General features: G+C 35.2%; 7 protein-coding genes and 1 non-coding gene across 8 annotated transcripts; 4 read left to right on the forward strand and 4 right to left on the reverse strand.

Annotated features, from left to right (window-relative positions):
• The first annotated feature begins 4285 nt into the window (after positions 1–4285).
• Positions 4286–11124, forward strand: LOC25496488 (polynucleotide 3'-phosphatase ZDP). Its single transcript, XM_024786458.2, has 7 exons — positions 4286–4530; positions 5828–5887; positions 8394–8465; positions 10166–10237; positions 10354–10410; positions 10577–10653; positions 10988–11124. Exons 1-7 carry the CDS (start codon positions 4306–4308, stop codon positions 11088–11090), a joined length of 666 nt encoding a protein of 221 aa, XP_024642226.2. The 5' UTR covers positions 4286–4305; the 3' UTR covers positions 11091–11124.
• A 19452-nt stretch (positions 11125–30576) lies between these two features.
• LOC11437718 (methyl-CpG-binding domain-containing protein 11-like) lies at positions 30577–31873 on the reverse strand. The gene is given in 4 exon segments (XM_024785707.2): positions 30577–30810; positions 30813–30837; positions 30840–31097; positions 31803–31873. Coding segments are annotated over 4 exon segments (441 nt in total). The 5' UTR covers positions 31842–31873; the 3' UTR covers positions 30577–30691.
• Positions 31874–40813: 8940 nt separating this feature from the next.
• On the forward strand, positions 40814–43321 carry LOC112422792 (uncharacterized). Its single transcript, XM_024786459.1, has one exon. It carries the CDS (start codon positions 40814–40816, stop codon positions 43319–43321), a length of 2508 nt encoding a protein of 835 aa, XP_024642227.1.
• Positions 43322–48897: 5576 nt separating this feature from the next.
• Positions 48898–49962, reverse strand: LOC11441628 (40S ribosomal protein S3-1). Its single transcript, XM_003619355.3, has 4 exons — positions 49858–49962; positions 49612–49759; positions 49180–49538; positions 48898–49083 (listed from the first exon to the last, which is right to left on the reverse strand). The coding sequence occupies exons 1-4, from the start codon at positions 49885–49887 to the stop codon at positions 48913–48915; spliced, it is 708 nt and encodes a 235-aa protein (XP_003619403.1). The 5' UTR covers positions 49888–49962; the 3' UTR covers positions 48898–48912.
• Positions 49963–65859: 15897 nt separating this feature from the next.
• Positions 65860–65966, forward strand: LOC112416186 (small nucleolar RNA R71). The gene has a single exon (XR_003006493.1). It is a non-coding gene; the product is annotated as a small nucleolar RNA R71 (small nucleolar RNA).
• An 11779-nt stretch (positions 65967–77745) lies between these two features.
• Positions 77746–92300, reverse strand: LOC112422793 (uncharacterized). Its single transcript, XM_024786460.2, has 7 exons — positions 88849–92300; positions 88196–88559; positions 87787–88150; positions 87176–87594; positions 85860–87085; positions 85404–85763; positions 77746–77917 (listed from the first exon to the last, which is right to left on the reverse strand). Exons 1-7 carry the CDS (start codon positions 92298–92300, stop codon positions 77746–77748), a joined length of 6357 nt encoding a protein of 2118 aa, XP_024642228.2.
• A 7311-nt stretch (positions 92301–99611) lies between these two features.
• Positions 99612–100676, forward strand: LOC11440250 (40S ribosomal protein S3-1). The gene is made up of 4 exons (XM_003619357.3): positions 99612–99716; positions 99815–99962; positions 100036–100394; positions 100491–100676. The coding sequence occupies exons 1-4, from the start codon at positions 99687–99689 to the stop codon at positions 100659–100661; spliced, it is 708 nt and encodes a 235-aa protein (XP_003619405.1). The 5' UTR covers positions 99612–99686; the 3' UTR covers positions 100662–100676.
• A 9749-nt stretch (positions 100677–110425) lies between these two features.
• LOC11443252 (uncharacterized) lies at positions 110426–117748 on the reverse strand. The gene is made up of 6 exons (XM_024786461.1): positions 117677–117748; positions 115958–116194; positions 113018–113094; positions 112711–112929; positions 110636–110760; positions 110426–110538 (listed from the first exon to the last, which is right to left on the reverse strand). The coding sequence occupies exons 1-6, from the start codon at positions 117746–117748 to the stop codon at positions 110426–110428; spliced, it is 843 nt and encodes a 280-aa protein (XP_024642229.1).
• Between the last annotated feature and the right edge of the window lie 1811 nt (positions 117749–119559).

Genomic DNA, 119559 nt, shown 5'->3' on the forward strand with positions numbered 1-119559 from the left:
AAGGGAAGAGGAGTATTTTGATGTAAAAAAAATTCGAAAAAAAGCAAAAAAAAACTCCGGCGCGGCGGCGCTCCGGCCGACCACCGCGCCGGAGCAGCTCCGGCCGCCCCTCCCCCACCTTCTTCTCCGGCGAGATTCCTAGAGAGAAGTGGGAGCTTCTCTCTCTAGGTTTTTAGAAAGAGGTTTTTTGTGAATTGTGTTATGTTTTTTTTGTTAGAACTCTTTTATAATGTTCTCTTTTTTGTTGGATCTTGTGCACATGCGCATACTGCAATTCAGTGCTCCATCGCGTTACAGCCCTTGGATCTGGATCATTCCTTGATCTGAGGGCTCCTGTGTATCTTGATTTTGGATCAGGTGTGTGTTTTTTCTGCGTGAGTGTGGTGTGGTTTCTGTTTGGACCGTCAGATCGTTGATCTGACGGTCACTGTGTTTTCAGTATAATCCTTTTGTTTCCATGTTGTTTTTGTGACCCTTGGATCGTTGGATCCAATGGCTGTGATGAATCCAGTGAATGAATCTGGACTATTGATTTAATCCAATGGTCCAGAATTAATCCTGCTGAGCCAATGTTTTATTATTTTTTATTTTTAATTATCTTTATCTTTTAAATACTGTTTTTACACTTTTTGACATTTTTGTGTTTAGAAAAATTTCCAAAAAATATTTTTTCTCACTATTTTAATTTTCTCTAATTTTAAAAATCCTTTCTATTTGTTTTCTTGTGTTTTTTTGTTTATCTCTTATATGATGACCTTAATTTTTATTTGTCTTAATTCTTGCTTATTATTTCTTATGTCTCATTCATCATAATATTTCTTGTGATTACTAACTATTTAATTTTTGTCTTGAATCATAGCATGCACATTTAATTTTCTCATTATTTTATTTTGTCATTGACTTAGTATGTATGAATAGGGAATTGATGTAATTTTATTTCTTGCATTTTATTTTGGCATAAAGGCCTTAGGGTTGTATTTAGGAATTGATGTAATAATGTAGGTAACACAAGCACCGACACATGCACCGACACTACCACATTTTATTTACCGCTTTCCGTTAGTTTTTACGACGTTACGTTAGTTTTCACCGTTAGTTTAAAAAAATCATTTTCTCAAAAAGTCAAATATGCAAAACTTCAAAAATCATTTTCTTAATAACATTTTTCCTTTATTTTTCTTAATCAAACTCTCAATCAATTTTAATTCAACTTCAATCATTTTCAAAATTTAAAATCAATTAACCTCACTCATTTCTTTTATCTCATGCCTTGAGGCCTCTTTCTCTTCTTAAAACCCATTTCGAAAAATCTTAAAATCAACCTAACCCACTAAAGAAATTTTTTGAGTGGAACTACGTCGGTTTTGATCCCTTTCCCAAAAAGGGTACGTAGGCAGAGGACTTGTCCTTCCAAATCAAATAAAAATAACCAAAAACATACTTCTTCTCCCTCCATTCTTTCACTTAGACATTAGGCAATAATTTTTTCAAATAAACAAGTAGTTTAGCACAAAATAATCTAGGTAAGAGGTTCCTATGGAATACCATAGACGCTTAGGATGCTAGCACCTTCCCTTCGCGTAACCAACCCCCGAATCCAAAGTCTCGAAAGGGTTTTTACTCATTTTTTCCCTTCCCACGAATAAAAATTGAGAGTTCAAAGATTGATGATTCAAATCAATTAATGGTTTGATATCCGAAAATCGCGAGCACAATAATAAAGTTCAAACATAGCACACTGAATGAGGCAAATAGTTAGGTGGAAATTTGATTCTTTCAATTTCAAACAAAGACACAAAAAGAAGAAAACTAGCTAATTAGTGTGCTTAAAGTATTAGAACTTTTTAAATCAGCAACAAATTTTTATTCCTTGTGTCTACTGTACTTTCTAAATCATGACAAGCATAACATTACTTATTATGTCCTATATCTTCCATATTATGAAGTGGTAATGACTTTTACCTTATGACATTGGTCATTGGATGTGGTCACTCAACAACTTCATGAAATGGAGCATATTGTGATTCTATTTCAAAAAGCTGAACTTGAAAAATAATAAAGAAAGAATCTTAATGGAAAATAAAAATTCAAGACCATATATGATATTTAGCTCTTTCAAGCATATGCCATCGTTCTAAAAAAAGGGGCAGTAGCATTCAAGAGAAGTATATCCAAAGCATTAAACCCTCGAGAATTAGCTTATATAACTTGTTGAGAGTGTTATTCAATACTTGGCAAACTAGACACATTAGAGAGAACAAGAGTGGGAGATGGATTGCTAAATTTTAGTAAGCAAATCAGTCATAGGGCATGTCTCTATTGGCAGGTGATATAGTGATATGGCTCCAGAAATTCACTTGCCAAAGGAGAGCTGCCCTATGAATGTTTAGCTTAGACATATGTCTTATTTTTCCTTGTCATATATTGACAAAGTTTAAAGAGGTAATTTACCCTTATGAGTGTTTATCTTACATATCATTTTTCTTATGTATATTTCCTTTTAATTTGTTGTAAGGAGATTCCTGTCTTCAAATGCATGCATGACTTAATTAAAGATGTTATTTTTTATATATTTAGACGAACGGACGGGTGGATGTGTATGTAAAGAAGGAGACGTTGGTGAACTACTTAATAGACCCACAAGAAGGAATATCGACACTTTGCCTAGCAAATGTTTCTGCTTACAATGATAGGAGGAAAACATGCATGTATGGACTTGAAGGACTTGAAGGAGGTCTCCTCACTTGTGGGATTGGGGATTGGGACTTTTGTGGTGGGATATGTGTAACACTCCTATTTCTATTAAAGCAATTAAACATGCAAATAATACATTTATTCAAGAAATAGAGGCTACACCATCATTCAAAAATTCAAAACCAAGATTCAAACACGCATGTATATATAATCTCAACAGTCGCAGCGGAATATAAACCAGAGTAATGCAAACATACATGTTAAGAATCAATAATTACATCAACATAGATGCATCTCAAAATCCCAACATACGGGTAAACTCCAAAAATAACAAAAGTCCAACAAAAGCTAATCTAGACCGACACCACGACACCTAGATCAGAGCCAATCTAACTCTAACACCGATATTGAAGAAAGCTCCCAATGTCCACCAAGCACAAAAGACTCACCAAGCAACTATCCCTGCACAACGTCTACCCATCCATACATACATGTAGGCGGTTAAAACCACTTTGGGTAAGTATTACATCATCATAATCCAAATAACAGTTAACATGAATATTTCATCTAAACATCATGCACTTGATCAATAATTACATTCCCATACATATACTTACATCAAACCCCAATATCTCACATCAATAATCTCCAATCATATGTGTCATGAACAAATATCAATTTACAGTTATTCATACACAATTACCAATCACATATATCATGAACAATCCCCAATCATATTCCATGAACAATCATCAATCACATTTCATGAACAATCACCAATCACATTTATCATGAACAATCATTAATCACATTTCATGAACAATCACCAATCTCATTTCATGAACAATCATTAATCACAATTCATGAACAATCACCAATCACATTTCATGAACAATCACCAATCATATTCCATGAACAATCATCAATCACATTTCATGAACAATCACCAATCACATTTCATATAAGACTCATGTCATGATATGCACTTATTGACATATAAATGCATGTGGTACCAAATCACCTCCAGTTCGTCACCTTCGATTCGATGCCACTTGAACATCGTATGTAAGATTTCACACCTGTCTTACATAATCTTCGAAGTAAAAGAGTTCAACCCTTTTACAACTACAATCTCAACACGACTATGATGCATGGACATGTAACAAGACTCGATAATGCGACAACAATCACAATTTTCACCACAATATATAGGACAACACCCGATTATATTGTTCATCTCCACATCATTTGCATTATCAAGGAAACATGCCCATACACAAATAAATCATAGTATTCACCATCACACATTAACATGGTTACCAAAGTAGTCGTTTGTTTCATTCAAAGCACACGCGCTGCGCAGTTCCTTCCATCTGATCTGCGAGAGTCTTCTTAGTTTAAGAGGTATAAACTATGCTCTCTATTTTACACTTTCAATCCAAAATTTGCAACATTATTTGATAACGTTACACCATTCACCAAAGCTTATAACTCAAATTTCATAATTTTAAATTGTGTCGTAACTATTTATTTATGTTAATTTGTATCAAATTCTTCATTCCTATTCCTGTTCATTCCATAATAGTTTTGTTGAACGCCTATCGTCATACAATGGCGCCGTCGGAGTCATCGGTTGTCGCGGAGTACGCAAAGTCTAACCGTTCAACGTGCAAGAAATGCTCAGAAGCTATACAATCTAAAACCCTAAGATTGGGTTTGGTTACAAAAGACAAGAGTAGAGGCTTTGATGTTACTAAATGGCACCACCTCACTTGCTTTCCTGTACCCTCCTCTTACTCCTCAATTGATAAAATTATTGGTTTTTCTTCCTTGAAGGTATTTCCTTTCTTCTTTTCAAATATTTTTGTAAGTGAGTTAGTTATTTGAGTTTATCTAGTGGCATAAACACTCGTTAGACTGTTTGGCATGTTCGTAAGTTGTTTTGAAGTTATTCTCATAAGCTCGAGTAGACAGCTTATAACTTCTAAGAAAACAATCTAACTTTATTTTATCTTTTATTGTAGAAATAGCTTACATTTAAGGGCTTATCATTATTTTATCTTGGCTAATAGTCATGTTGGTCCCAGGATGTGTAACAAGTAGTCATAATGGTCCTTCATTGTATCGAAATTTCAAAATAGTCCCTGTCATTAAAATAATTGTGTAATATTGTCATATTAGTCCTTCAATATAATTGCTTATTTTCATATCAGTTCTTACTTATTGTCATTTCCGTTCTTATATGAAGAGTTATTGTGAGTATTGAGGAATTATTTTAGCGTCCGAGACTATTTTGATTTACAAAGTGCACAATTAGGGACTATTTTGAAATTTGTATATATTGAGGGACTACTGTGATTATTCGTTAAGTTAAACATTCAGAGACCAAAATGACCATTAAAGTTTTATCTTTTATTGTAGAAATAGCTTACATATAAGCGCTTATCATGAATGAAAATTAAGCTGTTTATCCAAACAAGGCCTTAGTCCTTTAAGTTTTTTTGGAACATATTGGTTTTAAGTTATAAAATGTCCCCACCATTACCCTTTTTTCATCAAACACAATTCAAAACTGTTTATGTGGTTGTTCAATGATAAGTTGGTAGGTCTAATGAGAATGACTTTTCCAATTGGGCATGTTATAAAACAGCTTCAGATTGATCCAATTCTATCCATCAAAGTTGTTTCCATAGGTGTATTATTCATTATAAGTTTGAAATAAAATCGATTACTTGATTTATATGTAAATTTAGGTTTGAATTCGAAAACAAGAAGAAAACATGCATAAGTAATCATGTTTGGTGTCATAAGCACTTTTTGGACTACCACCTCAATGTTAAGAGGTCATGTAAGCACTTTTAACATAATTGGATCAAAAAAGGATAACAATGTAAATATTCTATGATTTAAAAGTCCAATTTGTTACAATTTTTTTTTTAAATAACTAACTTGCTCAAACATCTAACTTAAAAGACCGCAAAAGATAAACAACAAAAACTACAACAACAACTAAGCCTTATCCCATTAGGTGGGGTCGGCTACATGGATCAAATTACACCATAATGTTCTATAATAAATCCTAAAGGACCGCAAGAGATATTTGACTTTTATTTATTTATTGATGTATTTCCAGAGCGGTGACCAGGAAGCTCTCACGAAGTTATTTACTGAACAGGAGGACAACTCTGAAGAGGTGAGAGCTCCATTTTCTGACTCAAATTTTATTATCTGCATTTTATGCCTTTAATTCGCACATCTCGAATTTGAAAGTGAGTAGTTTAGTCAGTGCAATATGAAAGCAATGAGCCACTAATATAAATATTAATGTGACTGTTTCCCAATGAAACTTGGGTTTTTTTCTTTCTATAAGCAACATGAATATTGCTATGAAGAGTACAAGGGATACTCCAATTTGATGCAAAAATTTAGTTCAAAAATCGCTTTGAATACACATTAGAGAGTTAGTGCACCATTCAGCAAAACCATAATGTAACCTTCCTGCCTTGTAACTTGTAATTTGCAAACCTACTCCAAGGCACCAGTGTGATATGGTTTATTAAACCAAACCCATTAGATATACCATTCTTAAAAATGATCTTGTTTCTATGAAGCCGAAGACAACAAACAGTAGACAGCCAAACAAAACTTAGGTTATAACTTTATTAGACACTCGTTTGAAGGTGGGACCAAGAATGAAATGAATATGATACAAATTTAAGTCTGAATCAGATAGTATTTAAATCAAAATTTGATAATGATCTCTAGCTAATGACACTCGAAATAGTCTATAACGGCATATTGGTCAACAAAAAATTGCATAATCTCTCCAACTGCATCCACGGCAAATTTGAACGCATTTTGTATAATACTAAATCCATCCGAAGTGTGTAATGGAAACATCTTCCTTGAACCTGAAGTTGAAATGTTTTTTGAAAAAGCATTACATTTATGCTTGGAAATGCTGGGATGATAGGAACTGATATCAAAATATAAACTAATAGTAAGATTACAATATAATCCCAAGAAATTCGAGAGTCTTGGTTCTCTCCCTTCCAAGTATTCGAGAGCTTGGTCTCTCCCTACCAATCCTTTATCCCAATCCCTGAATACCTTTCTTTTCCTCTGCATCTTATTTATAATACTAAGTCCTATAGCTGTTACATAGAAGTTTAGTAGACAGCAATTACTACACACAAGTAACAGTTACTTATTTATAATATTATTAAATAAACTACTATTATTCTATAACTGCTGCCCTTAGGAGTCCTATTACTAACAATACTCCCCCCCTAAAGATTCACCTTGTCCTCAAGGTGAAGGATAAAATAAGTGTCCACCAGGGTCCCATAACTTGAAGTAGAGTGACAGAGCAAGGTGTGAAACATGATAACTAATGCATGCATCAGACACTCTCTTCTGGGGAGGAATTTTTGGCAGCAATAGGCACAGTGCCAGTTCGATCAAACCAAAGGATCATCCACCCTTCACCACAAACACGTCTGGATCTGGTGGCTTTGGCAGCCGTGGAGGTAAGCCGCCCAACTCGAGTGAAACCCATCCCTCTCCGATAGTTTTTCTAGGCAATTTCGCCATCGATTCGAACACACTACTCATACCATGTTCATAAAAAAGTCTGTCGATACCAAGAAATTTGCGCTGATCTGCTTTGGTCTCTTGTTGCTTTTCCACAATGATGACATTCACGGAGGAATTTTCTGCATCCCTTTCTTCTGTGTTCTCTACCTTTTCCTCATTTTTCTCTTCTGCTGTCTGAATGAGTTCATAATTTCCTTGATCAGTTTCTTCTGATTGAAGGCTGAATGTGTGAGGCGTCGATGACTCCCATTCCAATCCAGATTCCTCTTCTTCATCAGATATAGGTAGAACGTCTCTATACTCCGGCTTAAAATGCCAAAGAAGTGCAATGTGAAACGCTTGCCAACTCGCATGCAGATGCCATCGACTCCACCACTGCCACCATACGAGAGCACGGTTTCGCAAGGCTTTCACCGCCTCCAGCAACTTCTCACCCTCCTGTGTTCCCACGACATCAAAATGTTTCTCAATACAAATCAACCACCAATAAGCGTCACTGCTGCCATCAAATTGTGGCATGTCCATTTTCCCTCTACTCTGAATTTCTTGCCCTGGGTCAGAACTGCTCTGATACCAGTGATAGGAACTGATATCAAAATATAAACTAATAGTAAGATTACAATATAATCCCAAGAAATTCGAGAGTCTTGGTTCTCTCCCCTCCAAGAATTCGAGAGCTTGGTCTCTCCCTACCTATCCTTTATCCCAATCCCTGAATACCTTTCTTTTCCTCTGCATCTTATTTATAATACTAAGTCCTATAGCTGTTACATAGAAGTTTAGTAGACAGCAATTACTACACACAAGTAACAGTTACTTATTTATAATATTATTAAATAAACTACTATTATTCTATAACTGCTGCCCTTAGGAGTCCTATTACTAACATGGGACAACATTTTAAAGTTGAAAAGGAAATGCGTTTGAATGTTATTTTTTGTAATTATATGGAAGTCTTACTTGATATTCTGAACATGTATGTATCTGGAAAAGATGTTGGTTTATGTCGTTTGGTTTTCTGATGATCTTTTTCTCTTTGTTCTTCATGATTATTGCTTGCACTAATGAGCATTTGGTTGTATGTTACACTTCTTACATGGCAGGCAAGTAAAAAAACGAAAGGCATACAAAATGAAGAGCAAGATGCTGACGAAAGGGATTCAAAGAAAACAAAAGTAAGCACGTGCACTGGTAAAGAGTTTTTGAATTACCAATTGTGTAGCTTGGGGAGAGATAGGTGGGTATAGGATCGAGGTCCTACGGAGGACCGGTCGGCCGGTGAATGAACGAAAACACGAGGAACGTAACACGGTTCATAAGTAGGATCGGTAGGTTTTTGATAGAGTTGACAGAAATAAATAGAGAAAATAGAGGAAAAACAGAGGAACCAAACAAAAATAAAGAAAACAATAAAAAACAGAGGAAAACAGGGCAAAAACGAACCGGAGTAAAGTGGAAGTGTCAAGGTGCTATAGGACGTAGAGTCGTACAATCCTACGAGCCAGCACTCGATCCTGACTACAATGGATGGTGGTTTCTGCACCCTGATGAGAATATTTAAAAAAATTTAGCCCCGATCTTACAAAAATTGGAAACAATGGTTTTGATTTGAGAGTAAACATTTATGTTTGTCCCATAGTGGTTATCCCACCTAATGTCGTTTGAAGTTATTATGTAGCATGTTTAGTGTTATGCAGACTCTTGGATGTCTAGCTATATATGTTATCTGTGTTAGCAAAGATCAAACTGAAGTCAAAATTGACCAAAATAAATATTGTTCAACCCTTTCTTTCACCCACATTAATTATCCACTCTCTCTAGCCTCCCCGTCCAAAACCAATGTTTACTTTCCTTTATCTCCCCTCTTCCTCTTATAGTGTATCATGCGGATATCATAGTTGTACTAATTCAACTTATCGGTTCAACATTTCGCCGAGGCATAAATATGCCTATGACAATACAATACATAATTCCCATCATCGCAATCCAAACTAGTTCCCATTTTGCATTCCTAAATCTGAAGTAAAGTAACAATTGTTGTTTAAATCTCACAAAAACCCTCAAATCTGCAAATAGCCTTTTTCGTTCCCAGAAAAAACATGGAGTTCGAAAGAAGAAAAAAAACAGAAAACAAAAGTTGTCATTGGGTGTGGGGCTTAGTTATTATAGAAAATGAAAAGCATGAAGCAACTAAAAAAAGATTCTTTGGATGACAGAGTCATAAGCTATGGAATTAGAGCAAGAGATATTTTGAAATGACGATGTGTATGTTAGAGGGAAATGTAAATCATGAAGCAAATGAAAATAGATTCTTCGGATGACAGAGTCATAAGCTATGGAATTAGAGCAAGATATATGTTGAGACGACGATGTGTATGTTAGAGAGAAATCTCAGAAAGAGTAATGAAGATAAATATATATGAGGCAGACAGAGCCAAAGCGGTAACGGCAACGCGCAGTATAGCAGTACCCAACATGGTAAAACAGGAAGAGGGGGAGGGGGATGGTGACAGTGGCGATGGGGAGCCAAAGAGAGATGAGGATGATGAGAAAGAAGAATCATTTATTTTTTTGGTGAATCAGATGACATATGGCAAGACATGTGGGTACCAATATAATACACAAGTACTTAACATGCTATGTCATCACCACCAACGATTAGGAACTAATGTAACAATATCTGCGACTTTCAGTCAGAGACTAAAATGAGTCAAATCCATCTGGAAAAGATGTATACAGTTAAACCAGAAGCCGTGTATTGTTGGTTTATGTTATTTTCCAATTTTTATTTTCTCCTTCAAATTGCGTATTATTGGTAATTATTTTTTATCCCTAAATCCTAATTCTTTTTGTTATTCATATTTATTGCTTGCAGTTATCCACCTCTGATGTCAAAGCTGCGATTAATATCAACATTTCAGTTTCTGATGTCAAGAGCACATACAAGGCAAGGTTTTGGCTCCTTTTTATTTTTATTTTTTACTTTTATACTTTATTCGATTACTTGACAGCTTCGATGTACTGACCAATCCTTACTAATTTTACTCCACTTTATTGATCCAGGATGCTACCCTTTTGCCTAAATGGAAGGCTTTCCAGACAGTCATTTTTCTTGAACGGGTGAGAATTTGAGTATTGGCCTTGGTGTGTGTGTGTGTACTTTCAGCATGGTTATACTGGAAGGGTGTAAACTATTCAATTAAAAAGTAGACGAGCGTACAAAAATTGCACACTTTTATGTATGGTTTACATGTTCCCCCTTGTTCTATGCTTTGATAATTTGCAGGATGATGGTCAGGAAGATTCAAGTAAAATTGCTGCATTTGATTTTGATGGTTGTCTTGCGAAAACTGCTGTGAATAGGTATGTCTACATCTGAAGTCATAACTTTTTTATCATTAATGCTATTGGTTTGGGTGTAAATGGAAGTATCAAAGGCTTCTGGTGACATTATGTGGTGCTAGCACAAACAAGTTCTTAAAATGGATATATTTTATTAATATCACCCTTTTGATTTGATATTATAATAATAATAATAATAATGATAATAATAATATAATAATAATAATAATAATAATAATATCACCCTTTTTATTATTATTATTATTATTATTATTATATTATTATTATCATTATTATTATTATTATTATCCTTCCGAAAGTTTCTAATTTTTGAGAAAATTATCTTTTCTTTCGGAGTTGGTCCAGATGCTTGGTCTCTCATGTATCCCTCAATTCCTGATAAACTGCAAAGCTTATACAACAATGGCTACAAGCTGGTGTGTCCCTTTTATCTGTAAAATAAAGCTTATTATTCAATTTTGGCTGATTATAGAAAATACTGAATTAATGACAGGTTAATTGATTAAAATAACTAGAAAACATTGTTTCACTAGGACAGAATACAAAAATAGGATGGGCAATTAAAAACATCTATAAAATTCAATTCAATATTTTAACTAATAATTTTTTTTTATAAATAATAACACTATAAAATCTGAGTTTACGTTTTTCTTCTTCATTCCAAAATCAAAACCCAAAAACGATAACACTATAAAACCTTTTTCTTCTTCCTTTTGTCTTAAAAAAAATTTGGATTGCCCAAAATCTTAATCCCTTTTCTTCTTCCTTCTCGATTTGTTGTTGCTATTGTTGATTTGATAATAAACACATGCTAGAGGCTAGCAGCATACTACAGGTCAGAAAGAGTACTCTTTCTACCTAAAACACAATCAGTCGGAAAAAGTGAAGCAACAACGGAAGGGATTTTGGTACAGTGTTTAAGAGGTCAATCACGTTTCAAGACACCAAGGGAGGTTGAGAAGTATTGACGATTGAATCAGGATCTGGTTTCTTCTTATTGAAGAGATTGATTTTGGATAAATCTGGAAGTGCTAATTGGAACACCCCGTTATCCCAACAAGTAAATATTTAATAAATAAATCAGAGTTCAACAATAAACGGGAATGTCACACTGCTTTTCAAAATTTCTTAAATAGAATAAAATGCTATTCATTAAAATCAACTTTGATAGATAAACCAATACTTTGCAGCGGAATATTTTTCAATCACTTAGCATTAAATAACCAACAATAAATTCTGACACAAAGGCCTCAACATCAATAGTCAATAACATTTGTTCAACAACGATAAAAGGCTCCATCAACATGTTTCAAAATTGATACATAAGGAATGAAAATAAAACAACAATTTTCTATCCCGTTACGTATCAGAGCCCTAGGACACTTGAGCCACCACTTCTACTACTCTTCATCACCTGCAAGTTACCCATACAAAGGGCAACATTTTCAAGCAGAAAGGGTGAGATTCACAAACAACAATAATAGACATATAATTCATCAATTGAATCTAACACCCTAAATATCAACAATACTTCAATATACTTATATATTTCATGGTCAACAACATTATCAACATATTCAATTTCAACCAACAGGAACGACTACTCAACCAACAACAACGACTCATGCAATGATATGACAACACTGTTATGACTCAACAACAAAATGCGACAATGCACATGCATGTGGTACCATTTAACGCGTTTGAATGACAAGGCATTCCAGGGCATGAGCCCTCACCAATTTGAATGGTTAAAGCATTCACAAGGCATAAGCCCTCTCCAATTGAATGAACTAGCATTCGCAGGGCATAAGCCCTCTCCAATTGAACAACAAGGCGTTCCAGGGCATGAGCCCTCAACAGTTTATGATTATGCAATGAACTCCACTTGTGTATATCAACATACAACTCAACTACAACACAACGAAAGCATGAACGACGACAACTACTACTCAACAATGCATATTTATGAATATGACTTACACTCCCAACAATCCAACTGATGATACCTCAACCTTTGAAATGAAATTCAACTACATGTATAATTTATTTATATATAAATATACATAATAGCCATCAACAATTCATCATACTTAATTCAACAGCTCTAGTAAAAATATCACAATTAATTATAACCATTGTCCTACACAAGAATTCAATCAACAGTATTCAAGTACATAGAAACGGCTTCAGGTACTGAACAACTCACCTCGCGAGTACATCTACTCGCTATGGCGAACTCAAGGAATGGGTTACTGGCTATGGCGAGTACGAGGCGAGCAAGAATATGGTGCTCTCGGGAGTTTTGACATTTTTCTCACTAAATCTTCATTTTTAAGCTCCCTAATCATTTTTTTAATCTAAAAATTGGCCCAGCCCTCTCTAAAAACGTCTAGGCACTCAAAACCATCCAACTTACATCTTATAACAACATTTTAAAAATCATGCTTCCCCACTCACTTACTCGCCATGGCGAGTAGTCTTGCTCGTGAGGCGAGCTATGAAGATTGCTCACTCGCGAGGCGAGACAAGCTACTCGCTGAGGCGAGCGATGAAGGTCTGTACGGACAGAATGCAGGTTTTTCCCAAAAATCCCAATTTTCTCAATTTCAATGCCCAAAACGATTTACAGAAGTGTAATAAATTACTGTCTACGCCTTGAACACCTTCTAATACTATTACAATGGTTCCTACACTCATTCCACCCAAAACCAAAGATTAAAACCTAACCCCAATTCTCAATTTCAACTGGAACTATGCTAAACCAAAAATCAGAATTATATAACCATTATCATTGAGAGATAGTCTCACCTTTACCTTGGTTTGATGAACAAAAACTCCCCAAAAATCAGAATCTCCCTTCTTGACTCTTCTCTTGATTTTTCTCCCAAAAACTGCTTGTACGTAAAACTGTTTTCTGACTTCTCTAACTCCCTAATTAACTCCCCCTTAATTCTAATTATCTCCCACTTAATTTCTTTAATTAAAATATAACCCCAAAACTCCAAATAATTCTATTTCTCACATTATTTTAATAAATACTAAAAATAAATCATTTAATAAAAATACACCACAACATCAACAATAATTATTTAAAATCATATAAAAGACTCTAAATAAATCAGAAATAATTAAATAACGACTAGGGCGTTACACTAATGTGTCCATTGGTGGTTGTTGTGATAATAGGGAGGTTGAGATTAAGGGATGAAGATTAGGACAACCTACCATGGAGGTTAGGGTTATCGGTGGTGTTGCGAACACATAACCTCCTGAACACTTCTTTTCTCTCTTATAATGTTAACTCATGATGATGATGATGATGAAAGATAACAAAAAAGGGTTGAATTTGATTTGCTATTGTTGTTTCTTCATTGTTGTTGTTGTCGTCGTCGTTGATGTGTTGATAATGATCAGAGAATTTGGAGAAATTAATTTATTTTTTTAATTCATGATAAAGAACTTAAAAAGGGTTGAATCTGAATTCTTTAATTTTTTTTTTCTGGGTTAAGATTGATGAAGAAGATGAAGAAAAGTGAAAAAAAAAAATTAAGTGTCAATGGTTCACAGTAAAATACAATAGACCCTACATGATCCAACAATCCTCTTTTAAAGAAAAAATCAAAAAGGTTAAAATTTAAAAATTTAATAATGTCTATGGTGGATCATCTTTAAACATGGTTCACCTTAGACATTTGATGTTAAAAACTAATGGAGAGGACCAAAACAATAAACGGCAGAAGATATAAGGGACCAATTTGAGACACTTTATAGTTAGAGGATCAAAGTGAAAACGGAAAATAAGTTAAGGGACCAAATGATGTATTAAGCTTAACAATTTTGAATAAATCCTAAAAGTCTCTAAGTTTGTAATGTATTTTGTCACCGAATAAAAAGATCTAAACCTACCGGCTTAATTTGGCTAAGAAAAGGATAAAATATCAATTAACATCAGGGTAGGCTTCAAAAGGCTCACAGGACCAAACACTTTTGCCTCAGTGTGTATATGACAAAGATCAATCGACAGTAAAGAAACAATGCAAGTTCTAGAAATGTAGATGCATGAAACACTCTTTATAAATAAATTGGAAAAATAAAATTTGGCCATGAACCTTACAGTGTTAGATTTCTGGGAGTTGTGACTACCTATCTTTAATTGTAGTATACTTCGCCTTTGAAACACAAGTTACTCCTCCTTTTGAACTTTTGGAATACCACTTGAACAAACATTTGTTACTAAATTAGAAAAAGTCAACAAACAAGCAAATTCATCAATAATAAACAAGTTCAGATTCAATCACATAACAGGGGGATACAACTAAGTTAATCCAAAACGAAAATTATCGAAAAATTGTTTGACTCAACAATAGAAATAAAATACTGAAAACAAAAAAAAAAATAAGAAAAGGATGGGTGGCCTCCCACCAAGCGCTTTCTTTTACGTCATTGAGCTTGACGCTTCAACCACTGTTAGGGTGGCAAAAATTATAGAAAGAATATATCATCCTTCTTCTTCCTCTTGTTTGGTAGGAATTCCATGAATTTGGCAAAAGGAATCACATGCCCCGGTGCACCCACTGTTAAACCTGTAGAATTTGAACTCTCCCACCGTTGAGAAGGACATGCACCCTTCTGCACGAGTGATTTCCTTAACCCCCGTTGATCTAGACTTCGAGAAAATATCAACACTCCTCACTTTGGGATTTTCTTCCACCACAACCTCGTGACACTCAGTCTCCGTCTGAACCAACTTCCTCTGAGACTCATGTGCTTTCTCATCAAAATCACCACACTGAAGATCAAACTTCTCAAATGAAACTTGATTTGACACCAAAAAATCATCTAAAATATTTTGAAGTTGAGTATATTGTAATCTATGTTGACCACTTCCTCCTCTTTTTTTTTAACTATGTATTGCTCCTCGCAAATAATTCTTATAAATATTCAGAATTATTTTTTGAAGAAACTAAAATGGAATATATTACTGAAAATCAGAAGATTTTAGCATAAGGAGTGTCAAAATTCCAGTTGAAAAAGTCAAATAAATATTCAGAATTTCATCATGCGAGAGCTCTTTTTGAAAGCTACAAATGTCTACGTTTAAGAAAAAGAATAAAGTTAATTAAGAAAATAATTCCTATAAATCCCCATAATTTTGTTTTTAGTTGATACAAAAAAAAATTGTACTTTGTAGTCCATGTATGATTTTTCATTAGCATTCTTAGGGACAAAAAAACCCGATCAAAATTATTTACAAGGATTAGTATGTTGATGAAATTTTTTTATAAGACTAAAAATACTGATAGAATTTTTCCTTTTACATCAATTTTATGAAGGATTTGTTGTTATACAAGTGTCTCTCCTCATGGTAAAAAATAGTTTTGTTTTATCTTATTTGCATATTATATGATAGAGGAGTGTTATTTGAACAACCATTTGGTTGACAACTTTTGTGACAACCATAATTTACAAAGAATAAGTTGGTATGTGCACGAAAATCAAAGCAATAGAGAGATAAAGTAAAAAGTAATGTGAGTATGAGAGAGAAAGTTGTCACAAAAGTTGTCATAAAATGAATGTTTAAATATCATTTCTCTATATGATATGAGGAATGATATGTGAACAACCAAATCGTACAACCAGCAACTTATTTTCTATTTTTAATAATATTTTACTTGATTTCGATTTATGTACTCCTCACAAAGTTAAAGGTTGTTGTATTGGTTGTCCAATTTTAAATGTACAAATAACATAACTCATATGGTATTGATGTATGGTGTATGGTGGTTCGGTGTATATTGAAACATCATGCATGCAACAAAGTAGGTTAAAATCAAAGGAAAAGAAAGAAGACACTGAGTAAGAGATAAAATATAAAAGAATTTTTTTGGTGGTGCAAATAAATTTATAGCAGAAAATCTCTTTGAAGCTTAAACGTTCCTCGTAAAATAACACCCATAGAAAAAATGAATATCAAAAGGAGTTTTGGTAAGTGGGCACTAGTTTATTATAATCATTCTATTTTTTCACACTATTAATAAATTTAACTGATTAAATATTAAGAGATTTTGCATTCCGGAGTGGCGACAATGTTGAGTAGTGGAAAATATTCACATTGGACAAAAAAGATATTTTTCATAAAAATTTATTGATAGTTTACTATACTTAATTAGGTAGTATTGATTCTACGGACGATGCGTACCGAAGCTCTATACACTTATATGTACCAAATTCACCACATGTCTCGTATCGTAATGCAAACCAGTACACCTACCACGAACAACCGCGAATTACGAATTAAGTGACTATGTTGTGAACATAAGTTATGGCGACTAGTTAATAAAATGCATAAACACCCTCTGAACACATGCTTTCTTCTATGTACATATTAATATTTTAATAAGGGAAATGCTAACAAGTATCCTTGGGACACTGCTTAAGGAATCAAATATAGCATTGTATTGGAAATTGTGCGGTTCTTGCCTCAAATGACTTACTTGGCTAATGGCTAGTGACATTTATGTATCTATACGCACTTGGCAAGTGACATTGTAATTTGTGCTTATGTTGACATTTGTTGTTTTCACAACCAGTGTTTTCTAATAACACATGAAAATGACCAAAAAATCAAGCGGTAGTTAACTACCGTTGGTTTTCTAGTCATAAACAAGCGCTAGTTAACTACCGCTGAGGTGTTTTTAGTCATTTTCATGTGTTATTAGGAAGCTTTTGATGTTAGAAAAGCAATTTTCGCTTAGGTTAACCTACAATAAGAGAGTATGAGTCTATATTAAAAAAAACTAGACCATCGACCCGTGCTTACGCATAGGTCATATCAATAGTAATAATTGACAATGAAATATAAAATAATATGAGTGCAATGACATAGTTCATTCCATAATGAAACATTTGTTTTGCGAATATAACATAATATAATATTGAAATGACATAAGTCGTTTAACACAAAAAAGGTTTTATACTTTGCGAATACATTCAAAAAAGGTTTTATACTTTGCGAATATTGAAATGACATGTTCTTCCAATGATTTGATTTTTGCATATGGTCATTATACATAAACCATATTATGAGAAAGTCTTTAGTTTTGGAATAGGCATCTGATGTGAGAGATAAGCTGTTTTGTAATACAATCAATTTACTTTTCTACACTCAAAGCAAAAATAAAATTATCTAATTTTATAAGTGAATCTTGAAAACATAAGAAATTATAGGCAAATTATATCTTATGATACATTTAACATTTTCACCTGCAATCAAAGCAATGCATCAACAAACAATCAAAGCAATGCATCAACAATACATTTAGAAAACCCAAGAATTTCCTTTTTGTGATTCTGAAAACAAATAAGATTCTTAATTTGAAATCCCTAAATCAAAGAAAGGATGAGTTGAAAATAAAAATAGCACCATATGTATTTTTGTGAGATAATGAAAGAAAAAGGAACAACAACCTTTACTTAACGGAGGAACAAAAAAAATTAGGATATAGTACGAAACAAAAAAAATAAAAAAGAACTTGTTGCGATCTTTTTAGTTATTGTGCCACATCTTCTTCTTGTTTAAACATTTTACAGTAGTATTAACAAAACATGAACCTTATGGCATTTGTTTAAGGAGGAACGTGATCAATAATTTCAATATCAAATTATGTTACAAAATATGTTGTTAATCAAACCTTAGAGAAGGGGGATCAACAAAAAAAAAATCTACAAACAAAGGAGGGAAATTTTTAGGTTAGAGTTAGGGTTAAGTATAGCTTGACTTGTTAAGATTTATAAATAAGAGAAAATAAATCTACAAATAAAGGAGATAAATTTTTAGGTTAGAATTAGAGTTAAGTATAGCTTGATTAGTTAAGATTTATAAATAAGAGAAGATATTTGGGCAATACTTTATGACATAACCATGTTGTATCTAACTTACATTGGTTTAAGCCTATTGTCCCTAAATCTAATGACACATCTTCCCTAACCTACGATGAGGTATCAAATGTATATCACCAATACTAAATCATTAGTTTGGTTTATATTATACTTTTATTGTATTAGAAAAGCCATAACTGAAGCTTTCGACAATTCTAAAGATCCCAACTTTGAATATTTCTGTTCAAAGCGTGTTTGGATTAAGCGACCGAAGATTAAACTCTTTGTTCAGAGTGAGTTGTTTCTTTTTTCTTCCTTGCATTTATTTTTATTTCATCACCTTAAAGTTTTTAGCTTTAATTATTTCTCCCGGTTGAATATCTCATTGGATTTAACTTTCACCACTCATATTCTTTTTAGGTTAAAGATGTATGTTCTATTAGATTTGGGATTATAAATTGGTATTATATACATTTTTTTGTTACTTCATATACTTATTGATGCTTATTTAAAGACTGAAATTTGATGAGATATGAAGTTATATTTATGTATTTTTTGAAGAACTTCTTTGTTAATTCTTTTATATGAGCTATCAATGGTGTTTTTACTAATATTTTTATTTTTGGTTTCAAACTTTGAATAAGTTATGACTTTAAGATGCTTTTGGTGTTTGATTTGTATAAAGCATGATTAATGGGAAGTTGATATTTTATGTTTGAGATGTTTAAAGGATATTGAGGTATGCAATTAATTCTGCTCACAAATCAGTGACATTTGATTTTTAATTCTTTGTGCAGGAGGATGTAACTTTTTTTCAAAGTTTTTTGACGACAAATGCAATGCATGTAACCTACATTTTTGAATGCCCAAATAAAAGCCATAGTAAATACATAAAATTAAGCAAGTCAATTTTAAAGCCGTAAGCAAGTATGTCGTCTATGACATAACCATGTTTCATGTCTATAAATCAGGTTGCCATGAAATTCAAAAAAAATATAGTTAATTTTGTTTTTTGAATGGGTTTTTCTTTTCAGGCATTTATGCCTTAAAAGGAATTGATTTTACTCCTCTACATCTTCATCAAGTTATATTATGTAAAACTTTCTCCCCTACAAATGAATTCTATCGGTAATTGCAAATTTATCAACAACAAAAGAAATCAGAACACCGACAAAGATCAGTCTTTATTACAGTCTATAGGACACGTGCAACAGCACGGGTCGACGGTCTAGTGACCAATAAACACAAAAATGGACACATATGGAATGTATACAAAACCATTTCAAATATAAAATTGCAGTAATAGAGAATACATAGACAACATCATTTTGTAGGACAACTAACTGTTTGTTTCAGAAAAAAAGTAAACAATACTTCTCATGCAAAACTAACATAGATGCCCTCTAGTTTTGAATTATAAAATAAAACCAAGCCCCTCTAAGACCTTTTTCATCACTACACACCTCAACCAATGCCCCTTCCCTAAAGTGAAAGTCATCCTTCTCTAAGGTCACTGTTTCATCGGCTTTAATCAACACCTTTTTCTTGATATCATTGTCATCCTATAATATATATAATTAACAAACAATATCACCACTCACTCACTCACAACATTTAATTGAATCATTTAAAGTAAATTAACATTAACAACCTAAGACATGCAAATAACAATGGAAATTTAAGCTTACCTGCTGTTGAAGTGGTTTGAAAGTGTATGCAGTGGCGGCCGCGGCGGAGGAAGAAACATGGGTTTTGGATCTGTTGCCATGGAATGGTTGGAAGAAGCCCGTGTCCATGTGGTTCACTTGGACATACTCCCATAATAAATCTGTTACTGCAGTAAACATGATTGAATCAATTTATGCACATAATTGCAAAGGTGAAAAAGAGAAGATTGATATGGATTGCCGTTCTTTTTTTTATTTTATGAAATCAAAAAAATGTATCAAAAAAAATGAGATAAAATAAAATAACAATCTTGTGTTCGTGGAAAAAAATATATAATTTGATGATCAATAAATCAACGATGTTAGATCCAATAATTTCACTCGTAAACTATTTTTTTAAATAACAATTTAATTCTATAAACTCAAATCAACCTTATAATTAATAGTGAACGTAAAGCAAAATAAGCATTAAAGGGTATATAATCATACATCCTTAGTGGACATCAAAAAAATTAAGCGATGTAGATATATTCATATAGTATGAATGAGATTAACTTATATTATTGATTGATACCTTTGGTACTTCGTTGATTTGATTGTGAGATATATGCCAATTTTATTTGATGAATATTTTCTTCCTCATCTACACATTTACCTTCATCCATTATTGCAACAATCAAACTAGATCGGCTAATATGAAGAGTTTGAGAAGAAAATAAACATGTAGTATATTTGGTCAAACTATTAGATCTGGGATTCTATCAATGATTTTATAGACTTGGTAGAGGAATCAAAGGATTAACCACATGTGGACTTAAAAGACAGTGAAATATTGAATAGTTGATTAATCGATAGAGTATTTCAAAGAACTCGTGAAAAGAAAAAAAATGGTATGAAGAATTACGAAAGAAAGTGTGGAGAACAAAAACAAAGTATAAATAAGAAAAGCACTACAAGGAAGAAATTAAGGATGAACATATTGTGGATGAGGCCACTTTTATATGCAATGAGTAACAAAGAAGATGCGTCATTAGGTTTAAGTTTAATGGGTTTGGGCCTATGTACGTTAGATACTACATCAAGGAAATTGCTCTATTGGCCCAAAAGACCCTAGTTTCTCATTTTCAACCCCCTCCCCCAACTACCCTTGTATATATGATGATCGAGGCTTACATTACGATTGGATCGGACAATATTTTCTAATCGGGAAAAATTAAATTGAAGTTTTTTCGTGTGAATTGGAAGTTACAAGGTTCAAAATCTTTGCAATAGATCAGAAGTTAGAATAGGTCATTTTTTCCCAATCAAAAGTTACAAACTAATTGGATCAGAAACTAAGTTCCAATTAAATCCTTTATCGGATTTAAAACATTTTTTCAAAGAAAAGCAACATAAATTAACCATAAACATGTTTTTTTTTTTTCCATCAAACATACATATAGTAACACAATTAAAATTACAAGACATACAAGTTAAATCGACAATACTTAAAAACATTATAGAATAAAATGAAATTTCAACAACTTAGTTGGAACGAATGTGCATTAAACACTTGTTTCCTTGCAAGGGGACTTTTTTCCTTTATAACATGCAGTGTTGTGCTCATGTGATTGATAGGAAGATATGATTTTGGTGTCTTTTTCTACCTTTTGGTGTGGTAGTTCATGTTATATGGATTGATAGGAATATATGTTTTTCTTTGTTATACTTGGAATAGGTTCCCAGTTTTGTAGTTTAAGTTGTTGGCAGTTTTGGTTGTTCATGTTTTTGTTGTATGGTGCTTGCTCTGACACTTTGCAATCTATTTGATCTACTCTTTGCACACCTTGTTCCTAATGTAGTTCCTAATTTAATACTGTTTACATTTTAAGAAAAAAAAAATGATCTGTCCGGTGGGGATGGATGCGGAAAATGCTCTGGTGTGATAACAATGGCTTCCGGTACGATGACGATGAGTCTTCTCGGTGAAACGAAAGGTGCCTGTAGGAACGTTAACACTCCAACGCTCAAGTCACTAATGGAACCGAGAAAGAGTGTGTAGAAAGTGTTGTGAAAAGTGACTCATACCTTTAGGGTGAAGCAATGTCACCCTTATATAGGTGCGCATTGGGATTAACCGCCTCTGGGTTTTGCAGCGTGTGATTAGGGACGGTTAGAGGACATGTGTAAGGTGATCCTCGCATGAGGGTGTGCTCGTATGCGGTGTGGTGCAATTAAATCCGATGTATCCAATCAGGCGCAGAGCCTTCTAGCAGTGTAAGTTAGGCCACGTGTCAACGTGTGATTGGTCTTCTTACCGGTCCAGAACAAAAAATTATAAAGAAAAAGAATAGAATAGAGAACAATATACAAGAAACATCTTCTTTACTTGTAAATACCAAGTAGCCCGAAATTATTTTAAGTTATATGTATATATACACACACACACGCATGAAAAGGCGTTCTTAAAAAAACATTAAACAATATAGTGAATTCGCAAAATGTTACAATCTTATAATTAGCATGCCAACTAAAGAAAGCTTTGCGCCAAGAATACTCTCTTAACATCAAAACCATAACTCACATTCTTAAAAAAGACTAGTCCCACAACATAGATTATATAATTCCTTTTCATTCTAGCCAGGATCCTCTACAGCGTACAGTCTGTTCGGTTAAATCTCAGTCTTTGAACTAGGAATGTAACTTGTGCATGAATGGCCATAATGGATGGACAGCTGCAGAGAATCTATTCCTTCTTAGCATTTATTCTCCTCTTCAACAGCAAAATGATAAAATCATTACCATAAAACCTTTTGTAGTATGTACAACAGTGAGAAATTAGTTTGTTGTAATCGAAACTAATTATGAAAGAATCAATTGTCTTGTACCAACCTATGGGCGCCTTGATTTAAACCATACATAGATTTAGTTAACCTGCAAACCAATTTTTCTTTTGCTTATTATTTAAATGCTTTCGATTGGAGCACATGAATTTCTTCTTCAAGCTCTCTAGGTAGAAAAACACTCTTTACATCTAACTATTCAAGATGTAAATCCAATGCAACACACATTGCCAACATTACCTGTATTGTAGTGAGTCTAACAACCGGAGAAAATATCTCATTAAAGTCAACACCTTCTGTCTAAGAATATCCTTTTGCAACTAGTCTTGCACGATATTGTTCAACTAGATCATTACAATCATGTTTGATCTCGTATGTTCATTTCTTTCCAATGTCTTTTTGACCCTTTGAAAGTTTAACAAGCTCCCATGTCTTGTTTCTTTGTAGGGCCTCCATTTCTTCATGCATTATTGTCATATATTTAAAAAAATATGAATTCTTCAACGCCTCTTGAAAATTTGAAGGTTCACCTTCTTCCATTAGAAGACAATATGCATTTTGGATCTTCATTACATATTTTGACTATTGAGATGGTTTCTGCGCCTGACATGTTGATCGACAGGCACCACCATTGACCGCATTTGGTTCTTGCACATCGTGCTCTGATTCAGCTTCAGAAGAATCACTTTCCTTGAATTTTTCTTCCATATGCACTATTGCAATCTCTTTGAAAGTGTTGTCTTTTTTATGCTCACTCTACAACTCATTTTCTACAAAGACTACATCCATGATAACAACAACCTTGCGGGTAGTGGAATCTCACAAGTGAGAGATACGTTGGAGCAAAGTGTTGTCTTTGAATTCTACATTGCATAGAGAGATACGTTGGAGGAAGAGACCATTCTTGTCTGCCACAACAATAATGAAACCTTTTTTTTTTTTCTTCTCACTATTTATATTTTAATTCACATTTAATAATAAGGAGAAATAAATATTTTTAAATTTAACAAAACTTGCACAATTAATTAGTGGTAACCGTTTTCTATAACACCTTAAACCCTTAAAGCGATAAATATTTTTAAATTTAACAAATCTTGCACAATTAATTAGTGGTAACCGTTTTCTATAACACCTTAAACCCTTAAAGCGATAAATATTTTTAAATTTAACAAATCTTTCACAATTAATTAGTGGTAACCGTTTTCCACAGATTTAATGGAAATTTCTGACATATCTTCTTTTCTTGTTTTGACACTAAAAGACATTACATTGCCATTAATTTAAAATTTTTCTTAAATAAAGTGACAATAATGATTATTTTACAACGAGTTAGACCATCTCCATTTATTTCATTTAGAGAGATAAAAATATTAAAAAAAACTTAAAAAAATTATAAAATAATAAAGGATTAATAGGTCTTTACCTCCTGTAATATAAGTGATTTCAGTCTTGTGCTTCCTCTTTCTCCAAGCTACCAAATGCAGCTTGGCATATCGTATCAAGTACTTCACTATAATCATCCACTGATATACACCCAATGTTCACACTGCTTTCACCAAGTAGGGCTTTAATTTGAATGCATAGTTTTTGTGCAAAAACTTCCTGCACCACGGTGATTATTAATAATGAAAATTACAAATGAAATTTCGACTAAACTATAAGAATCCAGAAAAAATGCAGATTGTGGAAAAAGAATTCATAATTGAAATTTCATGTGAAAGATCATGTGAAAAGATCATGTTAAATCAAACAAAAAACGCGAAAGAGCCTGAGATGAAATCCCAACCCAAAAAGAGGATTGAGATGAAAACAAAATTCATAGTAATATTAATTTTAATTGAAATTATTATTTTTATTTTTCAACAAATATTTGAAAATATACAATTATAAAAAAAAAATTAAATATACAATTGATTAATACCTTTGGTACTTCCTCGATTTGATTGTGGGATTTATGACAATGTTATTTGGTGGCCATTTTCATCCCCATCTGCACATTCACCTTTCTTCAGCAAATCTGACAAATTTTACAATAAACTAAACACATGGTAGATATTGCCAAGCTATATATTAGATCAAGACTTATGAACTTGTCAAGAGCAATGCTAGCTACAGTTGCTCAAGCACTCTCTTTTGAACAGTTGCTTTTCGATTGGTCCACATCATTCAAATGAAATCATGCTCCAACATGCAACTGGATGTTTATTTAATATAATTTTTTTTTAAGAGGCATTTAATATAAATTAAAATATAATTTTTTAATTAACTTTTGAGTTTCTAGAATTTGATTGTTACTCTATTAAAAAAAAAAAGATTATGCGTCAAATTATTTGGTTCTAATTTCATAGATGTACTAATCATCATTTTTTCCTTATTCATTGGGACAAGATTCTTATTTTATTTCTTTCTTTTCTCTGGTAGATGTTTTTAAATTCATAAAAAAAAAGAATCCTACATCAATCTTCTCTTTTTCACCTTTGTAATTATTTTAATTAATTCAATCTTGTATTTTGTAGTAGAAGATTCTACATTCCAAGATTTCTTTATTCTGGAACAAGATGTGTCTCAAGATTGAAGAATTGTCTTATGAAATCCTCAAGAGTCTAAGCCATTTACGTGGCAAGTCCCATTTTTTCTTACCAAACCAAAAGTCGTGCCACATAAGGGCTTTTCCCATGTCTGTAGCATACCAAAACAATCATAAGTGTATGAAAACTAGAACATCAAATAGAAGGAAGAGAAGTTTTAAAATTTACTATTAAGTGATGCAACATCGAAAATGGTAATGAAGATAAACATGAACCACCATCAAAGAAGGAACATGTAATATGTTCACTAGATTTGCATGAAAAATTTGTCCAGGCTATTAGGAACTTGATGCGTATAGTATGCATTCTTTATCTGGTGGTTATAATATGCATACTATAAACAATGAGTTCCTTAATTGCTTTCACGAACTTTTCATGTAATTCTAGTGAATATGTTACAAGTTCCTTCATTGTTGGCGGTTCATGTTTATGTATATTACCCTTTTTCCGGTGTTGCGTCACATAACGGAAATTTTAATACATCTCTTCCCTCTATCTGGTGGTTATAATGCTTTCAGCTCGCACTTTTGGGGCACCTAGGATAGTCGTTGTGGATATTGTTAAATTTTCAACAAACATTCAGGTATATTAGGTATATTGATTGAATCAGAAGTTTTTTAAATCTTTTATATTTTTTTCTGTATCTGTCATTACGGTAATTTTCATATAATTTAAATGGTTACTGATATTGTTTAATCCACAGTGATTTTGAAAGGAAACAGTTGAAGTTAGGTATGTCATAACCAATACTAAGATTGTTTTACCAAGAGCTATTTTGAATAAAGTTCTCTAGATATAGTTGTAGAACAAAAAATTATGGAAAGTTTATAGATACTTGAAAGTTCTCTATTTTGTATTGTTACTCATATGTATTGGTGTTCATACATTTAGATTCGCTATATTTGTATTGTTACTCATTCTTTTTACTTGCAATCCCAGTTGGAGGTGTTTATATAGCCTTATCATCTAATGGGTGAGAGTTTGCTTTGAACAATAGGTGGTGTTTTGGTTGCTTGTTCTCCTTCATCATATTTATATTATCAGTTGATGAATCTTATTTGGAGGACTCAAATTATAGGTATAGGTACCTTTTATCAACATAAACACATTTTTTGATTACATTTTAGTTTGAATTAGTATGAAAAATGAATTTGAAATTGTTGATAATGATTATGATTATGATTACTTTGTTATATGATTATGAAAGTGACACATGAACACAAATTTAAAATTTGAATTTACCCACATTGGTATTATTAAGTCCAAAGTTTTCTATTCCACAAAATCATTGTGGTCTATAAAGTTTTATAAAGTCTTTGTGTTAGATATTTGTATATTGGCTTCCTTATTTCTAAAATAAATATTCATGCATGATGTTGGATACGATGTTCTAACATGTTGGCACGGTTCAGTGTGCCCTGTTTATGTGCCAAGATTTACGCGCGCTTTATCTATTTAAGGAATCCACGCATTTTTACTTGTTCGCCAAGTCGCGTGCATTTTGTCTAGAATCAGTTGTGTGATTATTTCCTAAAGTAGTGACATTATTTTAAGAAACTTTGGATGTGTTTTAGTTGTTCCTAAAGATGTTCCGACATTTTAGGAGACAACCTGTTTGTTCCTGATTCTTGGGAAGCGGGTCAGCTATTGGATCTGAAATGTTTTCTGAAGCCCAACAAGTCTATTCAAGCCGTACTGCTTCAGAGTATTTATACACGGACGCAAAAGCTAATTCATCATTCAAACCGTCATTTATATATCAGAGCTTTTAGGGTTTTGAGTCGTTGTTCAATATGAGCCTTTTCTTGTGTCACCTTGATACATGATAAGGACTGTGTTTTATTGAGTTGTAATTGTGTATACTACTCCTAAGCTTTGAAGCACGAAGGTAGTTTGTGTTTGAAGGTAACTTCATCATTGTTTTGTAATCAGATAATCACAAGTGTGTGATTGAGTGGAAGTGAGATGAGATCTCAGATCTAGGAGTTCCTAGGTTGAAGTCAGTGCAGGTAGGTCTTATGTTATAAGTTGTGAACTTGGAGTTTGTTGAGAACGTAGAACAAGGACTACGCTAGTGGATTTCCTTCCTGCCTTGGTAGCCTCCATAGTAGGTGTGTTTGTCACTGAACTGGGTTAACAATTCAGCTGTGCCATTTACTTTCTTGTCTTGTACTTTTACCTAATTTTGTTTGTTATTGTTAGCATGATGTTTAAACAATTTACCTGTGCTATTTACTTTTACCTAATTTTGTTGGAACATCGTATAAAACATCTGAAAGTTAACGCGCCAGAATTTCAATGTGTTATCGGGTATAAATATTTATGTACTCGTTCTTTAGGATAATTTATAAATCTGCGCCCATAAAATAAGCAGGGCTTACCAGAACTGTTCTTTCGGTAACATTCATATACCTGCAACTTTTATTTATTTGTCAGTGATATTCATATCCATGCAACTCTTTCTTCATCACACATATATATATATATATATATATATATATATATATATATATATATATATATATATATATATATATATATATATATATATGGGGGATAGGATCAAATGACACCAAAGTGTCAAATTAAATTTGACACCAAATCCTAACCATTAATATAGTTTTAATCTAACGGTTCGCATAAATTCATTAAGCGTTCACATGCTTTCAAATGATATACCTTTTAATTTTAGAAATACTATATTCTTTCTTCTCTTGCTTAATTACTTTCCAAAAATTCTCTAATTCTACATTTTTTTTGGAAGGATTCAAAAAATGCATCTATGCTCTCACTCTTTTGTGTTGTATTCATCCCAACAATGAGAAATTATACAAACTTTGGAGCCGTTCATTTTTTTTTCTTTCCGAATCCTAATTATACATAATTTGGTGTCAATCTTCCTCAAAATCTTTAATGCATAATGAATCACGTATACACTTTTTCAGCTCACCCTTGAAATTTAAACTTTTATGAAATATGTGGGAACACTTCTCATAAAACTTTTTTGAGTTAAATATGTTTTTGGTCCCTATAAATATACCAACTTTTCATTTTAGTCCTTCTAAAATTTTCCTTCGACTTTTAGTCCCTAAAAAATTTTCCATCTTCACTTTTGGTCCCTCATTTAAAGTAAACTCATATGTATAATTCATAATTTTGCAGAAAAATTCATAATATTATAAGAATCTCTCCCAAAAAAAAATTAGAATTTTTTAACAAAACATAAATTTAATATGAATTTTTATATTTTGGATGGTTAAAAATTCGTAATTAATTTATGTTTTATTAAAAATTCTAATTCTTTTTGTGAACTTTTTTTACAATATTCGACACATTTCTTCACAATTTCATTAAAAAATACAAAAATTAACTTAAAGATAGGGACCAAAAGTAGTCATTGAAATTTTAAAGGGACTAAAAGTTAAAGCAAAATTTTAGAGGGACTAAAACGAAAATTTGATATATTTATAGGGACCAAAAACGTATTTAACCCAAATTTTTTTCTAATGTGCCACAAACAAACAATGTCGAGTTAATTGGAGTAATAAAATAGGGATGAAGTAGGAGCAAGAGAGCCATAATAATAAGAGATATATAATCCTTAAAAAAAAAAAATACTGAATCATAGAATTTTCTGAAAGTAATTAACCAAGAGAAGAAAAAAAAAATTATTTCTAAATTAAAAGGTTGATTATTTGACCAAACATGTGAGCACTTAATGAATTGATGGAAACCGTTAGATTAAATTTGACACCTTGGTGTCATTTGATCATATCCCTATATATATATATATATGAGATTTGCTAGAACACACCCACTAGTTTTTATGTGGGAGTGTTTTAGCAAGCTACACCTTAAGGTGTATTTAACTATTTTTTTGTTATAACTTGCTAAAACACACCGTCTATAAAATAAGTGGGTGTATCCTAACAAATGTCTATAGGAGTTGCTAACATACACCCACTTATTTTTAGTAGTTAGGTATGGAGACATGAAGTAGATTTTCAAGCTATTAGTGATGACGATATTTTGCTAAGTTTTTCGTAAGCAAGATGTGTTATATTTTGTAACTTTCTTATTTACCTTCAACTTTGAGGGATATGTAATATTTAACATATCTAACTCTTTGAAGATGATCACATTTTTTACTATGACACTAATAGTTAATATTTATTTTTTTTCTTCTATTTATTGTATTAATTATAACAATAAATTATAGAACCTTGTTGACGCCCAGGTACTCATACTAGTTAATAAGATAAACATGCAATATTGATCTATACTTTTCTTACTTCAACAATTTGATTTTCAAATTAATGACTATTTTGAGCAGAACATCTTCATCTTCATGTACACATTTTACCTTCATCCTGTGTTGATGTTTAGATTAATTTATGAAATCGTCAAATAGATCAAAGGATTACTTAATCGATATATAGTGATGGCTGCATTTTCCATTGTCATAAATTTTGTAAAAGATTACATATTTTTCAATCCAATTTGTTTAATAGAATGCGAAAACAGATTGCCAAGATAAGTTGTCTAAACAAGCTATGGTTACTTTACAACAAGAATACTTCTCCATATGCCTCCTGGTACTCCAAGAAGATCAACAAGAATCATTGAGAAGGCCAAGGCAGCTGCTCTAGTAGAGCATCAAAGTGAGCCCCCTAAGAAACAAGGCAAAAAGTCAGCAGCTTATTTAAAAGCATCAAAACGGAAGATTGATGACATGGAGCTGAAGAGTCTGAAGTTGTCCAGACTAAATATGAAGAAAAGATTGGAAAACCAGCAAAGGAGATGAAGAAAAGATGGTGGAATAGAGATTGGAAGATTGGTCAAAGCTCCGAATAAGGAATAGAATAAACTCTTGACTTCTGTCTTTTGTCACTCCACTGAGGCCTTTAATTCTATTCAATGATGATTCTAGTTTTTTTTGTTTATTTGATTGTTCATTAAACCATTGGCCAATGGTTTAATGGTTTATCAAATAAACAACAAAAACTACGGTCATCATCGGATAGAATTAAAGGCGTTATCAGAGTGAAAGAAGACAGAAGCCAAGAGTTTATTCTATTCATTATTTGGAGCTTTGACCAAGCTTCCAATCTCTATTCCACCATCTTTTCTTCATCTCCTTTGCTGGTTTTCCAACCTTTTCTTCATCTTTAGTCTGGACAACTTCAGACCCTTCAACTCCTTGTCATCAATCTTCCGTTTTGATGCGCTTTTAAATAAGTTGCTGACTTTTTGCCCTGTTTCTTAGGGGGCTCACTTTGATGCTCTACTAGAGGAGCTGCCTTGGCCTTGTCAATGATTCTTGCTGATCTTCTTGGAGTCTCGCCTTTGCCCCAATCAAATTTTGAGATCTTTGGGCCACTGTTTTCCTTCAAATACTTCTCCATATGCCTCCTGGTATGGATTTTCTCTCCTGTTGGTGCCGCAAACACAATTTCATTCTTTGTCGGAGTTCTAGATGGAAAGAACTGCAAAGGAAATAAAATTTATCAATACTCATGCGATAACATGCAACAAAACAACACTTGTAACACATACATGATCTTGTTCCAGGTTATTAACAAGCAGTTCCTAATGTGAAAAATGATTCTCTCTTCCCTACTCTAACATCATCACAGTAGATTATAAGTCTTTGATATTCATGCTGTTAAATGATAAAACAAGAATTTTGCCTTATTATTGAAAATGTTTCTTTAAAGCATTTTAGTGCCTAGTTAAACCAGACGGCGTATGTACCTAGATCAAATCAGGTTAGTTAGGGATATGTTTTCCATGGAAAAGGGAAATCAAATTATTGGTAGTTGCATGGGTTTTGTAAAACTCAAGGCAAACTAATGCAATTTACCTTAGTAAATAATAAGAAAAAGGTTGTTACGTAAATAATAAGATCAGAAAATGATAGAATTTTTTTTCATCTTTTATATATATACGAGGACTACTAATTTACATCCACCCAAAAATACTAAGGTTTTGATTAAAAATCCAGTTTGTCTCTATTCAAACCAATTTCAAAAGGAACATATATACACACACACATAACTGCGACGGAAGCAGACAACAAATTGTGCCGCTAAACCTCTTTCGATGATCCATTGAATTTTAAGTAAAAATTTGACGGTCTCTAATGCTAAGAAGCTAAACATGTCTTTGGAATTGACTGGTTTCAATAATACCTTGTGGATCTTGCTCTTGTCTTTAGAACTCGTGTCCATGTGGTTCACTTGGACATGCTCCCATGATGAATCTGCTATCGCAGTAAACAAGATTGAATCAATTAACGCACATAATTTCAAAGGTGAAAAAGAGAAGATTGATGTGGATAGTCGTTTTTTTTTTTTTTTTTTTTTATGAAATCAAAAGCATGTACCCAAAATAAGGGATAAATTAAAATCAGAATCTTGTTCTCATGGAAAAAATATATAATTTGATGATCAATAAATCAACGATGTTAGATCCAATAACTTTACTCGTAAACAATTTTATTTAAATAATAGTGAAGGTAATTAATAGTTTGATGATCAATAAACTATTTTATTTAAATAATTTTATGATTAATAAATCAACAATGTTAGATCCAATAACTTTACTCAAACCAACCTTATAATTAATAGTGAAGGTAAAGCAAAATAAGTATTAAAGGGTATATAATCATGCATCCTTAGTGGACATAAAAAAAATTAAACGATTCAGATATATTCATATAGTATGAATGCGATTAACTTATATTATTAATGGATACCTTTGGTATTTCGTCTATTTGATTGTGAGATTTATGTCAATTTAATTTGATGAATATCTTCTGCCTCGTCTACAGATTTACCTTCACCCATGACTGCAACAATCAAACTAGATAAGTTAATCTGAACAATTTGAGAAGAAAATAAACGCGTAATAGATCTGGTCAAACTATTATATCTAGGATTCTATCAATGATTGTTGTTGTCATCAATTAGTTGTAAATCGGGGACAAATTGACAACTAGATTAATATGTTATGGACTTGACAGAGGATTCAAAGGATAAACCATCCGTGGACTTAAAAGGCAGTGAAATATTGAAAAGTTGATTAATAGAGAATATTTTAGAGAACTCATGAAAAGAATAACAAATGGTATGAAGAATTACGAGAGAAACTGGAGGACAAAAACAAAGTATAAATAAGAAGAAGCACTACAAAGAAGAAAGTGAGGATGAAGATATTGTGGATGCGGCCACTTTTATATGCAGTGAGTAAAAGAGAAGATGTGTCATTAGGGTTAGGGATTATAGGTTTGGGTCTATGTAGGTTATATACGACATCAAGGAAATTGCTCTATTGGCCCAAGAAACCCTAGTTTCTCATTGTCAAACACCCCCGACCCCCCCCCCCCCCCCCCCCCCCCCCTCCCTCGAAACTACCTTTGTATATAATGGTCGATTTTTTTTTATAAGGCAACAACACAATGATATAAAAAAGGAATGGAAGACAGTCCAACGAAATTGAGATGTCTTTACGTTCTGATTGGATCAAACCATATCTTTTAATCGGTCAAATTAATTAAAGTGACGTTATTTCCCAATCAAAAGTTACAAACTAATTGGATCAGAAACAAAGTTCCAATTAAATCCTCTATCGGATTTAAAACATTTTTTCAAAAAAAAGCAACATAAATTAACCATAAATGTTTTTTTCCATCAAACGTACATATAGATCAAACATAATTAAAATTACTAAACATACAAGTTAAATGGACAATACTTCAAAAAAATTATAGAATAAAATGAAATTTCAACAACTTAGTTTGAACGAATGTGCATTAAATACTTGTTTCCTTGCAAGGGGACCTTTTTTCTTTATAACATGCATAATTGTGCTCAATTGATTGATATGAAGATATGCTTTTGGAGTCTTTTTGTACCTTTTGGTGTGATATATCATGTTGTCCTAATCCATCTGTTGTTGTAGTTCATGTAATATGAATGGGTTAATAATGCTTTACCCCCCTGTAATATGGGTCATTTCCGAGTTAGCCCTCTGTAAAATTTTTGTTTTGGTTTTCGTCCTTGTAATTTTTTTTTCTCCAGAATACCACCCTAATAGGCCATTAAAAAACCAAAACTTCCGGAAAAAAATTCTAAAAATGGCCTTTTAAGGGGGGTATTCTGGAAAAAAAGAATTTTAAATGGATGAAAACTAAAACAAATTTTTTAGGGGGGTAAATCCAATATGAATTTATAGGAAGATATGCTTTTCTTTGTTATACTTGGAATAGGTTTCATGTTTTGGTGGTTGATGTTTTTGTTGTATGGTGCCTGCTTTGTCTTTTTGATCTACTCTTTACAAACCTTGTGCTTAATGTGTTGAGGCAAAATCCCTAATTAATTTTAAAGATAATAAACAAATATGATTAAAGAATTAATGGACTTTGATTAATTACTTGGTATTTAACTTGTGCTCTTGAGTGTTTTACTAAGACAGGAACAAGGTTTGAATCATACCAAGAATCAAGAAATCAAAGGACATTTGAATTCATGATCTAACACTGAGGTCAGAAAGTTAGATCAGAATGTTGCTCGAAGATCAGAATGTTCAGAAGCAACCCTGTTCAGAAGCAACCTTGCTCAGAAGCAACCCTGTTCAGAAGTAACCTTGCTCAGAAGCAACCCTGTTCAGAAGCAACCTTGCTCAGAAGCAACCTTGTTCAGAAGCAACCCTGTTCAGAAGCAACCTTGCTCAGAAGCAACCCTGTTCAGAAGCAACCTTGCTCAGAAGCAACCCTGTTCAGAAGCAACCTTGTTCAGAAGCAACCCTGTTCAGAAGCAACCTTGCTCAGAAGCAACCTTGTTCAGAAGCAACCAGTTCAGAAGCAACTAGTTCAGAATCAACCTAGTTCAGAAGGTTGTTCAGAAGCAACCTAGTTCAGAAGGTTATTCTTATACAAGCCAAGAATCTCAAGAACTGTGATCAAGGTCATGCAAGGCACATGTGACATGAATATATGTCCAGGAAAGTACATTTGCATGGATCAATCAAGCAATAAAGGCATATACAAGAGTTATGTCAAAGAAGGCATTCAATGTTCATTTAATACTATGAACATTGATGTACTAGGAATATTTCACAAAGGAATATCATCCTAGATGTTATCATCACTGCTCTTCATTATTGTTTCACTATTAGGATTTGATTACATCAAATGATAGTCTTACAAATCAGCCTAAGTGAAACAGATGGAACATTCTGATGATCAGAATGTTCAAGCTCAGCTCATGCTTACTTTATGAACAGTATAGTAGGTGAAAAGCAAAAAGCAAAAGCAAAGCAAATCTGTCATCTTCAACAAGAGATAGACACGTCTGAGAGTTGGTACTGAACAAGGACAACACAATCTCTCAAAGCATGGGCATGAAGATGCAGAATCCCACTAAATCCTCCTGCACCGGTTCCAAGACAAAATCTGGGAAAGGAACATTCTGATGTATGAAGAAAAGTCCATACATTGGTTATTGTCCAGAAATTCATATGAAAAGCATATGCATAGCCCATAACTTCATGTGTTCATTCATACATGATGAACCCAGATGAAGAACATGATGAACCCAGATGAAGATCATCATGAACACAACAACATTCTGATGTTCATCAGAGATCAGAATGTTTGCCCAAAATTTCAAGTTAAAGCTTGTGGGACCCAGGACACATGGCATAACACCATTGGACACCCTACAACGGCTATATGAGCCCAAGGACTCTATAAATAGAGGGCTTGGCCTTAGCAAAACTTGCACCATTGCAAAGCATACAAGAAAACAACTCTGATTTTGTTTGAAGCTTTTGCAAACTGAAATTGATCAATCTCTAAGTCTTTCATCAACTTAGTGCAAATCAATACTCTTGTTATCTGTAGGATAACCTTTTCTTCTTCCTGCACTGTTTGTTTCACAAACACCCAACTTCCATACAAATTGTAACAAAGTCTCATCTAGCTTTTAGAGGTCCTAAAGTGTTAGGTTGAGCAAAGGTTGTAAAAGTCTAAGTGGTTAACTTAGCAAGAAGGTGCAAGCCTGCTGAGGCTTAGAGAATACAGGATTGTAATTGTTCAGGTGAACAAGATTGTAAGGTGCAGGACTTGAGAGGTTATCTCAAGCATCTTAGTGGAAACTCTCACAGGATTGTGGGGAGTGGACTAGCCCACATTGGGTGAACCACTATAACTCTTTGTGTGTTCTTTCTTTCTTCTCTATACTCTTTTATCTACAGTATACACAACACACACTTACACTTATACTTTATTAAACAATTTTGTTTATGAACTTCAGAACATTCTAAAGTCAGAAAGTTAACATAATTCCAAGTAAACAACTTGAGAATCATTTTTAAGTTTCAGGATAATTTTTAAAGGGTCACAATTCAAACCCCCCCCCCTTCCTTGTGACTATTTTATCTACTTCAATTGGTATCAGAGCAAGGCTCTAAGGGTTTGAACACTTAAACAAGTGTTAGAGAAAAGATTCAGGAAGTATGTCTAAAGTCAAGTACATAGCTGAAGGAGGATCTTCAAATAGACCACCACTCTTTGATGGATCAAACTACTACTTCTGGAAAGGCAAGATGGAACTCTTTCTCAGATCTCAAGACAATGATATGTGGGCAGTCATCACAGATGGAGACTTTGTTCCAACAACCAAAGAAGGAGCTGTCAAAGCAAAAAGTGCATGGTCAACAGATGAAAAAGCTCAGGTATTACTAAACTCTAAAGCTAGACTCTTTCTATCATGTGCACTAACCATGGAAGAAAGTGAAAGAGTTGATGAATGTACAAATGCTAAAGAAGTATGGGATACTCTGAAAATACATCATGAGGGTACATCTCATGTCAAAGAAACTAGAATTGACATTGGAGTCAGAAAATTTGAAGTCTTTGAAATGAGTGAAAATGAAACCATTGATGAGATGTATGCAAGATTTACTACAATAGTAAATGAAATGAGATCTCTTGGAAAGGCATATTCCACTCATGATAGAATTAGAAAAATTCTGAGATGTCTTCCAAGTGTGTGGAGACCTATGGTCACTGCAATCACTCAGGCCAAAGATTTAAAATCTATGAACCTGGAAGATCTCATTGGTTCACTAAGAGCTCATGAAGTTGTACTTCAAGGAGACAAACCAGTGAAGAAGGTAAAAACACTTGCCTTAAAAGCATCTCAGCAAACCCCATCAGTTGCTGATGAAGATGTGCAAGAACCACAAGAATTAGAAGAAGTTCATGAAGAAGAAGCTGAAGATGAACTTGCACTAATCTCTAAAAGAATTCAACGGATGATGCTGAGAAGAAATCAGATCAGAAAGAAGTTTCCAAAGACCAACATCAGCATCAAAACTGAAGCTGACAAAAGTCAAGTCACTTGCTATGGATGCAACAAAACTGGACATTTCAAAAATGAATGTCCTGACATCAAAAAGGTTCAAAGAAAACCTCCCTTCAAGAAGAAAGCAATGATCACATGAGATGACATGGAAGAATCAGATTCTCAAGAAGATGCAGATACAGACATGGGACTGATGGCTCAGTCAGATGATGAGGAAGAGGTAATTATCTATAAAACTGATTCTCTATATAAAGATCTTGAAAATAAAATTGATAGTCTCTTATATGATTCAAACTTCTTAACTAATAGATGTCACTCTTTAATCAAAGAACTTTCTGAGATAAAAGAAGAAAAAGAAATACTTCAAAACAAGTATGATGAGTCTAGAAAGACCATAAAAATTCTGCAAGATTCTCATTTTGACATGTCAGAAAAACAAAGAGAGATAAACAGAAAACAAAAAGGCATTATGTCTGTACCTTCTGAAGTACAAAAGGAAAACATACTTTTGAAGAAGGAAGTTGAAACATTGAAAAAGGATCTGACAGGGTTTATAAAATCTACAGAAACTTTTCAAAACATAGTAGGATCTCAAAATGAGAGTACTAAGAAATCTGGCTTAGGCTTTAAGGATCCAAGCAAAATTATTGGAAGTTTTGTACCTAAAGCTAAAATAAGAGTTAAATGTTGTTTCTGTGATAAGTATGGACATAATGAATCAGTATGTCATGTTAAGAAAAAATTTATCAAACAAAATAATTTAAATCTTAGTTCAGAACGTTCTCATCTCAATAGATCAGAAAGTTCACAAAAGGCTGAAAAGGCTAAGAAGACATGTTTCTACTGTAACAAATCTGATCATAAAAGACAGAATGTTACTTTCAGAAAAGATCTCTTAGAAGAACTAACCCTCAAGGACCCAACATTACATGGGTACCTAAAATTTTTATCTTGTCAAATGTAGGTCCTGCCTCAGGGTGCAAGAACAAAACCATGGTACCTGGATAGTGGTTGTTCTAGGCACATGACAGGTGACAGGGATTGTTTTCTAACTTTTGAAAAGAAGGATGGAGGACTAGTGACATTTGGAAACAATGACAAAGGTAAAATCAGAGGTAAAGGTACTATAGGTAATCTTAACTCTGCTAGAATAGAAAATGTTCAGTATGTGGAAGGTTTAAAACATAATCTACTTAGCATAAGTCAATTGTGTGATAGTGGATTTGAAGTTATCTTTAAACCTAACATATGTGAAGTCAGACAAACCTCCTCTAACAAATTGTTTTTCTCTGGTTCAAGAAGAAAGAACTTATATGTTTTAGAACTAAATGATATGCCTGCTGAATCTTGTTTTATGTCTCTTGAAAAAGACAAATGGATCTGGCACAAAAGGGCTGGTCATATAAGCATGAAAACCATTGCTAAACTTTCTCAACTTGATCTAGTTAGAGGTTTGCCTAAGATTAGCTTTGAAAAGGACAGAATCTGTGAAGCATGTGTTAAAGGTAAACAAGTAAAAAGTAGTTTTAAAACTATTGAGTTTATCTCAACTCAGAAACCTTTAGAGCTTCTTCACATTGATCTGTTTGGTCCTGTTCAAACTGCAAGTCTAACTTGCAAAAGATATGGATTTGTTATTGTTGATGATTTCTCCAGATTTACATGGGTGCTATTTTTAAAACATAAAGATGAATCTTTTGAAGCATTTCAAAACTTTTGCAAAAGAGTTCAAAATGAAAAATGTTATAATATCATCACAGTTAGGAGTGATCATGGAGGAGAATTTGAAAATGCATCCTTCAAAACATTCTTTGATGAAAATGGTATTAAACATAATTTTTCTTGTGCAAGAACTCCACAACAAAATGGAGTTGTTGAAAGAAAAAATAGAACCTTGCAAGAAATGGCAAGAACAATGTTAAATGAATCAAATGTTGAAAATTACTTTTGGGCAGAAGCCATTAACACATCTTGTTACATTTTGAATAGAGTTTCTATAAGAAAGGTTCTTAACAAAACCCCATATGAACTCTGGAAAAATATTAAACCTAGCATATCTTACTTTCACATTTTTGGCTGCTATTGTTACATACTGAACAATAAAGAAAAATTGGGTAAGTTTGATCCTAAATCAGATAAAGCTATCTTTTTAGGATACTCTACAACTTCTAAAGGTTATAGAGTGTACAATCTAAAAACCCAGACAGTTGAAATTAGTATGCATATCATATTTGATGAATATGATGAACATTCTAAACCTAAAGAGAATGAAGACACTGAAGTACCAACACTTCAGAATGTTCCAGTTCAAAATACTGAGAACACAGTAGAGAAAGAAGATGATCAGAATGTTCAGGATCAATCTTTTCAAAGTCCACCTAGAAGCTGGAGAATGGTAGGGGATCATCCTACTGATCAAATCATTGGAAGCACAACTGATGGTGTAAGAACCAGATTGTCCTTTCAAGATAACAACATGGCAATGATTTCTCAAATGGAACCCAAGTCAATCAATGAAGCCATTATTGATGACTCTTGGATTAAGGCCATGAAGGAAGAACTTTCTCAGTTTGAAAGAAACAAAGTTTGGAACTTGGTTCCAAATAATCAAGATAAAACCATCATTGGAACAAGATGGGTTTTTAGAAACAAGCTTGATGAAGAAGGTAAAGTTGTCAGAAACAAAGCAAGAAAAGGTTCTAGTTTTGATCTTGTAGCCTATTGTGATGCTGATTATGCTGGAGACAAAGTTGAGAGGAAGAGCACAAGTGGATCCTGTCAATTCTTAGGACAAGCATTGATTGGATGGTCTTGCAGAAAGCAAAACACTATTGCACTCTCCACAACTGAAGCTGAGTATGTATCTGCAGCTAGCTGCTGCTCTCAAATTTTATGGGTAAGAAATCAGCTGGAAGATTACTCTCTAAGGTACACAAGTGTTCCTATTTATTGTGACAATACAAGTGCAATTAATCTTTCTAAGAATCCTATTCAGCATTCTAGGTCTAAACATATTGAAATAAAACATCATTTCATTAGAGACCATGTTCAGAAAAAGAATATTGCATTAAGCTTTGTTGATACTGAAAATCAATTGGCTGACATTTTCACAAAACCCCTTGTTGAGGATAGATTCAATTCTCTTAAAGAAAAATTGTTAATCATGAAAAATCCCAATAAAGATTGATTACTGATCACTAAGGGCCTTAAACTAAACCCCTTGATGTCAATCTGATACAAATCAGATAGATCCATCTCAATCCCACACTCATCAGAATGTTCCTGAGTTCAGAATGTTCCTGAGCTCAGAATGTTCATCAGGTCAGAATGTTCAAATGATCAGAATGTTCATTGCAATATTCATATGATCAGAACATTCACAAGTTTGTTCATCTGAGTTTATCTATTCATGATGTTCTTGAAATTTTTTTTCAGAACCCAAATTCTGGGTCAAACAATCTCATGCGTGAGATCTTGTTTTGACTTATTCAAAAAATCCCTCCATAATCTTAAGCATTTAATGCTTGGTTATAAGAAGTCATGTTTAAGGTTTAACCACCATGTAATGGCTTAACCATCAAATCATCCCAAATCCATTCATCTTCCCAAACGGCTACTTTTTCCTTTCTCTCTCCTAGGCGTTGCTTTTTGACAGTTTTTCATCCTTCCCAATGCTAACTGTCATCATATCACTACTATTCTTTTTCTCTTGCACGTTTTGTCTATATAATCAGTTACCAACTCTGATTATTTCACTTCCATCTCATTTCCTAACCTCTCATCTCTCTCCTTGCAAAAAATTCAAACTGCTCTGTTCTTCATTTTCTGAAAAAATGGTTAGAACCAAAACTACCCCAAGACTTTCTGAAGAACATTGTCAACCACCACCATCCAACACCGCTGCTGATCAAACCTCTGATCAACAACTTTTGAGTGAAACCCCTGTACGCACCATTCTTCAGGACGTAATCATTCCTGCTTCTGAAAATCCCAAATCTTCCAAAACCAGATCCTCTAAGAAACCCATCATCAAACCCAGACCAATACCTACCAGACGATCAACAAGGATGAAGAAACCTTTGAAGAAACCAAAGGTATCTCACGTGAATCTAGATTCTGACGAAGAAAAAGAAGATTCAAGTGATGATGAATACTCTGAGGATGAAACAGAGGAAGATCCAGAAGAAGAGGATGAAGACTCTGAACAAACTCTTTCTGACGCAATGAAATCAGTAAAAGCTTCCTCAAAAAGGGATAAGGAACTTACAAAGAAAATACTTCAAAGGAGGAAGGAGATTGCTGCTGAAGCTATGCCCTTATCTGAGGAAAAGACCTCTGAAGATGAAGAAGAAAGTGAAGAGGAAGAATCTGAAGAAAAGGCTGAAAAAGAAGAAGAGAAAGGCTCTTCTAAGAAGCATGGGAAAGGTAAAGATATTACTAAACTTGCTGCTACCTTAAAAGCATCTAGGGCTGAGAAAATTGCTCTCAGACCTATGAGCAGAACCAAGTATTTCAACCTTGAAAGTCTGGAAACCAAGGCATGGAATATGAAGGAGTTCACTGAACCTCAAGGATGGACCAACTTCATAACTCTTCAAGAACACACCTATGAAGACTTGGTCAGAGAGTTCTACACCAACCTATCAGTTCAGGAAAAGAAGAATGGAAATGAGAAGTTTCTCATATCATCAGTCAAAGGTGTAAAGATCAAGATGACTCAGGAATTTGTCTCTGAAGCATTCAAAATTCCAAATGAAGGTAATCAGCTATACTCTAGCTTTTGGTTTGATGAGTCTAGAGTTAACCGTAACAAACTCATAGTTAAATACACCAAAGAAAATCACACCTTTAACTCCACAAACCTGGAAGATACTCCCAAAATTCTTCACAACATGATTAGGCATTGTCTTTTACCTAGATGTGGATCTTTTGAACTTGTCTCTGACATAGATCTTTGTTTCATCTACCATCTCATGAAAAAGATTAAGTTAAATCTGTGTTTTTTCATTATTCAACACATGATTGATTCATGCCTAGCCATAAAACAAACATCTGCTGGACTACCCTATGGAATGCATCTCACTTCCATTTTTCAAAAGGCAAAAGTGCCCCTTGAAGGAGAGAAACGCAAGCTGGATTTTATGACCTTTTCTTCCAAGACCTTAGGTCAACTCCATATTACTTCATCCAACATGCCAGCCTCCAAAACTTCTGGACCCTCTGGATCTGGTAAAAGAAATTCTGATCAGAATGTTCAGAAAGCTGTGAAGAAAAGAAGGGTTGAAGAGATTACAGATACCAAAACTCCCTCTCCACCAGCAGAAAATTTGTTCTCTGAAGTCTCCAAGCTTGCAAAGGAGATTGTTGAAGAAGGAAGCTCGCAGTTCAAAACCTTGATTGGAGAAGATGATGCTCAGAAGGTTGATGATGCATCTCTTCAAAAAGAAGCTGAGAAAGTCAATCAAGCTGAGGAAAGTGAAGAAATCCCTCAAGATGCTGCTTCCAATCCTGATGATCAAAGAGTTGAAGAAAATACTGAGTTTGGTACTCAGAATGTTGATGGAAAAACTCAGGAAGTGGCTGAGCTCTTAGCTTCAAATATGAACATTGAAGAAGAAGCTCAAGATGTGGAGTTCTCAACTGGATTTGATCTCAATATTGAAGATATCAACATTGACTTCAATAGTGAGTTGTTTCAAGATGGACAAGAAACAACTCAGCAAGCTCCAAAAGTGTCTAAAGCCCAGAATGATGAAGATATTCATGTCATGGCTGATCAAGACAATCAAGAGCTTGATGATCAGCATGCCTCAAATGAACTTCCTCCAGATGGCCAGCTGTCAGTTGATCCCATGCCTTTGGCATCAGGATCTCTGCCCTCTGAGGAGGTACAGCTCATGGCCCAAAATGGTCAGAATGTTAACCCATCATCCTCCACCATGGATTCTGTTGCAGGTGCTACCAACTTCTTGGTCTCTGACCTCCCTACTCCACCTTTCATTCCTTCATCCACTCCACCACCACAACAAATGAAGACCACCACAACAAGCAAACTTCCAAACATGGCTGCTTTATTTGACTCTCTCAACACCTTTGTGTCTGCAAACAGAGAGCAAGCTGAAGCCTCTGGTCCTGCTGAACCTGCTAAGCCTTCAAGAGCAGAGAAGATAGCCTCAAGGGCACTTAGAGTCTCCACCAAGACCCACAAAATTGCTTGTGTGCTGGCTGACTGGACTGTCAAAGTCCATGCTCCTGGTTTGGCCATTCCACCTCCAGTTTTTGATGACCCCTCCATCTTTGAAGCAGAACCCTCTTCTGATTCTGGAGACTCCACTCCATGAATCTTTTCCGAATTCCTCCCTATCCTTTTTGCAGATGACAAAAGGGGGAGAAGCTTTAGGATTCAAAGTCTTTAAGTTTTTTTTAGTTATAGGCCCTAAGTAGGTCTAGGTGATCAATTGTTATTGGGGTTTACAAACTCCATCTTTTGCTTTTGCTTGATCACATGCACTTTGAATTTCTTTTTTGTTTTTTGAACCAAATGTATCATGCAATGTACTTCATGTCTTATATCAATGAATGAATATTGATTTTGGTTCAATCTTGCATTTTTTATATTATGCAATATATTATGAAATTGAGGGGGATCTTTTTAAAGTTCTTAAAAACTCTGCATAATGGATTATAAAAATGAGGGGGAGCATTAAAATAAATTTTTTAGCTCTGTTATATAATCAAAATCCTTAATCCTAAATCATAAGTTTATCATCTTCAAAAAGGGGGAGATTGTTGAGGCAAAATCCCTAATTAATTTTAAAGATAATAAACAAATATGATTAAAGAATTAATGGACTTTGATTAATTACTTGGTATTTAACTTGTGCTCTTGAGTGTTTTACTAAGACAGGAACTGAATCATACCAAGAATCAAGAAATCAAAGGACATTTGAATTCATGATCTAACACTGAGGTCAGAAAGTTAGATCAGAATGTTGCTCGAAGATCAGAATGTTCAGAAGCAACCCTGTTCAGAAGCAACCTTGCTCAGAAGCAACCCTGTTCAGAAGCAACCTTGCTCAGAAGCAACCCTGTTCAGAAGCAACCTTGCTCAGAAGCAACCCTGTTCAGAAGCAACCTTGTTCAGAAGCAACCCTGTTCAGAAGCAACCTTGCTCAGAAGCAACCCTGTTCAGAAGCAACCTTGCTCAGAAGCAACCCTGTTCAGAAGCAACCTTGTTCAGAAGCAACCCTGTTCAGAAGCAACCTTGCTCAGAAGCAACCTTGTTCAGAAGCAACCAGTTCAGAAGCAACTAGTTCAGAAGCAACCTAGTTCAGAAGGTTGTTCAGAAGCAACCTAGTTCAGAAGGTTATTCTTATACAAGCCAAGAATCTCAAGAACTGTGATCAAGGTCATGCAAGGCACATGTGACATGAATATATGTCCAGGAAAGTACATTTGCATGGATCAATCAAGCAATAAAGGCATATACAAGAGTTATGTCAAAGAAGGCATTCAATGTTCATTTAATACTATGAACATTGATGTACTAGGAATATTTCACAAAGGAATATCATCCTAGATGTTATCATCACTGCTCTTCATTATTGTTTCACTATTAGGATTTGATTACATCAAATGATAGTCTTACAAATCAGCCTAAGTGAAACAGATGGAACATTCTGATGATCAGAATGTTCAAGCTCAGCTCATGCTTACTTTATGAACAGTATAGTAGGTGAAAAGCAAAAAGCAAAAGCAAAGCAAATCTGTCATCTTCAACAAGAGATAGACACGTCTGAGAGTTGGTACTGAACAAGGACAACACAATCTCTCAAAGCATGGGCATGAAGATGCAGAATCCCACTAAATCCTCCTGCACCGGTTCCAAGACAAAATCTGGGAAAGGAACATTCTGATGTATGAAGAAAAGTCCATACATTGGTTATTGTCCAGAAATTCATATGAAAAGCATATGCATAGCCCATAACTTCATGTGTTCATTCATACATGATGAACCCAGATGAAGAACATGATGAACCCAGATGAAGATCATCATGAACACAACAACATTCTGATGTTCATCAGAGATCAGAATGTTTGCCCAGAATTTCAAGTTAAAGCTTGTGGGACCCAGGACACATGGCATAACACCATTGGACACCCTACAACGGCTATATGAGCCCAAGGACTCTATAAATAGAGGGCTTGGCCTTAGCAAAACTTGCACCATTGCAAAGCATACAAGAAAACAACTCTGATTTTGTTTGAAGCTTTTGCAAACTGAAATTGATCAATCTCTAAGTCTTTCATCAACTTAGTGCAAATCAATACTCTTGTTATCTGTAGGATAACCTTTTCTTCTTCCTCCACTGTTTGTTTCACAAACACCCAACTTCCATACAAATTGTAACAAAGTCTCATCTAGCTTTTAGAGGTCCTAAAGTGTTAGGTTGAGCAAAGGTTGTAAAAGTCTAAGTGGTTAACTTAGCAAGAAGGTGCAAGCCTGCTGAGGCTTAGAGAATACAAGATTGTAATTGTTCAGGTGAACAAGATTGTAAGGTGCAGGACTTGAGAGGTTATCTCAAGCATCTTAGTGGAAACTCTCACAGGATTGTGGGGAGTGGACTAGCCCACATTGGGTGAACCACTATAACTCTTTGTGTGTTCTTTCTTTCTTCTCTATACTCTTTTATCTACAGTATACACAACACACACTTACACTTATACTTTATTAAACAATTTTGTTTATGAACTTCAGAACATTCTGAAGTCAGAAAGTTAACATAATTCCAAGTAAACAACTTGAGAATCATTTTTAAGTTTCAGGATAATTTTTAAAGGGTCACAATTCAAACCCCCCCCTTCCTTGTGACTATTTTATCTACTTCATAATGTAGTTGCAAATTTAATATGGTTTACATTATAAGAAAAAAATTTGAATAGACAAATAAATTATATACACACACACATGAAAAGGTGTTGTGACTAAAATGCTAAACAATGTAGTGAATTTGCAAAATGTTACAATCTTATAGTTAGCTTACCTACTAAAACAAGCTTAGTGCCAAGGATACTAATCCCTCAATCTAAAAAAAAGACTAATCCCTCAAAAATATATTACGTTATTCCTTTCCATTCTAGCCGAAATCCTCTGCAGCGTTGATGACAGGTCATCTTGCATTATTCTTAGCATGTTTTTCAGTTTACTTTAATAGGAAATAGCACCAAAAAGGAGGAGTATTAGAATGATTGCCTATGATTTCGGGACTTTTGTAATGTTTTCTATATTTGAGTCTGTAATTGTAGTTTTCCCGAAACAAAGCAATTTGAGGGGGGTTTTAATTAATTCATGAAGAAATCATGCAAATCGGCAAATCAAGAAAATCGGAAAATCAAGAACATCCGAAGAATTACGAAGATTCAAAGAAACGAAGAATGAATATTCAAGAGACCTCAGAAGACTTACAAATGGGAGAAATTCTGTTCCCAAGACTTAAAACGACCGAAAATCGAAGAATTTGGTTCCAGGATAAAGATGCCATGCGGCTAGCACATTTGCAATGTGTCTAGAATATGGTTTTGGAACAAAATGTGTTTAACATTACCACCTTTAAGTTTTTATGATAACAAGGTATTAAAAAATGTTAATTGGATATGCTAATATTTGTTCAAGTGTGCAGGGCAATAGACAAAAAGTTAAATGTCTTTAATTCAAGTATAGGTTCTGGAAGAACAAATAAGAGCAATGGAATTTACAAAAAGCAAGCTTGTGTTGAAATATAGAGTCTGAAGAAGGCAGAGTCTGAAGACAAAGAACGTCTGATATCAGAAGTTGTCTACTAGAAGCTGACGTCATCAGAGAGTGTGAATAACCATCAAAAGCTGGAGTTCATTAGAATCTGGAGACTGAAAGCTGAAGTTAGTTAAATGTTGTTATTCTGAATGCATATGATTGCAGAAGGTATGGAAGCCTAGAGCAACGACTATTTCAGAGGAATTAGAAGACATTAAATGCTTATCCATTGAAGACTGCAGGAAAAGGACATAGTACAATTGTACAACCACTACCTCCACTACTCCAATCCTTGTGTCTACAATTGTACAAGACAACAGATGTGACTACGCTGGTTATTCTCTATAAATGGAACGAATTTGAAATTGTTCCTTCATAGGACAATAACCAAATCAACCAACAGATCATTGGTGATTATCAAGCTTCAACAACGACTCTTTTTGATGTGCTGACAATCAACAACGTCTCTCTCACACCTCTATATAAAGGAGTGAAGACTTGAAGATTGTAAGAGACTCACAACAATTTTACAGGTGCCAAAACTTTGCTGAAATTGTTTCACATCAAAGTTCAATTAGAAATTCTTAACGGGTTAATGGTGCTTTACCACCCTGTAATATAGGTCATTTTCGGTTTTTCCCCTGTAAATTATTATTTTTTATTTACCCCCTGTAAAAAAAAAATTTGGAATACCCCCCTAATAGGTCATAAAATAACGAAAAATTTCTGCAAAAAAAAAATAAAATCATTTTACAGGGGGTAAAGCACCCTTAATCTTTTCTTAACAAATTTCATATCTTAGAAACTCTCGCGTCTTAAGAGTTTGTATCTGATTTGTTTTGTGAACACCATTGATTGTATATCAAGTGTTCAACCTCAAACATATTTCTGTGTAATTCTGTTTGATTAGAAGTCTCTTGCTTTTGTTGAGCATAGGAAGTCTCTCGCCTTTGTGGTTGAGCATAGCAAACCTCTTGCCTTTGTGTTTGAGTAGTTTGAAGTCTCTTGCTTTGGTGCTTGAGCAATTGTAATCAGATATTGATTTTAGTGAACTCTCCTTGGAAGTGCAAGCGGGACATGACTACTTCCGGATTGTGGAAGGAACTTGTATAATTGTTTTGTGACTTTCTCTTCTGTCTCTCTCTCTCTCTCTACTTTATCCGCTGCATAAGACTCTAAACTTTGTTCAAGACTCTGAACTCTATCAGAATCTAAACTCTGGACTTAGTTTTTAAAAAAAGAAAAAGTCAACACAATTCAACACCCTCCCCCTCCTTGTGTTTTTCTCACTTTCATATGGAGTAGGCATCCATGCGCCTAGGGCATGGCTTTTGCGATACTCTCATGTGCCTTGAGCGCCTGAAAACTCAAGCCACAATTATTTTTTGTGTTATTATTTTGGTTAAAGCCCGCACTTTTAGTCCAAATCCAAGGACTTTTGGACCCTAAACCCTAAACAAGCCAATGACCACACTTATTTTAAAGCAGCAGTCGAAGGGCACTCGATTAGAATGCTAACCATACAAAGAACCTCACTTGTATGAATAGCTAGTAAACGTTTTTGCATTGCACTTGAAAGAATTTAGTTGACCACTAATGGAACTTGAGCACAAACTGACATTACAGTTCACAAGAACAATTGCCATAGCAAGGAGTGGAACTAATTTGTTACTAAAACGATACTCCCCAGGAGCATGATAAATTATGCAGACGACCAAAAACTTACTTCAATAACAGACTATTCAAAGAAGAATGTTGATGAGTTTACCATTGGATAATCAAATTAAGTTTACTAATAAGTTGGCTATAAAAACCACAATCTTTGAGAACACAACGTAACAAGAAGTACAAATGTGACCTCAGAACAACCGTAAACAAATAACAAGATCAATCATTGATGTAGGGCAGAACACATTGCCGCCGATATGATCTCAGAACATGAGTTTACTAATATCTTGTCTTATAAACCTAAAGATCTTTCATATTATTCTAAATTGATATATGACTTGAACATGCATCAATATATCATCAAAAAACTGAGATGTAATATTAGATAAGGAACATAAATATAGTAATAAAAATTAACAATAAGATCTCAAATACTTGCAACTGAAAGTCCGAAACTAAATTGCTGAGAACTTAAACAGCGATTGGGACAGGTAGAGGAGCAACAACAGCAGCAGGCCTGGTGTACTCTTCCTCATCCTTTGGAGTGTGAATTGTAACAATATCAGGTAGAGGAGTTTTAGGACCTTGCTTTCCTTTAGGATCCCAGTCAAGCATAATCTTCACCTTAATTCCAAGAACACCCTACAACATAAATGTCATATATAGTCATCATTAGCAACATAAATAAATACATAACAAACCAAACCAATAAGGTTTTTAGATGATAAACTAACTAACCTGTCTAAGAAGAACATGTCTAACAGCAGAGTCAACGTAATCCTTAACAGGTTGTCCAGATGAAATCATATAGTTTTGCTTAAACTTCATGGACTTAGCTCTCTGGGCCCTTAATTTTCCACTGACAATAACCTCACAACCCTTAGCACCACTTTCCATAACAAACCTCAAGACACCATAGCAGGCTCTGCGAACAGCAAGACCGCCGAGAAGCTTGTAACGAAGAGATTCGGCCTGGGCAATGGCACAGAGTCCCCTGTTGTTAACTTTCTCAGCATAAAGCTCAACACTGTTCTCAGGGAACTTAAACCTTTTCTGGACTACTGAGGTAAGCTCTCTGATCCTCCTTCCCTTCTCACCTATAAGGGAATCAGATTCAAATTACAAATAAATAAGATCATAATCATAAATCAAAATGATTAAACCACTAACCGAGAACAGCTTGGGTACGAGTAGCTCTGATGATGATTTCAGTGCGCATGGGAGTAACCCTAACCTCAACACCGGCATAGCCATCTTCAGCAAGCTCTCTCGTTAAAACCTCATTCAATTCAGCGAAGAAAACTCCGTCAGCGACGAACTGCAACAACACAAGCACGAATGAAATTAAATTAATTAAGAATTACTAGTAACGGATGGAGAAGAATTGGATTGATATTAACGAATCTGAGAACTAACCTTTCGCTTTTTGCTCATTTGGGTAGCCATGTTTGCAGTTTAAGCTACGGGGCGGCACGAACACACGGTGAATGCTGAAACTGAAACCCTAGTTTTGATGCGTGGAGAGAAATGGTTATGGATGGATGTTTTATATAGGCCCCATGCAGAATGGGCTGCCAGAATCTCTCTTAAAATATTTAGAATTTAAAAAACAAAAAAAAAGAATTAAATATAAATTTTAGGGAAAAATATATATATGATGTACTAAACATGACTGCAGAAAAAAATTCAAAATTTCGACTGATACACATGAGTTGACTTAAAAACAATGATCAAAAGTGATCAGGGAAAATATTTGGTGGACCAAAAATTAAAGAAAATCTTAAGAGAGACTAAAAGCAAAATTTTAAAATTTTATAGAGAACAAAAACTTATTTAACTCTTAAAACCATAGTTTTAAAACCCAGCTCGGACCGACCGATCCGTCCGGTTGAACCGTTAACCGGTTTGAGCTGGTTATCAGATCGGCCGTGCAATTGAACCGGTTAAAACCGACGTGGCTCGAAAAAAACCGATGACTCGGCCGGTTTTTTGAGTCAAACCGATTTTGTAATTTTTTTCAATTTTATGTCATAATTAGTCATTAAGCACGCATTAATACTCGGTTTAATACAATTAATGTGTTGCTTCCTAAAGTTTCAACTTTAATTTTTGTTGAAAAAATCAGAAATTGGAAAAATGGATGGATCTAGGAATCGAACCAGGCACATCAAAGTGTATCACTAAAATTCAAACCACTAGATTGACATTTTTTTGTGTTAGTAATTGAAATTTATTAAATATGTATGTATCTTACATCTTCATTTGTTACTTTGAAAGAACTCATCTTCATTTGTTAGTAATTGAATTTTTTGTTCAAAAAGAGCAGATATTTTAAATATAATATTTACACAATAATAACGAGCGTTCGGACGGACACTCTCGTGCCCGTCTGTCCGCTCTTTCTACTACGCTAACGTGTGTAACTTATAAACATTATGTTTTTGTTTGATGTTGGTTTACTTTTTTCTTGATTTATCTTGGACAAAAATATTAGAACTAAAAGAAATATCATACATTCAATATAAAAAGTTGAACTTGATACAAAAGGTAAGACGATACATGTCTACTTTTAATACGTTTGTAGTAATCTGTTAATAAATTTTGATTAATCAATACTACAAATATTAGTGCTTTCCAAAACAATTATCAATGGAAAGCTCATATTACGATTAATCAACAGATTCAATAATATATTGTATAAATATTAGTCATATTTTTGGCATTGTACCAAATTGTGTCATAATACTTGATCATTCACATCTTCATCCCATCACCTATAGGCCTTTATCCCTCACCAATATGTGTTTGTTTTTTGTAATCTGCATCTTCTCCTAAAAATTTCAGATATCTGATGCTTCATTTCTCAAGTTTGATATGATTTAAGAAAACTATAATTCTCAGGTTGATGAAATTAAGGTTAATGATATTAAAAATCTTTAATATATGCAAGCAAGAAGACAATTAGAGAATAATCAATATCCTAGTAATTTTAAGACTTGATGAGCATCTCACTCACACTATTTCCCAAAATAAAGGGAAAGAAGAAAATTGGTTAGAAATAGACTTAAGATACTAAAATTATGTTTAAAATATGAGGAAGTTGCCTTGAAAACATTAACTAAACCCCTATTTCTATCTCTGGTGCAACTTTCTCGCTACTATAACTCTTGTTCCAGTCTATCCGCTTTTATTTTTTATATTTTTTATGTTCCAGTCTATCCACTTTTATTCTTTATATTTTTTGATATTTTGCTATTTTATGTAACATATATAGGGTTTACCACCAATGGCACTGAAAATTATAAGTTCAGGTTCAACAATAAGATACTATAAAAGGAACCCAAACTTGTAACATTACCAATAAGAGAATTAAGGAGGGGCAAATTGATAGAAGGTAGTCCACATAATCAGAAATATCTCCAACCTTGTCTTCGAACTCAATTAACCATGATTTGACATAGAAAAGTAGAAACTGTGCACGGACCTTAGATAATCCATAGGCTGATATCTGGAATCAATGTTAAGCTTAAAACCGTGTGATTAGGTTGATTTTCGTGAAAATCTGCGTTCTTTCCGAGCCTATATTCATCGCTCACCACGCGAGTGTTCATGCTCCGCCTCGCGAGTACCCAGAAGTTGCTCGCCATAGCGAGTTGACCAGTGAGTCAACCTTGATTTTGAGAAATAATCCTTTAGTCGATCTTTAGATGGTTTTGAGTGCCTGAATGTATATAAGAATGATTAGGCAAGTTTTTGAAATGAAATCGAACACAGGGAAGTTAAAAATGGGATTTTTGGGTGAAAAATGTCAAGTTCCTGAGAGCACCCAGTTTCTTGTTTGCCAAGGCGAGCTGCTTATTCGCCAAGGCGAACATCCAATTTTGTGAACTCGCCATGGCGAGTAGAGGCCCTCGCCTCATGAGCTAGTGTTAGACAGACTACCTTGTTTAGGGTCTATGCGATTTTGTCGCACGAGTTGTTGTGAGTTGATCCTTGGGGTAGGAAATGAAGTTGCTTATACTGCTGTTGTTGTTTCAGTAAGTCTGATATAAATGATTTGATGTTGTTAATAATGTGATATAAATGTATATGCATTAAGTGAATTATATATGATGTTTAAGATTGATGTTGATTATCATTTGATATTGTTATATCATGAGTTGTTTTATGTGCTTCCTATGTTGTTGTTTATTATTGATTAAGCTGCATGAGTCGGTCTAAGATGTAAGATGTTGATCCAAATTTTTGGAATCATAAGATGTTGAGGTTTTCTACGTTGTAAGATGTTGAGTGCATGCATACTCATTTATGTTGAGGGTTTGATGCCCTGTGAGCTTTCACTCTACCCGTTAAGGGCTTGATGCCCTGTGAGCTTTTGCTCTTTACGTTGAGGGCTTGATGCCTTGTGAGTATATTTATGCTCTTATGTTGAGGGCTTGATTCCCTGGATTGGTACCACATGCATGATTTAAGAAGATAGAGTTGCATAGTCAAGTTGAAGTTGCATAGTCGAGTGAAGTTGTTAAGTTGTGATGTTTTAACGAAGTATTTGATGATGAATTATTACTTTGATGTGTTTATGATGTTTAGGTTGTTAAATATAATTGTTGAATTATATGCTTAATATTATTGTTTGTGAATCTCACCCCTTCTGCTTGGAAATGTTGCCTCTATACGTGGGTAACTTGCAGGTAACCAAGATTAGTCGCGGCATGGGTGGACTCTCTCACACGTGTGTCTTTAGGTGCTCTGATACGTAACGGGATGGGAACTTGTTATTGCTTTTCTATTCCTTACGTATTGTTTTATGAGATTTCATGACTATGTTGTTGGATTTGAATTATGAGATGTTTATGATTGATTTATGAGACAATTATGATGAGGCCTTCGTGCCATAGACTGTTTAGATGTTTAATAAATTTTGCTGCGAATTTTGAAAAGATTACGCTATTGAATTTTGAAGAATAAATAGTTATTTATTCCATTTATGATTTTAGGAAAAATAATGCGACATTCCGTTTTATGTGAATACTCTGATTATATATGCAAAAATTTTATGTTGGGAAAACGGGGTGTTACAATTGGTATCAGATCAGGTCGGTCCGTCCGGCCAAGTAGTAGAGTCGAGTTGTGTCGAGTAACAGTTGTAACTGTCTTATGTTGTTTCGATTGTTGTTTGTTGTGTAGAGAACTAGAATGGCTGGAAGAAACGACGCTGCGATTGCTGCTGCATTGAAAGTTGTGGCTCAAGCTGTGGGGCAACAGCCTAATGCTAATGTTGGTGTAACACCCCGTTTTCCCAACATAAAAATTTCATAAAAATAATCAGAGTATTCACATAAACGGAATGTCACATTCTATTTTATCTTATTTCTCTTTCTCCCCAAAACTCTCTCAAATCTCATAACAACCCTTAAACTCAATATTATTTTATTTTCAAATCTTATTTTATTAAATAATATAATAAGCTACCTGATAAATCATATAATCATATAATATATTCTAAATTCAATTAAACAATTAAATAAAACAAATTATTCAAAGAGGGCGTTACAACTCTACCCCCTTAAAAGAATTTCGTCCTCGAAATTCAAAGCACGCAAGAAAAGGAATTCAATTTATGCCTAACCATCTTAAACCATATATAGCCAAATTGAAACTTCAACAAAACATGTAAACCACATCAAAGTTAGTCAATCAAACATGATCATATAATAAACATATCTATTAATCAGAAACACAACAAAAACCAATCAAACAGCATAAAGATGGTAATACAACTGTTACTCGACGCAACTCGACTCAACTAAGCCGGACGGACCGACCTGCTCTGATACCAATTGTAACACCCCGTTTTCCCAACATAAAAATTTCATAAAAATAATCAGAGTATTCACATAAACGGAATGTCACATTCTATTTTATCTTATTTCTCTTTCTCCCCAAAACTCTCTCAAATCTCATAACAACCCTTAAACTCAATATTATTTTATTTTCAAATCTTATTCTATTAAATAATATAATAAGCTACCTAATAAATCATATAATCATATAATATATTCTAAACTCTTCTTAATAAATTCTAGACTCAATTAAACAATTAAATAAAACAAATAATTCAAAGAGGGCGTTACAGTTGGTGCCAATTGTAACACCTCGTTTTCCCAATATAAAAATTACAAACATATAATCAGAGTAAACAGCAATTAACGGGATATCACATTCTTAAAAATCTTCAAAACATAGATAAATAATAATTTATCCTTCATTAACCAAATAGCAGCGGAATAAAATTCAAATCATCATAAAGTCTTGGCACGCAGGCCTCATTAAAACATGTCATAATAATTCAGTCAAATATCATAAATGAACACGTAAAAGAATGAAGCATGTATATCATAAACCTCATCCCGTTATGTATCAGAGCGACCTAGACGACACAGTGAGGCAAGGCCACTCACGACGGCAAACTGCACATTAAGCTTGATCACCTGCAAGTTACTCAGACGAAGAGCAACATTTCCAAGCAGAAGGGGTGAGATTTCACAAAACAATAATATTAATCAATATAATTCAACAAATCATAATTAACAACATATACATCTTAAACATCATAGCATCATTGATAATATAATATCAAGCAATCAATTCATTCAATCATCATCAACAACATAACATCTTTTGACTCGACAATGTGACAATGCAACCTAAACCTCTTATATGCATGTGGTACCAATTCAGGGCATGAGCCCCCAACAGTTTAGTATTAATATACTTTTAGGGCATAAGCCCCCAACAATTATTTTGAGCTAAAGCTCCATCGTGGTGAGGACAAGGCTCCAGGGCATGAGCCCCCAACATATGTATGCTAATGCATGGACTCAATCATCTAAAACATCTTAATCAACATCTCATATACATCCAATAATTTGGAGTTCAACATCATCTTATTCATCTTATAATGACTCATGCAACTTGGTTAAATAACAAAAGCAGCATAATCAGATCACAACAACATTATACTTCATAACAACAATTCATTTCAACAACATCTTAATCATTCAATAATATTTCAAGTAATGCATTTAATCATTAAATCACATTACAAACAACTTAACAGTTGAAACAGCCTTACAGATTTCAGTTAACATCTTAAATATGTCTTACTACTACCTAAAGTTCCATTCCTAATCAATTCAATCAACTCAGGTCACGACATTCTCAAATGCATTCAGTTCTGGAAGTGCTCGCGAGGCGAGAGCATCTGCTCTCCATGGCGAGTACAAGCCAGATTTCCAACTCAAGTTGTTCTATGCTAAACCAGGTTCACTCTCATTCTAAATCATCCTCTAATCTTTAATAAACATCTTAAGGCACTCAAAAACATCTAAGGTTCAACTCAAAAGTCAAAATCACGAAATTCAACATGCTCTCTGGTCATGCTCGCTATGGCGAGTAAGGTTGCTCGCTATGGCGAGCTACGACATGTAACTCGCGAGGCGAGGGGTAATGGCTCGCGTGGCGAGCGATGAACTTCATCCCTCGCGAGGCGAGCGATGAACACAGGCTCGGGCAGAATTGCAGTTTTTATAAAAGTCCATCTAATCTCTTGGTTTAAAGCCTAATTTTGATTCCTGAATTCATCCTATTCATAATCTAAGGTCAAAGGACGGTTTTCGCACCAATTTAACAACCTAACATCAATGGATCATCAAATTCTCCTATTAACCCTAATTCCAAAACTTTTCTAATTCAATCCTAACTTTGTTAATTGATCATCAGAATTATAAGAATTAACATTACTGAATCATTAGTCTCACCCTTACCTTGTTTTGCAGAAATCGCAGCTCTCTCTTGGTCTTCTCCCTTGTATGGCTTTTTCTCCAAAAACAGTCGTACGTACAAAACGTTTTCTAAAACCTAGGTCTTTCCTTTTTATATCTCCTCCTAATATCTTATCTTATCTCACTTTCTCCCCCAAAACTCTCTAAAATCTCAAAACAGCCCTCAACTAAATATTTTATTTTATTTTCAAATCTTATTTTATTAAACAATAAAATAAGTCTCATATCTAAAAAAAATCATCAAAGCTCATAACTCATCTCAAAATCATCCAAATCATATAAATCATCAAAAATCATCAAAATTCACACATATATTATATAAATATAATATAATCGTCTAAACTCGATTAAATAATTAATTAAATAAAAGTGGGCGTTACACCAATGCTGAAGTAAGAATGTTGGAGACTTTCTTGAGGAATCATCCCCCCTATTTTTAAAGGAAGGTACGACCCTGATGAAGCTCAGACGTGGCTCAAAGAGATTGAGAGGGTTTTCCGTGTTATGCAATGCACTGAAGTTCAGAAGGTGCGTTTTGGTACGCATCAGTTAGCTGAGGAAGTTGATGATTGGTGGATTAGTCTTCTACCTACTCTAGAGCAAGATGGTGCAGTTATTACTTGGGCTGTGTTTAGGAGAGAGTTCCTAGACAGATACTTTCCGAAAGATGTTCGCGGGAAGAAAGAGATTGAGTTCCTTGAGCTGAAGCAAGGGAACATGTCGGTGACTGAGTATGCTGCTAAGTTTGTGGAGCTGGCTAAATTTTATCCACATTATACTGCTGAGTCTGCTGAGTTCCCCAAGTGCATCAAATTTGAGAATGGTTTGCGTGCTGATATCAAGAGGGCAATTGGTTACCAGAAAATCCGTAACTTTTGCTGAGCTGGTGAGCAGTTGCAGAATTTATGAGGCGGATACTAAGGCTCATTAGAAGGTTGTGAATGAGAGGAAAGGTAAAGGTCAGCAGAGTCATCCTAAGCCTTACCGTGCTCCTGCTGATAAGGAGAAACAAGGAGTTAATGATGAGAGGAGGCCGAGAAAGAAAGAAGCTGTTGCTGAGATTGTTTGTTATACTTGTGGTGAGAAAGATCAAAAGAGTAATGCTTGTACTTGGGATGTGAAACGGTGTTTCCGTTGTGGTAAGAAAGGACATACGCTTACATAATGTAAGCATGATGATGTTGTATGCTTTAACTGCAATGAAGAGGGTCATATTGGGTCACAATGCAAGAAATCAAAGAAGACTTAGACTACTGGTACACAGACAGATAATGAGGATCATTTGATTAGAGGTACATGTTACTTTGATAGTACTCCTTTAATTGCTATTATTGATATTGGTGCTACACATTTCCTTATTGCTATTGATTGTGCTTCTAAGTTGGGTCTTGCTATGTCAAATATGAATGGAGAGATGGTAGTCGAAACTCCAGCTAAGGGTTCGGTGACTACTTCTCTTGTTTGTTTAAGATGTCATTTGTCTATGCTTGGTCGAGATTTTGAAATTGATACGTTTTGTTTACCTTTGTGTGGAATGGATGTAATCCTTGGTATGAATTGGTTAGAGTACAACCATGTTCATATTAATTATTTTAGTAAGTCAGTGTACTTTTCTTCTGCTGAAGAAGAAAGTGGAGCAGAGTTCTTGTCTACTAAGTAGCTGAAGCAATTAGGACGTGATGGAATTTTGATGTTTTCTTTAATGGCATCTTTATCTATTGAGAATCAAGCAGTGATTAATAAGTTACAAGTGGTGTGCGATTTTCCTGAAATTTTTTCTGATGAAATTCCTGATGTGCCACCAGAAAGAGAAGTGGAGTTTTCGATTGATCTTGTTCCGGGTTCGAAGCCTGTGTCTATGACACCTTACCATATGTCGGCTTCTGAGTTAGCTGAGTTGAAGAAACAGTTAGAAGATTTACTTGATAAGAAGTTTATAAGACCAAGTGTTTCACCGTGGGGAGCTCTGGTATTGTTAGTTAAGAAGAAAGATGGTAGCATGACATTGTGTATTGATTATCGATAGTTGAATAAGGTAACGATAAAGAATAGGTATCCACTTCCGAGAATTGATGACTTGATGCATCAGTTAGTGGGTGCACGTGTGTTTAGCAAGATTGATTTGAGGTCCGGTTATCACCAGATTAAAGTGAAAGATGAAGATATGCAGAAGACGTCTTTTAGCACGCGTTATGGACATTATGAATATAAAGTGATGCCTTTCGGTGTTACAAATGCGCCTGGTGTGTTTATGGTGTACATGAATGATGGGATAAAACCGCAAGTGCACAACCTTACCGAAGTAGTAATAAAAGTATCGTTTCGACAGGGAGTTATGAATTCAATTATCTTTTAACAATGATTAGAATTAAAGTTTAAATGATTGAAAGTTGTATTTTTTTTATAATTAAAAGAAAATAACAATAATAAAATAAAAGCGGTGCCTTGGGATTATTGGTTCATCTAATTGACAAGTCATTCACAAACCAAACTATTAAACTTATAACCTTATGTTAGACCTAACTTCTAAAGACAGTTTCTCTTTTGTTCCTCTAGCAAGCAAGCCTATTTCGCTGACTTGATTACTATTAAATTTTGGTCCTAAGTTGCAACCAACCCTATTTCGCTGACTTGATCACAATTTAGAATCCTTGAAGTTCGAAACTATATGTCTCAAAGATTGTAAAGACTACTTCGCTGCCTTTACAATCTTTGTCTAAATTCACTTGTTCGAATATCAAAGCTCCACTTTCGTTTTATGAATTGATATTTGAGATGATGGATTAACAATTATCAAACCCTCAACTTTCGTTTCCACAGTTTGATAATGGTTAATTCATGTTAAAGCGGTGAATTTAGATTAGAGATTAAGGTTACATAAGATTATGGTTTAAAGCTTGGTTTGATTAGGATTATGTCATTTAGACTTATCCAACAATCGCAAGACAAGAAGAAGTCTACTCACTAACGTTCATTGTAGACATAGAAGAGAAGAAGAAGAACATAAAATAAAGGTGAACTTTTATTCAAAGAAACAATTGTCACTTATTATTTCAGAGAACAAAAGAAGAATATTTGTGATGGATAGCTACTCTATTTATAGTTTACATTCGACATAAAATCTAACCAATCACTAGAATATTCCCCAAGTAAACTAAAACAGAGTAGCTTAAAATCTAAGCAAAAGTAGTTTTGGAGTGTGGCATGGCCGTGCCAAGCCTAGCACGGGTGGTGCCAGGTTTCTGACTTGAGGGAGATATATTTTTGTCTCCGAATCTTCGTATTTTCGTACCAAATTAGCTCCAAAATCCCTTTCTTTTGCTCCAAGACTCGATCCATCAAATATTCGTTCCTGAAATATAAAAATATGCAATTGTAGTAAAATAGTTCAAAAAGGAAATAATATTAATATAAAATAAACTTAAATCTAATTAAAACGAAACTAAATAATATATTAAAATAGATAATAAATGCTTCATCAAACTCCCCCATACTTGAATCTTTGCTTGTCCTCAAGCAAAAGGCATAAACATGGTAGCATAAACAATATTATCCTCACGTAGGAAGTCGGAGGGCCTACCTCCTTCCCCAATCTAGATTCAATGACGCTTTTTAAATTTTCTCAAGATAGCATCACCTTCACGTAGGAAGTCGGAGGGCCTACCTCCTTCCCCAATCTAGATTCAATGATGCAACCTTGAAATCAATTTGGCTATTTGGCTTTTTATAAACTCCCTTATACTAACTTATACTACTTTTACTTTGAGAATTTTTAAAGGTCAACGTACCACTAAAATTAGAACGCATTTCCTTAAAATACCTATTTATACACTTACTCAAGGGAAGCAACTTGTGTTTTTCTCATAAAATAGTTTCAATTTCTGATTTCACAGTAGAGAGATACATCAGTATTTAAGGTACAAGAGAGGAGCTTCAGTTCCTAATCTTAAGGAGTGGAGCATATAACTTATTGTTGTTACTAACCTATTCCTAAGGCAGTGGCTATGACTCCAACAACTCAACACAATGAATTTCCGTTACCAAGGAATACAAACAATCTATGCTTATCTCTATTTTACAATAATTTATATATTATGCTTATTACGCCCCCACAAGATGGGGTCTCTATCAATGACACCCATCTTGTCTCGAATTAGAGTGAACCGCAAGCGTGAGAGAGGTTTTGTGAGAATGTCTGCCACTTGATCCTTCGTGGAAATGTGGGAAACCTGTAGCTGTCCATTCTGAACCAGTTGACGCACAAAATGATAATCAAGAGCAATGTGCTTCATCCGTGAGTGAAAAACTGGATTGGCACGGAGGTAAGTTGCTCCGATCTTATCACATAACAGGACGGGTGTTGGAGTGTTGACTCCAAGTTCACCGAGGAGGTGGCTTAACCAACTCACTTCTGCAGCCGTATGAGCCACTGACCTGCACTCCACTTCCGTCGACGACCGTGCTACTATGCGTTGACGTTTTGATATCCAAGAGATTGGATTTGCCCCAAGATAGATGATGAATGCTGATATTGAAGTTCTTTCATCGAGGTTCCCTCCCCAATCGGCATCACTATATGCTTCAAGTTTTAAAATCTTGGGGTTTCTGAGTTGCAGGCCATGATTGATGGTTTGTTTGAGGTACCTGAGTGTGCGCTTGAGCTGATGGAGGTGAGTTTCTGTTGGTTGATGCATGAATTGAGACAACTTGTTGATCGGAAACAAGAGGTCTGGGCGAGTCAAGGTGACATACTGTAGAGCCCCGATGATACTTCGAAACTGTTTTGCATCTGTTGTAGCGGAACCATCAACCAATTTGAGAGATGTGGTAGTGCATAGTGGAGTATTTGTGGGTTTTGAACCTGCCATGTTGAACTTCTGCAGTAGGTCACGTATATACTTGTGTTGATTCAGAAACAAACCATTCTTTGTGGGTACAATCTAAATACCAAGAAAGTAGTGAGGGAAACCAAGATATTTGAGGGAAAATCTATTGGACAATTCTTGCATAAACTGTTTTAGAAATTGATCTTGACTTCCTGTGATCAAGAGATCATCAACATACACCAGTAGGAATGATTGAACTCCATCCTTATTGTAAATGAATAGGGAGGAGTCGCTGCAACTTGTTGCAAACCCATAAGAGACTACATATGATTTGTGTACTTCATGCCAAGCACGAGGAGCTTGTCTAAGACCGTAGATTGCTTTACGTAATTTGCAAATATGATTTGGAAAGTGTTTGTGGATAAAACCCGGTGGTTGTTGCATATAGACTTCTTCGGTGAGATTTCCTTGAAGGAAAGCATTATTGACATAAAGTTGGTGCATTGGCCAGCCACGTGCAAGTGCTATGGTGAGGACAATTTTTATTGTTTGAGGTTTTACCACAGGTGCAAATGTTTCTTTAAAGTCTATGTCGGGCGTTTGAGTGAAGCCTTTTGCAACTAGTCTAGCTTTGTATCTAGCAATTGTACCATCATGATTTCTCTTGACTCTAAATAACCACTTGCAGCCAACAATGTTGTGGTTGTTGATCTTAGGTACCAATGTCCAAGTGCCATTGTGTAGTAGAGCATCAAATTCTGCTGAGCAAGCTTGTCGCCATTCAGGAACTTTTAAAGCTTGAGTAATTGTTGATGGTTCAATGTTTTCTGGCATATCATGTTTTGTAGCCATGAAGATTTTTTTCGATTTGAGAATATTACTCTTGGATCTGGTACGAATGGGACTGCGAGATGGGTTAGCAGTAGAAGATACGGTGTTTGTGCTAGCGGAAGAAAGTATATATGTGGAAGGAGCATTACCGCAACTTGAAGTCAGATTTGGCACTATTATCGGTTCTGAAACAGTGACCTCTGGGTTTATTTGTATATTTGTTGGTAATGGGGAAAAGGTTATGGCTTGTTCTTGTTGGTTGTGAATTGGATTTGGAGAAGGTATTAATGTGTATGGAGGAGAGTCTAATATAGGTTCGGCTGGTGGTGTTTGTTGAAGTTGTGTAAGATTCTGATATGGGAACGAGTTTTCTATGAACTGTACATGTCTTGATATGTATATTCGGTTCGTTGAATGATCAAGGCATAGATAGGCATGGTGGGAGTTGGAGTATCCTAAGAATATACATGGTTTGGATCTATTTTGTAGTTTGTTTTTGGTATATGCTCGAAGCCAAGGAAAACATAGACATCCAAATGAATGGAGATGATTGTAATTGGGGGGATTGTTGAACAAGATTTGGTATGGTGACTGCATTGACAGATTCGGTGTTGGCATTCTATTGATTAGGTAAGTGGCGGTATTAAAGGCATAACTCCAAAATTGAGATGGTAAATTAGCATGGTGAAGGAGGGTACGACCAGTTTCAACTATGTGTCTATGTCGACGCTCTGCAGTGCCATTTAATTCGGGTGTGTGCGGTGGTGATGTGAAATGGCTAATTCCATGAGTTGCAAGTAATGGTTTTAATTTAATAAATTCACCACCGTTATCAGAATACAATGAGATGATGGGTAAATTAAAGAATTTCTCAACAAGTGATTTAAATTTACTAAAAATTGAGAAGACATCAGACTTAAATTTCATTGGATAAAGCCAAATGTATTTGGAGAAATGATCAATAAAAATTACATAATAAACGAAACCATCTAAAGACCTAATAGGAGCAGGGCCCTAGACATCCGAATAAATCAACTCAAGAGGTCTTGTGCTTTTGAGACTGTGATCTGAAAATGGGAGTTTATGACTTTTGGCAAAATGACATGAGCTACATTCGATGGAGGTGGGACACTTTATTGGAATTTGAAAACTTGATGCAAGATGCTTTATGATTCTGATATGCAGCTATATTAGCAAATGGTCGCATTTGGTTGCGGTTGGGGTAACCTTTGATTTTGTAGCAGATCTTAGCCGAGTGGCCTGCTTTCTCACTGTATTGACAAACTATTTTGCGATTTTTTCTCATTGGAGAATTTATTCACTTTAAAACAAGATGTGGGTATATCAAGAAAACTTAAAACACGAGTTTAATTTCATGTACAACAACCAATTTAGAGGAGACAACAAAAATTTATGTCATAATTTTTCAATAAAAACAAGCTACTTAATCATGTCTTTCACAATAAAACAACACAAAAGAATAAAGTTCAAGGGAGTTTGGAAACACTACGACTCAAGACACTTTATTAGGCTCCCCCCCACACGTAGGAGAAGCATTGTCCTCAATGATTTAAAAGAAGAAGAAGAAAAAGAAGAAGATGATGAAGAAAGAAGAGAAGTAGAGAAGAGTGGAGGAAGAGGAGAGCTCACAATTTTATTGAAGTCCATAAGGTAGACCTTGGAGGTGAAGGTGTTGCATCATGTATCGGAACATTTGATTGTTTTATTCATTTATTTGAGTGCCCCTTAGGACATCGTTTCTTAGCCCGATCATTTCAACACCTTGTCTTTGTTGCTCGGTGCATGTTCTTTGAACTTCGGCATCCATGCCCACCGTTCATCATTATGGTTTCCACCGGCTACTTGTTAATTGTGCAAGTTTGCACCTACCTCCTCGTCATCACCACCATCATCACCATCATTGTGTACCTGTGGGTTAGTGCCAACATAAACCAAGTTTTCTACCACCTCCGGATTAGTATTATCCGAATTAGGTAGAATAATCAAGCAATTAGCATTATTGACTCTCCACTCATATTGGTAATTGTGAGAAGGGTCATGGATTCTAAAAAAAATAGTAGTGAGGGTTTCTAAGTCTAGATAGTAGTTTCCCTCAATCCTATTTATCCCTTTGTTCACATTTACATCAATTTTCTTTAACAATGAAAGTGATCATTCCACTTACCACTATATCACCTTTATATCCGGTTTCTTTCTACCAATTGAAACAAGATAATAAATCAAATAATAGCAAATGTTAACATGGTGGTTATAAAGCATAGCCAACAACATAAACGACTCAATAGTCCTTATCATTCATACCTCATTTCTACCCCATATTATGCAAGCCATAACCCTTTGAAGGTACCTAAGCACAGAGTTGTGAAGTCATATCCTCACCTTTCCTTTTTGATGTCATTGACCTTAGCTTGGTTTGGGTGTGGGTGGATGAATGTTGGTGAAGTTCGGAGAGAATTATGGAAGAAGGATGAAAGAGGTTATTTGATTTGAATACGGGAAGAAAAAATAAATAAATAAAAAAGTGAATTTTTTTTTCGCCTGATGGGTTGGCACGGCCGTGCCACCGCAGGCACGGGCCGTGCCAACTCTCTGGAAAAAGAGGGAAGATTTTTCTTTTTTTTTGGGTGGGTTTCTGGAAAAAGGGGGAAGATTATTATTATTATTTTTTTGGGTGGGTTTCTGGTCAATGGCTTCAAATTTTTTTCACTTTTTCGCATCATATTTGGACAAATACCTACAAAACAAATTAAAACAACACAAAACAAACAAAATAAAAGCAATTAAACTCGTGGGTTGCCTCCCACGAAGCACTCGTTTAAAGTCATTAGCTTGACGATTAGAAGGTTTCTCTACCCAATACCCAATCTTTTCCAAAGGGATAGTGGCATCAAACTGACATTCTCTCCCAAATCACACATGATTTTCTCAATGGTTTCACTCTTACCACACAAGGGGTGGAAAAACTCTCAATCACTATAAGTTTAGGCTTAGCAAGCCTTTGTGGGACATGGATTTTGAGTTTATAAGGTGGTGAAACGATTGACTTATCACTCTCTCCTATGACTTTCTCACCTTGTTGCTTTTCACTCTCTATCTCACCCTTAATTGTCTTAGTTTTCATAATGGGGTCCTCTAACTGCTTACCGTCCCTAAGTTGAATAGCATTTATAAGGCCTTTAGGGTTGGCTTCAGTTTGACTTGGAAAGACTTCGGGGGTTTGAGAGGAAGTAGCTACTTGTTGGGCTACTTGAGAGATTTGAGTTTCTAGCATTCTAGTGTGAGTAGCAATGGAGTCCACTTTAGATGTAAGCTTGACAAGAGAGTCATTCAAAAATCCAGTTTGATTTTTAAGTTCTTGAAATTACTTGAATTGCTCCATAGCATGTTTTTGTAGTAAAATCTCCAAGCTGGATTTCTGAGGGACTCTTTGGTTGTTCGCATAAACAGGTGGTGTTGTTTGTTGTCCAAAGGTATTTTTAGGAGTTTTGTGATAAAAATTTTGCTCGGGACTTTTAGCAACACTACCTAATTGCCACTCAACACCAATATGGTCAAGTATTCCACAAAATTCACGAGGTGGTGAAACAAGAGCAGGTGTGACGACACTTACACTTAAGTTATCAAAATTTTGAAGAAGTGTGCCCACCTTAGCAGATAGATGATCAAGGGTAAAAACCTGGTACATACCTGCCTCTTTCTTAGAGGGTGGAGGAGTAACATCAGTGATAACTCTCTTACTTGTCCACTGATAGTGGTTTTGTGCCATGTCCTCGATCAAATCATATGCTACTGTGTAAGTTTTATTCATCAAAGTTCCACCTGCAGCTGCATCAACATTCATTTTTGTGGTAAACAAAAGACCATTATAAAAAGTGTGGATAATAAGACAATTCTCAAAACCATGATGGGGCCAAAGCCTAAGCATTTCTTTGAAACGCTCCCACGCATCGTAAAGAGATTCACCATCTTTTTGAGTGAATTGTGTGATTTGACTCCTCAATTGAGCAGTTTTACTATGGGGAAAGAATTGAGAAAGAAATGCCTTCCTCATTTGGTTCCATGAAGTGATAGAACCAATTTGCAATGAATGAAACCAAGCACTAGCTCTATCCCTCAAAGAGAAAGGAAAGAGGTGCAGCCTTATGGCCTCTTGGTTTGCCTTCAAAGTTCCACTCAGTCTTAACAAAATTGAAACATGAAGATTCAGATCCTCAATGGGTGATCCGAAAAATTGATTTTGCTGCACCAGGTAAATAAGTGCAGGCTTTATTTCAAATTTAATACCCTCAACCGTTGGGTACACAATAACATCGTACGACTCATCTGAAGATGTGATTGCATACTCTTTGAGAGCACGTTTCTCAGCCATATTGTTATTATTGTGTGGATCTTCTTTGAGTCATGCCTGAAATCAAAACGGTTAAAGATAGAAAATAAAAAATAAAAAAATAAAATAAAAAAATAAAATAAAATAAGGAGAAAGGGAGATATATATATATATATATATATATATATATATAAATAAAATAAAAAAAGATTAGAAAAAGAAATAAAATATTTATATATATATATATATATATATATATATATATATATATATATATATATATATATATATATTTTATTTACTTTTATAATTTTTTTTTCGACTAACCACCATTAAAAAGTGAGTAAACCCTCATTTGGGTCCCTGAAAGTGTCCCACGCTATCAGACCAGTCCCTCAATCAATTTAATGAATCAAAAACTCCCCCAATGTATGTTATGTTAGTCAAATGCATCCAAAACGTTAACTTGGTATTAATGGTGCTGATGTGTCCGTTATCCTTGCCACTTCAACCACATTGTTGGCCTTCCACGTAGGCAAGGACGTAATTGCATGGGATAACAAACATTGCAACAGGCATTATAGTCCCTCATTTATTCTCACTCTTTTTCTTCTTCTCTCCTCATCAAACAAACAATCTGCAACCTCAATTCCAAACCCTAAAACCCAATTTTCAATCCCAAATTCTCCTCTCTCATTTTCAAAGTTAATACCAAAATTGAATTGAGTTTCAATATTGTTGGAGGTTGGGAGATGTACAGGAACACCATGGACAACAAAAAATCTTGGAGTATGCTGACGATTAGGAACATGATTTGGGGATTAATTTGATCTATTCTTTCTTCCTTTTCCCTTCCCTGTTCATCTTCCTTCATCACCCATACCATGTTCATCTAAACCCAGAAAACTTTATCTACCAATAATTTGTATCAATCCCAATTTCTTCGTAGATTTGTATCAATCCCAATGATTTGGCTTATTGTTTTATGGGAGTTTGTTTTCGGGTGCTGTTGTTTGGCGTGGTTGCATGGCTTCAGTTTTTTCCTGCTGTTTTTGTTCCTTGCCTTGCGCCTGTTACATCTTGTGGCATGGTTTCCTGTTGATAAATCTTTGCTTTCAGAAAAATAAACAAACGAAGGTGATGAAAATTGATTTAAAAATTTGTTGTTGTTGTTCTCCTCTAAGCCTCTTGATTTTGTAGAGTTCTTTTCATTTAGAACTTTTGAATTTTGATTATTATATGCTTTAGTTTTTGGATCAATTAGTTGATGATTTTGAAAAGAAGAAATATAAAAGTACTGATTTTGAGTGTTTGAAAGTGAAATTTGGGATTTTTTTTGTTGTTGTTTTGTTAGGTGTGTTGATGCTTGATGGAGATTTGAGAGAGGGAAGAGGAAGAAGATGAAGATTGAACTTTGTTCATCTTTTTCCAGAAGATATAGAGTTCTAGCGTTCATTTTGATCCCCATCTATGTGGACATTCCAACAAGCATATTATGTGGCAAAAATTATGGACACATCATCAGACTTAACACCAAGTTAACGTTTTGGATTAAATTGACTAACAGAACTAACATTGAGGGAGTTTTTAATAATTTATGTTGATCGAGGGACTGGCCTGATAGCGAGGGACACTTTCAGGGACCCAAATGAGGGTTTACTCTTAAAAAGTTAATCAAATTACAATAACTCCCCGGCAGCGGCGCCAAAAACTTGATGGGATAAAACCGCAAGTGCACGGTCTTACCGAAGTAGTAATAAAAGTATCGTTCCGATAGGGAGTTATGAATTCAATTATCTTTTAACAATGATTAGAATTAAAGTTTAAAGGATTGAAAGTTGTATTCTTGTATAATTAAAAGAAAATAACAATAATAAAATAAAAGCGATGCCTTGGGATTATTGGTTCATCTAATTGACAAGTCCTTTGTAACGCCCACTTTCGTTTAATCGTTTATTTAATCGAGTTTAGGCGATTATATTATAATCGTATAATATATGCATGATTTTGATATGTTTTGATGATTTATGATGATCTTGGTGATTTGATTGATGACGTGGAAAGTTATGAATTTTGAAGGCTTTGATAAGGATATGAGATTTATTTTATTGTTAAATAAAATAAAGATTTGAAAATAATATAAAATATTTAGTTGAGGGCTGTTTTGATATTTTAGATAGTTTTTGGGGGAGAAAGTGAGATAAGATAAGTAATTAAGAGGAGATATAAAAAGGTTAGACCTAGTTTTAGAAAAACATTGTTGTACGTACGTTTTTGGAGAAAAAGGGAGAAAAATCCAAGAGAAGGGAGAACCACCTTAGAGTGCTGAGATTTCTTCAATACAAGGTAAGGGTGAGACTAATAATTCTATAACGTTAATTGCTGTAATTTTGATGATTAGTTGACAAAGTTAGGATTGATTTAGAGAAGTTTTGGAATTAGGTCAAAACCCTAAAAATTGATGATCAAACGGTAAAACTTGTGTAGATTGATGTAGAAACCGTCCTATAGCCTTAGAACATGTTTAGGATGAATTCTGGAATCAAAATTAGGCTTTGAACCATGTTAGTTGGTGGATTTTCGAGAAAACCCGTATTCTGGCCGAGCCTCTGTTCATCGCTCGCCTTGGCGAGGGATGATCCTCGCCTCGCGAGTGATGAACTTCATCGCTCGCCATGCGAGCCTTTTCCCTTCGCCTCGCGAGTTGTGTGACGCAGCTCGCCACTGCGAGCAACCTTACTCGCCATAGCGAGCTAAGGCAGAGTGTATGTTAGATTTTGTGTTTTCGACTTTTTAGTTGGACCTTTAGTGCCTGAACATACCTAGTATTGATTAGGAATGAATGTAGGATCAGAGGGAACCCAGAACAAGCTTAGTTTGGGAGTTGAGTGGTACTCGCCACGGCGAGTAAGAACTCTCGCCTCGCGAGCACAGCCAGGATGTAGTTGCTTGTGAGTTTGTGCGATCTGTGTCGCACGTGTTGATTAAGAGTGAACCCCTAATTGGTATTGAGACCTAATGATGACGTTTAATGCAGTCTGTAGAGTTTTTTAGGTTATGTTGATATTAATTGAACATGAACTAATGTATTGTATATTCATGCAAGATATGATAATTGAACGTGATTACGTGATAAGTGTTTATCAATTATGTTATGTTGTTCATGATAATTGGATATATGATTATGTGATAACTGTTTAGTAATGATGCAATGTTGTTAATGAAATGATTATGATGTTAATTTATGATTCGCAATTACATTGATTAATGTTATTTTGTTATGAAATCTCACCCCTTTTGCTTGAAAATGTTGCCCTTCGTATGGGTAACTTGCAGGTGATCGTGTTTAGTGTGCAGTTGCTTCTGTGAGTGGCCTTGCCTCACTGTGTCGTCTAGGTCGCTCTGATACGTAACGGGATGGGGTTATATGCTATAACATGATTCATTCTTTTACGTGAACTGCTATGATAATTTCTGTTTTGATTAACTCTTTTGAGATACTCTGTTGGGGCCTGCGTGCCAAAACGTTTTATGAATTATGTTTATGATTTTTCCGCTGCAAATGTTTAAGATATTGGTTAAATTATTATTTAACTGTTGGATTACGTTATATGTGATATCCCGTTGTTTTGATGTTTACTCTGATAAATGTTATGTTTAAAGAAATTTTGATATTGGGAAAACGGGGTGTTACATCCTTCATAAACCAAACTATTAAACTTATAACCTTATGTTAGACCTAACTTCTAAAGATAGTTTCTCTTTTGTTCCTCTAGCAACCAAGCCTATTTCGCTGACTTGATCACAATTTAGAATCCTTGAAGTTCGAAACTATATGTCTCCAAGATTGTAAAGACTATTTCGCTGCCTTTACAATCTTTGTCTAAACTCACTTGTTCGAATATCAAAGCTCCACTTTCGTTTTATGAATTGATATTTGAGATGATGGATTAACAATTATCAAACCCTCCACTTTCGTTTCCACAGTTTGATAATGGTTAATTCATGTTAAAGCGGTGAATTTAGATTAGAGATTAAGGTTACATAAGATTAAGGTTTAAAGCTTGGATTAACAATTATCAAACCCTCACTAACGTTCATTTTAGACATAGAAGAGAAGAAGAAGAAGAACATAAAATAAAGGTGAACTTTTATTCAAAGAAACAATTGTCACTTATTATTTCAGAGAACAAAAGATGAATATTTGTGATGGCTAGCTACTCTATTTATAGTTTACATTCGACTTAAAATCTAAGCAATCACTAGAATGTTCCACAAGTAAACTAAAACAGAGTAGCTTAAAATCTAAGCAAAAGCAGCAAAAGTAGTTCTGGAGTGTGGCACGGCCGTGCCAAGCCTAGCACGGGCCGTGCCAAGTTTCTGACTTGAGGGAGATATATTTTTGTCTCCGAATCTTCGTATTTTCGTACCAAATCAGCTCCAAAACCCCTTTCTTTTGCTCCAAGACTCAATCCATCAAATATTCGTTCCTGAAATATAACAATAGGCAATTGTAGTAAAATAGTTCAAAAAGGAAATAATATTAATATAAAATAAACTTAAATCTAATTAAAACGAAACTAAATAATATATTTAAATAGATAATAAATGACTCATCAATGAATCGTATTTTTCATGCGTTTTTGGATCGTTTTGTGGTTGTGTTCATTTATGATATTTTGATATACTCCAAGTCCGAAGAAGAGCATGCTAAGCATTTGAAGATTGTTTTGCAAGTGCTGAAAGAGAAGAAGCTATATGCTAAATTGTCAAAGTATGAATTTTGGTTGAAAGATGTGAATTTTCTTGGCCATGTTATTTCTGGTAATGGTATTGCGGTAGATCCATCTAAAGTTGATGCAATATCGCAATGGGAGACTCATAAGTCGGTTATAGAAATTAGAAGCTTTTTGGGTTTGGCAGGTTATTACCGCAGGTTTATAGAAGGATTTTCCAAGTTAGCACTTCCGCTAACACAGTTGACTTCTAAAGGTAAAACTTTTGTATGGGATGTTCAGTGTGAGAACAGTTTTAATGAATTGAAGAAGCGGTTGACGACGACCCCAATTTTGATTTTGCCGAAGTCTGATGAACCTTTTCTTGTTTACTGTGATGCGTCCAAATTGGGCTTAGGTGGTGTGCTTATGCAAGATGGTAAAGTGGTTGCTTATGCATCAAGACACTTGAGAATTCATGAACGAAATTATCCTACTCATGATCTTGAATTAGCTGCAGTGGTATTTGTGCTTAAGATTTGGAGACATTACTTGTATGGTTCGAGATTTGAAGTGTTTAGTGATCACAAGAGCTTGAAGTATTTGTTTGATCAGAAGGAATTGAATATGAGACAGCGAAGGTGGCTCGAATTGTTGAAAGATTATGATTTTGGGTTGAATTATCATTCAGGTAAAGCTAATGTTGTTATAGATGCCTTAAGTAGGAAGACTTTACATATGTTGTTGTAGATGCCTTGAGTTACTTGAACAGGTTAGAGATTTGAGTTTAGTTTGCGAATTGTCATCTCAGAGTGTGAAGCTAGGAATGCTGAAGATTGATAGTGATTTCTTGAAAAGTATTATTGAAGCGCAGAAAGTTGACGTTAAGTTTGTGGACTTGTTGGTTGCTAGTAATCACACTAAGGATAGTGACTTTAAGGTCGATGATCAAGGTGTGTTGAGATTTCGAGGTAGAATTTGTATTCCAGACGACGATGAGATGAAGAAGATGATTCTTGAAGAGAGTCACAGAAGTAGCTTGAGTATTCATCCGGGAGCTACCAAGATGTATCATGATTTGAAAAATTTGTTTTGGTGGTCGGGATTATTGAAACGTGATGTGGCACAGTTTGTGTATTCCTGTTTGATTTTCTAGAAGTCAAAGGTTGAGCATCAGAAACCTGCAGGGTTGATGACACCTTTAGATATACCAGAGTGGAAATGGGATAGCATATGCATGGATTTTGTGACGAGTTTGCCGAATACTCCTAAAGGGAACGACGCTATTTGGGTGATTGTGGATAAATTGACGAAGTCAGATCATTTCATTCCGATTAACATCAGTTTTTTTGTATCTCAGTTAGCAGAGATTTACATCCGCGATATTGTGAAGCTACATGGTGTTCCATCGAGCATTGTATCAGATAGAGATCCGAGGTTTACTTCTAGATTTTGGAAGAGTTTGCAAGAGGCTTTAGGTTCTAAGTTGAGGCTTTGTATGGTCGGAGGTGCAGAACTCCGTTGTGTTCGTTTAAGTCAGGTGAGAATGTGGTTTTAGGACCAGCGATTGTTTAACAGACTACTGAGAAGGTAAAGATGATTTAAGAAAAGATGAAGGCGTCGCAGAGTCGACAAAAGAGTTATCATGATAAGCGTCGGAAAGACCTTAAGTTTCAAGAGGGATATCATGTATTTCTGAAAGTCACTCTTGTGACAAGTGTAGGACGCGAATTGAAGTCAAAGAAGTTGACTCCGAGGTTTATTGGTCTGTATAAGATATCGGAAAGAATTTAAACAGTGGCGTATCGAGTGGGTTTGCCACCGCATCTTTCGAATTTGCATGATGTGTTTCATGTTTCGCAACTTCGGAAGTATGTTCTGGATCCAAAGAGATGATGTGCAACTTAGAAATAACCTTACGGTTGAAACCTTACCAGTGAGAATTGAAGGTCGTGAGGTGAAGCAATTGAGAGGCAAGGAGATACCTCTAATGAAAGTTGTTTGGGACGGAGCGACTGGTGAAAGCTTAATGTTGGAGCTAGAGAGTAAGATGCTGGTGTCTTATCCAGAGTTGTTTGTGCGAGGTAAATTTTTGAAGACGAAAATCTTATAAGTTGGGTAGAGTTGTAACGCCCGTTTTAATTAATTGATTATTTTAATGAGTTTTAGCATATATTTATATGATTGGTGTGATTTATGTGATTTTAGAGATTTTTGTGAGATGTTCTGACTTATTTTATTGTTTAATAAAATAAGATTTGAAAATAAAATAAGTATTGAGATGAGGGGTTGTTTTGTGAATTTAGAGAGTTTTATGGGAAAAAGAGGAATAAGATAGAATAGATAGAGGACATATAAATAGGAGCGAATTAGGTTAGAATTGTTTTTATGCACAATCACTTTTTGGGAGAAAAGGGAGAGCAAGAACAGAGAAGAACCAAGAAGAGGCTGTCCATCGATTTCTTAAGGTAATGGTGAGACTAGCATTATATTTCTTAAGTGTATAATTATGATGCTTAGATTTAACAAGTGTAGGATTAGGTTTGGAGAAATTGGAATTAAGGTTAAAAGTGAGGAATTGATGATTAGATGATGAAAAATTGTTAGATTGATGTAGAAACTGTGCACGGACCTTAGATAATCCATAGGATGATATCTGGAATCAATATTAAGCTTAAAACCATGTGATTAGGTGGATTTTCGTGAAAATCTGCGTTTTGCCCGAGCCTATATTCATCGCTTGCCCTCGCTAACAGCATGTCTCGCCTCGCGAGGGATGAAGTTCATCGCTCGCCACGCGAGTGTTCATGCCCTGCCTCGCGAGTACCCAGAAGTCACTCGCCATAGCGAGTTGACCAGTGAGTCAACCTTGATTTTAAGAAATAATCCTTTAGTCGATCTTTAGATGGTTTTGAGTGCCTGAATGTGTATAAGAATGATTAGGAATGTTTTTGGAATGAAATTGAACACAGGGAAGTTAAAAATGGGATTTTTTGGGTGAAAAATATCAAGTTCCTGAGAGCACCCAGTTTCTTGTTCGCCAAGGCGAACATCCAATTTTGTGAACTCGCCATGGCGAGTAGAGGCCCTCGCTTCATGAGCTAGTGTTAGACAGACTGCCTTGTTTAGGGTCTATGCGATTTTGTCGCACGAGTTGTTGTGAGTTGATCCTTGGGGTAGGAAATGAAGTTGCTTATACTGCTGTTGTTGTTTCAGTAAGTCTGATATAAATGATTTGATGTTGTTAATAATGTGATATAAATGTATATGCATTAAGTGAATTATATATGATGTTTAAGATTGATGTTGATTATCATTTGATATTGTTATATCATGAGTTGTTTTATGTGCTTCCTATGTTGCTGTTTATTATTGATTAAGCTGCATGAGTCGGTCTAAGATGTAAGATGTTGATCCAAATTTTTGGAATCATAGGATGTTGAAGTTTCTGCTGCTCAGAATGTTGAAGATATTCCTGTCATGACTAATCAGAATGTTAAAGTATTTGATGATCAGAATGCATCTAATGAACCTCTTCAAGGTGGCCAGCTGTCAGCAGATCTAATGGCTTTGGCTTCAGGATCTTTGCCCTCTATAGAGATACGACTCATGGCTCAAACTGGTCTGAATGTTAACCTCTCTTCCTCCACCATCGGATCTGTTGCTGGTGCAAGCAACTTCTTGGTCTCTGATCTTCCCACTCCAAACACCATTCCCTCATACACTCCTCCACCACGACCACAAGCAAGCTTCCCAACATGACTGCCTTGTTTGACTCTTTCAACACCTTTGTGACTGCAAACAAAGAAAAGGGTGAAGCTTCTGGTGCTACTCCAGCTTCTAAACCTTCAAGAGCTGAGAGGCTAGCCTCAAGGGCACTCAGAGCCTCTACCAAGACTCACAAAATTGTTTGTGCGCTGGCTGATTGGACTGTCAAGGTTCATGCTCATGGATTGGCTATTCCACCTCCAGTCTTCGCTGACCAATCCATCTTTAATGAAGAACCATCTTCTGATTCTGGAGACTCCACTCCATGAATCTTTTCTGAATCCCTCCCTATCCTTTTTGCAGATGACTAAAGGGGGAGAAGCTTTAGGATTTAAGTCTTAAGTCTTTCTTAGTTTTAGGCCTTAAGTAGGTTTAGTGATCAATAGTTATTGGAGTTTTATAAACTTCATTTTTTGCTTGATCATATGCACTTTGAATTTCTTTTTTGTTTTTGAACCAAATGTATCATGTAATGTACTTCATGTCTTATATCAATGAATGAATATTGATTTTGGTTCAATCTTGCATATTTTTCATTTTATGCAATATATTATGAAATTGAGGGAGAGCTTTTTAAAGTTCTTAAAAACTCTGTATAATGGATTATAAAAATGAGGGGGAGCATTAAAATAAATTTTAAACTCTATTATTCTTCATATATATAATCAAAATTCTTAATCCTAAATCATAGGTTTATCATCTTCAAAAAGGGGGAGATTGTTGAGGCAAAATCCCTAATTAATTTTAAAGATAATAAACCAATATGATTAGAGAATTAATGGACTTTGATTAATTCCTTGGTATTTAACTTGTGTTATTGAGTGTTTTACTAAGACAGGAACAAGGTTTAAATCATACCAAGAATCATGAATTCAAAGGACATTTGAATTCATGATCTAACACTGAGGTCAGAAAGTTAGATCAGAATGTTGCTCAAAGATTAGAATGTTCAAGCAAAGATCAGAATGTTCAAGCAGAGATCAGAATGTCCAGGAAAGTACATTTGCATGGATCAATAAAGCAATAAAGGCATATACAAGGATTATGTCAAAAAGGATATCCAATGTTCATTTAAGACTATGAAGATTGATGTACTAGGAATATTCCACAAGGGAATATCATCCTAGATGTTAATATCACTGCTCTTCATTGTTGTTTCACTATTAGGATTTGATTACATCAAAGGTAGTCTTACAAATCATCCTAAGTGATACAGATGGAACATTCTGATGGTCAGAATGTTCAGCTCAACTCATGCTTACTTTATGAACAATACAATAGGTGAAAAGCAAAAAGCAAAAGCAAAGCAAATATGTCATCTTCAACAAGAGATAGACACGTATGGGAGTTGGTACTGTACAAGGACCACACAATCCCTCAAAGCATGGGCATGAAGATGCAGAATCCCACTGTATCTTCCTGCACCGGTCCCAAGGCAAATTTGGGAAAGGAACATTCTGATGTATGTAAAAAGCTCATACATTGGTCATTGTCTAGAAATTCATAGGAAAAGGATATGGCACGCCGATAACTTCATGTGTTCATTCATACATGATGAACCCAGATGAAGATCATCATGAACATAACAACATTCTGATGTTCATCAGAGATCATAATGTTTGCCCAGAATTTCAAGTTAAAGATTGTGGGACCCAGGACACATGGCATAACACCATTGGACACCCTACAACGGCTATATTAGCCCAAAGACTCGATAAATAGAGATCAAGGCCTTAGCAAAACTTGCACCATTGCAAAGCATACAAGAAAACAACTCTGATTTTGTTTGAAGCTCTTGCAATTGAAATTGATCAATTTCTAAGGCTTTTGTTTCCTTAGTACACATCAATACTCTTTGTTATCTCGTGCAAAGATAACTTTTTTCTTCCCCCTCCTCTGTTTGATTCTCAAACTCCACACAAATTGCAAAGCATACAAGAAAAACAACTTGAGGTTGTTTTGAAGCTTTAGCATGTGAATTGATCATCACTGAAGATTCATTAATATCTTCTTGTAGTGTGAATCAATTCTTTATGTTATCTCTTTAAAGATAACACTTCCTTCCTTTCTTCTCTTGTCTGATTTCAATCATTCAAGCTCCAAACATCTTGTAAAAGTCTCATCTAGCTTTAGGGATACTAAAGTGTTAGTTTGGGCTAAAGGTGCAAAAGACTAAGTGGGTAACTTAGCAAGAAGAAAAGAAAGTCTCATCTAGCTTTAGGGGTACTAAAGTGTTAGTTTGAGAAGAAGAAGTAAAAGTCTAAGTGGGTAACTTAGCAAGAAGAAAAACAAATCTCATCTAACTTTAGGGGTACTAAAGTGTTAGTTTGAGCTGAGTTTGTAAAAGTCTAAGTGGTTAAATTAGCAACAAGGTGCAAGCCTGCTGAGGCTTAGAAAATACAGAGTTGTAATTGTTCAGGTGAACAAAGATTGTAAGGTGCAAGATTTGAGAGGTTATCTCAAGCATCATAGTGGAAACTCTCACAAGATTGTGAGGAGTGGACTAACCCACATTGGGGAAACCACTATAATTCTCTGTGTGTTTATTCTCTCTTACCTATACTCTTTAATTACAGTATACACAACACACACTTACACATTTACTTTATTAAACTGTTTTTGTGTATTAACTTTAGAACGTTCTGAAGTCAGGATATTAACTTAACTATTCCAAGTAAACTACTTGAGAATCACTTTTAAATTTCAGGTTAATTTTTAAAGGGTCACAATTCAAACCCCCCCTTCCTTGTGACTATTTTATCTACTTCACAAACAACTTTGCAAATTCTGCGGGCAAAGCTTGGCCTTGATGACTGGCGAACACAAGATGCTGCAGCTTGCCTTGAGTATTTTGAGTCCAAAGCTTTTGAACAGCAAGAAGCTGCTCGAAAAGGTACGAGAAAACCTGATGCACCTATATCTAGAAAAGGACCTCTAAGTGTGACTGTTCTTCTTGACTACATTACTCCTAATCATGATGCCAAAGGGAGAGATGCAGCAACAAATGGAAAATAATTAGTAGCAGATTGTCGCCTACTTCCAGCAGTAGCAGTAGGAAAAAAGGAAGGCAAAGAAATCAAACAATTAGCACCTGGTGTGAACATTCTTGCAGTTTGGAGTGGACTTAATGGTCCATCAAGTTTACTAACATATCATAAAAGAATGAAGTTTAACATACCTTTCTGTTCTGCTACTGAGCAAATAATTCCACCAACTTTTGAATCTTGGCATTTCACTGAATGGGATCTAGGAGGGTGGTCTCTTGTTCATTCGAGGAGTCAACATGCATGGAAAACTCTTTATTAAAATGAGAACTCGGGTCGAGTTCTTCAGAGGTGGAGGAGACTGATGTAGGAGGGTTTCTCAGTAATTTTATAGTATTTATTATTTAGTCAAATCTTAGTAATTTTCTAGAACTCTCTATTATTATTATGAAAGTGTTTTTTCAAGGCAACTTCCTCATATTTTAAACATAATTTTAGTATCTTAAGTCTATTTCTAACCAATTTTCTTCTTTCCCTTTATTTTGGGAAATAGTGTGAGTGAGATGCTCATCAAGTCTTAAAATTACTAGGATATTGATTATTCTCTAATTGTCTTCTTGCTTGCATATATTAAAGATTTTTAATATCATTAACCTTAATTTCATCAACCTGAGAATTATAGTTTTCTTAAATCATATCAAACTTGAGAAAGGAAGCATCAGATATCTGAAATTTTTAGGAGAAGATGCAGATTACAAAAAACAAACACATATTGGTGAGGGATAAAGGCCTATAGGTGATGGGATGAAGATGTGAATGATCAAGTATTATGACACAATTTGGTACAATGCCAAAAATATGACTAATATTTATACAATATATTATTGAATCTGTTGATTAATCGTAATATGAGCTTTCCATTGATAATTGTTTTGGAAAGCACTAATATTTGTAGTATTGATTAATCAAAATTTATTAACAGATTACTACAAACGTATTAAAAGTATGCATGGACCCTTAACGGGTAGAGTGAAAGCTCACAAGGCATCAAGCCCTCAACGTAAAGAGCAAAAGCTCACAGGGCATCAAGCCCTTAACGGGTAGAGTGAAAGCTCACAGGGCATCAAACCCTCAACATAAATGAGTATGCATGGACTCAACATCTTACAACTTAGAAAACCTCAACATCTTATGATTCCAAAAATTTGGATCAACATCTTACATCTTAGACCGACTCATGCAGCTTAATCAATAATAAACAACAACATAGGAAGCACATAAAACAACTCATGATATAACAATATCAAATGATAATCAACATCAATCTTAAACATCATATATAATTCACTTAATGCATATACATTTATATCACATTATTAACAACATCAAATCATTTACATCAGACTTACTGAAACAACAACAGCAGTATAAGCAACTTCATTTCCTACCCCAAGGATCAACTCACAACAACTCGTGCGACAAAATCGCATAGACCCTAAACAAGGTAGTCTGTCTAACACTAGCTCATGAGGCGAGGGCCTCTACTCGCCATGGCGAGTTCACAAAATTGGATGTTCGCCTTGGCGAATAAGCAGCTCGCCTTGGCAAACAAGAAACTGGGTGCTCTCAGGAACTTGACATTTTTCACCCAAAAATCCCATTTTTAACTTCCCTGTGTTCGATTTCATTTCAAAAACTTGCCTAATCATTCTTATACACATTCAGGCACTCAAAACCATCTAAAGATCGACTAAAGGATTATTTCTCAAAATCAAGGTTGACTCACTGGTCAACTCGCTATGGCGAGTGACTTGCTCGCTATGGCGAGCAACTTCTGGGTACTCGTGAGGCGGAGCATGAACACTCGCGTGGTGAGCGATGAATATAGGCTCGGAAAGAACGCAGATTTTCACGAAAATCAACCTAATCACACGGTTTTAAGCTTAACATTGATTCCAGATATCAGCCTATGGATTATCTAAGGTCCGTGCACAGTTTCTACTTTTCTATGTCAAATCATGGTTAATTGAGTTCGAAGACAAGGTTGGAGATATTTCTGATTATGTGTGTGCTCGCGATTTTCGGATATCAAACCATTAATTGATTTGAATCGTCAATCTTTGAACTCTCAATTTTTATTCGTGGGAAGGGAAAAAATGAGTAAAAACCCTTTCGAGACTTTGGATTCGGGGGTTGGTTACGCGAAGGGAAGGTGCTAGCATCCTAAGCGTCTATGGTATTCCATAGGAACCTCTTACCTAGATTATTTTGTGCTAAATTCATTTGCTTACTTGAAAAATTATTACCTAAAAAGCTAAGTGAAAGAATGGAGGGAGAAGAAGTATGTTTTTGGTTATTTTTATTTGATTTGGAAGGACAAGTCCTCTGCCTACGTACCCTTTTTGGGAAAGGGATCAAAACCGACGTAGTTCCACTCAAAAATTTCTTTGGTGGGTTAGGTTGATTTTAAGATTTTTTCGAAAATGGGTTTTAAGAAGAGAAAGAGGCCTCAAGGCATGAGATAAAGAAAACAAGTGAGGTTAATTGATTTTAAATTTTGAAAATGATTGAAGTTGAATTAAAATGGATTGAGAGTTTGATTAAGAAAAATAAAGGAAAAATGTTATTAAGAAAATGATTTTTGAAGTTTTGCATATTTGACTTTTTGAGAAAATGATTTTTCTAAACTAACGGTGAAAACTAACGTAACGTCGTAAAAACTAACGGAAAGCGGTAAATAAAACGTGGTAGTGTCGGTGCACGTGTCGGTGCTTGTGTTACCTACATTATTACATCAATTCCTAAATACAACCCTAAGGCCTTTATGCCAAAATAAAATGCAAGAAATAAAATTACATCAATTCCCTATTTATACATACTAAGTCAATGACAAAGTAAAATAATGATAAAATTAAATATGCATGCTATGATTCAAGACAAAAATTAAATGGTTAGTAATCACAAGAAATATTATGGTGAATGAGACATAAGAAATAATAAGCAAGAATTAAGACAAATAAAAATTAAAGTCATCAAATAAGAGATAAACAAAAAAAAAAAAAAAAAACATAAAAAGAAAACAAATAGAAAGGATTTTTTTAAATTAGGGAAAATTAAAATAGTGAGAAAAATATTTTTTGGAATTTTTCTAAACACAAAAATGTTAAAAAGTGTAAAAACAGTATTTTAAAAAATAAAGATAATTGAAATAAAAAAAAATAAAATATAAGGCTCAGCAGGATTAATTCTGGACCATTGGATTAAATCAATAGTCCAGATTCATTCACTGTAATCATCACAGCCATAGGATCTAAGATCCAACAGTTAGACAAGCAAGAACATGGAATACTGCAAGCAAGGAACACGCATGTGATCTAAACAGAATCATCCTTGACCGTTAGATTAAAAATCAAACAGTCTAGACCTGAAGGTGTACTAAATATCACCATAGATTGCACATACATGACCGTTGGATTAAAAAAGAGAAAGGATCTAAAGGTTTAGAAAGAAAGGAAAGAGGAAACATATGGACCGGTCCGGTTCAGATGAACCAGACCGGTCTGCACATGTTTATAAAAGGCATAGGGACCGGTTTTTTCTTATTTTTCTCTTTTCTCCCTCTCTCTAAAACACTTTTAGTGAGAGAAGGTCTGCAAAAGCAGCCTTCTTCTCCGGTGAACCATGCAGTTTCCGGCGTGGTGGCCGCCGGCCAACAGGCGGCGCCGCCGCGCCGGAAAAAAAAAAAAACACCTCCGTTTGCAAATTTTTTTACGTTTTTAAAGATTCTTTTTAGCATAGAACTCAAATCCGGTCTCGAAAATTTCAAAACCAATCACATACACTCTAGATCTAAGATCAAACACAGCACAAAAGAAAGGTAAAGTGAACTACCTCTGAGATCTGAATGAACACGAACAGAAACAAACAGGTCACCACGTCTTCTTTACTCACGTTCTCGACTCCGACTCTTCTCTCTCGTTCGTTTCCGGCTTGGCTGCGTTCATGTGTTGATTGAAAGATGACGGTAAGAAAAAATGAAGGACGTTGGTGTTGATGATTATAATGGAAAATGGTGTTTGTGAATTTATCTGATTTTGATGTTTGCTGGAATTTATTTGATTTTGGTGTTTGCTGGAATTTATTTGATTTTGGTGTTGGCTGGAATTTTGCTTGAAGTTTTTAAGTGTTCTTCCCAAAACTCATACTATTTTCTATGTAATTTTTGGGCTTGATTTGAAAAAAGGTTGGAAAAGTAGAAAATTAGGGTTTGTGTGGTTTGAGGGACTGATTTGACTCTGACGTGAACAGTGATTTTTTCTGGGCCATTTCCCAATGATTGACAGGGTTTTTATAGTGACAAACTAGGGTTGGCTCTGGTACAAAACAAAGACCAAAATGCCCCTGCAGCTGAGACTTGGAGAAAAAGATTTTAACAAATAAATAAATAAATAAATAAAATAAAAACAAAATGCATAAAATAAATAAACAAAATAAATAAAAAGAAAGAAAAGAAAAGGGGAAGGAGTCATTCACGTGACTTTCATTCCCTTGTTTTTTTTCTAAAAAAATAAAAAAATAAAATAAAAATAAACAAACTAACCTAAAAAAAGAAAATAAAAAGTCCCTTCGAAATCTGACATGAGGTACTTCAAAGTATCCTCCCTGCCGAAATTTCGGTTGAAATGATTAATAAAAAAACGCCTTTTAAAATGCGATTAGGCCTTTTCTTTTTTTGGACATGATCGTTATGATTAAAAAGACTATATAACAAAAATGCGTCATAAAAATGAAAGCGAGACGGTTTTAATTGTTGTAAAATGCGAACGTTGATTTAAATGTAAAAATAAAAACTTTTTGAATGACTAAAGACAAGAAACACAAACTTTAAATGGTAAAAAAAACGAATAAAAAGGAACGTGAACCAATTTAAAATACGGACAAGAGATTTTAAACGGTCCAAAATTGGGGTATGACAGATGCCCCTATTTAAGTTTCTTCGTCACAAAGGTTTTAAAAGAGAACTTTTTAAACCAAAGGGTCGGAGAGACTTAAATATATAAAAACGCCAATTTTGGACCATTTGAAACGCCAGAGGTGTGATGCTGATGAATGTGACAATACGACTAAATATGATGTAAGTATGAAGGTAAAAGATGATGCAGAGACTGACTGGGAGACCAATGGATAGGTATCACTGGGGAAAGAAATGATAGGTAAGTATAAATGACATTGTTTCAAGGCGAAAGTAAAAACATGATTGATTGCCGACGAGTGGCGAAAGTAAAGACATGATTGATTGCCGACAAGTGGCGAAAGTAAAAACATGATTGATTGCCGACGAGTGGCGAATGTAAAGACATGATTGGTTGCCGACGAGTGGCGAAAGTAAAGACATGATTGGCCGACGAGTGGCGAAAGTAAAGACATGATTGATTGGCCGACGAGTGGCGAAAGTAAAGACATGATTGATTGCCGACGAGTGGCGAAAGTAAAAACATGATTGATTGGCCGACGAGTGGCGAAAGTAAAGACATGATTGGCCGACGAGTGGCGAAAGTAAAAACATGATTGATTGCCGACGAGTGGCGAAAGTAAAGACATGATTGATTGCCGACGAGTGGCGAATGTAAAGACATGATTTGCCGACGAGTGGCGAATGTAAAGACATGATTGATTGCCGACGAGTGGCGAATGTAAAGACATGATTGATTGCTGACGAGTGGCGAATGTAAAGACATGATTTGCCGAAGAGTGGCGAAAGTAAAGACATGATTTAGCCGACGAGTGGCGAAAGTAAAGACCTGATTTAGCCGACGAGTGGCGAAAGTAAAGACATGATTTGCCGACGAGTGGCGAAAGTAAAGACATGATGGACCGATAGGATTTGCTAACATTGTGGGATAGCAAACACACGGTAAAAAAAATAAAGGCAAGACAGACCATTAGCATTTGCTAAAAGCAAAGCCTCCGGTGAAAGTAAAGACAATGTAAAGCTTGGTATCAGTGGGGATTAACTTGACGAAGATACACCTGAGGGGAACAATGAAATTGTCTGAAGACGATGGGGCAATTGTATAGACTGGTTACTGGCGAGACCTGCCACTTTGAAACATGATTGGTTTTATAACATACCTGAGTTTAGACACATTTTGAGGATAATGAAGCAAAATATTGGGTAAAAATGCAACTATGTATGGATGATGTTTATATGCGTGCTATGTATGCATGAATGAATGAATATGTATGAGACTCATATGATGGTGTAATGGTAAGATTGTTGAGACAGGACTGGGCAGGTCTACGAGGAGAATGGCCCGGCATCACTGTACGAACACTCAAAGCCTTCACCGGGGATAAAGTCACGGGGATGAATCAACCATTGTTAGGGTACAGCCCTTAAACCTACTGCTGGGATAAGTCCTCACCAAATGGGGTAGAAGTCGCCATTTCATCAATGCAACACCGTACTGTCTTGTCTGAATAGTCATTGCTTTTTGTATAGATTTTTTTTGAAATCCCTAACTTTTGCCTGGATCGTCCTTTCGGATTTTTAATCCACCGGGGAGACATTTTTCTTTTTCTCTTTTTGTATGCCCCTAATTTTTACCTGGATCGCCCTTTCGGGTTTTCGATCCACCAGGGCGCTCTCTTTTTTTTTTTTTTTTTTTTTTTTTTTTTGCAATGACTATTTCTCCTTTGTTGAACCTGCTTGTTTCGGACCAACTGTTGACACATACTTATGTGATACATGTTTTTAAAGATAATATGTTTGTCATTTTTGTTTTTTTTTTTTTTGGAAAGAAAACATAAAACCTTTAGAAAAGTTTTCAAAATTTTTGCTTCAAATACTAATACTAAAAACGAAAGAAAGATTTTTTTGCACATAGAATAAACAAGAATTCCAACAAAGGGGCACATGCTCAAATTGATTTAATAGAAATGGTGACCGGCTAAAGGCATGGCACCACAGATTACAAAGAGTTGGAATATGGTAATTATATGGGATAGGTACATTGAACACAATAACCGCTATACTTCTTAACCACTTTGAATTCCACAGTTTGGATGCTTCAACATTAGAGAACTTCTGACAGTCAAGGTGTCTCGGGCGAGTGATGTTTCATCTGATGCAGTTACTTGTCTCGATCCTTAATTTTTGCATAAATCGCCCTTGCGGGTTTTCGATCTATCAGGATAATTTCCCTTTTTTTTTTTTTTTTTTGTCTCTAATTTTTGCCTGGACCGCCCTTTCGGGTTTTCGATCCACCGAGACGCTCATTTTTGGTTTAAGCCGCCCTTTCAGGTTTTCGACCTACCGAGCTGTTCTTTTATATATTTAGACAAAGTATTTCTTGACTGCATCAGAATTCACAGGACGAGGTAACTCCTCTCCATCCATATTTGTAAGAATTAAAGCACCACCAGAGAAAGCTCTCTTCACCACATAGGGACCTTCATAGTTTGGCGTCCATTTGCCCCTAGGATCTGGTTGAAAGGATTTGATACATTTGAGCACAAGATCTCCTTCCTTGAATTCGCGGGGATGGACTCCTTTATCGAATGCTTGTTTCATCCTTGACTGATATAACTGTCCATGACACAAAGCAGCCATACGTTTTTCCTCAATCAAATTCAACTGGTCGTACCTGCTCTGGCACCATTCAGCTTCAGACAATTCAGCTTCCATCAAGACTCTTAAAGAAGGAATCTCAACCTCTACAGGTAGTACAGCCTCCATACCATATACCAAAGAGAAAGGGGTTGCCCCTGTCGAGGTTCGCACTGAGGTACGGTATCCATACAAAGCGTAGGGTAACATTTCATGCCAGTCCTTATAAGTAACTACCATCTTCTGTATGATCTTCTTGATGTTCTTGTTTGCAGCTTCAACTGCCCCATTCATCTGTGGTCTGTAAGGAGAAGAATTGTGATGTTGAATCTTGAAGTCATCGCACAACTCTTTCATCATGTTGTTATTCAGATTTGTGCCATTGTCTGTGATGATTCTGTTGGGAACACCGTAGCGGCTGATGAGGTTGTTCTTGATAAATCTGACCACTACCTGCTTGGTCACATTGGCGTAAGATGCTGCTTCAACCCACTTGGTGAAATAATCGATAGCCACTAATATGAAGCGATGCCCATTGGAAGCCTTTGGTTCGATCCGACCAATCATGTCAATGCCCCACATAGAGAAGGGCCACGGGGAAGAGATGACATTGAGCATAGATGGTGGTATATGAATCTTGTCAGCATAGATTTGACATTTGTGGCATCTCTTGGCATGATTGTAGCAATCAGCGTGCATTGTTATCCAGTAGTACCCAGCTCTCAATATCTTCTTCGCCATGGCGTGCCCACATGAGTGAGTTCCGAAAGAGCCTTCATGAATCTCGCACATCAATTTTTCTGCTTCATGCTTATCCACACATCTAAGTAGGACCCCATCAAAGTTCCTTTTATACAAAACGTCTTCGTTAAGGAAGAAACGGCTTGACAATTTTCTCAATGTTTTCTTGTCCTTGTTGGATGCCCCAGGTGGGTACTTTTGAGTTTGAAGGAAAACTTGGATATCATGATACCATGGCTTGTCATCATCAATTGCTTCAGCTACAAACACATAAGCAGGTCGGTCGAGAAATTGGACATTGATTACTGGCACAGTATTGTGACCATTCACATTGATCATTGAGGATAGAGTAGCTAAAGCATCTGCCATTTGATTCTCATCGCGGGGCACATGATGTAACTCTACTTTGTTGAAGAAAGTCAGCAAACGCCTTGCATAATCTCTGTAGGGAATCAATCCAGGATGACGAGTTTCCCATTCTCCTTTGATCTGGTTAATCACAAGAGCGGAATCTCCATAAATGACAATTTTCTTGATCCTCAAATCGATGGCTTCCTCGATACCCATGATGCAAGCTTCGTACTCTACGATGTTGTTTGTGCAATCAAAACGTAATCTCGCAGTAAAAGGGATGTGAGTACCCTTAGGGGTAATGAGTACCGCACCAATTCCACTTCCATAGACATTAACAGCACCATCAAATATCAAACCCCATTCGGATTCAGGATCAGGACCTTCACCGAACACTGGTTCGTCACAATCTTTTGCTTTTAGATACATAACCTCTTTATCTGGGAAGTCGAATTTGATTGGTTGATAGTCTTCGATTGGTTGATGAGCCAAATGTTCTGCCAAGATGCTACCTTTGACTGCTTTCTGAGTGCGATACTCGATATCATACTCGGACAATAACATCTGCCAGCGAGCAATCCTTCCAGTTAAAGCTGGCTTCTCAAATATGTACTTGATAGGATCCATCTTGGATATCAACCAAGTTGTATGATTAATCATATAATGACGGAGACGCTTGGCAGCCCAAGCTAAAGCACAACAAGTTTTCTCAAGTACAGAGTATCGGGACTCACAATCAGTGAACTTCTTACTCAAATAGTAGATAACGTGCTCTTTCTTTCCGGTTTCATCTTGTTGACCCAAAACACAGCCCATGGAATCTTCCAGTACTGTTAAATACATGATCAAAGGTCTTCCGTCAACTGGAGGAACAAGAATTGGAGGTTCTAACAGATATTCTTTGATTTGATCAAAAGCCTTCTGACAATCATCATTCCACTTCACCCCTTGATCCTTGCGGAGTAATTTGAAAATTGGTCCACATGTGGCGGTCATGTGAGAGATAAATCTGGAGATATAATTGAGTCTACCAAGAAAACCTCTGACTTGCTTCTCTGTCTTTGGAACAGGCATTTCTCTGATGGCTCTGACCTTGTCGGGATCAACTTCAATACCTTTTTGACTGACGATAAAGCCTAGGAGTTTACCAGATCTAACACCGAAAGTACATTTGTTAGGATTCAACCGGAGCTTGTACTTTCTCAACCGCTGAAACATCTTCAACAAATACTCAACATGTTCTTCTTCTGTGCCAGACTTAACAATCATATCATCTACGTAGACCTCAATTTCTTTGTGAATCATATCATGAAAGATTTTGGTCATACCCCTTTGGTAAGTGGCACCAGCATTTATCAAACCAAATGGCATCACCACATAGCAGAAAGCACCCCAGGGCGTGATGAAAGACGTCTTTTCTCTATCCTCAGGAGCCATCCTGATCTGATTGTAGCCGGAGAAACCGTCCATGAAGGAGAAAACCTTGCACTTAGCAGTGTTATCAACCAATACATCAATGTGAGGCAAAGGAAAATTATCCTTCGGACTAGCCTTGTTCAAGTCCCGATAATCAACACACATTCTGATTTTACCATCTTTCTTTGGAACAGGCACTATGTTGGCCAACCATTGAGGATACTCTGATGTGACTAGGAAACCTGCATCAATTTGCTTTCGCACTTCCTCTTTGATCTTGAGGGCCATATCAGGATGAGATCTTCTCAATTTCTGCTTTACCGGAGGACACTCAGGCTTCAAAGGTAGTCTGTGTTCAACGACATCAGGGTCTAGACCCGGCATGTCTTTGTATGACCATGCGAATATATCAACATATTCTCTGATAAGCTCAATTACTCTTTTCTTGATAGATACATCCAACGATGCCCCAATCTTGATTTCTTTCTTGTCTTCCTCAGTACCCAGATTGATGATTTCTATCTCCTCCTGATGAGGTTGAATTGTCTTCCTTTCTTGTTCCAACATCCATTTGATCTCATTCGGGATCTCCTCATCTTCCTCTGCCACAGCCTCGTAAACCGGGACCTCAAAGTTGGGAGAAAGCATGGGGTCACTGTGTTCAACGGATTCACTTATGTTCAGTCTGCACATGATTCATGATCGATTTTAATGAGTAAATGCAGACCTTTGGTTTTGAAATTTAAAAGAAAAAGAGAATGATTTTTTTGGATTTTTGTATTACCATTTTTTCCAGAAAAAGCAACAAAAAAAATAAAAAGTAATAAAAGCCGTGATAGAAACGACGATTTTTATTTGTAATAAAAGTACTAGAAGCAAAACAAAGCCCTACATGATTTCACTTTCGCCTTGGGCAGAACGAAAGGAGTTTTCTTAAAAACAAAAAACAACAAAAGACAAGACAAACACATTACTTAGAGCAGGGTGTCACAGAAGGAATGTCAACAGCAATCCAGTTGCAGCAAGCTCCTCCAGGCGTCACAAAGACCGGTGTCACTCCTCCAGGTGCATCATCTAAAATTGCATTGGTCTCTGGTGAATCATGAATGAAACCAGCACTGTGGAAAGAACCTCTGGTAGGGTCGAACATCCCAGGCTTACTGTTAAGGAAACCAATTCCCTCCTTACGCTTGTTTTCTGGCAACTCCACTAGCTGACCCCAGCCTTCGGTTTTGCCTTCCTGAATTACTCTCCGGGCATCCTTCAACGAAGCCATACAAGTCTCAATCTTACCGACACTTTCTTCGGCAGAGAATCCTTGGAATGATGGCCCGTCTGAACCACTACCACCGATAACAGAGAAAGCAGACAAATTGCTGATTAAAAAGGCCGATTCGCCACTCACAGTGATCAACTTTCCACGACTTACAAACTTCAATTTCTGATGGAGAGTAGATGTCACAGCCCCAGCGTCATGAATCCAAGGTCTGCCGAGCAAACAGCTGAAAGAAGCCTGGATTTCCATGACTTGGAAAGTAACCTGAAATTCATGTGGGCCGACCGAAATTGGCAAATCTACCTCACCATACACCGATCTCCTAGTTCCATCGAAGGCCCTCACCGTCACCTTGCTAAGTCTCAAAGGAGCCTCGGAGTACGCCAATTGGTCGAGAGTTGACTTGGGCATCACATTAAGTGCAGAGCCGGTATCTATCAAGACGTTGGATAACGAGTCCGTTCTGCAAAGTACAGAGATGAGTAATGCTCGATTATGCTTATTCCCCTCCGCCGGGAGATCTTCATCACTGAAAGTCAGACTGTTACACGCGGTCACATTCCCCACAATGCTTTCGAATTGACCCAGAGTTACATCATAATCCACAAATGCCTGGTCTAGTACTTTCCTCAGGGCATCCCGATGAGCACCAGAACTTGATAACAGGGCCATGATGGAAATCTTCGCAGGAGTTTGTAACAGCTGGTCCACCACCCTGTATTCACTCTTCTTGATCAGCTTCAAGACTTCATCGGCATCCTCAAAGTCAAACTCTTTGGCCTGCTCCCCAGCTTTACCTTTACCGGCGTTTCGCTCTTTTACTGGCTCATCGACCGGAACACTAACACTCTTCGGACCCACCGTAGGAAAGATGCGGCCACTCCTCAAAATCCGGCTATTCTCTGCGATATTATCCACAGCAACAGGTGAAGTTGTCTCACTTCCGGGCTCAAGAATCGTGCCTTCATACTTATAGGGTACAGCTTTCTGAGCAGTAGTAGGCGTGGGCCTAGGCACACAGATTACCAAGGGAGTACCAACGGGCTTTGTACTGTTAGGGTTTATCACCAGCGGCCTCCTGGCTCTGAATACCGGAGTGACAACGCAGACGTCCTTGCTCTCGGGTTCCCTTGTAACCACAAGTTCCCTTCTATTTAGGAGACCCTGCATATCATTCTGGACTTGTATACATCCACGAGGATCCATCAAACATATGTCACAAGCTTCATGATTGTGGTTGAAGAGAGTTGCTTTACACATTTTCACATGTATCGGTACCAGAGGAGTCTTGATATCACCTACAGAGAGAATGCGAGCCTCTTCCTGATCGTCTTGAATCATATTAACAGCAGGCCCATGAGTAGGCAGAGGATTGTTCTGAGCTACAGCATCAGGATCGGTGAAGGTTAACTCTTTACTATTTATCAGTTTCTGAACCTCTTTCTTAAGAGCAAAACAACGCTCCACATCGTGGCCTGGTGCCCCTTGATGGTAAATACAATGAAGGTCCGGACGGTACCAGCGTGGGAGAGAGTCCGGAATGCGAGGAGGTGGTATTGTTTGGACCAGATTCTGTGCAAGTAAAGAAGGGAGCAATGCTCCATAGGTCATTGGCAAGGGGTCAAATTGTTGCCTTTGATACTGCTGATTGTGAGGAACCTGAGGACGGGGTTGTTGCTGTGGTCTCTGTTGGTATGGTTGTTGAGGATAGTAGGGTGGTTGAGAGAGTTGCTGTGGGTTATATGGTTGTTGATATAGTGGGGGATAGTATAATGAAGGCCCTTGAGGTCTTGGTGGTTGATAGTTTGGGTTCTGGGGTGCGGTCATTTGTGGGGTGATGTTGGCAACAAAGGGGTGATTAGGGTACACGGGCTGAGGTCCTCCATGAGCCACCATGCCAACCTCTTGAGCATTCCTCTTTGGGTAACCATTCCCAAATTTCTTATTACCATTGGACGAAACCCCTGAAGAACCACCTGAAGAACTTCCCGAAACAGCTGCTCCCTTACGAGCCCACTCCTCGATACGCATTCCTGTTTCCACCAAGTCAGTGAACTTCTGTGATGCACAGACAATCATCTTTTCTGAATAACAAGGGCTCAGGGTTTCATAGAACAATTCTGAAAGTTCCCTCTCATCCAAGGGAGGACGAATCTGAGCAGCTTTTTGAATGAAGCGTTGTGCGTATTCTTTGAACGATTCTTTATCTTTCTGGGTTAAGGACTGCAACTCTTTGCGACTTGGCGCCAGATAGGTATTATATTTGTACTGTTGCATGAAGGCCTCAGCCAACTGTTCAAAAGTAGTGACTCCTTTCAACCCCATGAACCAGGTATGTGCCGGACCAGTCAAACTATCCTGGAAGCAGTGAATGAGTAAGGGAACATTATTCTTGTAAGCTATCATCCTCCTAATATACATAGTTAGATGATTTTGTGGACATGTGTCCCCTTGATACTTCTCAAATACAGGCATCTTGAACTTTGGAGGTATGTTTACATCTGGTACCAAGCAAAGGTCATATATGCTTTGGACGACTGTTTCCTTTCCCCGCATATTACTCATCTTCTTCTCTAGAGCACCGAACCTTTCTTCCCAATCGATTGCTTTATCATCCCCCATTATACTGTCGGAGTGATAAATCTGCTCTTCATGTTGTGGCCCAACATGCACAGTAGGACCTGCTTGAGTCATGGTAGCTTGAGGAATCGGTTGACTCATCTGGAAATGTGCCGAAGTCTGTTGACCCTGTGTGAAAGGCATTTCAGTAGCGCCTGGACCAAAAACCCCGTTAGTTGCAATCGGCATGCCCCAAGGGTAGCCTGAAGGCATGGAATACTGAGGAGTAGCAAAGGGACCCTGGGGGCCAAGAGGACGGAAGCCTGAGTTGCCCATAGTTGCCATATTACCAGAAGAAAAATCAGTCATCAGAGGCTGGGTGAGGTCGATAGTTGTAGTAGTAGTCGGAGATGGTTGCGGGGGACCCTCAGGTGCAGCTGTGACGACCACAACAGGAGTTGAATTGGAGATTGTTGCTTGCTCTCTCTCAGCCATCATAGTTTCCATCATAAGTGCCATTCTTTCCATCTCCCCCTTGAGGTTAACCAGTTCCTCTCTGAGCTGAGCGTTTTCCTGTTCTGCCGCTAACATCCTTTTCTTGATATGAGCTCGAGTGTTGTGAATGCGAGTGGATTTGTACTGAATACGCCGGGCCACTTTGCTTTTCTCTGGCAGAAATGAGGAGAGTATGAGACTTGGATTTTGATACTTTTTATGAATGCAATATGATGCATGATATGCTATATGCCAAAATATGCAATTTTTATATATATATTTTTTTTATTTTTATTGAAGGACCTATAGAAGCAGTTTTGTAAACATACCAACCTAAACAAATCATAAAAAAAACAAAGTTGATTACAAGATAATTCCCTTTCTAACAACAAAGCCAAGGGATAGACTCCGTAACTACACAAAAACATCAAAAACAAACTGAAAGACTCTCAAGCCTCTGAACCGAGCTACTCCTCAAAATCAGAATGCGGCCCATCAAAGAGATCCATACGTTTCTTCTTCCGCCCGGGAATTTGATCAAGCGCGGCATCTTTCTCCTTGATACTCTTTTTCAGCTGGGCGATTATCACATCTTTCTTGTGGCTATCATAGGCTTCTTGCTCTAGTAGGGCCATCACAGCCTCGCACTCCTGATCCTTCTTGCGGTACTTCATTTCCCACATGGACTTCTCACGCCTTTCGATATCCAACTGCTTTTGATACCCTTCTAAGGACTCGGGAGGTAAAGGTAAAGGTATAGCTGGGACAGTTGATGTTGCAATCCTTTGTCGTGGGTATGGCATCTTCAATTTATTGGCTCGATCAATAACCCATTGGACATAAACTTCATGGGCGATAACCGATCTCTTTCCTAACTGATTCTTATCTTTCTTGACAATGGAATACCAAGCTTTCTCGAACTGCACTCTTTGATTTGCATCATCTTTTTTGTAGAGGAAGAAATCCCTATCTAGGATGAGGTACACAGGCTTCATCTCCATATGATACCCAAATTGTCGTCTCGCAAGAATTGGGCTGTAGCTAATTCCTCCCTGCGTACCAAGAAGAGGTACATTGTTGAAGTCACCACAACTGTCAATAATAAACTCTGGATCACAAGATGGGTTGAACCAGATTATGTCCTTTGGGGTCCAAGTCATGAGCTTTTGGGACCAAGGGATAGGTTCTGGTCTAATACTGGGACGGGGTAAGTGTGAAGTAATCCAGCGGTGGAGTAAAGGTGTACAACAGACGATGGTCCCCTTTCCATGACTAGTGCGACCATGAATAGCAACATACGTGTCAGCGAGTAAAACAGGAACCGGATTTTGGGTTAAGAAGATCCGTATGGCATTCATGTCAACAAACTTGTCAATTTTCGGGAAGAGGACTATGCCATAGATAAGCAGGGCAAGGATAGACTCAAAATCATCGGTTTTGGATTTCTCGAAACAAGTGGTGGCCTTTTGGTGAAGGAAGTTGTAAGGTAAACATGGGAGACCGTCTTTGGTTGTGAACTTGTCTTTTATGTCGGCTACTTCAAGATGAAGGGCTTTTGCGATGGTAGGGATTTTAGGAATGGGCCCAAAGGCATGAAAGGGTACTTCATCGAGCACCGGCAAACCAACCCAATGGGAATACTCCTCTAGAGTTGGGAAGAGCTGAAAGTCTGGGAATGTGAAGCCATGGTAAATCGGATCATAGAACTGGACCAAAGTATTGAGAAGCATTACATCCACTTTTGTCTTGAGAATGTCGAGTAAATTACCATACCGCTCCTGAAAATGACCCGGATTTTTCAACATCTTCGTCAAACCCCTCAAACCCTCTAAACTCTCTTTATCCGGTGCCTTGAATTTATACCCGTGGGTCCTCCTTCCAACAACCTCCATAACCTATGATGTTTATAAAAAAACCTATATAAGTCCTTCAATATTTCAATGGATGAGAAAATATGTTTATGAATGAATGCATGTATGTATGATAATGCTCAAGTACATAGAATACATGGTGAGGGTAAGTTCCACAATGTTGGAGTCAAGGGTAACAACGCCATTTGGTAAGGACTATGGTTTAAATTGCACTTGTAACAAAGGTTCTACCGAGGTTCCCAAAGTCATTGACCACTTCCGAATATTATCAGATACCGAGAAAACACCCGGTCCAACAACGTTCGTAGGAAAGTCTCATTTGAGTGTAGTATCGCGTGTCAACTAATTCCGAGAAAACACTCGGTTAGCCACCGCACTACATCCTAAAAGGCCAAGATGGGTTAAGGGTTACTAAAAGGTTCTTAGCTTCATTGGAAACTTAAGAGTAATAAAGTCTAAAACGTGAAAACACACGTCGACATATATTACTTCAAGCTCCTTTGCTAAGTGTGGTTATCTCACGTGTGACAAGACACGAGTATACTCTCGGTATGCCACTATGAGTCTACCACTCCTATCTTATATTTCCCTCAAGCTCGGGTATAGAGCTTATCTCACCACTCGCGTAATAAGATAAACATGTAAGCAAATATTTACAAAGTATAAACAAGTAATAAAGCACAAAATAAAGAAAGTAAGGTGGGTTTAACCCGCATAGGATTTAAGTCCCCAGTGAAGTTGCCATTTCTGTGCTCGCGATTTTCGGATATCAAACCATTAATTGATTTGAATCGTCAATCTTTGAACTCTCAATTTTTATTCGTGGGAAGGGAAAAAATGAGTAAAAACCCTTTCGAGACTTTGGATTCGGGGGTTGGTTACGCGAAGGGAAGGTGCTAGCATCCTAAGCGTCTATGGTATTCCATAGGAACCTCTTACCTAGATTATTTTGTGCTAAATTCATTTGCTTACTTGAAAAATTATTACCTAAAAAGCTAAGTGAAAGAATGGAGGGAGAAGAAGTATGTTTTTGGTTATTTTTATTTGATTTGGAAGGACAAGTCCTCTGCCTACGTACCCTTTTTGGGAAAGGGATCAAAACCGACGTAGTTCCACTCAAAAATTTCTTTGGTGGGTTAGGTTGATTTTAAGATTTTTTCGAAAATGGGTTTTAAGAAGAGAAAGAGGCCTCAAGGCATGAGATAAAGAAAACAAGTGAGGTTAATTGATTTTAAATTTTGAAAATGATTGAAGTTGAATTAAAATGGATTGAGAGTTTGATTAAGAAAAATAAAGGAAAAATGTTATTAAGAAAATGATTTTTGAAGTTTTGCATATTTGACTTTTTGAGAAAATGATTTTTCTAAACTAACGGTGAAAACTAACGTAACGTCGTAAAAACTAACGGAAAGCGGTAAATAAAACGTGGTAGTGTCGGTGCACGTGTCGGTGCTTGTGTTACCTACATTATTACATCAATTCCTAAATACAACCCTAAGGCCTTTATGCCAAAATAAAATGCAAGAAATAAAATTACATCAATTCCCTATTTATACATACTAAGTCAATGACAAAGTAAAATAATGATAAAATTAAATATGCATGCTATGATTCAAGACAAAAATTAAATGGTTAGTAATCACAAGAAATATTATGGTGAATGAGACATAAGAAATAATAAGCAAGAATTAAGACAAATAAAAATTAAAGTCATCAAATAAGAGATAAACAAAAAAAAAAAAAAAACATAAAAAGAAAACAAATAGAAAGGATTTTTTTAAATTAGGGAAAATTAAAATAGTGAGAAAAATATTTTTTGGAATTTTTCTAAACACAAAAATGTTAAAAAGTGTAAAAACAGTATTTTAAAAATAAAGATAATTGAAATAAAAAAAATAAAATATAAGGCTCAGCAGGATTAATTCTGGACCATTGGATTAAATCAATAGTCCAGATTCATTCACTGTAATCATCACAGCCATAGGATCTAAGATCCAACAGTTAGACAAGCAAGAACATGGAATACTGCAAGCAAGGAACACGCATGTGATCTAAACAGAATCATCCTTGACCGTTAGATTAAAAATCAAACAGTCTAGACCTGAAGGTGTACTAAATATCACCATAGATTGCACATACATGACCGTTGGATTAAAAAAGAGAAAGGATCTAAAGGTTTAGAAAGAAAGGAAAGAGGAAACATATGGACCGGTCCGGTTCAGATGAACCAGACCGGTCTGCACATGTTTATAAAAGGCATAGGGACCGGTTTTTTCTTATTTTTCTCTTTTCTCCCTCTCTCTAAAACACTTTTAGTGAGAGAAGGTCTGCAAAAGCAGCCTTCTTCTCCGGTGAACCATGCAGTTTCCGGCGTGGTGGCCGCCGGCCAACAGGCGGCGCCGCCGCGCCGGAAAAAAAAAAAAACACCTCCGTTTGCAAATTTTTTTACGTTTTTAAAGATTCTTTTTAGCATAGAACTCAAATCCGGTCTCGAAAATTTCAAAACCAATCACATACACTCTAGATCTAAGATCAAACACAGCACAAAAGAAAGGTAAAGTGAACTACCTCTGAGATCTGAATGAACACGAACAGAAACAAACAGGTCACCACGTCTTCTTTACTCACGTTCTCGACTCCGACTCTTCTCTCTCGTCCGTTTCCGGCTTGGCTGCGTTTATGTGTTGATTGAAAGATGACGGTAAGAAAAAATGAAGGACGTTGGTGTTGATGATTATAATGGAAAATGGTGTTTGTGAATTTATCTGATTTTGATGTTTGCTGGAATTTATTTGATTTTGGTGTTTGCTGGAATTTATTTGATTTTGGTGTTGGCTGGAATTTTGCTTGAAGTTTTTAAGTGTTCTTCCCAAAACTCATACTATTTTCTATGTAATTTTTGGGCTTGATTTGAAAAAAGGTTGGAAAAGTAGAAAATTAGGGTTTGTGTGGTTTGAGGGACTGATTTGACTCTGACGTGAACAGTGATTTTTTCTGGGCCATTTCCCAATGATTGACAGGGTTTTTATAGTGACAAACTAGGGTTGGCTCTGGTACAAAACAAAGACCAAAATGCCCCTGCAGCTGAGACTTGGAGAAAAAGATTTTAACAAATAAATAAATAAATAAATAAAATAAAAACAAAATGCATAAAATAAATAAACAAAATAAATAAAAAGAAAGAAAAGAAAAGGGGAAGGAGTCATTCACGTGACTTTCATTCCCTTGTTTTTTTTCTAAAAAAATAAAAAAATAAAATAAAAATAAACAAACTAACCTAAAAAAAGAAAATAAAAAGTCCCTTCGAAATCTGACATGAGGTACTTCAAAGTATCCTCCCTGCCGAAATTTCGGTTGAAATGATTAATAAAAAAACGCCTTTTAAAATGCGATTAGGCCTTTTCTTTTTTTGGACATGATCGTTATGATTAAAAAGACTATATAACAAAAATGCGTCATAAAAATGAAAGCGAGACGGTTTTAATTGTTGTAAAATGCGAACGTTGATTTAAATGTAAAAATAAAAACTTTTTGAATGACTAAAGACAAGAAACACAAACTTTAAATGGTAAAAAAAACGAATAAAAAGGAACGTGAACCAATTTAAAATACGGACAAGAGATTTTAAACGGTCCAAAATTGGGGTATGACAATGTGGACTACCTTCTATCAATTTGCCCCTCCTTAATTCTCTTATTGATAATGTTACAAGTTTGGGTTCCTTTTATAGTATCTTATTGTTGAACCTGAACTTATAATTTTCAGTGCCATTGGTGGTAAACCCTATATATGTTACATAAAATAGCAAAATATCAAAAAATATAAAGAATAAAAGTGGATAGACTGGAACATAAAAAATATAAAAAATAAAAGCGGATAGACTGGAACAAGAGTTATAGTAGCGAGAAAGTTGCACCAGAGATAGAAATAGGGGTTTAGTTAATGTTTTCAAGGCAACTTCCTCATATTTTAAACATAATTTTAGTATCTTAAGTCTATTTCTAACCAATTTTCTTCTTTCCCTTTATTTTGGGAAATAGTGTGAGTGAGATGCTCATCAAGTCTTAAAATTACTAGGATATTGATTATTCTCTAATTGTCTTCTTGCTTGCATATATTAAAGATTTTTAATATCATTAACCTTAATTTCATCAACCTGAGAATTATAGTTTTCTTAAATCATATCAAACTTGAGAAAGGAAGCATCAGATATCTGAAATTTTTAGGAGAAGATGCAGATTACAAAAAACAAACACATATTGGTGAGGGATAAAGGCCTATAGGTGATGGGATGAAGATGTGAATGATCAAGTATTATGACACAATTTGGTACAATGCCAAAAATATGACTAATATTTATACAATATATTATTGAATCTGTTGATTAATCGTAATATGAGCTTTCCATTGATAATTGTTTTGGAAAGCACTAATATTTGTAGTATTAATTAATCAAAATTTATTAACAGATTACTACAAACGTATTAAAAGTAGACATGTATCGTCTTACCTTTTGTATCAAGTTCAACTTTTTATATTGAATGTATGATATTTCTTTTAGTTCTAATATTTTTGTCCAAGATAAATCAAGAAAAAAGTAAACCAACATCAAACAAAAACATAATGTTTATAAGTTACGCACGTTAGCGTAGTAGAAAGAGCGGACAGACGGGCACGAGAGTGTCCGTCCGAACGCTCGTTATTATTGTGTAAATATTATATTTAAAATATCTGCTCTTTTTGAACAAAAAATTCAATTACTAACAAATGAAGATGAGTTCTTTCAAAGTAACAAATGAAGATGTAAGATACATACATATTTAATAAATTTCAATTACTAACACAAAAAAATGTCAATCTAGTGGTTTGAATTTTAGTGATACACTTTGATGTGCCTGGTTCGATTCCTAGATCCATCCATTTTTCCAATTTCTGATTTTTTCAACAAAAATTAAAGTTGAAACTTTAGGAAGCAACACATTAATTGTATTAAACCGAGTATTAATGCGTGCTTAATGACTAATTATGACATAAAATTGAAAAAAATTACAAAATCGGTTTGACTCAAAAAACCGGCCGAGTCATCGGTTTTTTTCGAGCCACGTCGGTTTTAACCGGTTCAATTGCACGGCCGATCTGATAACCAGCTCAAACCGGTTAACGGTTCAACCGGACGGATCGGCCGGTCCGAGCTGGGTTTTAAAACTATGGTTTTAAGAGTTAAATAAGTTTTTGTTCTCTATAAAATTTTAAAATTTTGCTTTTAGTCTCTCTTAAGATTTTCTTTAATTTTTGGTCCACCAAATATTTTCCCTGATCACTTTTGATCATTGTTTTTAAGTCAACTCATGTGTATCAGTCGAAATTTTGAATTTTTTTCTGCAGTCATGTTTAGTACATCATATATATATTTTTCCCTAAAATTTATATTTAATTCTTTTTTTTTGTTTTTTAAATTCTAAATATTTTAAGAGAGATTCTGGCAGCCCATTCTGCATGGGGCCTATATAAAACATCCATCCATAACCATTTCTCTCCACGCATCAAAACTAGGGTTTCAGTTTCAGCATTCACCGTGTGTTCGTGCCGCCCCGTAGCTTAAACTGCAAACATGGCTACCCAAATGAGCAAAAAGCGAAAGGTTAGTTCTCAGATTCGTTAATATCAATCCAATTCTTCTCCATCCGTTACTAGTAATTCTTAATTAATTTAATTTCATTCGTGCTTGTGTTGTTGCAGTTCGTCGCTGACGGAGTTTTCTTCGCTGAATTGAATGAGGTTTTAACGAGAGAGCTTGCTGAAGATGGCTATGCCGGTGTTGAGGTTAGGGTTACTCCCATGCGCACTGAAATCATCATCAGAGCTACTCGTACCCAAGCTGTTCTCGGTTAGTGGTTTAATCATTTTGATTTATGATTATGATCTTATTTATTTGTAATTTGAATCTGATTCCCTTATAGGTGAGAAGGGAAGGAGGATCAGAGAGCTTACCTCAGTAGTCCAGAAAAGGTTTAAGTTCCCTGAGAACAGTGTTGAGCTTTATGCTGAGAAAGTTAACAACAGGGGACTCTGTGCCATTGCCCAGGCCGAATCTCTTCGTTACAAGCTTCTCGGCGGTCTTGCTGTTCGCAGAGCCTGCTATGGTGTCTTGAGGTTTGTTATGGAAAGTGGTGCTAAGGGTTGTGAGGTTATTGTCAGTGGAAAATTAAGGGCCCAGAGAGCTAAGTCCATGAAGTTTAAGCAAAACTATATGATTTCATCTGGACAACCTGTTAAGGATTACGTTGACTCTGCTGTTAGACATGTTCTTCTTAGACAGGTTAGTTAGTTTATCATCTAAAAACCTTATTGGTTTGGTTTGTTATGTATTTATTTATGTTGCTAATGATGACTATATATGACATTTATGTTGTAGGGTGTTCTTGGAATTAAGGTGAAGATTATGCTTGACTGGGATCCTAAAGGAAAGCAAGGTCCTAAAACTCCTCTACCTGATATTGTTACAATTCACACTCCAAAGGATGAGGAAGAGTACACCAGGCCTGCTGCTGTTGTTGCTCCTCTACCTGTCCCAATCGCTGTTTAAGTTCTCAGCAATTTAGTTTCGGACTTTCAGTTGCAAGTATTTGAGATCTTATTGTTAATTTTTATTACTATATTTATGTTCCTTATCTAATATTACATCTCAGTTTTTTGATGATATATTGATGCATGTTCAAGTCATATATCAATTTAGAATAATATGAAAGATCTTTAGGTTTATAAGACAAGATATTAGTAAACTCATGTTCTGAGATCATATCGGCGGCAATGTGTTCTGCCCTACATCAATGATTGATCTTGTTATTTGTTTACGGTTGTTCTGAGGTCACATTTGTACTTCTTGTTACGTTGTGTTCTCAAAGATTGTGGTTTTTATAGCCAACTTATTAGTAAACTTAATTTGATTATCCAATGGTAAACTCATCAACATTCTTCTTTGAATAGTCTGTTATTGAAGTAAGTTTTTGGTCGTCTGCATAATTTATCATGCTCCTGGGGAGTATCGTTTTAGTAACAAATTAGTTCCACTCCTTGCTATGGCAATTGTTCTTGTGAACTGTAATGTCAGTTTGTGCTCAAGTTCCATTAGTGGTCAACTAAATTCTTTCAAGTGCAATGCAAAAACGTTTACTAGCTATTCATACAAGTGAGGTTCTTTGTATGGTTAGCATTCTAATCGAGTGCCCTTCGACTGCTGCTTTAAAATAAGTGTGGTCATTGGCTTGTTTAGGGTTTAGGGTCCAAAAGTCCTTGGATTTGGACTAAAAGTGCGGGCTTTAACCAAAATAATAACACAAAAAATAATTGTGGCTTGAGTTTTCAGGCGCTCAAGGCACATGAGAGTATCGCAAAAGCCATGCCCTAGGCGCATGGATGCCTACTCCATATGAAAGTGAGAAAAACACAAGGAGGGGGAGGGTGTTGAATTGTGTTGACTTTTTCTTTTTTTAAAAACTAAGTCCAGAGTTTAGATTCTGATAGAGTTCAGAGTCTTGAACAAAGTTTAGAGTCTTATGCAGCGGATAAAGTAGAGAGAGAGAGAGAGACAGAAGAGAAAGTCACAAAACAATTATACAAGTTCCTTCCACAATCCGGAAGTAGTCATGTCCCGCTTGCACTTCCAAGGAGAGTTCACTAAAATCAATATCTGATTACAATTGCTCAAGCACCAAAGCAAGAGACTTCAAACTACTCAAACACAAAGGCAAGAGGTTTGCTATGCTCAACCACAAAGGCGAGAGACTTCCTATGCTCAACAAAAGCAAGAGACTTCTAATCAAACAGAATTACACAGAAATATGTTTGAGGTTGAACACTTGATATACAATCAATGGTGTTCACAAAACAAATCAGATACAAACTCTTAAGACTTCATACAAGTGAGGTTCTTTGTATGGTTAGCATTCTAATCGAGTGCCCTTCGACTGCTGCTTTAAAATAAGTGTGGTCATTGGCTTGTTTAGGGTTTAGGGTCCAAAATTCCTTGTGTATGTTTTATGCGGTTTGAAGCTGGTTTTTTTAATTGGATTTAAGGTCCGTTTGGTTCAACGGAGGGAAGGGGAGGGGTTTTAATGGAGGGGAGGGAAATGGAGGGAAGAGAATGGGAGGTATATCAATTAAATATATGTTTGGTTCAAATGATGGGAGGGACGGGATTTTAATTAAATATGTGTTTGGTTCATAAGGGGAGGGGAGGGATTTTAAAACCAAATTACTTTTTTATCCCTCTAACCTTAAAACAATATCATGATTTTTATATTATTCACTTCATAAAAATTTAAACATAAAAACTCGTAACCAAAGACTCCATAAATAATCAAACACAAAAGTTCTCACATAATATTAGGTATTCATAAATATTAGAGCACTTCTTTACCGCTTTATTAGGTATTCATAAATAATCAACGGAGGGGATGGGTTTTATATTATTTCTTTACCGCTATATATATATATATATATATATATATATATATATATATATATATATATATATGAGTCAGGATCCGTTGACACCAGTGTCAACGGATTCGTTGACACCAAATCACAACCATCCATTGAAATTGATCTAAAGGTTCATAATTATTTATTTAAACCTTATTGTGATCTCTCTTTAATTGGCTCCCATAATTAATGAGTGATTTTCTCTCTTTCATATCTCTTGTTGCCAAAAAATAAGTGATTATCCTTCATCTTCTTTAACTGATCAAGCATGTTTTCCTCACAACAAACCAAGTTCCATTTTTATTCATAACCTATTTCATTTTTTGACAAGATTCATAACCTATTTCATATCACCATCAATAAAAAATTAATTAATTCATTCATTCATTGAATTAAAAACTGGAATCCCATGCCAATAATGATGAAATATCATAATTCTTTCAATTATCTATTTCTGAATTAGTTTTTTTTTTTTGACCAAATTTCTGAATTAGTTTTGTTATGTCAAGAACGTTATTTTTTTTTTCCTTCCGAATCTCACTTCTATAATTGATTACCTCATATTGATGGTGAACAACTATTTCATATCATAAAATAAACAATATTACGTGCTTCAATGTTGATACACACATATAAACAATGAATTTTCCAGAACATGAACCTACAAATTTATACTATTGGCATGGGTTTTTATTTGTCCAAAGAAATGGTGTAATTTTAATTTGTGGATGTCGAGAAGGTTCCTCTCCAAATTTCACTTTTAGTAGTTGTTTACCTCATTCTCTTCAATAAGCTTCCTCTTTTGATTGAATTTAATATGTAAAAAGCAAATCGACATTAAAGGAGGGACAAGAGACGATGGTAATCTGGAAACGTAATCACAGTAGCGTTAAAGGAAAGATCAATATAATGTAAAAGGAGTCCACTCAAGTTATCACGTAGATAAATCGTAGCCGCTTGATTAAAAATTTAGACGGATAGGATTTGGTGTCAAACTAAAGTTTGACACCTGGTGTCAACGGACCCTATCTCTATATATATATATATATATATATATGCAAAAAAAATTAGATTAGGAGATTTTGCAGTGATCCAACATCACTACAAAATTCTCACGCTTTTATTTCATTGCTACCTTAGTTTATTCAAAAGAACAAAATCATTGCAAATAATCCAAAATCATAGATATTTTGATAATAAACCTTGATTTTCAATCAAGTGATCCCTTTTTTCTTTTTATTTTCTTTATCAAATCTCAAATCAATTTAATCATACTTTAAGTCATTTTTTATTTTAATATAAAAAACACAAACAAATTCTTATTTTCTGCTTGGTTTTTTATTCTAAAACTTTTTCAAAATTAATAAAAAAACACAAAATCAATCAAACGTCAATTTCTACCCCGAACTACGAGGTTTTGATCCCTCACGGGTACGTAAGGAAAAGACTTATCCTTCCAAATCATAAAAAATGTAGATAAATTAGGTGTTTTTCACTTTAATTCCATTTTAAAAAGCAAAAGTTTGTAGCACAAAATTAAATAAAATAAAGAGGTTCTCGTAGAGTACTACGAATATTTAGAGTGCTAATACCTTGCCTAAATAGAACCAAACCCCGAACTCTTAATCTTTAAAAATATGGTATTTGAACCTTTTTCCACTTTCTTTTGAAAAAAGTAAAAGTTCAGTCGTGAATTAAATTAACGAGTCTATGCTAATCAAATAACTTGACCTCCGAAAAATGACGCGACAATCATCTATAAAGCAGATCGACTTCTTTGTGTCATGTTTGTGTTGGAAGATGACTAAATCATTTTTATGTCCTCTACATGTTATTAAATCTCATGAAATTCTTTTATATTCATGGGTTTACATTAGTGGCTACATTTTCGATTTCACATGTTTAGCCTTGTGCTGGGTTTGCTTCAATATATCTTTTCCTCTAATAGAGGAAAATGTTTAATTTGACCAAAAAAAAAAAAAAAGTTTAATGGTCTTGTGAATTTGTTTCTGTTGTAACACAAGATTTGCCAATCTACAAAGCAGATTGGAATTCATTTGCCAATTTTGTGTCGGAAGATGACTAAATCGATTTATTTCCTCCATTTCAAAACACATGAAATTTTTATTTATTCATGCGGTAATGTTGAGGGATAAAATATTTTGTATCAGCCTTTTAAAACTTGGAATCGAGTGGTACTAGAAATGCAACACTATAATTTTAACATTCACTATTTTATTGTGTGAAACTTCGATCCAATAAGAGAGCGGATGTTAAAGAAAGGGCAAAAGAGTTCTCTGTTGTGGTTGTCTATCATGGCTTAGAAACTATCGACTTCATCTATTGATTTGCACAAAAAAGAAACATCGAAATCGCATTCAAGAAATAAGAGCTAGAAAATCAAATCAAATGAACAAGCACTTGTATGAGAGATTTGGGTGAGGGACACTTGTATTGAATTTGAAACTATGAAATCCTAGATGGTTAAAGGTTAGGAATGATTGTGGTTTGAATTTTATAAGAAATTGAAACACTAAAATGGTTGCGAAAAACCAAACCGACCTGCAATTAAACCACTAAAATGCACCTAGATTAAAATTCGAACACTAAAGGATGTCGATTTATTCCTATTATAGTTTTGGCTTAATTGATCATCCGGTCCCTTAACTTAATTCTTTTTTTAAAATTGGTCCCCTAACCATTAAACGTTTTAATTTGGTCCTTTATCTTTGTTTTCCTCAATCATTTGGTCTTATTTCATTTGGTCCCTTAACTTAATTTTAATCCGCTTGAAAAAGAGACCATTGGATAAAGGAGGTTCATATGATTTAACAGTGTATCACCAACACCTAATTAATTTTATTATCTTCTTTTCTCATTTTCATTTTCATCTTCATCTTCATCTTCATCTAACTTTCTTCATCAACATTCATCAACTTCAACAAAGAAAAAAAAACTAAAAAGATTATAAAACCAAAAACTTGACTAATCATTCTTATATGTATTCAAGCACTCAAAACCATCTAAGGTCCAACTAAAGGATCAACTTCCAAAATCTGGGTTGACTCACTGGTCAACTCGCTATGGCGAGTGATCTGCTCGCTATGGCGAGCTGCAAGGTGCAACTCGCGAGGCGAGGCGAGGATCATCACTCGCGAGGGCGAGCGATGAATCCGGGCTCGGGCAGAATCACAGTTTTCACGAAAATTCACCTATCACTTGGTTATAAGCCTAACATTGATTCCAGAATTCGTCCTATGGATTATCTAAGGTCTGTACACGGTTTCTACATCAATCTAACAACTTTTCATGAATTAATCATCAATTCTACACTTTTAACCCTAATTTCCAATTCTAAAAAACTTGACTAATCATTCTTATATGTATTCAGGCACTCAAAACCATCTAAGCTCCAACGAAAGGATCAACTTCCAAAATCTGGGTTGACTCACTGCTCAACTCGCTATGGCGAGTGATCTGCTCGCTATGGCGAGCTGCAAGGTGCAACTCGCGAGGCGAGCGATGAAGATCATCACTCGCGAGGCGAGGATCATCACTCGCGAGGGCGAGCGATGAATTCAGGCTCGGGCAGAATCACAGTTTTCACGAAAATTCACCTAATCACTTGGTTATAAGCCTAACATTGATTCCAGAATTCGTCTTATGGATTATCTAAGGTCTGTACACGGTTTCTACATCAATCTAACAACTTTTCATCAATTAATCATCAATTCTACACTTTTAACCCTGATTTCCAATTCTCAAAAACTTGACTAATCATTCTTATATGTATTCCGGCACTCAAAACCATCTATGGTCCAACTAAAGGATCAACTTCCAAAATCTGGGTTGACTCACTAGTCAACTCTCTATGGCGAGTGATTTGCTCGCTATGGCGAGCTGCAAGGTGCAACTCGCGAGGCGAGGATCATAACTCGTGAGGGCGAGCGATGAATTCAGGCTCGGGCATAATCACAGTTTTCACGAAAATTCACCTAATCACTTGGTTAAGAAAATTGAATGTTAGCCTCACCCTTACCTTAACAAATCGAAATCGGCAGCCTCTCTTGGTCCTCTTCTCTTCTCATGACTTTTCTCCTTTTTTTTTCCAAAACTGAACGTACGTAAAAAGTTTCTAACCTAATTCTCTTCTACTTATATCTCCTCTATCTATTCTATCTTATTCCTTTTTCTCCCACAAATCTCTCCAAAATCTCAAAACAACCCCTCATCTCAATATTTATTTTATTTTCAAATCTTATTTTATTAAACAATAAAATAAGTCACAGCACTTCATTAAATCACTTAAATCATATAAATAACATAAATATATAAAAATATACTCTAAACTCATTAAAATAATTAAATAATCAAAACGGGCATTACACTTGTGGTCACTGCACTTGGACCTCCTCCAAAGTAGTGGTGCCCTCCTTACCATAAAGGATGGTATCCTTGAAATGCTCAAAAGACTTTGGTAATGAACAAAGTAACAACAAAGCCTTGTCCTCATCTTCCACATTAACTTCAATGTTAGCCAAATCATCAAGAATTTTGTTAAATTCCTCTAATTGCTTCGAGATTGATTTAGACTCCATCATCTTGAATGAATAGAGTTGTTGTTTCAAGAGTTTCCTATGAGCCAACGATTTTGTCATGTACAATGACTCCAACGTAGCCCACATCGATGTCGTGGTAGCTTTTCTCGCGACATCCCTTAAGACCTTATCTCCGAGACATAAAACAATGGCACTTTTAGCCTTGTCTATCATCTCACGCTTCTCCGCTTGTGTCAAATTCGTCGGCATCGCCGTTTCACCTTTCAATGCTTCTACACACTTTTGTTGTGTCAAAACCGCTTGCATCTTAACCTTCCACAACCCAAAATCATTACTTCCGGTGAACTTCTCGATGTCCCACTTTGAACCCATGATACCAACTATGCGAATAACGCCTTTTCCCCACGGTGGGCGCCAATTGTTGTGAATTCGGAACAAAATCACACCAATGAATAACAAAGATGTGTGAAGCAAAGGAAGTGGTAATCAATAGATAAAGTGTCTCCAAGCAACAACAACAAAAACAAACCTAGATCTAAGTGTAGAGCAACACCACAAGCATAATCAAAGCAATAAAGATAAGCGATGAAAGAGAGGAACAAACACACCAAGATTGTTGACTCAAATCGGTCCAATATGACCTAATCTGGGGGAGAGAGCAACCCTCCAATTCACTATGATGAAAGTGTTACAAAAGAGTTACAAGAAATCAGCTTATAAGCTTACACAAGAACAAGACCTAATTTCTACCCATTTTGTGTCACCCACACTCTCAATAATGAATCCTAAGAGAAAACACAAAAGGAAGCTTTTGATCCTTCCAATGGTGAAATCTCACTACCCAAGGTGTTTACAATGTTTCCCAATGATGGGATAAAACCGCAAGTCCACGGTTCTATCAAAGTAGTAAAAATAGAGTATCGTTCCGATAGGGAGTTATGAATTGAATTAACTTTAAATAATGATTAGATTGAAAGTTTAGAAGGTAGAAAGTTGTATTTTTGTTTAAAAGAAAATAACAATAATAACAAAAGAGGTGTCTTGGGATTATTGGTCCATCATAGTGAAAACCCTTCACAAACCAAACTATTAAACCTAGAATCTTATGTTAGAACTAACTTCTAAAGACAGTTTCTCTTATGTTCCTCTAGAAATCAAGCCTATTTCGCTTACTTGATTACTATTAGATTTTGGTTCCTCTAGCAACCAAGCCTATTTCGCTGACTTGATTACTATTAGAATCCTTGAAGATCGAAACTTATATGTCTCAAAGATTACAAAGACTATTTTGTTGCCTTTACAACCCTTGTATAAATTCACTTGTTCGAATATCAAAGCTCCACTTTCGTTTTATGAATTGATATTTGAGATGATGGATTAACAATTATCAAACCCTCCACTTTCGTTTCCATAGTTGGATAATGGTTAATTCATGTTAAAACAGTGAATTTAGATTAGAGATTAGGGTTAATAGCTTGGTTTGATTATGATTATGTCATTAGACTTATCCAACAATCCCAAGACAAGAGAAGTCTACTCACTAATGTTCATTGTAGACATAGAAGACAAGAAGAAGAAGAAGAACATAAAATAAAGGTTGAACTTTTATTCAAAGAAACAATTGTCACTTATTATTTCCAAGAACAAAAGATGAATTGTTGTGATAGCTAGCTACTCTATTTATAGTCTTATGTCGACTTAAAACCTAAGCAACTAATCACTACAATGTTCCACAAGAAACTAATAGGTAGCTTGTCTTTAAAGCAAAAGCAGCAAATGGTAAATTGGGGGCGTGTCAAGCTTATATTGGTTGGCTTCATATTTTTGTATCAAATCTTCATATTTTGGTGAAGGATCTTCAAATTCTTTGCACAAGATATTTTTGTATGAGATCTTCGTATTTTTGGCATGAATCAGCTCCAATTCTCTTTTCCTTTGCTCCAAGACTCCATCTTTCAAATATTTGTTCCTAAAATAAAATAACTTGCAATTGAAGTAAAATAGTTCTAGAAGGAAATAAAAACATATTAAATCTAAATAAAATAAACTTAAATATTAATTAAAAGACACTAATTAATGACTCATTATTTACTCATCACCCAACCCAAGAGATCCTCACTACAAAGACACTCAACCCTAAAGCTACCTCCTTTGTAATCCAAGTTTCTTTCTCTTCAAGCTCTCCTTCAAAAACTGCACAAGAACACTTATATAGCAGTCTTCAGCTGTCAAAATCGTGTCACGTTTGTCCAAATCGTGACACGATTGGTGCGTACGACCCAAGGTACGACCAACCTTATCCTGAAAACGTACCCAGCAAGTTTGAAAATCGTATCACGTTTTCCCAAAATCCTGACACGATTGAGCACCCTGAAACACCATGCTTGCTGTCTAGAAATCATAACACGTTGATGAAATCGTGTCAACATTTCTCTGTTCTTCCAAACCACAAATTTAAAGCCAATTAACAACAGTGAGATTTAGCATTTTCATATTTACAAAATGCAATAACATGTTGTTTTTAAGTCTTTCCTTCTTCATAAGTTATTTTCCTATTTTCTAAGAAACATAAAAATTAATTGCTTTAATTTTCATATTAACTACTTTTTCGTGCATCAAAACATCATATTTAATTATCATAAAATTCTTAGATATACTTCTACTAAAAAAGCATCAACTCCAGCGGTGGAGCCCTTCATGAGCTGGGGCCACAGCCCATCCGAAAAAATTAAAAAATTAATAATTATAGGTATATTTTGCGAGATTTTAAACAATTTTACGACTTTGGTTTGTTTTTGGCACATTCTAATCTACGTAAAACAGTGTAGTGGCCAACCCAGAAAAATAAAAAAATCATAGATCAATTTTGTAAGATTTTAAACAATTTTTCAACGGTTTCAGATTTCGGCAGTTCCACAAGTAGTATACATGATTTTTGTCGTGTCTATGCTTGGCTGGTTAGTAGCGGAGGCTTACAAACCTTCTAATTTGTGGGGGGTTTCAAACCTCTCTTACATTGTCTCTCAACTAAAACTTATTTCAATTAAAATTTGTACTATAAAAAAAAGCTTCATAATTTAATGGCTCACCCATCTTTTTTTCTAACTCCGCCACTTATCAAATCTAACAAAAACTTAAAGATAAAGGTAATAAGTAAATCTAATATCATGCATCCATAAAGTATGGTCAGATGTACATTAGTGCTATGCCTTGAAACATAAAATACCAATAAAACTAAAACTACTTAAAATAATGTTGTCAGATTAAGTCCCTGGCATCATTTCTTGACCCTTGTACTTCTCACAATCTATCGTGGAAAGTACAATTTCCTCTTCTCTATTTTGTAATCAATATAATTATTCTTGATTGAAGTTTGCTTTCTTCTAAAAACTCCCCATAAATAATACCTTGATTGAAATGCTGCAAAATGAAAACTCAAGTTTAGACACAATTAATAAACAATAAAGTTTAAATGAAAAAAGATTAGTATTAGTATCATATATTTAATGTGACTTACTTCTATATTCACTTGGGAGATCTGTAGAAGGAAAAATTAAAAGATCAGCATTTACAACCCCAACCTTTATGGCAAGTTTATCACTAATCATTTCTTCCACCAGCTCGTCAAATGATCCATCAACACTGTAAGAAAGATATTAACATTTAATACTAAGTTTAAAGTTTAAATTGAATAATTGGGTTTATTTAATTTGGAATAAATGATTATGATATAGTGTGAACATACTATGAGCGAAAAGTGACGAAGCTTGCAAATGTTAAGAACTTAAGATTCAACGTGCATTAGAGATAATACACAACGTGATTAACGTTATAATTAATTTTTAATACATAGTAATGATAATATATTTCTCTTATTTGCCACAATTCATAGGAGCAGTTGCAATTAAAAGTGGTGAATCAACTTGTTCGTTGAAATTCGTTTAAAAGTTGTTCACATTAATAAAAGAACAACACTTAAACGAATTTCGACAAACAAATTAATTCACTACTTTCAATTGCAACTTCCCTGAGAATTATGGTAGAGAAAAGAAATATATTATCATTACTATTTTATTAAAAGTTAATTGTAACTCTAACCACGTTGTGTACTTTTGCAAGCTTCATTACTTTTCGCACGTCGTTTGTTTGCACTATATAGCAATCTTCAATGATTATATTCTTCAAAAAAGGAAGAATTCTAAATTGAATCTTAGTTTCAAAATCATAATAAAAAAAAATGTTGGACATATATTAGTTATTGTAAGTTAATTTACAGCGACATTCAATCGAAGCCGTCCATTTGTCCATCTCATGCCATTTAATCTTAAAATACAGTAAAAGTGGGGTTTCTTGCTTTTATTTAATCTGCAAATTTTATTCAAATGCAACACCCATCACATACTAAGCATTCGTGTACCAAATTGTACCCAAGAAAACAAAGGTTAACTATATCAACAAGTTCTAACCAAAATATATAACCTGCTAAAAGTGCATAGAACAATAACAATCCCATGTCGCGGTGTGTTTCGGAACAGGCATTAACAACCCCATGCCGCGGTGTGTTTCGGAACAGGCATGCACGAAATAGGCACTCCACTCGACCAAATAATCTCTACCTCATGAAGCATTCTCCCGAATCTCACTCGTAGAAGAGACATGCGGAAACCATCAATCTACTTAAACGCCATATCCAAGACAGCTCGTTGATCTTATCAACCATGTTAACCACCTCTTTTGACCTATGTTCGAAAACTTTCTCCTTTATTGTATTCCAAACCAACCCAAATGATCGTATGCCAAATTAACCAATAACCCTTATGCAATTTCTTATTCAAAGTGTTTCGAGTCAAGTAATCCAAATCAACAAACAAATTTGGAGGAGTAATAAAACTGACACCAAGCCATATGAACACTTTCTACAGTACTCATACAAAGGACACGGTCTAAAGGAGTTTACAAATAGATACCTAAACAAAGCAATAAGGTTGATTTGAGTTGGAATTCAACCGCAGTACTAAAATCATTATCCAAAACAAGCAACCCCTCAGTAACCCACACCTTCCTCTTCCGGCTTCCACAACCACTTATCATCGTCTTCCCTCAATGACAACGAGCAAACTTCTACACCATGACAACGCCCAACTTCACTCTTCACCATGTCCAACCCTTAATTCCCTAAAGTTAGCATCTTGGAATAGAGAACAACCGCGGAAATTGCTCACACAAGGGAATGTTACCAATCCATCGACCCCTCCAAAAATTAGTTGACCCACCATTGCCAATCTTAATGTTAAATTCCCTTTTAAACCACTCACCCCCCTCTTATTCCTCTTAATGTTAACTTGGCAAAAGTGGATTGATGTGACAAAATAGTGAAATTTTATTAGACGTCGTCTCAAATCCACTTTACACCGATGATAGATATCCTTTATATCGAAAAAAAACATCATTTTTTATGTCTTAATACAAATACTTGAAAATTGAAAATAAAAGTAATATTTTTATAATATGTAGTAAAAACAAAATAACAAAAACTTTCATCAAATCAAACATATGCATGTATATCCTTAAGTATGTCCAAAATATAATCACCTTGGATTATGAGGAGAAAGGAAATAAATTCCAATGCTGAAGTTATTCGTACCAGAATTCTTGAAACTTTCAGGCCACACGGTTGATTTTTGAAGGAAGTTTGCAGAAATCATATTAGGGAGATATCTAGCCTCTTCATGAACTTTAGGGCATGCTAAAGTAGACAAATGTCCCATTAGTTCAATGACTTTTCCAATGTTTGAAACCTTCAAACATCCCCTATTATCCAAGAAAATTAAACTTCAGACATATTCTATCATTAATTCCAAAACAGCCATAGGTAAAAAAAAAAAAAAATCATTCTTACCTCCATATTGGGTCAGCAATAGGTTGTGGATGCACACTAGCCGCAGCACATTCACCGTTCTCATCAGCCGACGTATTCTATCATATATCATATTTTTATCCAACTCATTAATCTGTAAATCTTTCTTTAATAGTTTTTTAAATAAATTTACCTATGTCTTTCTCTTTCCTCTAGTAAATTGAATATCCTTCATCTGAGTTACTCTTTTTAATACAAAATCTACCATCTACGAGTGTTCTCTACATATAAAAATCCTTTGGAACTAACAGAAAACAAAAGCTAACAAGTATGGTGCATGTAGGGTTAAAAAGAAAAACGATCATAAAAAATATAATCGATTCAGACTTAAAATTCCTTTTCAAATAACCGAACACAAAATCTAACCTTCATGGTGTCTTTAGGGTTAAAAAGAAAAAAAGATCATAAAACCAAAAAAATAATACATTCACTTCTTAAAAATCCTTTCCAAATAACAGAAAACCTACTCAGCACAAACACGAATACCGGAGATGACACTGACACCACAGACACAGACACATCAACATGGATAAAATTTTGAGAAAATGACGTAATCACACGTGTCGTTGTCTACCCGAACATGCCTTCAATTAGAAGTGTCTGTGCAATAGAACAGAAAACAAATACTAACCTGCATGATGTTTCTAGGGTTGAATGCTTCCTTCAAAGTGATGAATTGCGGCTATTAACAAGAGGATCTGTCGCTGATATTGTATTGTTGGCAAAAATATTCTCCATGCATTTTTTTCTTTTTTTGAGGAAATTCTTCATGCTTAAAAAAGGAAAATCCCTGAGTCAAAACCTAAAAAATTGGAAGAATTGCTGGGCAGTGTTGAATTTTTTGGTAAGATTTAGTGAATCGTTTCAATATTTTTTTTTTTTAATAATAATAATTTAATCCTATTTTATTATATCTCGTGTAAATTTTACAAGTGGACCTTTTCATTCTGTTTTAATTTTCTTAATAGTAACAAGCCCACGAGTTCTAGACCAATAAAAAAAAAATCTATAATTTCTATAATAAATGACAATATCCATTACTATAGTTTTAGTGTATAAATGTTCAAATAATGTCATATATTCTAAAAATACGTGCATTTATATAATGTATTTACACAAAAATATAGTAATGGATATTGTCATTTATTGTAGAAAATGGAGAGTTAAACGTCCAAGTGCGGACTATACCTCGAAGAGTATTTGCAATCTTTTATGTATTAAAAATAATGATAAAGATGATGTTTGATGATAAATACATTGAAATAATATATTTTTTTTTAACAAACCAAAATGAAACTTATTTTAAATGATAAAAGATGATCGTCTTAGCACAAGGTGTGACAAGAAAAAGCAATAGAGTTCTATTACAAAACATCAAAAAGAAGCAAAGTAAAAACAACTAGACCGTATCCAAACAATGTAAAGGATGCTGCCATCACCCAACAAACTCATTAGAAACATTTACAACATTTTTTGCTTGAGCCACCATGTCAATAAGTACTTGACATTTTCCAACACCTGAGGAATAGATTTTACTTTATTATTAAAGATCCTATCATTTCTTTCTCGCAAAATCACCCAAACCGTAGCAAGCCACAATAAGTGAATAAAAGATTGTCGTGTTTTTAGACGGCCAGACAAACAAGCCTAATGGTGAAAATGATCCACTATAGAATTCAGGTCAACTGATGAAAACCCCACCCAATCACGAACCAAGTACCATAGAGAGCCAAAAATATTACAATTTAGAAAAAATGGTGAACCGATTCCACCTTACCAGCCAAAAACACAAAGAATCCTCATCAAGTAAGACACCACGCCTACCTAAATTGTCTTTGATGGGAAACCTGTTATAAAGGAGGCACCAAGCAAAAACAGAAACCTTCAACGGAACATCCTTATGTCAAATCAACTTAGAAACCGCTCCTACCTGTTGCATTTGCAGACTAGAAAGATAGTGATATACCACTCGAACAAAATACACACCACATCTATCTAGCAGCCAATGTCATCTATCAATATTAAATACTAACGGTTAACTAGTACCGTGTCCGTCTATATCAGTTGGAGATGGCAGAGAATTATGTTGTGCAGCCTCCGTCGAGAAAGTCACCACATTTGTGAAGGATCGAGGGAATGATGATAATACCAGGTGCCAATTTTGTTGGGTCGGGTCAGTTTGAGTCACCATGTTGGACAGACCCATAACTAATTGCTCTAAATCAAGCCAAATTCTTAAACTTTAGGCTAAATTAATCCAACGGTCCTCAACTAATTTTCAGTTTTCATTTTGATCCCATATGTCTTAAAAATCATCAATTTGGTCCCTCAACTTTTGCTCTGTTAGTCATATTAGTCCTCTTCCGTTAATTTTAATATTAAATGTTTAAGGTGCACCAATATGGTAAGTGATCCACCCTAGACGTTATTAATTTATTTAATTTTAGCCTTTTAATCATTTTTAAACAAAACAGACCCTCGGATCATACAAGATCGTTAGATCTTGTAATGGACCACAAACACATTATTTTTCTTTCCTTTTATTCTCTTCTTCCTTCTATTTCTTCATCTTCTTCATCCATCTTCATAGTTCATCAAACCCAGAATCTCAGCAAACTTATAAACTCATAAAACCCTTAAAAATCAAACACTTTAATTCCTCTCTCTCAACTTCATCCTGTCAAACTCAAACCGTATCAAACCCTTATTCTCCCCAACCCTTCTTTCCCCTCTCGCAACCCTTCTTTCCCATCGGAGGAGCAGCCAAAGAGAGCGTCGACATGAGATCCGACGACCGGTGATGAGAAGAAACATAAGTCTGTCGGCAATAGTAAGGGATGATGAAGATGTAATTGTGTGATGAAGATGTCTCTCTCAAAAGGGAGAGAAAAAAATCAACAATTGTGTGATGATGATTCTGACCTTATCAATGTTTAAAACGACCTCTTGCAATTTTCTCATTCGTTCATTTATCCGAGTTCTTCTCACCCTCTTGGCAAGGCTTCTAGGATGTCTTGCAAAGCCTCTCTTTGCTCTAATACTGCTTGTAACAGAATCTGGAAACTGAAGAAGATTCTCCACAACAAACATTTCTGATGATTTTCTTGTCAAACTCAAGTGATGTGATAGTGTGTCAACTTGATTCCGTACCCCTACGTTCTGCATATAACAGAAAAATCGTGAATCAGCAAAATCCATCAATGTTATATTCAGTTCACCAATACAGTGAGTTTTTGAAGAAGATGAAAAATGAAGAAAAAAGGGTGCAATTGGAAGTAAAATTCATCTTAATTATCTGAATATGCAGTGCTTCATTAAATGAAAAGGGATTAAGTGAAAAACCTTATTTCAAGAAGGAATGAAAAGGGTTGTTGAAATTTTCTAAGTTCGAAAGGGTTTTTTCTAGACTCAAATATATTCCAGTTCTCTGTTTTTTTATTTTTCTAGATTTGTTCGTATGAATGTAGAAATTGGAATTAAAATTTTTATGGAGAGTTTCTTCATGTGGGACATTGTAGTTCAAATTTGGAGTTATATGATAATTGGAGTTTGATAGAATAAGAGATTAAGAAGATTGAGTTTTTGAAAAAATGAATTTGAACTTTTAATTTTTTTATTTTCTGGATATGAAGAGGTATGAAGGTGGATGAAGATATGAGGATGAGAATGAGAGAAGATGATGAAAGCTGGAAAAAAAAAAAGGCTTAATTGCACTTTTCCCCCCTATCTTTTGTTAATTGTGCGATTTTGCACCCCCTCTTTTGTTTTGAGCGATTTTGCACCCTATCTTTTGCCAACTGTGTTTTGTTCAAAATCATCATTAAAAGAGGGGAAAAGGGGCAAAAGATAGGGTGCAAAATCGCTCAAAAAATATAAGTGAGGGTGCAAAATCGCACAATTAACAAAAAGATAAGGGGCAAAAGTGCAATTGAACACAAAGATGGGGTGCAAAATCAGAAAGGGGGCAAAAAGATGGGGTGCAAAATCGCTCAAAAAAAAAGAGGGGGTGCAAAATCGCACAATTGGCAAAAGATAGGGAAAAAAAATGCAATTAAGCCAAAAAAAAATTAGGTGATGATGGTTCACTATAAAATACAATGGACATGCAATCAAATGGTTAAAATTAAATTAAAAATTTAAGACATTAAAAAACTAACGGAGGGGACGAAATTGAATAATGGAGCAAAAGTTGAGGGACCAAATTGATGATTTTAAGACTTATGGGACCAGAATAAAAATTAAAAATTAGTTGAGGGACCATTGGTTAATTTAGCCTAAACTTTATTATTAGTTAAAACTTCTTAAAATGTATATCAATAATTCTCCAAACAAATACACTTAATTAAAAACACAATTCAATAATGCAAAGGTGTCGTGTTGGTGTAACATACATCGGTGCGACTAATTTGGAAGGTTAGGAATGACAAAAATCAAAGGTCTTCTGATGAAAATTTGTTTGAACAGACACATATGAACCTCAAGTTGGTGAGCAGTATTTCTAGATTTTATATATATATAGGGTGTTTCAAATGAGAGCACTCTTATAATGAGAGGATGAGAGGAATTAATATTAACCATTGGATATAATTGCACATGATTATATTTCCTACCCTTTTTCCTTCCCTATCTCGCTAACATTACAGCATCTTCATCTCTTTGCTGATGTGCATCTCTACACTTCCCCATCTCTTCATCTCTTTGTTCATATGACATTTTTTCTTTTTACATTTTTCTACCTTCTGAATCTAGATCAATAGCAGGAGTATGCTTTTCATGTTCAATTCAATTTTGCAAAACAAAATCATGTAATTGTCCTAAAAAACCAATTAACCTGAAAATTAGAAAAAGGGGGTTATTATTATTACTATGCTAAACATCGAACAATCTGAATCATAATTTCTGTGAAATTTTAATGATTTCATGATGAACATCAAATAATGTAGAAAAATAAGAATATCATTTTCCTTTCATCTCTTGTACCTATATAGACGCAACTAAGATATAAAGGTATGTCCACCAAATTAAGTGTAGCTCCAATCTCCATTAAAGGGTTTCGTTCAAGACTTACAGTGTTTCGGCGAGAGAGGGAAAGGAGAAAGGGTAGGAAAATAGAATCACGTGCAATTACTTTTTTCATGAGCTTTTGAATCTGCACCGTACGATTGTGTGTGTGTGTGTGGGGGGGGGGGGGGGGGGGGGGGAAGCCGGTAATAACAATGGGAATATGGAAATGTATGTGATGCATTTGTCACATGATTGGCACATGATTAATTTAAGTTGTGTTTTATCACATCTCTTACTTTTAATCTAATGGCCACATTTTATTTTCACCATTGTCACATATAAATGTCATTTTCATACGATATACCGGGGTTGTGTTTGTTTAAGTTTTTTCTATAGAATGTTCAGTGATATACGTAATATTCAATTCAGATTATATATTTTTAATCATAGTTAAATTTTCTCTATGGTGGGATTCTCATTTTAAACTTTGTGTAAATAATTTGACATGCAAAGCAAAAGTGTTGTTCTAGGCCTGCGTTGCAAGTTGCAACTGTTATTTGACCAAAATTTGTACAAAAATAGTGAGTAAATAATTGAAAGAGAAAGAAAACTAAATGTTAGTTTCTTGACACGTTTATGTCTTTATCAAAGCACAAAGAAAAAAAGTGTAAAAAGAAAAAGAAAAAGCTCAAAGAAGTAGCAGGTTTATGTTCTATAATCCTTTTGCTTTCTTCTCTCATATAGTGGGCCTGGCATAGTGTGACCAAAATGGAATAAGATAGAGTTGATGAAAACTACACATGAAGCATGATTTAGGTTTTTTGATGTAATGTTTTTTTAGTAAGTATTTTAATGGCTAGAATTCACCTTATAAGATGAATAAGTAGGGTATCCGGGTTCGAACCCCGACCTCTGCATATAATAATGCATTGTCCTACCAACTGAGCTATGTTCATGGGACGATGTAACGTTACTATTGATATTGAAAGAACATGATAAACCATGGACAATCTATTGAAGTAACTTTCAAAAAATACCTACCTATTGAAGTACATTAATTCTTTATCCTTCAAGCTTTGCTTTTCCAAATTTAATCCAAAACCTAGTGAGTGAAGAACCTTTATGTGCTTTCAAAATAAAAATTTAATATCGGAATTAACTCAATAATAGGCATAAACACTCGAGAGTAATTAAATGAGATGATTTAGGGCAACTCCAGTGTAATCTTCTAAAATTTTAAAACCAATTAAGAACACTAAAAAACAAGGATGAATTGTGAACCCTAAAAAATAAATTAAGAATTCAGATATAGTACTTACATGTGATATTTTTTAGCCCACCAAATAATGTTAAAAAACACAATTTAATTTGGTTCTAGAATTGGAGATGCTCTTAGTTCTCTTTTCAAATAGTGTTTTCAAGTTTGAATTTCATTTAAAAAATGTAGTAGTGCTAAAACTCTTAGCTTTGTTGCATACAGTATTAAGACTTTACTAATTAACTATGGTTAAATAACTCTT

The sequence above is a fragment of the Medicago truncatula genome, chromosome 6 (assembly GCF_003473485.1).
Source record: "Medicago truncatula cultivar Jemalong A17 chromosome 6, MtrunA17r5.0-ANR, whole genome shotgun sequence".
NCBI classification, from domain to species: domain Eukaryota; kingdom Viridiplantae; phylum Streptophyta; class Magnoliopsida; order Fabales; family Fabaceae; genus Medicago; species Medicago truncatula.

Coding starts and splice junctions, on each gene's coding strand:
- LOC25496488 (XM_024786458.2), top strand. CDS start 4,306: ATGGCGCCGTCGGAGTCATCGGTTGTCGCGGAGTACGCAAAGTCTAAC. Junction 8,466..10,165: donor GGGATTCAAAGAAAACAAAA/GTAAGCACGTGC, acceptor TATTGCTTGCAG/TTATCCACCTCTGATGTCAA. Junction 10,654..10,987: donor GCGAAAACTGCTGTGAATAG/GTATGTCTACAT, acceptor CTTTTCTTTCGG/AGTTGGTCCAGATGCTTGGT.
- LOC112422792 (XM_024786459.1), top strand. CDS start 40,814: ATGGTTAGAACCAAAACTACCCCAAGACTTTCTGAAGAACATTGTCAA.
- LOC11441628 (XM_003619355.3), bottom strand. CDS start 49,887: ATGGCTACCCAAATGAGCAAAAAGCGAAAG. Junction 49,539..49,611: donor TCGTACCCAAGCTGTTCTCG/GTTAGTGGTTTA, acceptor ATTCCCTTATAG/GTGAGAAGGGAAGGAGGATC. Junction 49,084..49,179: donor GACATGTTCTTCTTAGACAG/GTTAGTTAGTTT, acceptor TTTATGTTGTAG/GGTGTTCTTGGAATTAAGGT.
- LOC112422793 (XM_024786460.2), bottom strand. CDS start 92,300: ATGTTAGCGGCAGAACAGGAAAACGCTCAGCTCAGAGAGGAACTGGTT. Junction 88,151..88,195: donor TGAAGCCTGAGTGTCCTCCG/GTAAAGCAGAAA, acceptor ATGGCCCTCAAG/ATCAAAGAGGAAGTGCGAAA. Junction 87,595..87,786: donor TGGTGCCACTTACCAAAGGG/GTATGACCAAAA, acceptor GTAAACTCCTAG/GCTTTATCGTCAGTCAAAAA.
- LOC11440250 (XM_003619357.3), top strand. CDS start 99,687: ATGGCTACCCAAATGAGCAAAAAGCGAAAG. Junction 99,717..99,814: donor AAATGAGCAAAAAGCGAAAG/GTTAGTTCTCAG, acceptor GTGTTGTTGCAG/TTCGTCGCTGACGGAGTTTT. Junction 99,963..100,035: donor TCGTACCCAAGCTGTTCTCG/GTTAGTGGTTTA, acceptor ATTCCCTTATAG/GTGAGAAGGGAAGGAGGATC.
- LOC11443252 (XM_024786461.1), bottom strand. CDS start 117,748: ATGTCATATGAACAAAGAGATGAAGAGATGGGGAAGTGTAGAGATGCA. Junction 113,095..115,957: donor TCGTTTTAAACATTGATAAG/GTCAGAATCATC, acceptor GATATATGATAG/AATACGTCGGCTGATGAGAA. Junction 112,930..113,017: donor ATTGCTGACCCAATATGGAG/GTAAGAATGATT, acceptor CTTGGATAATAG/GGGATGTTTGAAGGTTTCAA.